The sequence below is a fragment of the Lissotriton helveticus genome, chromosome 11 (assembly GCF_964261635.1).
Source record: "Lissotriton helveticus chromosome 11, aLisHel1.1, whole genome shotgun sequence".
Taxonomy (NCBI): Eukaryota; Metazoa; Chordata; class Amphibia; order Caudata; family Salamandridae; genus Lissotriton; species Lissotriton helveticus.
The window spans coordinates 789,154,748-789,298,926 of record NC_136072.1 but is presented as its reverse complement, the minus strand read 5'-3'; the positions used below and the strand labels follow the sequence as shown (position 1 = coordinate 789,298,926).

The following is a 144,179-nucleotide window of genomic DNA, read 5'->3' as shown; positions in this document are numbered from 1 at the left end:
TAATGTGCAAAATGTTGCTATGTGTTCTTCTCGTGGCAGGAACATTAGCGTTCCCAAGAAATTTGATGGTTTTGTGAGATTTTAAGGAATATATGTATTTCATTGTTCAATTGTTGTTTGTTATTGTAAGGGGAAGGTGTTGTGGCAGTGAGTAGTTATTGCGCATCGCGTGGGGTGCCGCGCGATGCACGTACATGATGTTATCCTTTGAATGTATTGTTCTTGTGCGGTGTGTCCGCTCAGTGGAGGGCCTTTAACGTTTCCTCAGTCACCGTTGGGCTGTCTGCTGATCAGACGCATCGCGCGTTGGGTGGAGCTGTACTTGGAATAAACTTATCTTGGAAAACCAGCTATTCATTGTGGAAATTCCTTCTTGCAACACTAGTCCATCCCGAAGTGTCCTTAAATTGTATATTTGTAACTTTTACGAACTCCATATAAAGTCAATGGTAACCAGCGCCTGTGTTTAGACACTGCACACGGCTCCCATGGGCCTCCTACTTCCTAACCTTTGGTCGATTAGTGTAGCCCCAGCAATTCCACACCCCCTAGGCCTGCTTTGTAACTCTCTCGTGGTACTTATACCACTTTCTTAGTAAATGGTTTGTGAGGCCCCTAGGGCGTAATGTATACTGTGCAACTTATCGTATATGAACTGTGTGACTTGTATTGTATTTTGACCTCGGACCTCATAAAGAGTACAGAGGGGTTGTGTTTAGATTAAATACATATATATTTGATATATACCTTGTGTGGTATACTTTCATTTTCAAGGGATTATAATTGGTAAAACAACTTGCTTAACTCGCCTACTGAATTCTTAGCCTGAAGACTGCTGGTTCATGCTACCACTAGGATAGCTTTCTATAAGGTTGACTTTACAACCACCATCAATAAGGGTCGATTTGACTGGTGCAAGGTGCCCACTAGAACGAGTGGACATCATATGCCAGGCTAACTTCTCACATTGGTGTGCAGCGGTTGGGATAGGGGCTTGCAATTGTTTTACCAAATAATCTCGAGATATCATCTGAAAGATCATATCAAGGTACATATAAATCAAGTCTTATATATACATAAGTTCTACTGAACTTAGTAGTTGTAGGTGGTAAGGGCTTAGCACACCCAGACTACAACTCCTAGAGAGGGTCTAGTAGGAAAACAAGTAGTGTAGGTAGGTGCACACACCACACCTCACTAGCAATGTCCTTGGAAGCAGGCCCTAGTGGGCCTCTGCCAGAAGACAACCAAAGATTGCCTTTTAAGTATGACACATTCCCTTTTCAGGAACTGAGAAGCTTGTGTGTGGTTAGAAGACTGAGACAAGGACAGAGTCCAACCTTTAACCACCTTGTAGATATCTTAGTGGTTCATGATGTAGAGAATGCATCAGACCCAGGTAACCAAGGTAGTAGAGAGGGGGGCCATCCCTCAACAGAAGAGGATAATACTGGAGAGGATCCAGTGGTCTCTGATGATGAAGGGGATGCTGACCAGGATGAGGTTGATGAACCTGACCTGGGCAACACAGGACTACCTGGAGGTCAAGAGGGCCGTGGTAGGCCTCCCTCTAACCTTCCAAATAGGCCTAACAGTGGAAACTGAAGGCGCAGATCACTTTCCAGTGGTTCTGATCATTCTGATTCCTCAGTAGGGTCCAGTGCCTCTGCTCTGAGGAGGATGACTTCCCCTCAGAGGAGAGAGCACAAAGTTAGAATGAAAGAGGTCAAGCTGAGGATCAAGAGGCAAGAAGTTTCCCTTGCAAAAGAGACCCTAGCTCTTGAAAGAGAATAAATTGCTGGGGCTAGAGCCCACTGGTGGCAGCATAATTCCCAGAGATAGGGAAAGGGCTCATGGCCATAGAAACCTGAACAACATTGTCCATCCTTATCAGATTGGGGATGCCAGCCACAAATGGATAACTGCTTTGGAGAGGGCTTGCAAAGTACAGCAGGTACCCCAAAGTCAGTGGGCAGCAATCTTGTGGCTCTCCTTTGCAGGCAGAGGCAAGCTCCTCACTGTAAGAGAAGAGGATGCTGACAACTACTATGTCCTGAAGAGTGCTCTGATAGATGGGTTTTGCCTAACCACTGAGCAGTACAGGTTGCTGTTCAGAGATACCCAAAAGACACAGACTCAGGACTGGACTGATTTTGTAGATTGTGCTACTAAGGCTCTGGAAGGCTGGTTGCTGGGCAGTAAAGTAAGTGACTATACAGGATTGTATAACCTTATTATGAGAGAACAAATTCTTAACAACTATCAAAAACAGTTATTGCATCAGCACTTGGTTGACTCTGATCTGACCTCTCCCCAAGAAATTGGGAAAGAAGGCAGACAAATGGGTCAGAACCAAGGTGAAGCAGAAGGTACAGAACCAAGGTGGTGATCAGAAGAAGCAAGACCAAAAGGGTGGGGAGAAAGCAAAAGACCAGAAGTCTTCCCAAGGTCCCCAAAAAGCTTCTAATTGTGGGGGTTCCCAACAATCTAAAAAGAAAGACGGCCTAAAGAAACCATGGTGCAAGTTTTGTAAAGTAAATACTCACTGGACCAGTGATTGCACCAAGAAGGAGGCGGCTCCAGCCACAGTTGCCCCTAAGGTAACTGATCCCCCTAGTTCAGCTCCAAGTGGTGGTTCTCAACAGAAGGGTGTAGTAGGGTTAATCCTGGGAACTGAGATGGATTCTGGCCTAGTCAGAATACCAACTCAAGCTGTTTTGATCTGTGATGGGAACACAATTCTGTCCTCTACTGTGAGTCCCAATAACTTGGGCAAGTACAGACAAACCCCTTTAATTAACGACACAGTGGCTCAGCCCCGCAGGGACACGTGCTAGTGTCACAATGGTGACGCCTGGCTTTGTGGACCCTGGACAGATCATACTAGGTGAAAATTACCTAGTGACCAATGCTAGCAATGTCACTACCACTCACAGTATGGCAATTGTTAATTTCTCCTGGGGAGGGGTAACTGGCCTCAAAAAGGTTGTGGTTAGCTCAGACCTCCGTGTAGAATGTTTGCTTGGAAATGACCTGGAGACTTCACCTTGGGCTGAAGTGGAGTATAGGACCCATGAAGAAATGTTAGGGATATCAGCACATGCCGTTGCTGTGACTAGGTCACAGGTCAGAAATTGCAACACTGAACAGGCACTGGATTCTGGAACAATAGACCAGTTGCCTACCAGGAGGAGAAGCAGTAGGGTTAAGGCAGTGCCTTCCCCCTTGCCTCAGGAAGAGGATCAGCCTTCTGAGGAAGCGGATTGTGAGACCCAGGAGGAAACTGTCCTAGAAGAGCTTGAGCCTGATCAGGTTGAGTTTCTTGGGACGGGGGACCCTCCAGGGCAGATCTGAGGCAGGCACAGTTGGACTGCCCTTCTCTTGAACCCCTCAGACAGCAAGTTGCTGCTGAGTCTGCGGGGAATACTAGTGGGACCGATAAGACTTATTGGGATGAAGGGCTCCTGTAATCCAAGGCTAGAGACCCCAAGCCTGGTGCTACCAGGAGGTTGGTCATACCTTTGGCATTCAGGGGCTTCCTTCTCACACTAGCCCATGATATTCCCCTTGCAGGACATCTTGGCCAGAACAAGACTTGGGACAGGCTTGTCTCTCACTTTCACTGGCCTCATATGTCAGAGGATACCAAGGAGTTTTGTAGCTCCTGTGTCACCTGCCAAGCCAGTGGCAAATCAGGTGGCACCACAAAGGTCCCCCTTTTACCACTACCTGTGGTGGGGGTTCCCTTTGAACGTGTAGGGATTGACATTGTTGGACCAATGGATCCCCAAACAGCCTCTGGGCACAGATTTATTCTGGTGGTAGTGGATCATGCCACCAGATACCCAGAAGCCATTCCCCCAAGGACCACAACAGCACCTGTTGTGGCAAGAGCCCTCCTGGGAGTTTTCTCAAGAGTGGGCTTTCCGAAGGAGGTTGTCTCAGGCAGAGGTGCAAACGTTATATCTGGATATCTGACTGCAATGTGGAAGGAGTGTGGAGTGAACTACAAGTTCACCACACCCTATCATCCACAGTGCAATGGTCTAGTTGAGACATTAAACAAGACCTTAAAGGGCATGATTAAGGGTCTCCCTGAAAAGCTCAGGCGGAGATGGGACGTCATGCTGCCCTGCCTTTTGTTTGCTTACAGAGAGGTCCCACAGAAGGGGGTTGGCTACAGCCCTTTTGAACTTCTGTTTGGGCATCCTGTAAGAGGACCCCTTTGTCTGGTGAAGGAGGGATGGGAGTTACCTCTCAAACCTCCCAAACAAGACATTGTGGACTATGTACTTGGTCTCTGCTCCAGGATGGCCGAGTACATGAAAAAGGCATCCAAAAACCTTGAGGGTAGTCAGGAATTGCAAAAGGCCTGGCATGACCAAAAGGCTATGCTGACTGTTTACCAGCCAGAACAGAAAGTGTGGGTGTTGGAGCCTGTGGCCTCGGCAGCTTTCCAAGGCAAGTGGAGTGGACCCCACACTATTGTTGAACAGAAGGGAGAAGTCACCTATTTGGTTGACCTTGGACCTACCAGGAGCCCCCACAGGGTGCTTCATGTCAACAGACTGAAACCATATGTTGACAGGGCAGACATGGGCTTGCTCATGGCTACTGATGAGGGACAGGAGGAAGAGAGTGAACCTCTCCTAGACCTGTTCTCCCAGAACCCTGATGATGGTTCAGTTGATGCTGTAGCCTTGGCTGGCAGCCTCACTCACCAACAGCAGCAGGACTGCAGACAAGTTCTACAGTCCTACAGACATATGTTTTCACTGACTCCAAGTCAGACTACCTGGTGCACTCATGAAGTGGACACTGGGGACACTCTGCCTGTTAAAAGTAAGATTTACAGGCAACCTGATCATGTCAGGGACTGTATCATGACAGAGGTCCAAAGGATGTTGGATTTGGGAGTCATTGAGCCCTCAGAGAGCCCTTGGGCCAGTCCAGTAGTCCTGGTGCCTAAACCTCACACCCAAGATGGTAAGAGAGAGATGAGGTTTTGCATGGATTACAGAGGTCTCAATGCTCTCACTAGGACAGATGCCCATCCAATACCCAGGGCAGATGAACTCATTGGCAGATTGGCATCTGCCAAGTTTTGAGTACATTTAACCTGATAGCTGGCTACTGGAAGATCAGACTAGCTGATGATGCAAAGACAGCATTTTCAAACCCTGGTGGGCATTATCAGTTTGTGGTGATGCCCTTTTGTCTGAAAAATGCACCTGCCACATTCCAAAGGTTGGTGAACCAAGTCCTCTCAGGTCTGGATGACTACTGTGCAGCTTATCTAGATGATATTGCTGTCTTGAGCTCCACTTGGGAAGATCACCTGACCCAGCTGAAGAATGTTATGGAGGCCCTGCAAAAGGCAGGCCTAACTATCAAGGCTACCAAGTGCCAGATAGGGCAGAGTCAGGTTGTATACCTGGGCCACCTTGTAGGTGGAGGCCAGGTTCAACCATTGCAGAGCAAGATCCAGACCATAATGGACTGGACTGCTCCAACCACCCAGACTCAGCTCAGAGCTTTCTTGGGCCTGACTGGGTACTACAAGAAATTTGTCAAGGGGTATAGTTCCATAGTGACACCCCTTAATGACTTAACTTCCAAGAAAATGCCAAGAAAGTTCAGTGGACAATCAGCTGTCAAAAGGCATTTGATGACCTGAAGCAGGCCATGTGCACTGCACCAATTCTACAAAGTCCAGACTACTCCAAATAATTCATTTTTCAAACAGATGCTTCTGAGTTGGGGGTGGGTGCTGTGCTTTCACAACTGAATAAAGATGGTCAAGACCAGCCAGTAGCTTTTATTAGCAGAAGGCTGACCCCTAGAGAGAAACGTTGGTCAGCTATTGAGAGGGAGGCCTTTGCAGTGGTTTGGGCCCTGGAGAAGCTGAGGCCATACTTTGTTTGGTACTCACTTCAAGATTTAGACAGACCATAAGCCCCTCTTGTGGCTAAACCAGATTAAGGGTAAAATCCCAAACTGCTCAGGTGGTCCATTTCCCTACAGGGGATGGACTTTACAGTGGAGCATAGACCTGGGACTGACCATGCCAATGCAGATGGACTCTCCAGATATTTCCACTTAGAACATGAAGACTCAACTGGTCAAGGTTAGTTTAATGTCCCTGTGGTTTGGTGGGAGGGGGGTCTGCTTCCTATGGTCACCCCCACTTTTTGCTGTGATTCTCTGGTTGTTTGACTTTAGTGTGGCTGTGGGCCTGCTAATCAGACCCACAGCCCAGCTGTTCTCTCTCTATTGTCCAGGGGAGGCCTGGACAATAGGTTTCCTGTCCAGGGAGGTGCTGGCACCTACCCAGATAGGGGTTTGTATATTGGGGCAGGGAGGGCTGCATTAAGTGAATGCTTATAGACACTGCCTGGGGCACACAAGGTGCTCCATGCATAGCCCAGTTCAAACCGGTTGCTGGGGAACACAGCCCCAGCTCTGGCTCAAAACTGGATAAAGGGAAAGGGGTGTAACCACCCCCTTCTCAGGTCCACCCATAGGGGGGACCTAGCCAGGTAGTCCAGCCCCCATCCTCAGTACAAGTATAGGAGCTGTGTCCCTAGGACTTTAGATTACCTGGACGAATCTTTGAAAGACATATCCTGGACCTTAGATGTTCCATTCTGACTGGAAGATATCTCCCTTGTGGTCAAGGAGTGACCACCCTGTTCAAACAGGCACCAACAGCAACTTTCCCGGTCTGCATTTTCGAGGCTCCTGAAGAATCTGCGACACAGGAACTGGACTTCCGGACTTCTCGGACCCCGACCCACAACCACAGCAAAGCTGAGACCCGTGGCGGACACGAGAGATGTGGGACCGGAAGCACAAGTTACTACTTGTGTAACGATATATCCGTAAGAGACATTAGTTAGTGATAGATTCTTTACCTTGGAATATACCCAGGCGTTAGACTAGAACCAGAATTTTTTGCGTAGCAGTACCCTTGCGCATCGGTAGGCGTCGTCTGCGGCACCGCGTCAGTCGTCGGCGTCGTGGGCGCCGTGATGACGTCGTCGGAGTACTTAGACGCCGCCTCCGCGTGCTGACGTCAGTTCTTAGACACAGCTTTTCCGGCCAGAAGCGCCGAGCCATGTTAAAAACCAACACTGGTGTCATTGAAACTAGGGCCCTGAAAGGGGATGACCTTAACCCTAGATATCAGTTCGCAGAACGGGGAGGATCGGTGGGTCGGTAAGGAATCTATCACTAACTAATGTCCCTTACAGATATATCGTTACACAAGTAGTAACTTGTGCATCTGAAAGAGACACGTTGGTGATAGATTCCTTACCTTAGAATAGATACCCCAGCAATACCAACCCCGGTGGAGGGTCTGCGAACCAATAATCACACCAGAAAGTCCTGGAAGCCATCCCTCCGGACTTGACTGTCCAGGCAGTAGTGTCTTGCAAACGTGTGCAGCGAGGCCCACGTAGTTGCCTGGCAAATGTCCTGCAAGGGCACTCCCCGGCCCAGTTCAGTTGTAGTCGCCATGGCCCGGGTGGAATGAGCCCGCAATCCAACAGGGGGCTCCTTTTTAGCCAAGGAGTAACATGCCTGGATACACAAGATTATCCACCGAGAGATGGTCTGCTTGTGCACCGCTTTTCCCTTCTTAGCGCCCACGTAACCAACAAAGAGTTAGTCATCCACCCAGAACTGGCGTGTGCGATCCAAGTAGAATGAAAGCGCACGTTTTGGGTCCAGACGGTGGAGCCGCTATTCCTCTTTAGAGGGATGCGGTGGCGGAAAGAAGGTGGGCAAGGTGATAGACTGCCCGATATGGAAGGCCGTGACAACCTTGGGCAGGAAAGATGGCTTAGTACGCAACACAACCTTGTCCGGATGGACAGAAAGGAAAGGGGGTGTACATGAAAGAGCCTGGAGCTCACTCACTCTCCTGGCAGAGGTGATGGCAACCAGGAATGCAGTCTTCAAAGCAAGAAGAAGGAGAGGACAGTTGTGAAGTGGCTCAAAGGGAGCGCACATCAGAAACGTAAGAACCAGGTTCAAGTCCCACTGAGGCATCACAAACGGAACAGGAGGGAACATGTGTGTGATGGCCTTTAGAAAACGATTTACAATAGGGTTCTTGAACAAAGAAGGTTGATCAGGCAGCCTTAGGAAGGCTGAAAGGGCAGAAAGATAGCCCTTGATAGTGCCCAGAGCAGAGCCCTGCTGGGCAAGAGAAAGAAGGAAGAGAAGAACCTCAGAAAGAGGGGTAACAAGAGGATCCACAGCCTTTGCTGTGCACCATGCCACAAATCTGTTCCACCTGCAGGCGTATACCGACTTTGTGGTGGGACGCCTGGCTGCCAGAATGACATTACAGACTTCAGGAGGCAAGTCAAATGGCCTCCACTGTCGCCGCTCAATCTCCAAGCATGGAGGTGGAGACTGGACAGGTTCGGGTGGAGGACCGTCCCCTGCTGCTGCGACAGAAGGTCCTCCTGAAGAGGCAGACGAACCGGGGGATCGACTGACATACTGAGTAGCTCTGGATACCAGTACCTTCGTGCCCAGTCCGGAGCCACAAGGATGACTTGGGCCCGGTCGTGCTTGATCTTCTTCAGCACTCTGGGCAGAAGTGGTATAGGCGGAAAGGCGTACAATAGACGCAACTCCACTCGCGACGAAAAGCGTCTCCGAGCGAGTGCCGCCTTGAAAACTCCAACGCGCAGAACTGATGACATTGCGCGTTCTCTTCGGTGGCGAATAGATCTAACCAAGGCTCTCCCCACTGCTGAAAGAGGCCTTGCGCCACGTCCAAGTTCAGACGCCATTCGTGATCCATCATGCACCGACAGCTGAGTTTTTCCGCCCTGGCGTTCAGAGAACCTGCCAGGTGTTGAACCACCAGGGTCACGCCCTGATGTTCCAGCAACTGCCAGAGGCACAGAGCCTCCTGGCAAAGGAATGCCATCAGTGCTAGACGAATCGCCCGCAGCTCCAAAAGGTTGATATGGAGCCGGGACTCCGCCAGAGGCCTCTGATCTCCGCCTCTCCCATGTGGCCTCCCAAGCCCTGGAGGGACGCTTCCGTCACAACTACGTGCTCCGGTTGGGGAAGGGAGAGGGATCTGCCGCTGACCCAATCGCGGTCCCTGAGCCACCACTGCAGCTGTCTCGCAGTGCCCTCCGAGATCAGGACATGGTCGGATAGGTTGCCCTGATGCTGGGCCCACTGAAACTTCAGGTCCCACTGCAGAGCCCGCATCCCCCACCGGGCGTGATGCACCAGAAGGATGCAGGAGGCCTTCATCCCCAGAAGCCGCAGCGTTAACCTGACCGAGACTCGGGACAAAGGCTGAAAGAGAGGAATCAGAGCCTGAATGTCCCGAACCCGCTGTTCGGGAGGATAAACCCGAAACTGCGCCGAGTCGAGAACTGCTCCGATGAAGAGGAGCTTCTTAGAGGGGCACAGGTGTGACTTCGGCACATTGATGGAAAACCCCAGCAGGTGCAGGAGGTTTGCCGTCGTCTGGAGGTGGCTGACGACTGTTTGGGGCAAGCCCGCCTTTAACAACCAGGCGTCGAGGTAGGGGAAGACTGAAACCCCTAACCTGCGCAAATGAGCTGCGACCACCACCATCACCTTCGTGAACACCCGTGGGGCGCTGGTAAGGCCGAATGGGAGCACGGTAAACTGAAAGTGCTCGTGGCCTACCGTGAACCGCAGGTAACGCCGGTGGGCCTGCAGGACGGGGATGTGGAAATAAGCGTCCTGTAAGTCCAACGCTACCATCCAGTCTCCTGGGTCCAGGGCAGCTAAGACCTGAGCCAGTGTCAGCATTTTGAACTTCTCCTTCCGGAAGAAGCTGTTGACGTTCCGTAGATCCAAGATAGGGCGCCCTTCTTGGGTACCAGAAAGTAGTGGGAGTAGCAACCACACCCTACTTCTGGCCCAGGAACGCGCTCGATGGCCCTCTTGGCCAAGAGGGCCGTAACTTCCTCCTGCAGAAGTCGCAAATGATCCCCCGATACACGGTGGTTCTGCGGTGGCATGGCTGGAGGGGTCGCCTCGAAGGGGAGGGAGTAGCCCCTTCGGACGGTTTGCAGCACCCACCTGTCCGACGTGACAGTGCGCCAGTGGAGGAGGTGATGGCGAACCCTGCCCCCCACTGGCAACACATGGGCCTGAAAGCACGGACTAGGAGGGTTTTGAGGCGGATGCTGCGGGGGAAGGTGTGGACTGTCCTCGCCGTTGTCCCCGACCGCCACTACGGCGGTTTCCACGGCCGCCACCACGTTGGGTATTACCCTGCGGCGCGTGGCTGGCAGCACGTGTGGGAACACCCCTTCCTTGGCCACGAAAGCGGCGAAAAGCAGCCGTTTGCTGGCGCGGGCCGAGAACCCCAAGGACTTGGCCGTAGCCCTGGAGTCCTTAAAACGCTCAAGCGCATGGTCTGCCTTGTCGCCAAAAAGGTGACGGCCATCAAAAGGCATGTCCATGAGTGTATTCTGGACACCAGCCGAGAAGTTGGCAGACCTCAACCAGGCGTGGCGACGAATCGCCACCATCGTTGCCATCGCTCTACCTAGTGAGTCGGTGGTATCCAGTCCACACCAGATAGAATAACGTGCCGCATCTCGGCCTTCCACAAGGGCTTGGCCGAGTTTAGCCCGTACCTCCAACGGGCATTCTGGCAGCACGTCCGCGACCGTATCCCTCAGGGAGTGGGTGTAGCGGCCCAAGAGGCATGCGGTGTTGGAAGACCGCAGTCCCAGACTTAGGGAGGAGAATACCTTCTTGCCGTATTGCTCAAACCTCTTGGATTCCCGGTCAGGCGGAGCGGACGGGAATGCGGTCTGGGAATTGGAGGCCTGGATGACCAGGCCCTCAGGGGTGGGGTGGGGTGGGTGGACAGGAAACAAGGGTCGCCCGGGGCTGGGCGGTGGCGTCTGGCCACGTTACTATCTACAGGCTAACCTGTAGCGGGCCTGGACCAAGTGCCCACAAGAACGTCAATCAAGGCCTCATTAAACGGCAGCAGAGGCTCAGCCGAGCTTGACTGCGGTTTAAGGACCTCAGTGAGGAGGTTAGTCCTCACGGCCGCGACGGGGAGTTCAAGGCCCAAGGCCTTGGCCGCCCGCGTCAGCACCACACTGTAGGTAGCCCCCTCCTCCGTAGCCACGGTAAGAGGGGAGACAAAATCAGTGACTGGCGAAGTGTCCAGATCACTGGCATCCCCAAGTCCACCTGTCCAGTCCTCCTGGGACTGACACTCCCGTGTTAGAGGGTCCTCAGACCCCTCCCAATACTCCTCATTACCCATCTCCTGGTACTCCGGGGGATCAAATGATGGGGCCGGTTCATGGAAAGTGAACTCTCCGAATGGCGTCGAAAGCGGCGCCCAGCGGCGCCGTTCCGAGCCGGATTGAGGGAGGCATCGGGAACGGCGCCGCCCGAAGATGGCGCCGGGGGTGACACCTGAGAGACCAGCGCCGGGAAGGTCGTTAAGCCCACCGGCGACGACCCGGATCCAGTGGGGCCCTGCGGCGCAGGCCCGAAGGCGCCGGTGGCGTCGGGGCCAAAGCACCTGACGGCGTCGGGGCCAAAGCACCCGACGGCGTCAGGGCCGAAGCCCCCGACCCGCTAGGGCCCCCAGACGGGTTTGCTGGGCCCGAAGGCACCGCGGAGCCCGTCGGGGGGGAGTGAGGAACCTCATGGCCATGAGGAACCGCTCGATCTCCTCCGGCGTCGCGCGCGGCCCAGGGACCGGAGGGTATGGGGCCGGATGCGACGCCTGCGACGGAGCCGCGTGGGCAGTGCCACCTAAACCCCCGGCCGCGTCGGGGGGAGTCGGAAGAGCGATGACGTCTCTACGACTTCTTGTGCTTACCTGACGACTTCGACCCTGAGGAGTGATCTCGACTCCCGGAGCTCCGATTGCTCCGCTCCCGCGACCGGTCCCTAGACCTCCGTACGGACCGGGACCTCTCCTGGCGCGGGGCCGACTGCCAGAGTTCGAGTCGCTTGCGGGACCGCTCCCGCCTAGCTTTCGAAGTCAGGGCCCGGCAGTCGGAACAGGTCTTGTCGTCGTGGCGACGCCGAGACAGTGGAGACACCGACGGTGAGGGTCGGTGACCGACATCAGTCGGCCGCAGTCCTCACAGGGTTTAAAACCTGGCATCCCTATCGGCACCGTCCGGAGTCGAAGACTTGAAAAGAAACGATCAAAAAAGTTTAGAAAAAAAAGACTAAGGTACCACTTTTTCCGGATCTGCGCTGCTGGCGCGGAAAAAAGAAGAACTGACGTCAGCACGCGGAGGCGGCGTCTAAGTACTCCGACGACGTCATCACGGTGCCCACGACGCCGACGACGGACGCGGAGCCGCAGACGACGCCTACTGACGCGCAAGGGTACTGCTACGCAAAAATATCCGGATCCAGTCTGACGCCTGGGGATATTCTAAGGTAAGGAATCTATCACTAACGTGTCTCTTTCAGATCTCCTGGACATCCTGCATTTTGCAAGCTACACTCCTTTAACAAGGTATCTCGAAGTTGTGCTTTGGGGTGCTTGAAGCCCCAGCCCTGAGCACCATTTGCACCGAAGCCCGGGCCCCCACACTCCGGGAGTGTTCCATGGGCCCCGCTTTTGCATTTGACCTCAATGCGTCTTCCGGTGTCCTAGTCCGTTGGCTAGTGAGCCCCCTGGAGACCTTTCTTTGACTTTAACTTGCTTTACTGGTTGCTCCAGCTTCCCTGAAAAGGAGAAGCGCCACAGACCTTGCTGGTCTGCAACAGAGCCAATCTCGACATCCTGCGTGGGTTGCGGTTGCCAAGGCTTGTTGGGTCCAATCTGGATACTGACACCACAGTCATCTAGATTCATCGTGGCACAGCTCGAATCCAGCGCCATGTCATCGTCGATGCCTCATGGACCTGCTGGCTGCAGAGACATGTTCGACTACTTCACCTGAAATCACCCGACATCGCCTGGTTCCTTCCTGGTTACTGGCTAGTGACCCAGACTCTGTCCCTTCTGCTTTCAGGTTCTTCAGATCTTCGATCCACCCTTGGATCCACCTGGGCACTTTTCCTCTGGGCGCCTGCAGCACTTCTTGGCAGCTCTCCATAGAAAACGACGACAAAACCCGACACGAAAAGACACATATGCACCCGGCTTCCCTGGGTGAGGTAACACGAGTACTCCGGTGCTCCCGTGAGTCTTGACTCTCGAAGTGTCCTAGTTTAAAAGGGTTCTATCCTAGTCCATCCAGAAGTGCCCTTAAATTGTGTATTTGTAACTTTTACAAACTCCATAGGAAGTCAATGGTAACCCGCGCCTGTGTTTAGACACTGCACGCGGCTCCCGTGGGCCTCCTACTTCCTAACCTTTGGTCGATTAGTGTGGCCCCAGCGATTCCACAGGCCCTAGGCCTGCTTTCTAATTCTCTTGTGGTACATATATCCCTTTCTTAGTATATGGTTTGTGTGGCCCCTAGGGCATAACGTATACTGTGCAACTTATCGTATATTAACTGTGTGACTTTTATTGTATTTTGACCTCTGATCTCATAAAGAGTGCAGAGGGGTTGTGTTTAGATTAAATACATATATATTTGATATATACCTTGTGTGGTGTCCTTTCATTTGGTACTCAAGGGATTATTATTGGTAAAATAACTTGCTTAACTCGCCTACTGAAGTCTTAGCCTGAAGACTGCTGGTTCATGCTACCACTAGGATAGCTTTCTATAAGGTTGACTTTACAACCACTATCAATAAGGGTCGATTAGACTGGTGCAAGGTGCCCACTAGAACTAGTGGACATCATATGCCAGGATAACTTCTCACATTGGTGTGCAGCGGTTGGGATAGGAGCTTGCAATTGTTTTACCAAATAATCTCGAGATATCATCTGAAAGATCATATCAAGGTACCTGTTGGTACATATAAATCATGTCTTATATATACATAATTTCTACTGAACTTAGTAGTTGTAGGTGGTAAGAGCTTAGCACACCCTGACTACAACTCCTAGAGAGGTTCTAGTAGGAAAACAAGTAGTGTAGGCAGGTGCACACACCACACCTCACTAGCAATGTCCTTGGAAGCAGGGCCTAGTGGGCCTCTGCCAGAAGACAACCAAAGGTTGTCATTATAGACTCGCAAGATGAGGACTTGGTGATGGAGGGGGGGGTTTAACATAGTACCGGACTCACAGCTTGATAGGTCAGTAGCGCCTGTGGGTAACTCAGGATCCCTTTCAGAATCGATGCTCTAGAGGCTTGGGGAGGCAGGGCTGATGGACACTTGGAGGTACCGCAACCCGACTGCTCCGGAATACACCTTTTTTTCAGCATCTCATCAAACATGCGCACATCGATTTATTCCAGACCTCTCCCCTGGTCACAGGCTATATCAAAGATATAATGATAGTGACAGTGGCGCTGTCTGATAACTCCCCTGTTTCACGGATTCTTCGCTTACCTGGAGGGCCTCCTCGTCAGAAATCGTGGAGGGTCAATCATAAACTACTCACATACGATTCCAATATGGCCATCATATGGGCCGTGATCTGTGATTATTTGAAAATTTATGATAAAGGATCGGTTCCACTCCCCCAGCTGTGGGATGCCCTGAAGGCTGTCATACGGGGCCAGTTTATATCCATCGCTGCGGGACTGAATAAAGACAGAAGGGACAAGCGGGCGCTACTTGATCACAGGTCAAGGAGCTAGAAGGGGTTCACCGCCGCATGGGAATGATGAAGACAAGGAGACAACTTACTAACGTGCGGAAGCGGTTGAGGGCCTTGGACTCGACCGCACGGAGGATGCGCTCCTACGTACTAAGCAGCGCTATTATGAAGGGGGTAACAAATCTGGGAAACTCCTGGCACACCTGCTTAGGTCCCAGACTAATTCACGCCACATTGCGGGAATAAGGGCTCTACGAGGAGTTCCTCCAGAGTGACACGGACATCGCGGCTCCGTTTGAAACCTTCTATACCACACTATACACAGCAGAGCAACTTGTCGAGGCGGCCACCGTCGATTAAGTCCGTCGACCGCCGGTGGCGTCCATCCCCCTGATTGGTACAAAAGCTATGGACGTGGATATCCGCCCGAGGAGGTTCTGCGGGCCATACTGAAGTTAACGGTTGGGAATGCACCAGGACGGGACAGTTTTCCAGTAAACTTTTACAAAGCATTTGCCCCTGAACTAATACCTCTCCTTGTTCGTCTTTTTAATGAATTCAGTGAAACTGAAACGTTAACCCCCACAATGTCTATGGCGGAGGTGGTGGTGATACCGAAACCAGGGAAGGACCCACTGGAGTGCGCTTCGCACCGCCCGATTTCTTTATTAAGTGTTGATCTAAAGAACTTCACTAGAGTATTGGCAGCTCACCTGACACCGCATGTGCAAGGCATGGTGGATCCAGATCAATCCGGCTTTATGCCCGAACGTAACTGTAGCAATGGGACGAGACACCTTTGCCACTCATTAGACAAAACTCGGCGTACCCAACAGCCTGCGCTACTTCTGTCGGTCGACACCGAGAAGGCATTTGACCGTGTACATTGGCCATACTTAAGACACGCCATGTGTAGGTTTGGGCTTGGGGACCGCTATCGTAGATGGGTCAATTGCATATACAGATTGCCACAAGTGCGCATCAGAGTGAACAGTTTAGGGGGGCGTGGCTTGATCGCCGATGGGAATGGCGGCGTGAGCTCAGGGCTCCGCGCCGAATCCCCCTGTTATCCTGAATTTTAAAGCGGCTGATCGCTCGGATGCGACAGCCTAGACAGCGACAGGGACAGGGACCGGGACTGTGGCGGCACCGTCTGGAGTGAGCGAGGGCGCACAGCAAGCGAGAGAACGAGGGGGCGTGATCGGAGCAGCCTGGGGCCGGCACAGAGGCAAAATGGCGCCCATGGGCTGATCGGACTCCCAGAGTCGGCGACCCTGGCGGATGAGCGGTGGCTCTGCTAGGATTGAGCAACGGAGAGCACGACCGCCACATACTTAAGGAGTGCGGGCTGCGCTGCGAGGCGGGAGAGCGACGCGGCCCATCCACGGCCAATTCCCGGTGTGCGCCGCCTCCCTTCGTGGCGGAGCTCGAGGGGCGGAGCAGCGGCTGACGGCCGACAGAGGAGACAAGCGGAGAGTCAGGGAGCTGCGCCCCGCAGTGTGCGGGAAAGGTGGAGCGGCGTGGCCGAGACGGAGTGGAGCCTGGTAACGGCGGATAGCTTGGCGGTAGGAGTGTGGCCTGCTGGGGGTGCAGAGGTCGGTGCAGCGCGCTGGCGCTGAGTGGGGAGAAGGCTGACCGCCTGCCGCGAGTCAATTGCTTTCCCATGACAAAGGGGCAGGAGTCAAGTCAAGTCAGAATTTATATAGCGCACTACATACCCATAGGGTCTCAAGGCGCTTGAGGAAGGGGGGGGAGGTTTACTTATCGAATATCCAGGTTTTAAGTTGTTTTCTGAAGGCTAGGTGGTTTTGAGTAAGGCGGAGGTGGATGGGAAGGGAATTCCACGTTTTGGCCGCTAAGTAGGAGAAGGATCTTCCCCCCATGGTGGCTTTGTGGATGCGTGGAACAGCGGCGAGGGTTTGGTTGGAGGAACGCAGCTGGCGGGTGAGGGTGTAGAAGGAAAGGCGCGTGTTGAGACAATCAGCTCCAAGTTCGTATAGGGTTTTGTGTGCATGGGTGAGGAGACGGAACGTTATTCTCTTGTTGATGGGGAGCCAGTGAAGGTCTTTCAGGTGGACGGAAATGTGGTCTGTGCGGGGGATGTCTAGAATGAGTCTGGCTGAAGCATTTTGGATGCGTTGGAGTGGTTTCTGCAGTTTTGCGGTGGAACCGGCGTAAAGGGTGTTTCCGTAGTCCAGACGGCTTGTAACCAGTGCGTGGGTGACCGTTTTTCTTGTTTCGGTGGGGATCCAGCGAAATGTTTTTTTAAACATGCGTAGGATGTTGAAGCATGAAGATGAGACGGCGTTGACTTGTCTGGTAATCGAGAGTGAGGAGTCCAGGATGATGCCCATGTTCCGTGCGTGGTCAGTCGGTATGGGGGCTTTTCCTAGGGCCGTTGGCCACCAAGAGTCGTCCCAGGCGGAAGGGGATGAACCTAAGATGAGGACTTCCTTTTTGTCCAAGTTCAGTTTCAGACGGCTGTGCTTCATCCACTCGGCTACTTCTTTCATCCCTTCATGTAGGTTGGTTTTGGCGGTGGTTGGGTCTTTGGTGAGTGAGAGGATCAGCTGAGTGTCATCAGCGTAGGAGATGATGTTGAGGTTGTGTTGACGTGCGATGGTTGCGAGGGGGCTCATGTAGATGTTGAAGAGGGTGGGCTGAGTGATGATCCTTGCGGGACGCCGCAGATGACTTCGGTGGCCTCCGACTTAAAAGGGGGGAGGCGGACTCTCTGAGTTCTTCCAGCGAGGAACGAAATGATCCAGTTCAATGCTTTTCCTTGAATTCCGATGTTTCTGAGTCGTTGTATCAGGGTGCTATGGCAGACTGTGTCGAAGGCTGCGGAGAGGTCAAGGAGGATGAGGGCGACTGTGTCTCCGTTGTCCAGTAGTGTTCGAATGTCGTCTGTTGCTGCGATGAGGGCGGTCTCGGTGCTGTGTTTGGCTCGGAAGCCAGACTGTGAGGAGTCGAGTGATTTGTTGGTTTCGAGGAAGGCGGCGAGCTGATTGTTGATGGCTTTCTCAATGACTTTGGCAGGGAATGGGAGGAGCGAGATGGGGCGGTAGTTTTTGAGTTCGGTGGGGTCAGCTGTGGGTTTTTTCAGAAGGGCGCCGAGTTCGGCGTGTTTCCAGCTTTCTGGGAATGTGGCGGAGCTAAGGGAGCAGTTGATGACATCTCGGAGATGGGGTGCGATAATGGAGTTTGCTTTGTTGAAGATGTGATGGGGGCATGGGTCTGTAGGGGATCCTGAATGGATGGAGTTCATCAGGCGAATGGTGTCTTCTGTGGTGAGTGGGTTCCAGTCGAAAAGGTTATTCGGAGGAGGTACAGGTTTGGAGGTGAGTGGGGTGGGCTGGTTTACGGGTTGGTTGTCAAAGCTGTTATGAATGTCGGCGATTTTGTCATGGAAGAATGAGGCGAGGGAGTTGCAGAGGACTTGAGAGGGGGTGATGTCATTAGAGCTGGCGGTGGGGTTGGTGAATTCTTTGATGATGTTGAAAAGTTCCTTGCTGTTGTGGGCGTTGTTCTCTAGTCGGTCTTTGAGTGCTGATTTCTTGGCTGTCCTGATTAGTTGGTGGTGTTTGCGGGTGGCGTTTTTGAATACGGCATGGGTGATAGTGTTTGGGTCTGTTTTCCAAGTTTTCTCAAGGGAACGACAGAGCTTCTTGGATTTCTTAAGGTCATCGTTGAGCCAGGGGGCGTTCTTGCTTCCTTGCTTGATTTGATGTTTTTCCCAAGGGTGCTAGTTTGTCGGCGGTTTTGGGTTGATGGCGGCTAGGTTAGGGTAACTTGGGGCTACTTCGCAGCAGGCCAAGGCCTCCACTCCCAGGAGAGAGGTCCCCAGCACTGGCAAGCGAGCCCGGTCGGCCATCTGCATGCGTCACTGCATGCTTCGATGGGCTCACCTCCTGCGTAGGAAACCACCAGCGGGACAAGAGATTCCTCGAGTTTGGTGCGTTGGTGGCCCCCAGTGTCTCCAATCTCAACCTGGTAACCCGTGGTTTGGCCCGTCCTCCAGTCTGTCAGGGGGCCACTCTCTTTCGCGACCACAGCAGCCAGGGGGGGACGCAGGAATTCACTTAACTCCCTCTGGCAGGCGCCTACTGAGTCGAGCCCCGGGCTTCCTTCTCCTAAATGGGACTCCACCAAGAACACTATCCGCGTTAGGGTTCGTTGAATAGGCAGGCTGTTTTTGAAGAAGCGATGTTGAGATCTGGACCTAGTTATATAATGTATTGAAGCGCTTCGGGCTTGGGGAGGAGTATATACAATGGACGAGAGTATTATATACCTCGGCGGTGGCGAGGGTGCGGGTGGGGAGGCTGATTTTGCGTCAATACCCGGTATCACGCGGGACGAGACAGGGATGCTCGTTGTCGCCCCTCTTGTTTGCCCTCGCTATGGAACCACTTGCTAGCGAGATCAGGACGGGGAGACATTATAGAGGGCTGGACGGCAGGGATGGGCGACACCTTATATCCCTTTATGCAGATGACCTCTTACTATTTCTTGAGAATGCGGAGGCGGCTCTGACTGGGGCGGAAAGACTACTCCAACGTTTTGGAGAGCTCTCAGGCCTTCAAGTCAATTGGTCCAAGACGTGTATGTTTCCGGTACGGCAGGGGGAGGTTAGGCCTGATGGCCACCCGTTGATAAAATGGGAACCTACCTGTTTGAAACATCTCGGCGTCTACATATACCACTCTCCGGCGGACATGTTGGAAGGCAATGTGGGTCGCTGTATACGGGCACTGAAGGGCAGTATGGCCTTTTGGTCGACTCTGCCACTGTCATTGATGGGCCGGGTCTCCCTCTTGAAAATGGTGGCATTGCCGAGACTTCTGTACTATTTTCGTACCCTGCCTGTGTGGATACATTGTTCCCTGTTCAAGGCATTAAAATCGCAGATATCCTCGTATCTTTGGGGCACGGGGAGATGCAGGGTCGCCCAGAACCCGCTCCTCCGACCGAGAGATGAGGGGGGACTTGCAGTCCCCGACTTCGAACTCTACTACTTGGCAGCCCAATTGCAGCTCTTCAGACAAGAAGTGGCGAGAGTGTTCAGAGGCCCGGAACAGGAAAGGGAGGGAGGCACACCGCGCCATGTATTGGGATACATAACACTTCAACAGAAGCTAGACGTGCGGGACCTAACCATGGAGGAACAATTGTTCCGGCTTTGCTGGAACAGATCCCAACGACTGGCAGGAGTGCGTCACCCGTACGTGCCGGAAATACCTATTGGAATGGTGACGGCGTTGCCGCATGGTGGGGACTGGTCGCAGCTACAAGTCTGGGAAGAGGCGGGACTACATGCGGTGGGGGATCTGTACGAGGACGGGGCGCTGCTGCCTTATCAGTCGCTCCATGAAAGGTTTGACCTGCCAAGGGGGGGATTCTTATTGCATTCTGCAATTACTAGAGCCATGAAAACACACTGGCAGGAGGGATTACTGGAACCCGCGACATCTATGGCCTGCCAATATGCCATGATGGCAGCGGGTACTTACAAAGCGGTCCCATGTCTCTATGCTAGAATGCTCCGCGAAAACTTGCCGCCTTTGACCGGCTTGAAAACCAAAATGGGAAACGGATATAGGAAGGGAGATCCCGGAGACAGCTTGGGCGCAGATAGTGCGAAGAGCCCACAAGAGTACTAGGAATGCACGCTTCCAACTAATGCACTTTATCTTACATAGAGCTTATTTAACCCCAGGGAAGATCCGTAGGTATTTTGGAGCGAATGAGGCCGCATGCCCTAGATGCACCAGAGAGGCGGTCAAACTGGACCACATGCTATGGACTTGTCCAATGCTGGGAGACTATTGGAAGACGATAGGAGACACGCTGAACGAGGTGACGCAGAGACAGTTGCATTTTGACATGGCTATCTGTGTCCTACATTGGTTCCCTCATACCCCCAAACACAAGAACACCAGTACATTTATTGACATGGGCCTAATTCTAGCCAAACGCGAAATCACTCGACATTGGAAGGCAAGAGCTGGTCCTTCGTACAGACGTTGGATGAATGAATTCTTGAAATGGGCTGCGTGCGAAAGCTCCCTTAGATATCTGATGGCGCGTAGGGGACAGGACGACAAAGCGCTAGACGCAGCAACAGCATGGGAGGTGTTAGCACAAGCCCTAAGGGACCTAGAGACACACGGCGAGGAGGAACAGAATAATGAAGGAGAACCCCTCCGACACACCCAAGACACATCACATTCAGAAACACGTACCGCTCCTGGCACATAGCTTTAGAAGACCGACTATGATGGCACGCAGAAGTGGTGGGAAGTTGGGGTGGGGAAGCCCCTTTGGAAGCACTAAGGGACTGTAGATTGCACAACAACACCCCTAATGAACATTGTAGAAGGAACCCTTAAAACACGATACATGACCTCATGAGATCGACAAGGGACACTCTCAAGGAGTGTTACAAAGGTTGTTTCACTTGAACGAGGGTAGGGAGCTTCATGTCGGGCATAGCTGCCCTCTGAAGGGCACGCCAGATTAGGGGGCGGAGTGCCATGCCAAGCTGCACTAAGGTGCATTCCATTGCTTATGATTGTCTCCTAAAGTTGCTATAGAGTTGGGAGTTGTTGGGGGGGGGGGGGGGTTCCCGAAGAGGGGTTGTTCATAAATGGAAAAGCGGACTTGAGATATTTCCACTAGATGGTTGCGGTTGACTCTTACTTTGAGTCCTTTATTTTCTTGTGATTAACGCCGCCCGACCTCCGGGATGTGGGCTCACGGGCTGTGTAACGAGATTCTGGAAGATTGGTAATTAGCAGCCACTGTGCTTGGAAATGTAAAAAGTGATTACATGTAACTTTTCTATTGTCTGCAATAAAAATATATTAAAAAAAAAAATCAGAGTGAACAGTTTAGCTTCCTGCCAGATTGTGATCTGAAGGGGGACTCGCCAAGGGTGCCCGCTGTCCCCCTTGCTTTTTGCGCTCTGTATGGAGCCATTTGATGAAAGAGTCAGACAACTTTAAACAGTTAATGGAATTTGGATGGTTAACAGAGAGCACAAAATATCACTGTACGAGGATGATGTGGTACTATTCCTCACACACCCGTCGCTCTCCTTGACCCCCTATTAGAAAAAATCAAGACATTCAGCGCGGTATCAAGATTCAAAATCAACGTACAAAAAAGTAATTGGCACTTGTCCTAACTCTGCCCAGAGCTGAGCAGGATCAACTGGGTCAGGAATTCCCGTTCGCGTGGACACAAGGGGGCGTCTCCTACTTAGGGCAGTAGATATACCCCACGACGGAAAGGACGGTTAAGGCTAACTACTCAGCCTTACTGGATGAGACCCGGCACGAACTCCTTAACTGGAAGAAACACCCCATGTCATAGCTAGGCATATTGGCGGCCGTCAAAATGACTCTTCTGCCTCCCATCCAATATGTGATGTAGACGTTGCCACTATGCCTCTCCCCCACCCACTCAAATACTGGCGTAACTACAACACCTTATCGGGAATTTTATATGGGAAAGGAAAAGAGCCCGCATGGCACAACCTCAAACATTCCTGAAGAAGGCCGACGGGGGTCTTGGGGTCCCACACTTAGAAGAAATACTTTCAAGCAGCGCAACTGAGATATATGATTGAGTGGTACAAATTAAAGTCTGAAAAGCATTGGTGTTTTATTGATCGCGCAATAGCAGGGATGCACCTATGGAGAGTTCCCTGGCTCACTAAATGGCATAGACCGGCCGGCCCTTACATCTCACCAGTACTGAGGGCGGCCATTGGAGTGTGGGACAGAGTACCGGAACCCTTTGCCCTTTCAACCCCTATTTCCCCACTAACGCCTTTCATAGGCAACCCAGATATCTCCCCAGCGAGGGAAGGGTCCGGGTACCTGAAATGGCAGGAAGCCAACTGTAAGAGGATAGGTGACTTATTCGACGAGAAGGGGATTATGGACTTTCCCGGGTTGGTATCAGGTTTTGAAATTCCCCAAGACACCTATTGGCAATATCTGGCGATCCAACACTGGGTAACACAACCTCTGGTGCAACCAAATGCTGGCCGTCCCCTCACAAAATGTGAGATATGGTACATCACACACACTTCAGACAAGCGCTTGCTGTCAGGTTTTAACTCCTTTTTTAATACGCCCAAACACATTGTTAAGATCGCAGCGTAGATGGGAATCAGAGATGGAAGGGGAATTTTCCCCTAAAGAGTGGCAGGATATAATTCACAGGGCCAAAGTCGCCTCCTGTAGTACCGCAGGGAAAAATGTTTTTAAAGATCGCACTTTATTGGTACTATAAGCAAGTTAGAACTGCAAAATGGAGACACAGTGGAAGTGATTTGTGTTGGCGCAGCTGTGGGCAACCGGGCACCCTTACCCATATTCTCAGGCACTGCCGAAAATACAGGACTATTGGAACACAGTCCTGCAGGAGATAGACTCCATTCACCACACCGATATACCCAGATTTCCCTGTTACATCCAACTGGGGCTGGCAAACCCCCTTGCATACCAAGTCATGCCAGGGACAGGCCATCACTAATACTAGGCGCCGCCAAGCAGGCGCTGTGGCCCGTTGGGGAACTGAAGAGGTACCAACTGAGATAGACTTGTTATACAAGGTATGGGAGTCATTGGGCATGGAAAAGATCACGGACGGTCTACTCAGATTCAACAAAACATGGGGTACCACCATCGAATTACTCTCCTCCAAATTCATGGAACTTACCTGCCCAAGTTACCTCCGAGTGCTCCGACTCCCCAACACGACCTCCCACTCAGGAGACCACTCCCAAATAGAAAAATAATACAACCTGTGGCCACCTGTTAGCCATGTGAAAGCAGAAACTCTCCCCAGGCACCAGAATTATCATCTTTCTTCTCTTATACTTTAGTTTTTTTGCTCCTTTCCTGTAATTTTATCTTACATAACTCTTCTCTATTGTTCCCCACCAGCCATGGGATGTAGGTGGCAGCTAATGTTAACCTATGCATCTTTGAAATCAATAAAAAGATTTAAACCATAAAAAACTAAGATCTACACAATCTAATTTGAGCATTCTTCTTTTTAGCAATACCCCCAGCTTTCACCCACTCAGCAGCTTTGACAGACTCAAAAATCTTTTCTTTGGAAACAATTTTTATTGTTGAGAAAAGTAAACAATGGGCATTTTCAAGGTTTAGATTGTACATATCAATTGAGCACGATTAGTAAGGTGAAACATAGTGGACGCAGCATAATATTCCAAGGAAACAGCAGCAGTGCAATCATGACATTTATACAATACAAATACCCAATCCATGATTATCTCGTCTCCCGTCTTTGTCATTCCGAATCAGTATCACTATCCATCTGAGGTGGTTCACATATAAATCCTCTATATTCATTCCAGGCTCCCCAAATTTTGGCCCACTTTTGCGGACACTTCCGATTTAAGTATATCGCCATTTCGTGACCATCGCTGAGTCCATATCTGTACTCCAGGCACTAAGCGCCGGTAACACGGGGGACCCCCAGGCCTTAGCCACATTTAGTTTAGCATACATAATACCAAGCGTTGCCCAATCTTGCAGGCGGTTATTCAAATCATTAGGCTCCCAAATGTTCAACAAACAACGGCATGGTTCAGGGAGTAGCGAAAATGAACCACTTGGACCAAAAACACACAATCAATGGGCAATCCCAGATAGTATGGTAGAATATCCCCACCTCCCCGCAGTCTCTCAAACAATACTGATGTGTGATTCTACCTATCCTATGTAGTGTGACCCTAGTGTAATATACTCGGTGTAAGACTTTCAATTGTATCAATCTGAGCCGCGACGGCACAGCGACCTCCTGAGGAGAGGAGAGCGCTGCCTGCCAGTGCGACTCATCAAATTCACCTATCTCCGCAGTCCAGGCCGTTTTAAGTCTTTCCATGGGGTCAGGCATATTGTTGACCAACTTACGATAGACCAACGAGGTCGCCTTTTCCAGCATGTGCTCCATAAGCAGTCCATCTTCTAAAGGAGTGGATTCTGGTAGCTTTCCTTCAGTCGGAAGCACGGACTTGAGGGCATGACTGATTTGCAGGTAGCGGAAACGTTCCGCCTCCACCAAGTTGAATTGGGCCGCTAGCTGGTCAAAGGTGAGGATTGCACCCCGCCTATAGAAGTCTCCAACCGTCGATATACCTATGCGGTCCCAGGCCTCAAATCCCTTACTATTACAGAGACGGCCGAGGCATCGCGATGCCCAGAGTGGCGTCATCTGCGTGATCGTGTTCTTACATTTGAGTCGAGCAGAAGCCAGGTACCATAGCTTTACTGTGAGAGCCGTAGGGCCCAGCACAGGATCCCCCTAGTGTCATGGAGCGCAGCCATCACTCCCCGCCCCCTAGGTCGTATCTATCGGCCTTGAACGCAGGCTCAGTCTGCGGAGCATGGAGCCAGTGATTTATAGTCTTTAGTTGGGCTGCCCAATAGTACAACTGGATATCTGGGAGCGCTATGCCTCCATCGAACCACCCTCGTACCAACTTTTGCCGGGAATGCGCGCCGGTTTGTCCCCCCAAAGGAGACCAGAAACCAATGCGTTTATGGACGTAAAATATTTAAGAGGCACGAGAAACGGAGTATTTTCCAGGATATACAGCAGTGGTGGTAATGTCATCATTTTAAATAACGGCGCTTTGCCTAAAAGGGTCAGTGGTAGGGTGTGCCAATGCCTCACATCCGTGCGGAATCGTTCGAGTGGGGACAGTAAATTGCGGTGGTAAAAGATCTCCAGACTAGGTGTCACCCACACCCCTAGATATTTAAAGGGTCCATCAGTGATCACCAGGGGGCAGCCGTCCGGAAGGCGCGGTGGGGGCCCCTTGAGGACAAACACCAACTTGGACCAGTTGATTATGTATCCTGAGGCTCGCCCAAAAATCTCACAAATGTTAAGAAGAACTATGAGGGAACGCGTAGGAAGAGTTAAGTAAAGAAGAATATCATCGGCATATAGCAATATGCGGTCCTCCCAAGACTCAGTCCAGCTGAGACCCCTAATCATGGAGTCCCACCGTATCCATGCTGCCAACGGCTCCAAGATCAATGCGAAAAGCAGTGGCGATAGGGGGCACCCCTGACGCGTACCACGGCCCAGCCGGAAGTCCCTGGAGATATGGCCGTTGGCTACAACATGTGCAAGCGGATTTGTATACAGGAGTTTCACCCATGCACAAAACTTTGGTCCAAAGCCTAAATGTCGCAATACCGCAAATAGATACGGCCACTCGACCATGTCGAAGGCCATTCGTGCATCTAAAGAAAGGATCACAGCCGGTTCCGACAGAGCTGGGATCTGCGCCAACACCGCATGGACTCGTCTTAAATTGAGAGCAGTGCTCCTGTTCGGCATGAATCCAGATTGATCCGGGTGAATAAGTGTCTCTAAGTGTGGGGTTAGTCATACAGCTATCATTTTGGCCATTATTTTCGCCTCCGCATTTAATAATGAAATAGGACAATATGATGTACATTCGTCTGGAGGTTTGCCAGGTTTTGGTATGGCTATAATCGTAGCCGTCCGCTGATCACAGGGCAATTCCCCTGTAGCCAAGCTGTCTTCAAACATTTGCAACAGATGCAGAGCCGCGTGATCAGCGACGCGCTTGTAAAGTTCTATGGGGACCCCATTCGGCCCCACGGCCGTACCTGACTGCAAAGAATGAATAGCACCCAGGACCTCATCTGTCGTAAAGTCGGACTCTAACAGGTCGGCGTCAGAGTCCGAAAGGGAGGGCATTTGGATATCTTTAATGTAGGTCTGTGCCTCTTCTGAGGACATACCGGAGGAGGGGGTGTAAACCGCTTCGTAATAATTGGCCAAGGTGTCTACTATATCCATAGGGGTAGTGTTTACCTGACCGTCGGCGGTGCGAAGCTGCGCTATCGTCCTCTGGGCCCTGTCTTTCTTTTCCAACCATGCCAGAAGTCTCCCTGCCTTATCTCCAACCTCGTATATAATATGTTGAGTGCGCATAAGCCGCTGTCTAACCTGCACTCGCTGATACTCCGTTAATTCTGCCTGTTTAAGGCGCAGCTGGCGCGCAGCCTCTTCAGTAGGATTAAGATCATGTTTGGATTGTAAAACGTCCAAGTCGTACTCTAGTACTCCAAGGTCTTCTTGCACAGTCCGTTTATGACCTGTTATGGAGGCTATCACCCGGCCCCTCAGCACCGTTTTGTATGCTTCCCACAGGACCCGCGGCGAGTCAACGGAAGCGGTATTTTCTTGGAAGTAGCACTTCGTAGCCGTGACCAGGTCTTTTCTGATTTGCGGAATTTGTAAATAGTGAGGCGATATTGGGAAGTTACACCTCCGGGCTTTCACATACGAGGAGTATATCATGGAGACTGGGGAATAATCTGAGATACCCCTCTGGCCTATCTTTACCTCAGTTACAAGGGGCAGGCTGTCAGCAGAGACAAATAAATGATCAATACGTGAGAGACTATTGTGTACCCCAGAGTAAAAGGTGTAGCCTCGATCAACGGGGTGTTTAAACCTCCACCCATCCGTAAGACCCATAGCCTCTACATAGCCATTCAGCCGCGCTTTATGCAACCCTGTCACCCTGCTGGGGTGACGGTCAAGTCCCTCGTCTAGAACCGCATTGAAATCTCCGCACAGTACGAGTTCGCCCTCCGGCAGCGTCAGTAGAAATGCACTGAGTGCGGGGAGAGCAACTGAATGCAGGGCAGGTGGAATGTATACCGATACCACATTAAACCTCTTTCCCTCCCATAAGCAGGAGATAGCTGCAAACGGTCCTTGTGCATCTTTCCACACCTGTTGTATTATCACAGGAAAGCGTTTACGCATAAGAATCCCCACCCCTGGAGCCGGAAGAAAACTCAGAATGCACTGCCATCGCATAGCCCCATCGATCCAAAGCCTTACATGTCGAACCCACCAGATGCGTCTCTTGAAGCAATACCAATGCTGGGGCTGCCCTACGTACATATTGCAACACCAATCCCCTCTTAATTTTATCTCCCAAGCCGCGTACATTCCAGGTGACCAGGGTTAAAGGGGACACTGGATCCAGGACCGGGGCGGTATCATCTGCTATCTTGTCCCCCAAGACCTCGTTTGCCATCACGTTCATAACATCCTTGAAAGCTCATCACTGCATCACACATTTGCCCACCCGTATCCTTGAAGTACAGCCCAAAACTAAAGCACAGAACAGAGTGCAACCAACCCGAGTGCAACCAGCCCGTCCCCCTCTCCAACACCATCGTCTGAATTCGTACAGTTTCACGGTAGTCAATTACATTGGATTGGATTGTCTCGATAACCCCCACCCAACTCCCCTCCACCCCCCACCCTGCTCCCCTGCCCGTGGAATTAGAACTGCCCACCCCCTAACATGGCAGAGTGCCTATAGGTTCCCTACCCGTGCTAAACTTGCAGAGGTGATGCGCGCTCAACCGACCCATGGCACCTACAGTGGCGTCAATAGAACAGTACTTGATATTATACGAGACAGCCTTTAGAACAGTATCATAACATGTCTACACCAAACCATAAATCTGACCTGTTACATATCTGGAACTTTGGGTTTCGGCACCCCTCTCCATCTGATCCCCAACCCCTCAGCTCCATCCCCCAACCACTACCTGCGAGTGTCCTCAGGAATAGGCCCTTCTGGAGATGATTAATGTCACTCATCCCTGTTCGTCCAGTTCACTGGCCTCCAACACATTCTCAGTCACTGAGTCACCAGGCCCTTCACCTCCCTTCCGATCCGCCTCGTCGCGGCAGGTACCTCTCATGTCGCTGACCCTTGTCCACCCCTCCAGCCACTCCCAGGTTGCTTCTGGAGAGTCGAAAAACCAGGGTTTACCGTTCCTTTCCACTCTTAACTTGGCCAGGAAGAGCATAACGTATCTGATTTCTCTGCTACGCAGTTCCCGTTTCACTGCCTGAAAGCTGCACCGCTGTGCCTGAACCCGTGCCGTGAAATCAGGAAAGAAAGTGACCTCATAGCTGTCTATCTTCAGCGGGGGACCCGCTCTGGATGCCTGTAAGATGTTGTCCCTGTCTCGAAAATTAAAAACTCTCGCAATTATGGGTCTGGGTAGAGCCCCTGGCTTGGGGCGACCGCCTGGCACCCTATGGACTCATTCAATGGAGAAATAAGTGGAGAGAGCCTTCGGTTTCAAGTGTTTCGTGATCAGCTCTTCCACAAAGAGGTCCGCTGCAGGCCCTTCTGTTTTTTCCGGAATTCCGATAATTCGTATGTTGTTCCGACTAGCTCTCCCTTCATAATGGATGGATGGATGGGTTTTTATATAGCGCAATATCACCGCCAGGTCTCAAAGCACTTTGCATTGGGAACCCGTCCTGGTTTTTCCCTGTGAGACAGCCCCTACTGGGTATCCCCAAGGTGAAAGCCAGGCATCCCGCCGCGGGGGGCCGTAGTGGAGATTAAGCAAGCTATTGCCCAGAGTTGCAGAGTGTGAACCTGTGATTCGAGTAGGCACCGAAGCGAGAATTACCGAGTCCGTGGACATTTTGGGCTCAAGACCCTGCCGCGTCGGGAATTGAACCCTGGTCCCGGGTCTGATCTCAGCGTCCGGGTCTGCCTCCTCTAACCAGTGAGCCACACTTCTCCACTTCTCTTCATAAGCATCCAGCTGCTGCGCCATTTGGGTCTGTTTCTTCTCCAGATCCGACACCTGTTGCTGCAATTCGGAAGTATCGTCCTGTAGCGCCGTCGTTACCACCCGGAGTTCCTTCACTTTTTCGTTCATTTGTTTGAAGTCTGCACGAAGCAGGGAAACCTCCGTTGTGACAGAGTCCACTGACGTGCGCATGCCTCCTATGGCCGCCATGACGTCGTGAAGCGTAGGCTCCTTGCTCGGGGATGGTGACCCCGCAGTGTTATCTTTATTCAGTCTAGGCGAGTCTCCTTTGTCACCTCCTTTGGTCCAAGCGAATTTGGCCAATTGCGCCTGAGGGGCGCTCTTAACCTCTGCCTCCTGTAGCCATCTTCCTCAACGGCATATAGGACAAACTAGGAGCACATACACCAACAGTTCTCTCAGCCCGCTATGTTACCTTCAGATCGACAGGGGCAACAGTTTGCACTTTGAACTGTCCGCGGTGCTCCAGAGCTCAGTGACACTTCTTAATAGCAGGTTGTACCTCAAAATATATCAGCCCTATATGCCGGGTGCATTTGCAAACTGGCCACACCCGGGCTTCAAAGCAGGTCGTGCGGTACAGGGCAGCAGATGATCAGCTCAACGTCACTGGCCAAGATCAAACAGGGTGTCCGCAATAAGCGCCACGTTTCAAAGAGGGAGGGAGAGGTAGTCCCATGCATTAGACAACACCGTCCCCCAGAGGATGGTTCCGGGACGGAAGCGTAGACCCAAAGCGATTCCACGCAGCTTTACCTTGGTTCTGTCGCTGTACAAGGGCCTCATGAGTCCCTGCCCCAAACACGAAGAGTGTCTACAGTCCCCTGCACCGCTGTGTTACACATTCAAGATCGCACCCCTCACGATACTGAGCAGTAGTACCCCATCAATAGCACCTGGAATCAGAGGAGTGTCGGATCCGATCATAGGGGGGAGGGGATAGAGATGCACCCCCACCCCAGGGCCACTGTCACCAATCACCCTTCGGTCCGCTCTTTCGATAGTCCAGGCCCAGTCAATGTTCCCCGCTGCTGGGCCTCAAGCTCAAGTAGGCCTTAAGCCAGTCGTAGTCGGCGCTGCCACCTCAATCCCACAGCCATGCGGCCCTTGCGGCAGCATTCATTGGGGGGTCGCGCCGCCCGGGGCACCTCCGCTCCCCTCCACGCAGTTGTGAAAGGGATAGCTGCCAATGATGAGGGGGGGAGGGAAGGATGGCACGCAGCACCCTGATCCCCAGCACTCAGAAGACTGTACCCGGCACTTCGTTGGTAGTAGGCCCCGAGGCCCGGGCCCCAATCAATAGCTGTCCCCGAGGAGGGCCGTGACGCTTCAAGGTGCACCTCCGAGGGTGCGCAGCAGCTCTTCCACAATTGTCCCCCCTCGCAGTCAGGCTGGCAAGTTCAGTAGTAGGCAGGTGGGGAGGGGGCCCTCTGCGGCGCTGTGCACCCTTTACTTCCGGCTTTTCTTTTCACCGGGAGCCAGTCTTGTGGTCCCGTCGCGCCCTGTGGGGCATCTCCGCCCCCCACCACGCAGGTATAATGTCGAAGATGCGGAGGAGGGAGGGAGGGATGACCCGCAGCACTTCAAGTCTAGGCACTTCAAGCCTCGTGCCCTGTACTTGCCGGCAGCAGGCCCCAAAGCGGGGACCTCAATTTGCAGCTTGTCCCAGGGCCGGCCCCACCTCACCTCCGTGCCGCTCCGATGACAACCTCAGAGGGTTCCCAGCAGTCCCTCGCCACGCGTCCTCAGCACAGTCCACGACCTGAGTCAGTTGGAGCAGGCAGATGGACAAGCTCGCTCCAGGCCACTTTGAACTGTCCGCGGTGCTCCAGAGCTCAGTGACACTTCTTAATAGCAGGTTGTACCTCAAAATATATCAGCCCTATATGCCGGGTGCATTTGCAAACTGGCCACACCCGGGCTTCAAAGCAGGTCGTGCGGTACAGGGCAGCAGATGATCAGCTCAACGTCACTGGCCAAGATCAAACAGGGTGTCCACAATAAGCGCCACGTTTCAAAGAGGGAGGGAGAGGTAGTCCCATGCATTAGACAACACCGTCCCCCAGAGGATGGTTCCGGGACGGAAGCGTAGACCCAAAGCGATTCCACGCAGCTTTACCTTGGTTCTGTCGCTGTACAAGGGCCTCATGAATCCCTGCCCCAAACACGAAGAGTGTCTACAGTCCCCTGCACCGCTGTGTTACACATTCAAGATCGCACCCCTCACGATACTGAGCAGTAGTACCCCATCAATAGCACCTGGAATCAGAGGAGTGTCGCATCCGATCATAGGGGGGAGGGGGCTAGAGATGCACCCCCACCCCAGGGCCACTGTCACCAATCACCCTTCGGTCCACTCTTTCGATAGTCCAGGCCCAGTCAATGTTCCCCGCTGCTGGGCCTCAAGCTCAAGTAGGCCCCCCACCACGCAGGTATAATGTCGAAGATGCGGAGGGGGGAGGGAGGGACGACCCGCAGCACTTCGGTTCTAGGCACTTCAAGCCTCGTGCCCTGTACTTGCCGGCAGTAGGCCCCAAAGCGGGGACCTCAATTTGCAGCTCGTCCCAGGGCCGGCCCCACCTCACCTCCGTGCCGCTCCGATGACAACCTCCGAGGGTTCCCAGCAGTCCCTCGCCACGCGTCCTCAGCACAGTCCACGACCTGAGTCAGTTGGAGCAGGCAGATGGACAAGCTCGCTCCAGGCCACAGGCGGCTCCTGTCGCGGCTGCTAATCGCCATCTTACACCGGCCCCGCCATTGTGCGCGGGCCGGTCCCCTGTCTCCTCGGCAACTCGATCTCCCTCACTCGGGGTCCTCAGCTCAGCAGCCCCTCATCAGAGCTCCTCAGGGGCGCCCGGCAGCACGGCACGCCGTTTCCGCCGAAATGTATGCAAATGTATCTATGGCCATTGCTCTCGGCCGCTAGCCACACCCCCAAAAAATCTTTTCTTGACACATTTCATCTAATGGTTCTTTAACTCATCTCTCACACATAATGGTACGTCACAAACATTGTGTGCAACAGGAATAGCACTTTGCTTCAATATCCTCCAGAATCCATTTTGTTTTTGCCCTATCCTATGATACTCAATGATGACAGGGCCTGCAAAAGTGCACGCAAAGGTCTAATGACCTTAAATGCTTATGTTTATGTGTTTGTTTATGTTTAAAGACTTCTAGAGCGCATGGCTGCCCGTGAGCGTCCCAGCGCTAATGATAGGAACGAGCGAGAAAGAAGGAGAATTAAGGAAACAGCCAGGTCTTTAGGAGTCTACGGAAAGAAAGAAGGTTGGGCTGAGCACGAATGTCCAGGGGGAGTGAGTTCCACAATTTGGAGGCATTATACGAGAACAGACGGCCTACTGATCGAGCCCTTTTGATCCTGGGTGTTAAAGTCAGGTGGAGGTGTGTGGACCGAAGTATTCTGTTAGTTGCATAGGGGACAATGAGGTCTTTTACAATGGGGGGGAGCCTTCCCATGCAGAATTTTGTGAATTGTGCAAAGGGCCTTAAAATGGACTCTTTCAAGTATTGGCAGCCAATGAGGTTCTCTGAGGGCTGGTTTGGCCGAACAGCGGTTGTTGGTGCCTGTGAGAATCCGAGCAGCCGTGTTTTGCACAACCTGAAGTTTGGCTGTCACTTTCTTTGGGGCACCGAGGTAGAGGGCATTGCCATAGTCCAGTCTGGACAATAATAGGCCCTGAATCAGGAGCTTCCTGGACTGAGTGGGGAGCAGAGGTAAGATTTTGCGGGAGGTACGGAGGAGGCCGTAGCAAGCTCCGGCCGTTTTCCTCGCTTGGGTGTTAAGTGTAAGCTCTTGGTCCAGCCAGATCCTAAGGCTTTTGATGTCAGATTTTGGGGTTGGGGGCGGACCCATGCAGGGGGGCCACAAGGTCTCTGGGCGAAAAAGGGACGGGTTGCCCATGACCAGGATCTCCGTCTTATCACCGTTCAGTTTTAGGTGGGACCTGTCCATCCAGCTGGTTATGTCCCTAAGACAGGAATACAGATCGATGGAAGGGTGGTCCTGTTGACTAAGTGACAAAATGAGCTGGGTGTCATCGGCATAGGTCAGAAGCTTGATTCCATATGGGGTGACGTCATCAAAGAGTCTCAGTTCTTTGAAAACTCCATGAGTTCTTGGACAAATCAAATATTCAAGCAAGGGGAAGTCCCCGGCTGCTGAAGCTGAGTTTTCCAAGAAATCGTTGTGGATTTTCGGAACTAGTGGAAGTAGCCCTGCCGTATTTGGCTTGCATGAGCTATGCCTAAATATGGTTATGATTTCTATGCCTATATAAGGATATGGTGATTTATACCTATATAAGGGCATGAATCGGTAAACTTACAATAGGGTGCTAAAATGATACATAACAATGGGACCTTGCAGTATCTGTAGGGATAAGGAGGGTATGGGGGCCTTAATAGTTACCCCATCTGCGTGGTCCTCTATAGTTTGATATTCTTCCCTGGTTCCTTCTTCCCTGGTAATTGGATCCGCTGTGTCTACTGGAACCCAAGCTATTGGAGCCTGAGACTGAAGTGTCCCCATCAGGGTTGAAATCCTGGTGATTTGATGATGGGACAGGGTTGTCCCATATATAGGGTTACAACTTCTCGTGACTAAATCGTCCCGTGTCCTTCTTCAATTTGGTGTATTTACTTTGTTTCAGGGTGACTTCGAACTCATTCATTTCTTTAGTTCCTCCAGACGTTTCTTTAGGACACTAATCGGTGTGTAGCTCTTAAGACGTACCTCGATGGTTTAGATTTCTGTCTTTAATTCCTGTGCTATAAGGGTGGCAGTTTTTATTATTAGTGTAAGCCAATCCCGTGTGCAGTTCCAGGATATAAGGGACCAGTCTTATACCTAAAGATGACACACGAATCCAGACAGGTGAGAGGAAAGGGTGCAATCTTGTTCTGGCGAATTTAAGTATAAACAACAACACTGACTTTGTATGGATTATGTTGGATTATGAGAAATATGATTGGACATGTACCCTTTACAACTGCTAATACAACATAGGCTGTTTAATATAAGTGTAATAGCATTGATGAAGGAGAACATTTAGATCATTAATTAAGCTACTATTACTCTGATGAAGTTCTGTCAATGTAGGAACGAAACACTGTGGTTTTCTGTGTATCAAGAAGAATTAACATGTTGATTAAGTAAAGATTCTTTTGTATCATGAAACAAGACAATCTACTCTTTCGATCATTTGGACATTTCCTCAAATATGACCATTAAGTGCTAAATATTGGCGAGGCCAGAACAGAAGATTATATTCAATTGGTGAAATTCGATGTTCCACCTCCATATTTGTATTGAGTTTGTACTGTGGGCAGCAGGCTCATGGAGGTGGGCAACTATCGTATTTAGGACACAGAGTTTGAAATTATGAAAGGTGCAGGTCACCACTACAACTGTCCAGTGTATTTTTCAACTTTCCACATTGCTCTAACTGAATTGCGCATCACCTGGCAGTCAATAATGCTCCAAACATAAATGATAAACATTCGCATCCGATTCTTGTTCAGCTGGCCATTTTAAATGAGGAGTTTTTTCAATTTTGCAAGAAACTGTCTAACCAAAAACACTCTTTTTAAATAAATAAAAAAACATCACGATCAGCACCCCTGTTTTTCTTGCAGACAAGCTCACCATCCCTGGTGGTTCTTAGCACACCTGCAACCAGGACACCATCAGATTGCAGACTAAGAAGTGTAAAAAAATTTTTTTTTAAAAACATTCAACAAGCAGCTAGGATATGGGACAAACTAATGTGTCGACAAGGACCATCCCAAAGCTGCTCCAATTTAGGAACCAGTTGACGACATCTCTTTAAAGAACACTATATCACAATGAAGTAATCGTCCAAAATCTATCTCTACCACTCGTTCACTTTATGCTTCTCTATGTAGTGTGCTTCGCTGTCTTATGGCTAGGTTCATGTTATAGAAATACATATACATACATACATACAGGAATCCACAGTAGAACACACCAAAAGAACGAAAATCAAGGTTTTTTTTATCACAAAGATTAACTTTATTACATACCTAATACAATTTTTAAAAAAATCAAAAATACACAGCCAAAGGCCCAGGTTGCACATGATTTTGCAAAATGATCTTGCTTCCGACAAGAGGTATGGCATTCATCGCCACTTGACTCTCTTTCTACTTCCACTCCGTTTCCCACATCCCACCACACCTTTTATAAGCATTCCCTCTTACTCAAAAATTCATGACAGTGGTTGGTCAGTCCCTATTTTTATGTCAATATCTTCACAATGCATTCACGGAAATCCCGTTTATTGGGCACCTCCTTGACCGCCATTTTTGTATCACAAGCAATTCACAGTTTCTCATAATTACAGTATTACCCAGGAGCCCTAGGTTCTCATTCTGTTTTATTTGGAATTGCAAAAGAGCATTCGCCACCGGAATAAGAGGTAAACATGAAAACTTTGGATTAAATGGAATACAGGAGCAGCGAAATGGAAACCCTAACATTGTAGTGAAAGGTGCAAATACCTTTCTGGAGGGTTGAGTGAATGACCGTAACATTCATCTTCCAACTTTTCATTTCCCATTCTAAGGCTAGCTCCCAAATCATGATACTGAACTCAATGAAAACGGCGCAGCTGTAGCACAAGTCGGTGGTGATGCAATCACCATTTAAACACATTGCAAATAAAAGGGAATTCTGGTCAAGGAATCAGATTCAGAGTGGGAATTTCCATGGACGTTTAAAGGAGCAATATTAGGGTCATATGGACTTTCACAGTCTGAATTGTTTAACTACCAACTTTTCAAATTATGAATTATTTTTTTTATATACTTGAATGTTTACTAAAAGAAATGCGGAGAACCTTTAATGGGAAAAAATAGTTTAGTACTGTTCCAATTTCTAGACCAGACAGAGTATTCTAGGTAAAGCTGCTCCATTCCTTATGCATCAGTCTCTTCTTCAAGACTAGGGAATGGAGGAGCAGTGGCTTCACACACGTCACCATTTAGGCATCAGAACTTCCATTAAGGTGCTACAAACCAGAGGCAAGCAACTAACCCCCTTTCTTTTTTTACAAAATGCAGTTTTCACCAATTCATCAAGTACCACTGTTACCACCTGACAAACTAAGTAAAAAAATCAACTATTTTAAACATTTCTGCTAAAAATACTGGGAATTTAGTAAGCGGGTTAACTAGCTGTTTTTGGTTTCAAATTCATAAGAACTTGAATCAGGTAGGATCTCTTCCAGAAAAGAGGAACTGATTCCATAACACTTTACTCGGAGAATAATGATGCAATATCTAAGTACAGGCTTCAAAGATAGCATAGCCTGTCCCATAATATCTTAAGGTTCAGAATCCAGCCTAGGTATCTGTAAAATACAGGCTGCCAACTTACCACCCCTGTGTTTAAAGAGGCCCTCACTTCCTCTTTCTCATCTCTAATCATAGACGAGCCACAGTGTAAAAAAGGCTACTAATATCTGACACGGTCTCTGGGTTTATTCCAGTTGGGATATTACTAGAACATCTTATATTTATTATGAAAAGTAACCTATAAAAGGACTCCTTTAAGAATGTTATTTTCTCAGGAAATTGTTTCCACTTGGGAGTGCCTACTACATGAGCCTTAACATAACAGGTTCTCAAACATTGGCATAAAAGTTCATTACAATGAGGGGACAGTTGGCCTGTTGAAATAGGTCCTGCAAAAGCAGGGAAAGTGGTATTAGTCCCTATACGACATTGTTGGAAGCTTTATGTTGTCCATCTCACTCCATTTAAATGTCTGCAGCACTCTGGGAGACTTTCTACAGTTTCTGAAGAGTCTCCTGGAAGTTCTACAGAAAAAGTATTCACAGTTGTAAATCTAGAATAAATAAACTGTTTATGGAGGCTGGGAGTTTTAAAGACTAAATAGAATATAGAGTGCAAGAATTCTACAGCAAGACATCTGCAGAGGAATATAGAATTTTATATTAAATATGCGAAACAATTATCAGTACCCTCCTTGTTTTAAAGGCCTTCCTCGGTCTCCTGCAGCAGAAGACTTTTTAGAAGCATGGGAATTTTGGCTCGTTAAGAGATTGAAAATTCATAGCAGCAGTAAACCACTGCATAAACCGAATGATTTGTTATGGTACAAGGACACAACAGGTGTAGAATATAGAGAGAACACGGAGAGGCTGTACTGATACACTTGCACCAAAAGAGCCATAAACTAGTTTCTGACATCAGGGTAGCGTGTACATGGAGCATCAAGGCTCACCATCTTAACAGTAGGGGTTCTTCTCATGCCTAAACTATAAAAACAAAAACAAAAATGTTCATATAAAGTGACCCCATTCCTTGTGTGATTTAGCAATGTAAGACCGTGCTTTCTTTACACGTTGCCTTACATAAAAAACCTCACAAGTGTACTACCTGTACAAGTGCATTTTAATACGAAAGGTCAACAACAGTAAACTAGGAATTAAGTGTAGCTCTTCTCATACTTTAATAGGCCACTGACACAGGACTTGGGAGGTTATAAATTTGGAAATGAACTAAAGAAATACAGCAGTCACAAGAAAATTAACTTTTTTTATGCTCGATTGTCCAGTCACCAGCAATTTTATTCTAGGGGGTAGAATTTTCATTATAGAAAGTTTTACGGCACAGCAAAAGAAATTACCAAACACCACCAAAGCAACTCCAAAAATTTACCAAAGAACATTAAGTGTCATAATTATGTTCATAGATTCCATTTTTTCTAAAAAAATAAATATGTGGAACATGAAAGGAGTTGTATGTGAAATAGTCACCCCTACATTGCTGTCCGTATGCCCAGTTTGAAAGCAGGACGTCTAGAGCTAGCCATCATTTATCCATCTAGAAGAGAATCTATGTTACTCCAAGTGCCGTAAGTACTCTACCAGCCCCAGAAGGACAGACATCATTGGTAGTAAATGTGCAACAAAGATCCAAGCTAATAAGGAAGAAAGGTCAATAAATGAAATATTGTAGGGAATAAGGTCTCCAATTAGGGGAAGTACACATTTGTCAGGAATTTATTTTAAAAATAGCGGGTGGGTTGGAATCGACTGGGATCATACAGCCTAAGATGTGCCCAGTACTGACCCAATTATTACAATATTAAATTATTAAAATAATAAATCCATCTTTAGGTCTGGTGTGCACTTGATAGGAGTACACTCAGCTGTAGTTATTAAAACATCAAACTGGAAGAAGGATTTATACAGGAATGTAGGAAGTTTATTAATACCACTTGGATTAAACCACAGTAATTACTTCGGCAAACTTTGGTCAAATAAGACAAAATAATCATTACTAAGAAGATTAAAAACTGCTAGTACTCCCTTCTCTAGCTTTTAAGATCTAAACTTCAAAATCAATCCACAGGTGATTTCCCTTCACAATGCAATTTACTTTTGTTGGTTCAATTTTGTAAAGAGAAACATTTTATATGTAAAAAATGTAGCCCTTCAATGGCTCTAGTATTTACAATTCAATTTATACCTGTATAATCTTACCGTGGTCCCATTGTTTGCTTCTCTTTCTTCATTCAATCCCCCAAAATGCCCAAACGGCTCCAACTTATTAAAATAAAATTGTGCCTCCCCCACTTGGTTTTCAAATGTAAATACATTCTTAACGTGATTTTGAACAGGGCTATTTATGTATGCCTCTAAAGTTATCATCCACTGCTATACGCAAGTTCTTAAAAACTCAGCAGTGTATGAAGATGCGCACAAAAGTTTTGATGTTGGCTTGAAAAGGAAGACCAGTTTGATTAATGCAAGATGAGGTGTCCAACAGTTATCGCTGGGTCAAGACGGTATAGTGACTGTGATGCTAGTGGCCACACTTACTATACTATCAGATCAGCACTTTGTGTATGGTTTTGGTCACATTCTAGATGAAAGGAAGAACTATCTCAAAAAAGTTACCTCTAAACATCTTTTCTTTAAGTTTCAAACATCAGTGGTGTGCAAAAACATGCCAGGGATGATGTGGGTTGGCAGGGAGGCATACAGTCCCCCCTTTTAACAACTGCCTTCTTAATGTGAATGACTACAATAGAATCTTAAGAATCAGTTAATTTTACAGCCAAGTGTGTTGGAGAAATATGGATACAGGCAGTATGTGAATACTATGTGATCTCATCTACACCATCGTCAATAAAATGAAAGTGGTATGGGCAGTATTTACAAAAAGAGATGAGTTAACCCTTACTTTTCGCAGAGTGACTCGGAACCACTTTAACATACATTGTCACTTTTCATGTATTTGTCTCACCGAGCTTGGCTGGCCTTAATTGCATACTAAAGATCAGTCATTTTATTAAGCCTCTCCAAGAAATGGAGTCTACTCATAGCATCAACAATACTGCTTAAAATTTGACAAAATAAAATGAAAACATTTCCCATCTGCAAGCTCCCTCTGTACCCAAACATGTGCACCCAATCCCACACCAAAGCCACCAAATTACAGACATTCTGAGTGTCGTTGATGATACAAGGCAAACTGTGTTATCAACATAACAATCAAAGTGCATGACATTGGACAAGTAATGATGGATCCCATAAATATAACAGATTTGGTTTATGAAAAAAAAAAGACCCAAGCCAAAAGACACGATACGAGGGGAGTTTTTCAGAATCAGCGCAATACAAGCCAAATTTCGTATATTCCATTAACTTCAGCACCATGTTTTCTACCTTGAAGGTAAAAATGGAAGTACACAACCACTGCCTCAAAAGTCATCACCACACGGCCACAGCCAGATCAAAGGTTGAGACGGGACCCTGCACACGTCCATGATACATGGCAGTTCTGAAAGCTTTACTCTGAAAAGTAACTTCTTAAAACAGCAGATGTGATAAACCAGCAGTTTGCTTTTGGATTCTATTTTAAGTGGGTGTTTGACATCCATCATCTTCTGCAATTGACCTCTCCTCTGTTTGTTGCAACGATCACTCAATAAGTTCCACGTAGTTGGCAGGGAACATGCCAAAGTGGCCATCTGGACCATAACCACGCCACCAGCCGTCGTCAATCATCTCAATATCAGTGATGATGTTATCTGGGTCGAAGGAGATCTCTGTGTCATCAGCTACGAAAAAGATGTAAAAACAAAATGTATGTGGGGAAACAGATAAGTTAATTATATGCATAATAAAGTTACTGGTCTAATGGTAAATGAGAAAATTCTTGAGCAGCCGAGGACTCTGAAAGCGTCAGTAAAAGATCTATGCTGCTCAACAGACTACTCCTTCCAAAAGAAGTTCAGAAGCAAGGGCTCATTAAAAGAAAGTCCAATATACCCCAAGGCGTTTCGCATAACAGATTATATATATATATATATATAATCCCAACTACAGAAATATAATGCAAAAAACATTTCCCTTACTGTCTACTTGTGAAAAATTGCAAAAGGTTTTTCCAAAACCGCCAGTCATTGCTTACCGCAGAGCTCCAAATTTACGATCTCTTATTGTGAGAGCAGAACTTAAGCAAGCTGTAACAAATCCAGGGGTTCATTTCTGTGACTCTAAAAGGTGCATCACGTGTGAATACCTTTTACAAACATCATCAGTTACTAGTTATGTTACCAGAAGGACCTATGCAATAAGACAGCATCTTACATGTCGCTCAACATGCATTATTTATGTGATTCAATACCAACGACAAAGCTGTAAAAAACAATATGTAGGCCAAACAATGAATGAGCTCCGCACACGATTCAGGAACCACAAATCAGCCATAATTAATAAGAAAATTGACCAGCCTGTAGCCAATCATTTTAACCTTGTGGATCATTCACTATCAGATTTGAAGATTTTCCCCGTGGAACATGTCTCAAAGGAAGAACTACTGGACTCCAAGGAAAACTTCTGGATGTACCGTTTAAAATCATTGCATCCAGATGGACTAAACATTACTGACAACACATCCTGATTACTGCATATCTCAAGAACTCTCAGGACTGCATTGATTCCACATTCCAAATGGAATCTTCACTCATGATGCTTTTTGAAAATTCAGCTGTGTCATCTGTGCAGCCACTGAGCTTACCATCTTGAAACTACCTGAGGAAGGCGGAAGCTGAAACGTTGTAGTGGAAATATATTTTTGTTCTTTGGTGAATATATCTGTTTGAGTCACTTCTTTCTTGGATATTTTATTTCTTTGTGACTCATTGTATCCTTTGGGATCCAGATTTTTGCCCTGGCTGGCTGTTGTTTTCTTGTGATCCTTCATCTTCAAGTATATATATATATATATATATATATATATATATATATATATATATATATATATATATATATATATATATATATATATATATATATATATATATATATATATATTTATATATATATATATATAATCACAATCCTTGAACTGCCACTTGCTCGGCAACCGAACAGAACAGACCACAACGTGGAGTATTTTGCAGTGTCTTTATTGCAAAGTTAGTGCATCCATAAATCAAAATAGAGAGTGCCCAGCATAATTGCAATCTGTTATGTGAAACGACTTGGGGTATATTGGACATTCTTCTAATGATATATATAAAAAAAATACCCTTTCAGGCATAGAGTGACGAATAAATTATGCAAAAAAAGAAGCAGAGAACTCTGGGTAGTTCTCAAGTTTAGGTGGAATGCAGCTCCTATATAGAGCACTCTCAACACCAGGGACACTCTAGATCTGCTCACCTCAAATGTCTGCTTTTCTATTAAAGTTTTTAAACAAAGGATTAGCACAGTGCTATCCATGCAGAGATAAAAATGGACAAAGTCTTTTGCCATTTCTACAGCAAAGTCTTTAAGCATAGGAGCACAGTGCTGTCCTTGCCGAGCTGTAAAATGACAAAAGCCATTTATCACTCCAGGCACAGTATTACAGCTTTGATTTGGTAAAATACCAACTTAATAAAGTTGGATAATCTAGAATTCAAAACGGACAATTCTATCGGACCTAACCGTGAGCTGTAAATCGTCCGGTAATCTTTATGTAAGACGCAATGGGAGTCCTTTTGATATAAGGTATTGACAAAGGTGGGAGAGAATGTAAAAAAATGTAATATAAATATATAAAAAACAAGGAAAAAAATGATGCTAGAAACTTTGAAACATAAAATTTTATTGATGATATTTAAAAACTACAGTTCCCAGCGCACTTCCGGTATTTTAACAGGAAGTGATGCAATGACTCCACAGTTACTGGCGGACCCTCCATAGAAATAGGAGTGGCTTAAGCTTTTCATAGTATTAACCGTGAGCAAGCTACACGTTTGTAGTGAAACGCGTCGGATTGAATTTTTTACTTATATGCTGGAAATCACTGCGAATAAAATCTTGGGAAATAACGGACTTTGTGAGTGCGTACTCATTTCCTTAACAAAGGAGGTGTGATGGATAATTAAAAGCAAGGCTCTGCTAAGGAGTACGGCACCGGTAAAGAGAGCGCCAGGGGTGTGTGTGTGTGTGTGTGTGTATATATATATATATATATATATATATATATATATATATATATATCAGGAACACTTTTGAAATGAGGCCACAAGAAGTAAGTAAGCTTCTTTTATTATTTATCGCTGTCATGCAAGCAGGCTCCCAGTCAGGAATGCAATTCAATAATGAAAACGCCAAACATGTTTCGGGAATAGCCCTTCATCAGCAGCGTGGTTAAGAGGAAAAGAAAGCCCAGTATTCACGCACTTTAAATGAAAAGTCCCAGCCCAGGTGGGCGTGGCCACTGCCAAGGCCTTCTGGGATCGGTAGTGCATGAGAAGTGTTCGCCCAAGTGGGTGCGCAGAAACTACAGCGGGCCTATGCAGGTGGTTGATGTCTGGTACGGAGACCCCTGCGGCCTAGAACGACTCTGGATTGGCCTGGCTGGTGCGAGTTGGCTGCAAGTGGTCGGGTGCCTCTGGTGTTGACGGAACTTTGCTGCATTGGGGTGTGCGAACGTAGCACAGATTACCCGAGTGTGTGGCCTGATTGCTCTGGGGCTACCACACTGCATTCTGGGGTCGCCCGCTGCAGTGGAACCTGAAGCTGGTGTGAGTGTATAAAGCAAAGCCCTCTACATGGCCCATTCTGATCCACAGGCTAAGAGTTTATTGAAGTGCTGTGGTGAGTGGCCAATATGGGGAAATATAAAGATCACAGGCCAAGATTCAATTTGAACCGAGTTAGGTTTCTAAATCCAGAGACAAACACTACAGACTCTGGTCCTGAGTCCACATACCCTTCTGCAGATGGAGAATTAAAGCAAATCTAAGCAGCTATGCAATGTGGTCTGCGAAAATAGATGGGAGGATTGAGGCCCTCTCGTTCTCCATGGACAGAATGGCAGAGAGGCTGGATAATCACAAGGAGAGGCTGAACAATGTAGGGAGAAGAGTATCTAATACAGAGGACACAATTAATGTGGATTCAGAACTGCAAAAGAAAATGGACAAATTGCTGCACACATTGCAAGCAGAAGACCTGGAAGCACGTTCCAGAGGGAATAATATACGTTAAGTGGGAGTGGCAGGATCCACCAATATAGGCAACATGGAGCAATTTGTTGAATGTATTCTCGTGGACATGTTGGGCAGGGCTATTGAACTACAGGGATGGGATGAGAGTCTGCGTAAGCCAAGAGAACTAAAAGTGTCGCGCTACGAGGGTGCTGAGCTGTCCACCTACCCTGACTTCACATAAGTCCAGGAAGCTTGCTGTCAGTTTGTCTAAGTGAAGAGAAAGAAGATTGAGAGTGTAAAATATAGAGTAAAGCATGATGTATCCCACTAAGCTAAGAGTCATCTCGGAAGTGAAGGCCCATTTCTTCACAGATCCCAAATTTGTACTCCAATTCCTGAAAACGGAACGGGGGAGTGAGGGGCAAAGGGAGCTCCACCAAAAAAACCTTCAACGATGAAGAGGACGCACCGGATACAGAGGAACAATAACAAGCTGGTTAATGCCTAGGATACCGCAGGACGCTGGATAATCGAGCTGAGAGAGTCGGGGCATGACATAAGATGTGGGTACTTCTCACTAAATATTGCCCTTTCTACCATTACGTTGATGCCTCAAGGACACAACCAAAATGGTTGGGAGGGGGGGGGGCCCCCTCTCGCTTGGACCGGAGATTTTGGCAAGACTGTTTCAAGCTGCATACAGCAGGAACTCGGTACACAGACGGGTTGTCAGTCCGGGGTGGGAAGTATGGTTCTGCACCCGTGGAGATTACTAACCTGGCACACGCTGGCTCCTTCCAGTTATCCGAGACGGGAGACGGCTGGCCTTTGAAAGGGGACTATACATGCTTATCTAACTGGAGTCAGGCATAAGTTTGAAATAGGGTTATGAGAAGACGGACGGGACCGGGAAGGAGCTTGAAAGCCGGCAACATACACCCCCATGTGTGCTACACCACGTTAAGATTGTAAATTTTTCTATTTTTTGTGGGGGAATCGCGAGGGTGGGAAGGAGTGGTGTGCTATATGGCTGTACGGAGTTTTGGTTTGTAAGGCGTGGGAGGGGCTAACAGGAAGCGTGTTCTTTTTCTGAGGTTTTATGAAAAAGAAATTGATTGTCTGGTTACTCATTCCTGTAAGAGAACAATGAGGGTGCAATACAGGATACAGTACATTCCTGGTGACGTATGTTAGACAAACAATCAGGTTCACTGCTGTACTCTCCGCGGGCCTCAATTAAATGGTTCACCTGGTTCCCGGTGGGACAAGAAAAAGGCTTAAGTCTGCCCTGCGTAAAATGGGGATAATGAAGATGGGGGATCTTTTTCAGGACAGGGTTGAGGGGAATGGGAGACTACTCAAGGTACAGAACATCCACCTTCAGCTCTTACTCGCTATCATTGTTATAGGGCCAAGTACGCACTGCGTGACTGAGGGACGCGCTGTAGGAGACCCTGGATATGCCAGCGCTTACATCTCGGATTAAGAAAAGCACCCCTGTCACATTGGTAACAACACTATATGCTTATGTGCAAGAAGCACAAAGGCCAGGCAAGGCAAAAGCGCGGCTGGAGTGGAAGAGAGACCTCCGCAGAGCCATGGACGATAATGTATGGTGATATTGTTGCTCCAGGACAAAAGAGATATTGCTCAATGGGTAGCACTGATTAATACATTTTAAATACATAAATCGTTTTATTACACTCCAGAGAGGTTACCCCGATACAGATTACATGATACTGCAGAGTGCCAACGGTGCTATGAGAGTGAAGCTGGGTTTGTACATACTGTCTGGTGTTGCCAGAGGGTGCATGAATTCTGGGGAAATGGTTTTCGAGAGTTGGGAATTATAGTTAGCTCGCCCATAGAGATGGATCTGATGCTAGCTGTACAGGGTTATGATAAGGAATTAGATAAGGCGGTCAGAAAGCTAGTTGCCATTGGTATGCTGCTAGCTAAGCGGCAATGGGATGGACAAGGGGCCCCATTCTGACACTTGAGAAATGGCGTTTGGATATGGTATATTGTAATGTGCAATCCAATGTACTTAGTGAACTCCTGCAACCTCTATCGAACCCCATTTCAGGTATATTTAGTGAGCAGAGGCACGGAAGAACTGGGGGGGGGGGGTAACAAGAGCAGATATAACAATGCTTTTGTGCAATAATAGTAAAAGTGTTTATGCCTTGACTGATGTTACACGCTTAATGGCTTAAATAGAATACCGTGCGGGAGTGTCCGACCCATGTTGGACTGTGAGTAGTCCATCATACTATGCCTGTTTAAGCACCCAGAGGGTTTTACAATCTAGGTGCTTGTTCTCTACAGGCTGTATTGTACAGACTGTGTGGAAAACATGCCCAGCCTCCCAGCCTCTCTGAGCGCCGAGCCACAGTGCTCAGATTAATCACAACGCTGCTGTAAGGCAGCATCATGATTGGCTGGGAGAGACCGGGAGCCTGGGTGCTTCAGTTCCAAAGAAGAAAACTGAGAAGAGGCGGCAGCATTGGCATTTGCAGCCAAGCCTTTCTTAATTTTTCCCCTACCCCCCCAACCACCACCACTGTCCCCCACCAGCCGCCACTGGAGTCTCCACAACTTGTTTCACCTCAATTCTATGGGGGACCCTCTATTAGAGGTCTCCTCTTTCAACCTCTCCCATGTAAACACAGCACATGGTCTCCTGCCAATGTAGATCTCATCCTATTAAAAAATCCCACTCACAGGTCTGTAATCCATCTCCTTAGGCTGCACAGACTATCTTGCTTCACCTGTCTCGCAACACATCCACTAAGCCTCCACAAGAAATTACCCAAACTCTCAACAGCCATCTCTAGAGCCCTCAAAAATATGTTACTCTTCCATTGCCATGGTTATGCTTTCTCTCAGCCCAACAACCAGTGCTGAATTGATCTGAATTCCACTCTCTCGCTGACAAGCACTCTCATATCCCAAAGCACCCTGTTGTATACAAGATATAAATACCCTAATAAGAAATCTTGAGAAGATTTTCCAATCACTCTTTTGAAGAGGTGGCGGGTTTTCGAGAGCTTAGAACACTCCAATATATTACATTGACAAAGCCAAATACTACTGTACCAAGACGTCAATAATCTGAACATTGTTCAATACAGCTAATCACTGCGCAAACCCAGATCCCCTGCTTGTCATCCCACACATGGTCACAAAATGCACCAATATAAACAACTTCACTGTTATGCCGCATCCACCATGGAACTCATTGCAGCCTCTTTATTGATGACCTAGTTAACAACTGGAGGATGATCCTAGTCCTTCCTCCCATGTAAACAGCCTCACTCCAGATGCAAATGTGGGTATCAATAATTCGCTCCTTGCTGACTTATTCCAAGCATACCAAAAAAAAAAAAGTAAAACTATGTTGCTATCCAAAAATCTCCCCGTTCACCTAGAGGACCTTACTAGTTACGAATTCAGCACCCACCACCAGCTCTTGAATACGTTTCTAGAAAGAGCAACGGCCCAGAAAATCCTAGGCAAGATTGACGGAATCTATAACACAGGTCATTCATAACGGCTAGAACATCACAGAGAAGGGTTAAAAGGCCTCCTTCTCCTCACTACCCGTCCAGGATCCTTAGACATGCGAGTTATTGGGTACTACTCACGCCCCTGTTCATCCTGTACATGTTAACTGGAGTACCATTACACACCACAGCTTCGCTATTGATCTCTACTTCAAATTCAAAGATGCATGTGAAGAACTCTCAGAAAACTAGCTACCAAGTGTCCTATGTCAGATCAAACCCATCAACCAAACCAACAGCTTCTTCCATTCCCTGTATCAAGTATTTATTTGCTCGCACTTCAATGGCGGTGCCCAAGATTACAGGCCTTCCTGAGTTCACCTTTACTGAAGGCCATCTTCTACATTGCCACACACTACATCACTATCCAGGTGGTACAAACATACGATGTACACCTTCTGGATAGTCTCTGGCTCATTCTTTCTTACTAGGTATAATCGATCGATGTGCAGTTCATAAGTGAGTGTGTTCAGGTCTGTGAAGTGCCCTCACACACCCCAAAGGATGTCATGCTTCATCATATGGGCCTGCTCCTCGTCAAACCGGCGCTGCAATGCAACAACACACAACACGTTCTAGTCATTCTGTATCATCCACCAATGCCCTACACATCAGTAAACAGGCTAACTAGCCAATAAACACAATACCAGATGAAAACAGAGCTCGCTAAGAGAAGGAAAGAAAATAACTGAAACCGGATAATTTCCTTATAAACTTCAAACATGTAGAATGACCACACTTTTCGGTCAATACTGGTCCTTACCAACCATGTATTCATAAAGTTAACACCGCTCCTAATTTCCCCTACCTTTCATCCCTCCACCTGACTCTTTCCAACATTCGCGCCATTTGTAAATGCAAATACATTTATGTAGATGATCACATTTCTTTACCCAGCTTATGTAAAATTCCATCCAGGGCCCTGTATTCCGCAAGCAGCATCACACAATTACGGTCCTGTATGAAGCGTTCTGCTTCTATTGCACTTAGGCTACATTATACAAACTGCTCCAATAAGATATTATAAGAATGACAGTAAAGTTACCCCTTAACGGTTGTCTTTCATGCGCCAAACCAGCACATTATATTAAAACAAATCTAGAGTTTTTGAAGGAATAAATGGTGGGGTTAAAAAAGATACAGAAAAAGCACAAAAGAGAAGACGAAATAGAGACCGAGGGCAAAACAGTGTGCGAAATGAGACAGTCGCATCGTTAGAGAAAAGAGCAGACAAAGGTACAGAGGATGGGCGTTTTATACATGAGACAGCCAAGATGTTTAAATAGTGAGAGAAGCGTCAGACAGCACTAAAGTAGATTACACAGCGTAAAATGACACACAGTCCTTACCAGCCTGATAGTCATAGAGAGCCCTGGCACACAGCCCCTTTCCCTGTAGGTATTCTGAAGCACTTTCATACATGGTTTCTGCTGCAGCCTGCACCTGGACAGGACATATACAAGGAACATTGTAAGGCAATTGGGGGGGAAAAGAGTGAGAGAAAAAAAACACACACATATATATATATATATATATATATATATATATATATATATATATATATATATATATATATATATATATATATATATATATTGTTTTCTTCTTTTTTTCAACTCGCTTCTCTCAGCCAAGACACATAAAACACCAACCTGTGGAGGCTCTTCATAGATATCAGCAGGTTCCGGGGGTTCCTCATACAAGTCATCCACCTCATCTTGCTCATGCTGCAACTGCGTGTTTCGCGCTGCTGGGTTTATTGGCTGCGCCCCATATGCATCTGGTGGGGAGAGGAAGGAGTCACAATTTAAGTCAGAGCAAACCCTTAAAATTAAGGGGCTTGCTGTTCCTTTAAACTATTATCTTCACCCGAAAATAAATTTACAGTACATCAACCTTTGCCCAATCAGCCCTGGACGAATGAGGCATGCCGAGTGCAGTGCAAAACTACATAGAGCTAGGAACATCAACCTACACTCTGGTATGAAGGTCATATTATGGTCACACTTTAGTTTATTTATTTATTTATTTTTCACATTTTTAAAGCGCGCTGTTACCCGGAGGTGTCCTGGCACTGAGTGATCACTAGTATGCATGCACTGAGGAATTAGTGTGTAAAGAGCCACGTCTTTAGGGTTCTCCTGAATGACAGCAGGTCAGATATCTGTCTGAGGCTCAACGGCAGCGCGTTCCAGGCCTTCGCCGCACCCAGGGAGAAGCTCCTGCCCCCCCCAGCGAGCTTTCCTGACTCTTGGGACTACAACCAGCCCCTGCTCAGCTGACCTTAAGGATCTTGCAGGCTTGTACCACTGGAAGAGCAGTGTCATACATTGGGGGCCTAGGCCATGCAATGCCTTGAAGATCACGCAGAGCGCTTTAAAAACTATTCTTTTACGTACTGGTAGCCAATGTAGCTTCACCAGATCCTGTGCTACCGAGGCAAACTTGGGTGTACCCGTAATCAGGCGGGCTGCTGCATTCTGCAGGATTTGGAGTTTGATTAGCAGCCCCTGTTGGGCATTCAGCAGGAGGCTGTTGCAGTAATCCAGTCGGGACATCACCAATCCTGTTACCACGGTCTTCCTATGTTCATCCACCAGAAACTGCAGGACTTTCCAAATGGTTTTTAGCACATAGTGGGTTGCTGAAGACAGTGGTTTAATTTGTGGCCTGAAGGACGGAGAATCGTCCATTAGTACACCCAGGTTTTTGACCTTCGCCACCGGTGAAGGGGGGGGTCCCCATTTCCTCTGGCCACCATCGTGGGGACCAGAAGTTATCTCTGCACCCAAATAGCTTTAGGGCCTAAAATTTCAGCAAACCAATTGGGGACACACACTGAATTAGTCAAATCAGGGATCCTGGTATACTGAATCTCCACACATCTTTGGACCACAATAGGTTGTACCTTGTACCTACTGTACTCTTGGTTGAACATCTTCCTTGCCAATATCCATTAGTGTTTTTTTTTTTACTGATGCTGTTTTTTGCGAATAGCCTGTGAACAGTTAGCAGACTCGTAGGGAATTTTGCATGCTACACACCATTACAAAAGGAAAGCTGTTCTGTTCATAATTATTTGAAAGTTGCTGAAAATAAGTTCTTGCCTTTTTCCAGTATCAATTTCCGAAGAAGTACTAGACACAGCATTGATTAATCAGAGTATCTCATATATACCGCAATAATGTATCTATGTAGTTCATCAGAGGTCCATCCTTGCTAGAAATTACCATGCCAAAAGCCACTGTATTGCCCCCCACCCCCGCCCACCCATTCCACAGGAGCCAGGATAGTCTGCAGTAAGTGATCCTATTTCCTTTGGCCTATAAGAAGTCTGGCTGCGGCATTCTGCATTAGTCTCTGCATTGGCAACCAGGTATATACTGCTACTGTAGTCCAGTTTGGATTAGACCATGACCACTGAAATGTAGTGTATAGGCTTCTCGAAGGTATGTATACATTTAAGTAATGTTAGCTTTTAGAAACATGCCGAAGAGAGAGCAGTCACTTTTAGTTCGAAAGGGAGCTGTTCATCCAAGATAATTCCTAGCTTTTGAATCAGATTAGGGGGAGTAGGGCGAGCAACCATTCACAGATGCTAATCAGTGATGTGCCATTCTGACGCCTTCTTGACTGCAAGTAAAACTACAGTAAATGGGATGAATATGAAGAAGCTCACTGTTATACAGTGTTTGAACAGTGGCACAGGTAGCACGCAAGAAAGTTAGGATCACTGGTTTGCTACCGTCACATTGAAGTCAGTACATGACACTTAAGTACATCAGAGTTTTTACATCGCAGACAAGTACCTCAAGATGTTTTTAGTCAGTACTGCATATCGCAGGTAAGTAATATTTTTTTCAATGGTTCACGTAACATTAGGTATATAAATTTATATATTTTACATTATGTAACGAACTGCAGTGGTATGGAATTTTAAAGTTTTACGGATGAGCAGGGTTAAGCAGTAGAAAGGGGTTCAGGGACGGGTAGCATTAAGGGGTCGTATGAAGGTTTTTAGGCTTCGGGATGGTAGAATTGAGGGGTTGTAAGGGATTTTTCAGGTTCAGAGATGGGTAAGACGGGGGAGATATATATTGTAGATATATAGGATGTACCCTAATAAAACTAATTAATTAAAGGGGGTTTGAAGGTTCACACACACATTTATTAATAAGAGTTTACCCCCTATAATATATATATTACGCACACATTAAAAACAGGGAGGTAAGGGAGTTTACCCCTCCATTTTCAAAAAGATTTGAATATCTTTACCACAAGCTTAGATTGTAAGTAGCATTTAAAACCCATATACATGGAACATTTTGCGCCAATATGTCAGGAGGGGGCCAAGAAAAAAACAGGGGTACCAAAATATTGATTTCTCATTTGAAGTCCCACAGGAAATGTTACCCTATGATATAAAAAAAACAGCTGAACAAAATTGCAACAAATTTGGCAGACCATTAGAACTTTACTCAGAAAGTGTTATTTAATGTAAATCCGTTCAGCTGTGTGCGAAATTCACTTTTAAAGCAATGCTTGGTGTGGTCTTGAATGGATTAAAAAGTTAGCTATATCTGGATGACTGGTCCACATATTCCTAAAATAAATATAAAACATTCGGGATCTCTAAATCAGTAGAGGTAGATTTTTATCCTGTAGGCCTTTTTGGTAATGTGGGCCCAGTACCACTCCCGCAGTACTGAGCAATCTGACTGGCTGCTAGCAAACCAGAGAAAAATGTTATGGGTGCCATACAGGAATCTGAGACTTGGTCTCTTTGCCCTAAAAATGATACTTTAAAAAAAGTAGAAGGTTGCCAAGTGGGGGCACCCTGACCACCTGGCACTTTTTGCGGTTGGAGGGGCCCAGAGGGACTACAGTTTTTAAACAAATTGTGCCACGGGTACATCAGTACTACCATGGGACCCAATGTGGCCTTCCCATGAGGTACAGTGGTTCTGTTCACCCTAATGGATTTATTTTCTGAAAGACATCACATGACCCCCAATTTATTTGAGGAAGAGAGGTTGACAGTTATGCATTTGCCACTGGAAGAATACTGGTGCCATGCCCTATGACAACACTCTATAGTTTGGTCAAATACATTACACATATTCATGAGAAGGGCACAATGACCTACAACCATAGTGCCATGCCTAGAGTGCCAGTGAGAGATAAACCAACTAAGCAAACCTCTGCTATTCCACAATATGCAAGAATATACAATGCCACAAAATCTTCAGCGATTTTCTGGGAATAAACATCCACACCTTCTAAACATCCTTGCAAAAAATAATTTGTCCAAAGCACTGTATTACAACTATAAAAAATTGGCATGTGCCCAGATATCCCAATTTATTGTCAACAGAGCTTTGGCCTCTCACACATTTTTGGGATCAGGCTATGGCTTTAAGCAACAACCCACCTTGAAACATGCTTCAGCAACCCACATCAGGTGTGTTCAGCCTTTACTTTGTTTAACATGGAGTAATAGTGTTGCACCCCAAACCTTACTGGTTTGTAACCTGTGCACCATATAACCTACAACATGTACAACCACACTAGCCTCAAGGGGTTAGACTACTTTCACTCTATGTACCTACATGTGTATACACAACAATTCTATGCTGTAGTGTCTAAGACTACAGATCCTTTACAAACACATTTCTTTATTAAAATGATGCAAGGGTTTTTGGAGTAATGTATGACGGATGATGTCATTTGAGATGTCATCAGTAATATCACTGAAGATATTTAACATGAGTGATTTGATGAGGTGATAAGTCATAGTTAATGCATTAAATTATATTTATGTGGATTTTAGTGATCTGTTGTGTTTTTAAATATTAGGTTGTATGTCATGTCAACACCTACCTATAAATCTACTTTCAGCTAATTTCTAGGGTTTCCAAGCCAAGATTTTGTAACTATAACTTCACTTTAATCTTTGTTTTTCTAGTGCTAATATATACACATATATATATATAAAAAGGATTTGAAATAATACTTGCCATCTAAGTTTCAATTTAAAGAAGATAATCACGATGTGATTACCGTGATGTAACCTACTGCAATGTATCAACATGTGACAAAACAATTGCATCTGCCCACTGATGGGAATGTCAGTCGTTACAAGCTGAAGACAGGTTGAGAATCATCTGCGTACATATAGAATTTTACATACATTTACTGAAGGAGGTTGGCCAATGGTAATGTATATGTTAAACAACATGGGTGAAAGAATGGCCCCCTGATGGACACAGCAACTCAGGGCGAATGAGGATGAGAACAATTAACACAAAGAGACTGTGTTCTTTCAGAAATAAAGGAGGATGAACCAGTTAATATCTGTTCCCTGGCAAAGAATGGAGAAAAGTGTGTTTAAGAGGGTATACTTGTTAGTGCTGAATGCAGATCACAAACTGACGAGAATGAGTACCCCAAAGCTACCTGTGTCTATTTCCATTCCTAGAACATTTAGAGTGGATAGTAGTACCATTTCAATACTATCACCTCAACAGAATCCTGCTTGATAAGTTTTTAGAGACTCCAAGAAGCACTGAAAATGAGATGCCACCACTTTTTCTAGACATTTGACAAGAAAAGGGAGCAGGGAAATAGGTTTCAAGTTTGATATTCCTATTGGATCCAGATTAGGCCTTTCTTTTAGCAAGAGCAATGACTGCTATTTTCCTAATCCGTAAGAATTCCTTGTAAACAGTGAGCGGAGTAAAAAAGAGACTTAGTCAAGGAAGGAGCCAGAGCAGTTGTGGCTTTATGTATCACAGGTTTAGGGCATGGGTCAAAGGGAGACCTAGATGGTTTAGGCCAATATAACATCGATTAGGCCGGATTCTGCTACGGCAGCCAATGATTCGGATTTAATCATTGGTCCCCTTGGTCCAGAGGATCCAGGGAACGCAATGTTTGCTCTGATTCAAATGGGGAGTGAATCATTTCAATCTTATGCCAAAAAATAGAGTCAAATAGTTTTTGCGAGGGGTTTAAAAGAGAATGGAGGCAGTGTGGATTGGTAATCTGTGCAGCTATGTTAAAGAGGGCTTTAGAGGAGTTTTAAAGCTTGGGTAATATGGTTGTTATAGAAGGCTCTTTATGCTTCTTTTAAGGCAAGGGAATGTTGTATATGACTATGGCTCATGCTCTAGGTTCTATATTCTGTATTCCACTGGCAACTGACGGCTGAAGCGGAGGAGGAAAATTGACTGTAGTTGGAGGTTGAAGTCCTTTCTCTGGAAAAAAACTTTTTTAATTTTCTACCACTTACGCGTCTGGATTCCTTATTTCTGGTGTACTTTACTACAGAAATATTCAGATTGTTTAGACCGCTAATGGTCCTGTAATTCCGGGGAGTCCGCCATCGGTCACGCTCATTCAGTGCATCTAATTTGAATTTCGGGGTTTAGCAAATCTGTGGAAAACCAAAGACCACGTGAATGTAAAGTGGGGTGGTGGGTGAAAAGGGACTGAAGTGGGATTAAAAAAAAAAATCTATAGAGTTTGAAATATACTTTGGTTAAACTTGGAGATTAAAGATACAGAATCAAAAGTACGCCAGCTCAAAAAATAAATCTGCAAATAAACATGAAAATGAGCTGTCAAGGTTTTGCTTATATATGGAAGCCTAGGTGAGCAAGGAAAATATTTATTGGAAGAGAGGGTAAGGAGGATTCATAATTTCAATTGATGTACAAAAATGACTGCATCGAAACACTGGATTAATATAAAGAAAAGTGGACAAAACCTGCCTAAATAAATAATAGTATCAAGGAGATGACATGCTCCATGACTAGGTTGGTGCAACAGCTCTAGACCAGCCATGTGGAACATAGAAAGAAAGATCTCAGCAGTTCCTGAAGGGGTTTAGGTCTTTAAGCAGAATGTTAGGAGTGTAGGTAAGAACAGAATTACATACACAGTCCATTAGGTAGTTTGATAATAGAAGAGTTTGATTTGTGGTATACATTAACTAGGTGCACTGTTGCATGGTGCCAATCTAGTTAGCGTGTCAAGCCTGTTGGTGCCAACATCAGAGAGCTTTCTAAACATTGCATCAGTAACAAGTCTCAATGCAAAAAACATTTTTATCTTGGGGATGGGAGAAAATCAAAATTTTCACTGCACATCTTTTAAAAGTTTTTTTTTTTTTTTAGATGACCAGAGAGAAGCATGTCTTGTGATCCCTTTGTGGCTGGAGTTCTGACAGGAAGATCATCTTTTTGGGACAGAGACAGTTGAGAAAGGGTAGGTTAAAAGGAAAGAATACTTTCACTGACAGCACATTGAGTGAAATTCTTCTCTCTGTGCACAAACGTTGATCTTGCAGCAAACCATTTATATTTTTAAAAAAAAGGAAGAAACATGGATATTTGAGAGACTGCAGTGTGGCTTTGAAACTAGTGCAACCTTTTCTGGGTAGGTCCGGTGGCTCCTCATACAGGTCATCTTCATCTTCTTGTTGATGCTGTGGCTCTGGGATCCGGGCTGCAGGCTTCATGGGATTCACCACATATTCATCTGGGGAACGTGGGGGGTGCAAATCAGTATGAGTTTAAGGGGCATGTCAGTTCATTGTATTTAGTCATCCCTACACAACAGTGCTGTCTTTATTCTACAGACTGGCTTGATACTTGATTTTCCATTACTTACCACTCTATTACCGCAAAGCAGTGACTATTTAACTCACAGAAGCCAGAAAAGAGAGCAGCTGGCCGATTCTCAGTTACCCAGTGGTGCCACTATGGCATTCATCTTCTCTTAGTGGTAGTTCACTTAAAGCAGTTTGTGATCAAAGGTTGGAGTTCTGACCTCTCACCTCTGAGTAAGGAGAACTTGGATACCTTCTGCTGCTATTCTGGCCCTTCTCATCAAAGACTCGCTTCTACATCCAAAACTGCCATTCTCACATTTTTGCTTTATAAGCAGCAGGAGCTCTGTTATCTTGAACTGCTAATATGGCTAAATCACTTTACATAGAGTAATACCTGCTCCCTTGATATATAGTTGTTCCTCTCTTCTGTGTAAGTAGTTAGAAGTTTATCGTCTCGTGCTGCTGATCTGACTTCAATACAAGGCTTATAACCGAGCAGTAGCTCCAACATCTCTACTTTGAAGGAGTCATAGGTTTGACTTCTCCACATAGCAGGAATTCCAAATTCTTTCCTTTTCTACTGTGAGCAGTAAAAGTATGTTACTTTTGAGCTGCAATCTGGCTGCTCAGACTGAATCAGGCTCCTTTGAAGGATATGAAGGCGCTGATCAGAAGGAGGACTGCACGGACACGTTAGTGATCGAAGAAATCTCGCTCTTAGGGTTTTTGAAAGGTGTTCCTTTAGGGGCATGAACAGAGCATTTTAATTACATAAGCAGGAGCCCTCTAGCAGAGTCAACAGAGCAAATCACAGTTCAAAAATTGAAATGATTAGCTGGCTAAGTCTACCTGAAACATGTTTGCTACTACCTTCTTCCTGTATGGATTGATCGAGTGGCCTGTTTGCACTTTATTAATGTGCGATTTCCTATGAAATGGAGTGGGTTTGTACAAACGATAAATTCCTGCTCTATACCAGATGGGCAAGGAGCCAAATTTGCCATAATACATCCAAGATGGGTTGTGCAATTAGTTTGCTTAGCTAGTGCATTTCCTCTTCGGCTCGGTTTTTTTTTTAGACTAGATTCAGTCAAATGTCTATGTAAGGATTGGGTAAGCCTTGGAGAAGTTTTTTTTAGCTACTTAGGATGACAGTTTTTATGTTTGCCTCAAGACTGCATGTGATGAAGCAGTTCTTGAAGCTCTCTGGCTGCCAGCGGTTATTCATTTGTGACAGCACCGGGAATTTGTGAGAGAATCTGGTGGTACTACAAAGTTCAGTTTACTATATTTGTGATCGAGTTTGTTTTATTTTTCAGCATTTAGGGGTCTATTAGGATGGCAGGTGGATCGCCACCGCCCTACCAGCGGTGGCGATCCGCCCGCCAAATCACTCCGCCAGAAAGCCTTTTACCCCCCACAACATTAGCACAGCGGTGGGTACCGTGGCAGACGGAAAGACCGTCCGCCGCTTTTCTGCCGGTAGGCAATAGTCTCGATTGCCTACCGGGCGGAAAAGGCCCATAACATGGTGGCGGTGCCTTGCAGGCACTGCCATCCATATCATGAGGAGGCATTTTCAATGGCTTTCCATGGCAGAGACTCCACCATGGAAAGGCATGCAGAGTTTTCTTTGGGGGGCACGATATGGGCCCCCAGGGGGGTGGGGGCCGCACTTGGGGGGTACCCATGGTACCCCCCAACATTGGCATGCACAAGGTGGCAGGTACCGCAGGGTGCCTGTCACGTTGTGCATGCCAATGCACAACATGCATATATTGCATTGTGGCGGGTGCTGCTTACAGCACCGCCCGCCACAATGTAATATATACGGGATGACACCGCGGCGGTGGCATCCTAATTGGTGGTCCGGTACCCCCGCACCACTGGCAGCCGGTCCCAGCACAGCTAGGGTGGCGGGCGGACTGAAGTCCGCCTGCCATCCTAATAGACCCCTTAGTTTGTAGTGTTTAACTAAATTGCCCTTCATTATGTCTGAGACAACTAGCATTATATGAAACACTAAGGGACGTCGAAAAATTGTCTTCCAGCCCATTAAGGTGGAGGCCCGGTCTAAACCTATTCCTCAGCAGAGGCCTCATGGTAATGAGACATCACCACTGCTCAGGGAGGGCATTTTGGCTACTGTGCTTCTGCTAACATGGAGGAAGCACTCCCACAAGAAATGTAATACCATGCAGCTACCCCTTCAGGGCAGCCCACTCAGCCTCATTTTTGTTTTACAAAAACAAACCTCCAAAATGGGTGAAATGTTTCTGTGAAACAAAAAAGTGATGTGCTTGTGATGTAGTTTTCCCTTGCATACTGGGGACACCTCGGTCTTCTCCTGCCTGGGTTTCCATGTGGTTCATGGGGAACTCCTGCAGGAAAAACCGACATCGATATTTCCCAGGACTTTGTGATGTGCGTATATATCTGTAATAGATGGGCCCTCTACCAAAGGCTTCTGATGGCAGAGCAAGCTTTGAAAGTTTAATTGTTACCACCCACTCTAAATGAGGAGAGGGTACCACAGGTCTGGTGGAAAGGGGACTGGCTCATTTGCAGCATTCTCCTGTTCTACCAACCCCTAAATTGTGCTTTTTGTCTTTTTCTATTGTTTTATTGCTTAGTTCAGTGGTATAAACAGCTGTATAGAGTGTAACCAGACTCATGTCTTTCTTTAAAGATATCCATCTACTTGATTGTCCTGTACAAAAAATGAATTCTTGCGATACATTGCGTAAGGGACCATTTACTGTGTGCCAGTTAGAACAGCATGAGACACCACTTGTTAAATGATTTTTACTATTCTACAGTTAAATATGGTTACTTTACTGTTTTATCATTTCGTTTTGACCACACCTTTCCTGATGACTAAGAAACTCTTTGATCGATAGGGACAACCTTTGTGGGATACTTTTATGAGGAATGATCAGTCAAAGCTACACCCCAAGGTTCAGCTCAGGAGGGCCTTCTGCTAGATTAGCAACATGGTTAATTTCTCAAGCCTAAAGGACGTTGAGGTCAGGGGAATTGGAAATGAGATCAGGGAGTTACATTCTGCACCTATGCTCTACTACAGCTTGCAATTAGCTGCTGAGGAGTTAAGGAACAGGCTAAGTGGATATAAAGTAAGCATGATAGCTCTTAGAGCATGGGCAATTCTGCTGCTGCCTGCCTACCTCTAGAGACAAGGGGTAATAAAAGCAGTGTAAAGAATATTAAAGGTCTAGGCAAGGGTAGGTTTAAATCTAGTGGACATCCATATCACCCCCTGAAATGTGGGGCTCTCTCACGACATCTTGAAAGATTAGAGATAAGAATTTCAAACTAAGTACCTGGGTGCCCTATGTCAAAAGTACATATCCCCTTGGGACTCTTGCCCCTGTGCAAAACCAAGAGGCACCAATAATTTGCATGAAGGAGCTGAAAAAACATGGCCATTTAATAGGACTGGAGATAAGGCTTTGTATTTAGTGACCTTTTCGTGTTGGCTCCGGGGGTTCCTCATACAGGTCCTCCTCCTCCTGTTGCTGTGGGATCCGGCCTGGGGGCTTCATGGGCTGCACCTCATATTCATCTGGGAGGGTGGAGTGGAAATCAAGTTGAGCTTTTCAGCAACAAATTAGTAATCTTAACTACTTCATCTATTCCAATGAACCCCAGTGTGATTGTTCCTTGTGGGAATCAGGGACCAGACTTACTCTTTCAATGATCCCCAATTTGCCTTCGCCATGAGGCGACACATCCATTGAAGAGGAGACAATTCAGTTATATTTACATTACCTTTAGCTGAAGGTAGAATTTCTCCCCATTAACGTCAAAATAACTTTTTTCCTCCACTAGTCATTGGAGAGATGTTACCATGGGCAGAGTTTCTTACCTCACTACTTTATAAGCAGTGGGAGCTAAGTTCCTTTGGGATGAAGATTTAATCTTCCCCTACTGTAGGCAAGAAAGTTATACAATGTACGGAACTGAGAGTGTAAAAGATCAGTTATGCGTGGAAGAGGTGGCATGAACGGCAAGATGTCAGTGACGTGGGGGAATGAATCAAACCATCCATGTGTACAAGGAATAACAAACACTAATTGTACAAGGTCAGTGACATGAGGCGAATGATCATGGTTTAACACCATGTGTTTAGTCCTGGGACCACTGTATGAAACAGGGAGCTGCACCTTTTGCGACAGGTGGCACCTGCCGGACAGCTGGACTCACAGGCGAGGCGGTGGGCTCAGGATGGCTGCTCTGCTTCTGCAAGAAGGGACTTCGCAATTTCCCTGGAGGACACAAAAGCAGCAACAAACATGGCAGGGTGGACACACAAGGCATACGTAATGAATTATAGACATTTCACACAAAAAGAAAACAAAATACAGACTTGGGCATGCATGAGGCACACATCCAGCCCAGAGACATGCTTTCCTGGTCTACGTTGAGGCACACATTAGAACATGAGGTGGCATGCACACAAACTAATGTGAATAGCAGCACTTCAAAGCAGGATTAGGATTAGGAGCACACGCAACAAAGAATTTAGCACATGCACACATTCCATTGTTCGATATACCTGCCTCGTTTGGGGATTCAAATGTGCATAGACGTGACAAGTGTATAATAACAGCCCTAGGTCTGATTCTCGAAAAAATACACATTACTCACCTTAGTTTCTATGGTACTCCTGTTCCTTCAGTGCCACTTCAATCATATACATGGAGCAGTCACTTAAACCAGGAGACTATGAGAGCAAATGCAATTGCACTTAACCAAACTGAGCAGAAGCAGAGCAGTGAAATGCCCCCTCAGTCTTAAACTTACCCACACTACACCAAACAGCCTCTTGAAATTTTAAGCGCAGTTCAATATAGAAGCAGAATGTGGGGATGGACAGTGGGTCGCATGAATGAAGAGACTAAAGGTTCAGAGGTTGATTGACATCGAAGTCAGATATCACTTTAGGGAGAAACTTAGTGTGAGTCCTCATGACTACCTTGGAAGCATGAAATACAGTCTAGGGCTCCTGACAACACAGAGCATGAATCTCACTCACCCTGCGAGCAGATGTTATAGCCACAAGGAAAGCCGCCTTCCAGGAGAAGTGCTGTAACGAAGCCTTATGAATAGGTTCAAAAGGCTCCTTCATCAATCTAGACAGCACCACATTCAGCTCCAACGGTGGCGAAGGAATCCTAATGGGAGGAAATACCTTCTTCAAACCTTCCAAAAAATCTTTAATAACAGGGATTTGGAAAAAGGAAGTTTGTGAAGGGCATTTCCTATACGCAGTTAATGCTGCGAGGTGAACGTTAATAGAATGGAAATTAAGGCCAGATTGAGCTAAATGCAGCAAGTATGGAAAGATGACATCTTCCTTGCAGGACGTAGGATCAGCATTCATGGACGTGCCACAAATGCAGAATCTCTTCCACTTGTAGGTGTAGGAAGTCCTTAAAGATGGCCTCTTTGCCTCCTTGAGTATCTCCATGCAGTTGGCAGGCAGGTGTAAGTGTCCATACTGCACTAGCTCAGGAGCCATGCTGCCAAACCCAACGATGAGAGGTTGGGGTGCACCATCTGCCTCCCGAACTTCATGAGCAGGTCCGGCCGACAAGGAAGCCGCAGGTGGGGCTGAAAAGACCGGTGGAGCAGGTCGGTGAACCACCACTGTCGAGGCCACTCTGGATCAATGAGGATCATCCGCGCCCTGGATTGGGACAGCTTGATCAGCATTGCTGGAATCTGGGGAATAGGCGGAAAAGCGTACAGAAAGCTGTTCGACCAGCTGATCCATAGCGCATTCCCCAGAGTCCCCGGTTGGTAAAACCTGGAGGCGAAGTCTCAGCATTTGCTGTTGTCGGTGGTGGCGAACAGATCTATTTCTGGAGTGCTCCATCTTGCAAAAACATTTCCTAACACCTCGTCGTTTAGGACCCATTCGTGATTTTCCTGAACGAGCCTGCTGAGTGCATCTGCCTGAGCATTCTGCACACCAGGTAGATGGGTAGCCGTTTTCGTCAGTCCACCGGCTAACAGCCAGTGCCTGATCGCTTGCGCTTCCTGAGACAGTGTGCGTGATCTCAAGCCCCCCTGCTTGTTGAGGTAATACATCGTTGTCGTGTTGTCCATCTGTACAAGCAGGGAGCTGGTCCGGAAGGACGGATGAAAAGCTTTCAGCGCCAAATGAACAGCTCTGAGTTCCAGAAAATGTATGTGATACGAGGTTTCCGCCTGAGACCACGTGCCTTGAATCTGAAGATGGTCCGAATGCGCTCCCCAGCCCTGGAGAGAAGCATCCGTCACAATGGTCTGTATAGTAATGTCCTTGTGGAATGGAACTTCTTTGAGGAGATTCCCTGCTGAACACCACCACTTCAGGGACTGTTGAGCGTGTTGAGACAGTTGGATCCTGTCCTCCCAGCTCCCTCGTTTCTTGTCCCATTGATCCTCCAGACATTCCCGCAGCGGCCTCATGTGGAGGCGTGCATGTGGTGTGAGAAAGGTGCAAGAAGCCATCGACCACAGGAGAGAAGACACCGTCCTCACTGTCGTTGATGGAACGGACATGAGTCTGAGCCTGCCGAAGGATCGATAAGCGTCACTCCTCCGAAGGACCCTTTCCTCTTTGAGATGGAGGGATGTCTTCTATCGCCCTTTTTCTTAACAGGGTATTGGCCTTCTTGGAGTTCACGCAGCAGGTATTGTGAGCAAACCAGTGGAATAGCTGGAGGGCTTTGAAAACGTAGACTGTATCCATTGCAAACAATATTCAGCACCCACTTGTCCCGAGTAATTTTTCTCCACTCTGCCAGGTAGTTCTGAATGCTTCCCCCCACCGGAGTGGGTAACAGGAGAGGGGGAAGTAATCCCTCAGGGCTTAGACCCAGCCGGGCCCTTATTCCCCGATGTGGACTGTTTATTGCTTCTGCCCCTCTGAGGCCTTTGGAAGGGCTGCTTCTGATATTGTTGTTGCTGCTGCTGCTGCCCAGCCTGGCGACTCTGCCCGCGTTCGAACCGCTGGGAAGAATAGCGCCGTTGGTATGGACGGAAAGTCTTCCGCTGTTCCTTGGGCTTCTCCAAGCCCACAGCCATGCGTGTCTCGACTTCCGCCTTCCTACGAGCCATTTCCTCATCCCCATGGGTCCCAAAGAGTGTGGAACCCGAAAAGGGCAGGTTGGTAATCCGCTGCTGCACTTCCGGCTTCAGGGAGGGATGCCGTAGCCAGGTGTGCCGTCTCAAAGTCACCCCGTGACAGTATCCATGGGCTGCTAGGAGACATGTGTCTGCAGCCGCACTGATGATTTGGTTTGACACCATCATGCCTTCATTAACAACCTCTGATAGTCCTCATGTTTGTCTCTCGGGAGGAGTGTGAGGGTCTCAAGGCGCTGAAGGGAGGGGGGGGGGTGCCGCTATTGCTCAAATAACCAGGTCTTGAGGTGTTTCCTAAAGGTGAGATTGTCTTGGGTCAGTCGTAGGTGTGCAGGGACAGAGTTCCACATTTTGGCTGCAAGGTAGGAGAATGATCTCCCTCCGGTGGTGGTTCTGCGAATCCGTGGGACGAGGGCGAGGCTGGTGGAGCGGAGCTGGCGGGTGGGGGTGTAGAACGAGAGGCGGTTGTTGAGGTATTCGGGGCCCATGTTGTGGAGCACTTTGTGTGCGTGGGTGAGCAGCCTGAACGTGATCCTCTTGCTGAAAGGGAGCCAGTGCAGGTTTCTCAGGTGGGCGAATATATGGCTGTGGCGGGGGATGTCAAGGATGAGTCGTGCGGAGGCGTTCTGTATGCGTTGAAGGCGTTTCTGAAGTTTGGCTGTGGTTCCTGCGTATAGGTTGTTCCCGTAGTCCAGTCGGCTGGTGACGAGGGCCTGGGTGACAGTCTTTCTGGTTTCGGTGGGGATCCACCGGAAGATCTTTCGGAGCATGCGCAGGGTGTTGAAACATGAGGACGAGACTGCGTTGACTTGCTTGGTCATCGTGAGGGAGGAGTCCAGGATCAATCCCAGGTTGCGTGCGTGGTCCATGGGTGTCGGTGCGGTGCCCAGTGTCGTGGGCCACCAGGAGTCGTCCCAGGCGGATGGGGATTGTCCGAGGATGAGGACCTCAGTCTTGTCCGAGTTGAGCTTCAGACTGCTGTGCTTCATCCATTCTGCGACCTCTTTCATTCCGTCCTGGAAGTTGGCTTTGGCGGTGAGAGGGTCTTTGGTGAGGGAGAGTATCAGTAGGGCGTCGTCGGCGTAGGAGATGATGTTGATGTGTTTGCGTGCGATGGCGACGAGGGGGCTCATGTAGATATTTAAGAGGGTTGGGCTGAGTGAGGAGCCCTGGGGTACGCCGCAGATGATTTTGGTGGCCTCTGAGCGGGAGGGAGGCTGACTCTCTGGGTTCTGTCGGAGAGGAACGATGTGATCCAGTCCAGGGCCTTTCCTTGGATCCCAGTGTTGCAGAGGCGGGTTATTAGGGTGCGGTGGCAGACGGTGTCAAAGGCTGCCGAGAGGTCCAGGAGGATGAGAGATGCTGTCTCTCCGTTGTCCATCAGGGTCCTGATGTCATCGGTGGCTGCGATGAGGTCGGTCTCGGTGCTGTGGTTGGCTCGGAATCCGGATTGGGATGAGTCGAGCGAGTTGTTTTCTTCAAGGAATGCAGTCAGCTGTTTATTGACTGTCTTCTCGATGACTTTGGCCGGGAAGGGGAGCAGAGAGATGGGGCGGAAGTTCTTGAGGTCTTTGGGGTCCGCTGTTAGTTTCTTCAGAAGGGCGTTGATTTCTGCATGTTTCCAGCTTCCAGGGAAGGTGGCTGACGTGAAGGAGCTGTTAATGACGTTTCGGAGGTGGGGCGCGATGATGGTGTCGGCTTTTTTGAAGATATGATGAGGGCATGGGTCGGAGGGGGAGGCGGAGTGGATGGTGTTCATGATGCGGGTGGTGTCTCCAGTGCTGATGGGGGTCCATGCGCTGAGGCTGGTGGTGGGGGACGTTGGTTTGGTGGCTGGAGGCAGAGTCTGGGGTCCGAAGCCGTCGTGTATATCTGCGATCTTGCGGTTGAAGAATGTGGCGAGGGAGTTGAGTTTGAGTTGGGATTTATAGAGCGCGTAGCTACCCTAGGGTGTCCCAGCGCTGACATGACCGAAGTTCCAGAGGAGAAGTAGAAGAGGATAAGTTTGAGAGGTTAAGGGAAGAGCCATGTTTTTAATAGCCTTCGAAAGGCCAGGAGGTTGTGTTCTCTCCGCATAGCGAGTGGGAGGGCGTTCCACAGTTTTGGGGCGTTGTAAGAGAACAAACGCCCCCCAGGATCGGGCCTTTTTTATTCATGGAACGCTAGCGAGGGACATAGAGTCAGATCTTAGTTGTTTGTTGGAATGGTGGGGTTTGATCAGGGGTCTCAGAATCGGGGGGCCTCGGTCGTGCATTATTTTATGCGAAATGCATAGGGTCTTAAAGGTAATCCTTTCTTTGACAGGGAGCCAATGTAGGCTCCTGAGTGCAGGTTTGGCTGAGCATCTTGATTTGGTTCCAGTTAGGATTCTGGCAGCCGCGTTCTGAGCGCACTGTAGCCTGTAAATAACTGATGCTGGTGCCCCCAGGTACAGGACATTGCCGTAGTCCAGTCTGGAGTTCACCAGCCCCTGCATCAGTAGTTTCCTCGATTGGAAGGGGATCAGGTGGAGGATTTTTCGCGCCATTCGGATGAGGCCAAAGCAGGTGCCTGAGGTTTTTCTGGCCTGAGTCTTGAAGTTGAGGTCTTGATCCAGCCAGATGCCAAGACTTTTGACTTCGGGTTTGGGGGTAAGGGGTGTTCCCATGCATGGTGGCCACGAGAGGGATGGAGGTAGCTTGTGTGGGTTTCCCAGGAGAAGTATCTCAGATTTATCTCCGTTCAATTTTAATCGAGATTCACACATCCATTGGAAAACGCTATCTAGGCATGTGGCCAGGTTGTCTAGGCTATTGCTCAGCTGGTTAATAGAAACCACCAGCTGGGTGTCATCGGCATACATGACTGTTTTTATACCAAATGGAGCGATGATGTCCTCTAAAGGGGACATGTACACGTTAAAAAGTGTGGGGCTCAGGGAGGAGCCCTGAGGAACCCCACACTGAAGTGGCCGGGCTTTGGACGTGGCGGTGCCATCTGACACTTGGAAGGTTCTTTCTTCTAGAAAGGATTTGATCCAGGACAGGGCGGAGTCAGCGACTCCTATCAAACTTAACCGGTGGATGAGGATGGCATGGTCCACCGTGCCGAAGGCGGCACTCAGGTCGAGGAGGATCACTGCCACTGATCCTCCTGCGTCCATGATGGTTCTTGCCTCCTCGACCACGGCTAGCAGAGCTGTGTCAGTTCCCTGTCCCGGTCTAAACCCTGTCTGAAATTGGCGTAGGAGGTTATTGGCTTCAAGGAAATTAGAGAGTTGGTGGTTGGCAATTCGTTCGGCAACTTTGCTGATGGCGGGGAGAAGCGATATGGGTCTGAAGTTGGTTGGGTCCGTTGGAACGAGGTGGGGTTTCTTTAAAAGAGCCTTGACCGTAGCTTTCTTCTAGTTAGCCGGAACAGAGCCCAGACTAAAGGAGGCGTTGATGAGGTGGGTAAGAGGAAGAGCCACCGTGGAGGCGACCAATTTTAATTTGCTCATGGGAGCTGGGTCTGAAGGGGCACCACTTTTTACAGTTTGTAAAGTGGACAAAAAAGTCTCTGTGGTGATCAGGGGAAAGGTACTAAGGCATGGCGCCTCTGGACCAGGGGGTGGGGTGGCGGGGATTTGAGAAGAAGTGTGGCCAGGGAGTAAGGTAAGGATTTTGTCAATTTTTGATGAAAAGAACTCAACGCAGAGGTCTTGCGACAGTGTGATGTCGTTGTTGCTGGCGCTGGGGTTGGAGAGCTCTTTGACGATGCTGAAGAGTTCCTTGCTGTTGTGGGTGTTGTTGTCCAGCCGCACTTTGAACAATGTCCTTTTGGTGGTGCGGATCATCTGGTGGTATTCGCGTAACCACAAGGAGCGGTCATAGTGTCCCAAAAGGGCAGTCGAACTTGCTGCCTTCATGGAAGTGGATGCTGTACTGCAAACCTTCCTCCCCGCTGAGTCCAGTCTTCGGTTCTCTTTGTCCGGTGGCACCGTAGACGATGGAGCCGTAGAGTGCTGTTTCTTAGCTGCCACCACTATCACCGAGTCCGGAGGAGTATCCGTCTGCAGGAATGCAGGGTCCGAGTCCGGGGGCCTGTATTTCTTCTGAAGTCGAGATGGAGCTGACTTCGTAGAGGCAGGCGTCAGAAAAAGATCCATAGTCGGTTCCTCCAAACCAGGCACTAGAGGAAGCAGGGGACGTGAGAGTTGCTTCCGTTGCAGGGTCTCTAAGATCACAGAAGTGGAAGGAGTAGGCGCAGTCAGCACAATCCCCAGCTTAGCCGCTCCCCTTAGCAACACATCGTGAAAGGTAGCGATGTCATCAACTGGAGACACCCTCGTGGGAGGCGAGTCTGATAAGATCGGCGAATATCTCCCACCACTAGAGGAATCCGTGTCCCTAGTGTATCTGGAGTGTGATCTCTCCCTGTGGCGACGATGTTCAGACCATGTGGAGGACCTGTGCCGACTAAAAGAACGATGTCGCGGTCTGAAGCGAGATCACGGCCTTCTGGGCACACGTGGCATCACCGGCACCGGTGGTTGAGGTGGCGGTGGTCTGGGCGGAGCCGGATGAGGAGGGGGAGGTGGAGGGTGAGGGGTAGGGGGAGGTAGAGGGTGAGGGGTAGGTGGAGGTGGAGGTGGAGGGGTAGGTGGAGGTGGAGGGGGAGGAGGAGGAGGAGGAGGAGGAATCCGAGGCCGTGGAGGCGAAAGACGCCGAACCACAGGCTGGTCCATCCCCGGAGACCTAGTTGGTGAATAGGTCCTGGAGTATTCAGAGTCTGGTGAACGAGTCACTCTCCTCCTCTTACGGGCCGGCCTTGAAGAAGGTGCCCTGGAGGCCGTGTCCCCTGATGGAGACCGCCTGCGCCGCTCCGACCTGGAGCTGCCAGTTGTAGTAATGCTGACCACGGAGCGTGATCTGCTCCTGGAAGGAGTCCTCTTCCCTGACGTCTACTTTCTCCTCGACGTCGATCTCCTGTACGATGTCGACTGACCTCTTGGCGTCGACGGCGAAGATCTCCTTCTCAATTCCGACTTGCGCGTCGACGTTGATGGCAGTGTCGCCTCGACGGCGAACGCCGATGCCTTCGGGACTCACATTGACGACGATGATGCGTCAATGTCGTCTGCGAAGTCCTCGACCTCATCGAGGGCTCGACGTCCTTCTACTCGACGCCGAGCGTCGAGGTAGTTTAGCCCCAGAGCCCTGGGTCAACGGGGAACATATTGTCGTCATATCTTTCGACATCGACGTCGTAGCGATCGACGGCGACCGGGACCGATGACGTTTCTGAGCCTTCTTGTGACTGGGGAGCCCCCCAGCGGCCGAATCGCGGGCAGTGGAAGCAGATAGAGTACCTCCACGCGCCGAGGTCCCACCTGCATCCTTATGTCTTCCCTGCTCCAGGCATTGAAGACGAATCTTCTCCCTGTCACGCAGGGTCCTCCTGGAGGATGACTTGCAGATGACACAGGAGTCAGGAACATGAGTAGATGGAAGACAGAGTATACACACTCTGTGAGAGTCTGACTTGGCCTTCTTCCTGCCACACTCACGGCACTTGTCAAATAAAGTTGCATTTTGACAAGAAAAAAGTGGCTTAGCTGCTCAAAAAAAACAGCAAAAGGAAGAGAAAGGCCACAGACGCCGAGTAAAACACTAAAACTTTTCAAAAAGCTCCAAAATTTGAAGTTATACCAATAAAGGTAGAGCTCAATGCTCCAGGGTCCTGCTAGCAGGAGCCGGAAAAAAGAACTGAAAGTAACTTGCCTTTGGATCATGCGATACCAAGGGTCTCTGGAGGGTTCCTTAAAGGCACAGTATCCTTTTTCCAGACATATAATGGCAGCCTATGGGGCTGGTCTGTCCAACCCTTCCTCTCTATCATGACAAAGGATTTTTGTGAAGGGGAATTTCTCTATGTGTGAAACTCTGTAAAATGTGTAAATTTCTATAATATTTGGCTATCTTTTTTCACTTCAGGATGAAGTGCTGGCCAATGTAGGCTTGTTAATGTCTGGCTGCATTATTTGTCTTTCATTTTCTTTTAAGTGTCTATGCAGGACTGCAGAAGAAGACAACTTAAGAGACTATTTTGATTGCTCCCGGGTCCCCGCACATGGGCGGGACTATTCACAGATTAGGACTATACACAGAGATCCCCTACTACAGAAGTTTGTATATGGGGATGGCTAGGATTGAGTCGGGGGGAGGGAGAATGTTAAATTCAGTAAAGCAAACAAAGATCAAGCCAGAAAAAAAGTATGTACAGTGGCACAGCTGTTCCAAGCTATCCAGAGGATGTTTGTCCATAAGGGGTTGTGACACATTACCACTCCATGGCAAATTAGAATTATCAGGAAGTTTTGACATGGCCTACACTAAGGGTAGCTCATGTCCTCATATGTGCAACATCACTTGAATGATGGTTCGATGACCCAAATGTATACCTCTGTGATTTAGCATTGGTTATTGGAGTCTAGAGATGTGTTGTGACTCATCTTCTTAGTCTACTTAGCATATAGGCAGAGACTATTGTTTTTCGCACAGCAGATGAGAGTATAAATGGAGTGTAAATTTAAGTTAGATGGGTGAAGCACAAAGTGAGGTGAAAAAGATGAAAGCAAGAGGTCTGGGAAGCACACAAGATTCCAAGGAGGAAGGCAGGCGTATGTGAAGCTACAGCACTACAAGCTACATACAGATGCTTTAACAGTAAGTAGCATTTTTAGTTCGTAGCAAGTGCTATTTACCAATGGCGTCTGTGAACACAATACTAATGCACTCCAACTGGCTGATCACAAACTCGAATTTTAGTACTTGACTGTCTCAGGGTAGCAGGGAAAAGCATTCACGGCTTATCCCAGGTTGTGATGTAGCAGTAGATACTCAAACAGAATACACAGGCAAATAACAGATGGCATGCTAAGGTAGTTCTTAAATTTAGTAAGGAAAATTACTTCATCGCAGGTAAGTACAACCTGCTACACAGAGGACCCACATCAAAAGGCAGAAATGTATTTCACCATTTCTGACAGAGAACCAAACAGTTTTGTAGATTCATAGAGGTAGGTGCTGTACTTTACTTTAACAATGAGCCCTATGGCCAGTATCAACCTATGCGATAAAGTATAGCTGCACGTTTTTGGAAGTATTTAGATGTCAAAGTCTTTTTAGAGCTTACTTTAAATCCCAAACCCAAAAGTCCTGTTACTGTTATCTGTATGAGATTGTTAAATATTCCCAGGAATTAATGCACAATATTCAAACATGTACAATGGTAAACAAGGGACACAGCACACAAAGTGAAGAGCAAGCCCATTCTTAAAAAGTAAGAAGTGATTCTACTTGGTGTTTACGGTGGTACACAAAGGGTAGTTAATCTGGACTCAAGTCACCAGTGACCAAGGACGGTGAACACAATCTTAATGTGGTCAAGGGGTTAGGAAACCCTTATTTTAGTGTATACTAGTTGTGATAGAGATTTTCTGCTGGCTGGGGCACCCTTAATGAGCATTAGGGCTCATTATAAAGAAACTTAATCACCACCTCAACTGGTGATATCTACAGTACCCCATGGGCAAGGATGATTTCAATGCTTGCAAAGTCAGAGTGACCTCTTTCAGTCAACGGCATGCAGTTCCAGGCATAACCTCACCAAGCAGCCAATCACAAAAGGTGTAGGGTGCACACTGTCTGGCATACCAGCACACAATTATTCCAGATGTATTGTGGTAAATGCAGGGCATAACAACACCCACTTTAGTTGAAAGTCTTTAGTATTCTCTATTGTGAGTGCAACCAGTGCTGTGCATCTCCAGATATGTGTTTCAGGATTGTTGTCCTCCTTCAGTAGTTGGGCAAGTGAAAATTGGGGGTGCTGGCAATGCTGCTCACAGTCTTATCGGGTTTCTGTACCACTTCCAGAACGCAGGTGCATCCCAGAGCTCATCAGTTCAAAAAAAACAACAACGAGCCAATCACAACAATCCTGAAATACATGTCTAGAGATACACAGCACTGCTGCACCACCACTGGTGAATACTAAAAGTGAGTACCATCATGCACTGCATTTGCCGCAATACATTTGGGCTAATTGTGTGCTGGTATGCCAGGCAGTGGGCTCCCTCTTCTTTTTGTGATTGGCTCCATGCTATTGTTGGTTGTTGTGTGGCCCTGGACAAACATGAATTAAACACTACTCCAGGTGAAACCTCACAGAACATATATAGTGGTAATACAACCCTCCAATCCCACAGAATTCGAACCCCTTTTAGGATCGTTATTTGATACAATGGTGGCCATAGGAATTTAATAGTGTTTGGTGACATTTAAGAGTTCACCTCAAATACCACAGATTGGGAATACTGCGTCATTATTTTACAGTTTTGCACTTGGCTGTATGGAAAACATACAATCACTCTCCCAGCATTTTCAAATCAATGTAAGAAGCACTTAACTCTTGTGATTTTCTGTCATGCAATAAGCAAACATCTCAGCGTGCAGAAAGCTAATAGCACAGCAGGCTTCCTTTTGTAGCAAACTTAATAGCAGCTGCTAAGAGGGGATGCCCTACCTGGCTGGGAGCTGGCTGGGCCAGTCTCAGAAGATATGGAGCGCTCCTTCTGCTGGAAGATGGCACGCGGATTGGCCGATCTCTGCGATATAAGTGATGCTGCCTCCTGAAGAAAACGGAGCATCGACAGTGAAAACACATTTCTAGCTAGATTATCCATATTTTTCTAGTTGTTTCTGGATCAGGTCGACAGAGCAGGCAAAAATCCCAAAACCTCATTAGCAGTAACAGGTATATATCATTCCCAGGCTACTTTCAAACTTAAAAATCAAAACCGTTCATTGGTAAGAGCTGTGCTCCAGAACGTACAGGCATTCTATGGCCTTGCAGTTAATGAGTTCCAGGTTTGTAGAACTTTCTTTACGTACACCACAAAGGGCTGGAGTGATTCCATCACTCCAATTACCAATTAACTGAAATAAATCTCTCACCAAACCAGGTTGTGCAGAAAACTTTAGAGTTCCTGCCACACAGACGTGCACACACACACACTTTTCTTGAAGGGTAAATCTTTATTTAAAAGGGTCTCGCAGTAAAATATTTCTAGTAAGGGAGAAGTCCTGCATTTTTCAAAGAATAATTAGCATAATATACCTAAGGAGGGCGGGCCTTGCAAAAACACTCGCACTGGCCCGGACAGTGACATGTTCTATAGAAAATTTTGCATGTAACAAAAGGAAAGCTTGACAGACACAGCTGAGGAACTAAAGCACACAGACATACCACAATGAACATATGCAGTAGATGAAGCATGGATCTCCTCCTGAGTGATCAAGCACAAGAGTTTGGAGGGTGATAAAGAGATGCAGAAAATATGACTAAACAGTAGAAGGATGAGCTTCTGATATTGTGTGGAAGAGAAGGAAAACCTTGAAATAAAAGTTAGTCAAGAGAGGCAGAGCAAGACTCGAAGAAAAAGTGGAGCAAAGCTGCAACCCCCTTGCCAAGACAGACAAATTCTTCAACTGGCCCGCATCTACTAATGCATCACATCCAATTCTGCACCACTCCATTACAGTACTGAAACCCATACACTGTTCTGCCAATGTGGCATTGCAATTATGATTTGCTAGTCAAAGTCTATGACCCACACACTGCTCTTTCAATCCTATCAAAAGACACCCAGGTACTTTAGTACTAGGCGGCCCACACAGGTCTCCAGCTAAACTGCAATGCTGACCTGCTAGTCAAGTAGTAGGACCCACAAACATCTGCCAATACATATCCTCCCATTAGAGACCAATACCTGGGCTTTCTCCACAGAGTCACTCCTCTTCAGTCCCTTCTGCATCTTTGCCTGGTGCTCAGTCTCCTGCTCCTTCTGTAACACACACAGGGATGTGGATTCAAACACCACAAAGCTATGGGCAGTGAAAGTGAGGGGGTGTGGCTGGGCAATCGCACAATCAAGCAATGGGTGGTATCATGTACATCAGTCATGATATTGTGGAAATATCCAAAAAGAGCAACTGCATCTCACCGATTTGTGGGCTATGGGTCAGGGTCAGTCACACCTTAGGGGAGAACTGAGAGTTAGCAATAAGGCGGTGTGTTAACATTAAAACACTTATCTGTGTTGCCATTAAACCAAGTCTTTATATTGCCCAGAAATCACTTCTCTGTGTTGCCCCTAAACCAATTTCTCTGTGTTGCACCATGTGCTGTAGTGTAAATGTCCACCCTTTACAAGTTACCATATGAGGGGCATGGACACCGGATACTAGGAATATTTAATCCAACTCTTTCCACAAGTACTGTAAGCAAGCACTAGCTGCTTAAAGGATTAGATCAGACACTAGGCTGCTTGCTCCCATGCTTCCCCCTATGCCTACTAGGGCTAATGGGAATTTATGTTGGGTATTGGAAGGCAAGTAACAGATCTATTGAGACTAAGCAAAAAACACAAAATTAAATTGAACAATCCAGAAGCCTAATATTTTCAAGAGACTTCCCACTGCTTAGAATGTGAAGGCAGCATGACAGCTACAGTGTTAACTGCTGAACAAGGAGATGGAAGCTATTCCTCTAGGAGTGGAAGCCAACCACCAGCAAGTCAGTGGTGGTGGAGGGGGTGTTGGACTAGCACTAGGAGGAAGAGGGATGGGGGGGATCCCGCTTTTGCGGAACTAGGTTCCTCACACAGCTAGCAAGCTAGGTGTCAAGCTTCATCATTTGGACCTGCTCCTCGTTGGGCCGGCGCTGCAATGGCCAACGGGCACCCGCGAAGGAGCTCTTTGTCGGAGATCTTTTGTTCCTTAGCCGTATGATGAAGTGGGGGGGTGTGGCCCGTGAAGGTGTAGATATACTGGGGTGCAGTGAGTGCGTATTAAAAAAGGTTGGATATTCCAAATAAAGTTTTATTCCGCTGTTAATCCACCTTATTAAAAGTGTTTTAGAGCGGAAGTTGCCCTATGGAGGGGTAGTCATTTGACACAATGCTCTGCTCTCTGGGTCGACATGTTTCTTGCCCTGTTCGTTATAAAATACCGTGGAAATTCTTCAGGATCTATTAATGTGATTAAGTGAAAAAGGAAAATGAGGCACCAGGGCATGGCCTTACCCACTGCTGTTTCTCCTTTTCCCGGCTCACCACTTCCTGCTGCTGCGTGAACTTCCTGCGAATTGAAGGAGAAAAAGGAATTTTGGCCATGTAGTGCAGGCACCGACACATACAACCCACACAAACCATCTGTGCTGCCAATCACATTTCCTGCCCCTGCAACACCTCCCATCCCTGATGTCTCTAACAGCAGAAATGCCCTGTCATAGCACTGATTCTACCTCAGCAACCAGCACCTGTCAGTAGCCTCTAAATCCCTGCATTCCAACACAACTTTCTCCCCTCCTACGTCCTTGTAACAGATGTAACTCAGATGCCTAGGGGTGTGGAATTTAATGCATTATCTACTTGTCCATGGGACATGTTGATTTATAAATGTACTTGCCCTGTAACAAAACCTACTTGTACCTTTGGTGACATACTGAGACGATAAATTATGGCAGCAATCTCATTACGCAAGAGCTCTGATAATAGCCTCTCTGATTATGCCAGAGCTCATACCATAGTACGGCTTGAATACTAGCAATTCCCTTACTTTGCCACCTTTTCACAGATCTACATACTGGGGCTGAAGTTAGAGGTATCAATCATTTCCATGGTTGGAATGCCCTTTTGAGTCTATGCAAACCTACTAACTTGAATGTTTTATGGGTCTCCATCAGCTCATCGCTAATATTTTCCTACACAGAGAAAGAGTGGAAATTCACTCCTGACAAGGGCAGAAGTAAAACTTGTTCCAGAGTTGGGAAAAAACTGTTTGGTGGGAGTGTGAACTTGTTACCGCTCAACAGATTTTCGCATGAGCAAATCTACACATGCACATTTGCTCATGCTAAAATGCAGTTCACAAATATTTTCTAGGAATACGATTTCCTGACCTACTTCTTTAAATTCTTGTGACTTCTTGAGCGCTGTACATCTGCACTATTGCAAGGATATACGCCACGAGTGCACTTTTGTGACTTTCTTTAAGAATTGGGCCCATATTTAAGTCTGGCATTAACCAAGACCTTTTATTTTTATAAAAATTCTATCCCTCTCTATCCACCGGCTGACTTCACTGTGAGTGACAGTATTCTGCTCTTTCACAAGGAACATCGACACGCAAAGTGGTTTTGTTCAGTGCCAGAAATGGACTACTGAGGCAAAGTGGGTTTTTTGAGACCAGAAATATTTTTGCTTTGGCCAATGTTTGTTGTAATGATGAGGGCCCGGCAGCTCCCACAACAATAAAGTTTTACAAAAACCATGTAAAAATAAGAGATGCAATGACAAAACCAAAAGGCTGACCCACTAATGTCATACCTATTGGCTTTGCCAATGCTCATTTATTTTCTTGTTTCATATAATTTTGTTGAAACTACTTACACTGATTTTTCAATTATGAATATTTTGGGAAATACTGGCATTCATCAACACGTTTTACTAAATGATGCTTCAAAGAAATGGTACCTATAATTTCACATTGGTTTAGCAAAACGTTGTTTTCCTAATTGCATTTTTTAAAATGAATATTTTATTTTGATAGCAAAGTATCATTAATCTTGCATTCAAGCTTTTGCATGCATTTGCATCCAACCATAGAGCATCCTGGAAGCATTATACGTCGCCTCATATTGTTAAACTTTGCGAACATGTGTGCACATTTTTATACTGGAACCAAAGTCAGTAGTGAAGTCAGAACATTTCCTTAGAGCAGTCAGCTTAATAATAAAGGCTTTGTATTAATGAACCATAAATACAAGTTCAAACAGCATTAACATATGGACACAAATTTTACCTTAACTGCAGACAATGCTCTTCCCTGATTCATAACATGGTGCTAAAGGGTTTGCCCTGCTGGGGGTTGGGCCTACTTGTCCCATAGACAAATATACATGAAAAAGTGTTGTCCTTGACCCCAAACGATATGTTCTGGAAGTCAGGCTATAGGAATTCCACATCCCTGGATGCCAGTTAGGACTTGCAACTGCTAGGTTCTAAGTCCCCTTTCACATGATCTTACTGCTACTAACCTACTGCTTCCATATTCTTGTTGAGGACTATGCCTAATATCTGGGCCTTGGGCACTCGCCCTCATATCCCTGCAACCAGTAAGGATTCTCCCTCCTGACCCACATCCCCAACATATCACTGCTGCTAGTAGGCCCTCTATTCCCACCAGCAGTGAATCCTCTATGCTTCCACCAATCTCTGTGAACCCATCCAGCAACCCTGGATTTAACAACCTCTTCCTGTAGCTTTATATCTCCCTGTCCAACACAGTGCCATTCCACACCTCTCACTGTCACTCATGCCTCAGTATCTCTTCTACCACCACTGCTGGTATCAACCAATTTATAGCCAATCCTGCCCACATCTTATCGAGACACTAGCCAGACTGTGCTGTATATTTGCTATGAGGTCCTGTCGATGGATCTTCGGTTACTTCTGCGCCATCACAGAAGTATGCTGCCATCCTAGGCCAACAACGACAAGAGCCCCTGGAATTATTTTTCTGCAAGAGCCCTGTAATTACATCCCTGACACAGACATGGGCCTTCAGGTGATCATGCCTTCTGGTGCTTATATGCTATCATCCCTATCCCACTCTCAATTTATCCCTCTCAATGACGTACCCTACCAACCTTTTTGTTCTTGCCACAGAACAGACCCTCCACTGTATCCCAGTCACCAACCAGACTCCATCATGTATTTCTGGTACTGACCAATTCTTCTTCTTTATAACCACCAGAAGGCCTCACAGTAAACCCTGCTACCCATAGGGCAGTTATGCACCTATGCAAACCGACTGCCAACCTGTGCAGTGGAGAATTCCACCTTGGTTTGTGATTTTTTTTTTACCAATCAATACTGGTTTATGAAAAAGTGAAAATAAAATGTAACATTATTAGGCACCAACCGAAGAGCCTCTATGCAGTCCAGATCACATAGAACCAACACTGATGCCGAGACAATTTTATCCAATTAAAACACTGATCAGATTATTTTACACAATTGCAACCCACATAAGAAAGGATGTATATCTACATATTTGATTAGAAATTAAAAGATCAGAAAACACATTTAGAAAGGATAAGGGGTCAACGCAAAAAAATGACAAAGGTGACCGCAGGAAAACACATACAGTTATGAAGTGCTATAAAAAAGCAATAGCAAGGTAAATTAAATAAATGCAAAGCACAGGGCTTATGAAAAGATTAATAAATCAAAGGAACAAAAAAAGAAGAAAAAAAGAAAGAAAAGTATGAAATTTGAAAGACTGCTTCCCTTTGATGAAATCCATAGAATTGCAATGCTGCTGGTGAAACATTTTTGCAAAATATGAGGTTTCCCATATTTTGAAGGAACAGGATCAAAGGAAAATTTGCAGCAAAAAATAAAACTACATAGAACCAAACAGGTGAATAATAGATAAGAGTACCTCTTCCTCATAACCTGCTATTCATCTCCATAAATCAAAGTTCTTATGTACAGTGTTCCATTGTATTTCAGTCACGTTCATGCTTTAGCTATATAATAATAATAATATTAATAATAATAATAATAATAATAATAAAGGGATTTATAAAGCGCCTGGTTACGACATCCCGGCGTGTCCCCGCGCTGGGTGAGAGAAGTGGCAGCGACCCAGACCACAGTCCGAGGCGCCAGCCTGGCTAACCTGAGAACACATATGTTTTAAGCGCCTTCCTAAACTTAGCTTCAGAAATCTCCATCCGGAGTTTTAAAGGGAGTTTGTTCCAGTTCTGAGCTGCCAAGAACCGGAAGGATCTGCCTCCCATTCTGGCCTTCTTCACCTTCGGCACTTTCAGCAGGCCAGTTCCACTAGTTCTCAAGGACCTTCCAGGCACATAGCTGGTGACAAGATCCCACAAATATGAAGGACCAGTGTTCTGGATGATGCTGTGGCATGTACATAATGCCTTAAACATCACTCTTTTCCTTACTGGAAGCCAGTGCAGCGTATCCAGGGCTCTTTTGGAGGCAGCCCTCCTAGGCACCAGTCGTGCAGCGGCATTCTGCACAACCTGCAATCTCCCAACACATTTAGCAGTGGCGCCAAGATAGAGTATGTTGCCATAGTCTAGGCGAGATGTGATAAGGGCTTGCACCAGTGAGGAGTGTGGCTCACTGATTAGAGCGGCAGACCCTGATGCAGAGGTCTGGCCCGGGACCAGGGTTCAATTCCCGACGCGGCAGGGTCCTGAGCCCAAAATGTCCACGGACTCGATAATTCTCGCCTCGGTGCCTATTCTAATCATGGGGTCCCACGCTGCAACTCTGGGCAATAGTTGCTTAATCTCCACTACGGTAGCCCACCCGCTGCGGGATGCCTGGCTTTCACCCTGGGGATACCCAGTAGGGGTTATCTCACAGGGAAAAAGCCAGGACGGGTTCCCAAGGCAAGCACCTTGATGCCTTCGGGTGATACGTGCGCTATATAAGTCGCAATACATACATACATACATACATACACCAGCGTCTTCCTAGCCTCTATCGGAAGGAGATCCATCGTTTTACGTACATTTTTGAGGACACCAAAACATTTCCCCACTACACGTCTGATGTGCACTTCGTAAGACAGAGTGGAGTCCAGCCAAACCCCAGGATTTTTCGCCTGGGTGCATGGTAGGGCCCAGACTCGGAGGCCGCCAAGCCGACATCCAGCCTGACGAATCAGAGCTGTAGTAATAATACAATAGAAAACGTCTGATAGCAAATACGAACAAATATATTTGATTCTATAAATGTTAACCCACCACGACGGACTACTTTATTGTGGCTAGTACGATTATATGAGGCAATTATAATGCTTCTTTTGCTATAGGCTTCAAAGTGAGCACACCTACTCCTGGAGAATCCCACAAACTGGACAGGGTTTCATGAAGTGGTGGTGTGAGCTGATATACTAGCTTCTGGTGAAGACTAAGCAATAAAGAACGTTTTGACGCTAGTAGTTGAAGTAAATGGTCGCAAACAGACTGAGAAAGCAATTTCAATAAATTAAACTATTTATTAGTCATATGCAAGGCAGTGTGTAGCTCTATCTGGGTATAGTACCACAGATCCATCTCCAGTGACATAGTGTGGTGTTGCATCACATGGCATAATGCTTTCACACCCATATAACTACTTCAATTTTCTCTATATTGTTGATTAATACTTGAAGTATAAATAAGGAGTGCTGCTTTGGGCAAAAAGTTTGTATTTGTAATATACACATATCGATACATACAGCAACCTTAAACAACTGATATAGACCAGTTTACCCTTGGAGAAAGGACACCTGCTCTTTCCCAACAACGATCAAAGCATGCATGGGGTTCACATCACTTATTAGTCAATATGTTTAAAAACAAAACGATTGGGCAGGCTCATTTTGGTAAAGATGATAAATGTGGTTTTGGATTCTAATATTTTTGGCAAGACATGGAACCTTGCATAAAGAATTCTATAGGTAATGGAAAGCCTACGGAAAAAGTACAATTAGGACTTTGCTGAATAGCAAACTTTGGGAAAGTGTTTTTTTTAAACTTGAGGCGTAATAGAAGCATTCTTTTGCTCTTGATGAACTAATAGAAAAAAACAGGAATGGTAAAAAGCTTCAGAATACATAAGTCATTTAAATAAGGAGAACTCGATAAAATGCATTTGTATCGAATGTTTCAATCGAAAAACTGCTGTCGACCCAGTTCAAAGGGATTAGTTATAGCAGAACATATAGAGAGGAGGACGCTGCAGACTGTGCTATTAAGACACAGAAACCGGACACCACCAGGGGCATAACATAGGTAACAGCAATCCCTTTGTTGGAGGCTGGCAGATAACAGGAGTTACCTGCTTAGCCCAAGACCTTTTTTCATTTTTATACTTGTGAGCAAACCAGCCTAACTGAAATTTTAAGCCCGCCCCTTAGATATTATTTCAGGTTAGTCACATTATTTGCGTTATGTTTCTGGTGGATAGGGTTCCATTCGAAAAGAGTTGGCTATCCAGTAAATCATTTCAACAAAATCACTTACAGATAAGATGCAAAAGATGTTGACAGACTTAATGTTAATTCAGAATGTGTCTAGATGACAACGGATTTAGAACTCCTACAGGCTTTCCCAAAGGAGCTCAAGGAAAGACAGCACCATCTAGATCTGAGAAACAGACAGAATTGGCACTGCAAGAAGGAAGTGAAACTGTGCAATAACCGACTGTGTGTGTAACTGCAGCCTCGATGGGCTTCCCTGTGAAACTCAATGTGAAACATCAGGGAAAGAACTAGATCTTCTTACAAGTTGAGGCTGCCTAGTCCTTCGTGAAAGTGAGAGATAACTTTAGTGTGGAGATCGATGAAATGATGTCCGCTGTTATCTGGGGACAGACTAACATGGGTGGCTCTCCTCTGCAGGAACAGGTCACAAACTATACAGAGATCAAACTCCTGTAAGTTCAATTGTCATCTCCCTATTTTCCTCCTCCTATCCAGCAATATGTGCTAATCCAACTGATTAATTGAGTAATGTTGATATTCAGTGCTTTGATTATTGAAGGGGGACTTCAAATACTTTTTTTATTTTAAAGGTTTTATAAAGCGCGAACATGACCCTAAAGTGTATCAGAGCACTGTACAAACAGTATTTAAGATGAACAAGAAAAGGTTGTACACTAATACATGTAGGTAGTCAGGGGGAAGTGTTCCTATGATAAAGAGCAAATCAGGCAAGATTAAGTAACAAGAGTATCATGGAGCGTTAAAAAAACATAAAACACAACTTCAACTTATGGACTTCAGGATTTTTTTTAAAGGTAACTGTTCAGGAGCATCACTTTGAGAGCGTTTCAAATTTTTGGAGCAAGACCAGAGAAGGCTCGGTTATAATTTCTTTCCTTGTTGAATTTTTGTGGTTTTAGCAGTAGGTTGTTAGAACTTCTAAGGGTTCGATTCAGGACGGATAGTTAACGTTTTTTTGCCAGGTAAACTGGGGTGCTGTAATGAAGTGCTTTGTGTGTTAGGCAGGCTATCTCGAGACAAATCCTTGCTTCGAAGGGGAGCCAATTGAGATGAATTAGGTCTGGAGTGAGCATGTAAGGAGTCTGGGAGGAGAGTTTAAAGTAGCCTTTAAAGGGCCAGTCGAGATTTGTGAAGTCCAGCTAGGGTCGCAATTCCGTAGTCTAAACGGGAGACAACTAGGGATTGGACTGCCAGCTTCATATCATCAGAAGATATGAAGGCTTTGATTTTTCTTAACGTGTGGGGTTGGTGATTAGTACCTCTAGTTGTTGCACTGATGTAGTCTTTCATATTTAGGTGTTTTTCCAGAGTTAGGCCTAATGACGTCGTGGATTCCCCAACATGTGGGATGAAACTGAGGGCCGTTAGTTGTTTGAGCCAGTCCTGGATCGGTGGAGAATGATTGTGTGGGGAAATCAGGAGGAAATTCGGTTTTCATAGTATTTAACATAAGGTGATTTTGAGTTAACCAGTGTAGTGTTTTCACAAGGGTGAAGTTAAGAGTTTTGAACTTTTGATGTCCGCAGGTGTAAAAATTCTCATGTACTGTTGAGTATCATCTGCGTACATGTGGTAGTGTATGTACAAGAGGTTCAACAATATTTGTGCTTCATTGTAAGCTACATATTGTATTTCAAAGTTAGGAACAAAAATAGATCGACTTGGAGAGAGAGAGAGAAAAAACTGTGTTTATTTAGACTGTAGTCTTTAAACCTTGAGATCGAATAAAATTCAGCACATTATACAAAAATGCATCAATATCAAAACCATACAAATTTTATAAAATCAGACAGTTACTATACGATTCCCTGTATCGACTTAGAGGAAAACAAAAGCAACAGCCCTCATTATAGCTAAACACTTGTAAATTTGAGCAAATGGCTTCCCAGCAAGGGAGGAGGGTTAAAACTCTACTGAATCCGCGCCAAAGCTAGGTCTGGTTGTGATGGATCGGATATAGGAGGATAAATGCTGCACACTCAAAATATTGTACAGCAAGCAGACGTAAGTGCCCGAGGTGGACCACATCTTAATAATCAGGCGGACTGGTAGGAGAAATTAGAAGAAATCCGGAAAGGTTCATAAGTATGAAGGTAGCACCTAGACTTGGTCCCCAAAATAATAAGTTAAAGAGTCTGAATGATATTAACAAGTGTTCTATACATATATTGACTCCATGTAGGCTTCTTGCAAAGGTCTAAGTGATGTAGGAGAAGGATGTACACTGGACCTTGATGGTGCAGATGCGACTATGGAGAACCCTCAGAAGAAAATTACTGAGCAAAACCTTTGGTAAAAATGTAAAAACGGGAAAACAAAACAAAAATGCCAGCCAAGTGATAGCTCTTACTATTAAACTTGTATTGATTTGGCCTAGGTGCCCTAAATATAGACAGCTCAGGGATACATTAGGCCACAGCAAACTGTAGTACATGAAATACAGTGAGTGAGTCATTTATAAAGCGCAACTATTGCCGAGGCGTCTTGGCGCTGAGCTGCAATGAGAGTGGTAACTGGTATGGAGTTATCAAGATTAGGTTGATTTAGTTGCAAACAGCCAAGTTTTAAGCATTCTCCTGAACAGATCTCTGTTAGGTTGTAGCCTAATTGCGACCAGCATTGCGTTCCAAAGTTTGGCTGCCTCGTAGGAAAGGGTTCTTCCTCCCCATCTAGCTCTACGGATTTTGTGGGACCTGAAGTAGTCCTTTGTTGGCTGACCTAAGTTCTCGATGTGGGATATGCCAGCGAAAGAGTTGATGAAGGTCCAAAGAACCCCCTCCGTACTGTACCTTGTGCACAAAGCACAGCGCTTTGAATTTGACGCACTTCTGAACTGGGAGCCAGTGAAGCTCCCTGAGACTGTTAGGGATGGGATGGTATTTCGGCATGTTTACTAGCACCCGAGCAGCCCATTTAGCAAGGCTTGGAGTTTTAGCATTTGACCTTTGTCAATGCCTAAAAATAGCACATTAAAATAGTCGATTCTAGAAAGAATCAGTGCTACTACCACCGTTTTGCGAAGGTCTTGAGGAATAAAGGGTAAGACCTTACGCAAAACCTTTAGGAAGAAAAAACATGAGGGCTTCAGAGTATTACACTAGCCAGCAAAATTCAACCGATCAGCAAACAGGATACCTAGGTTTATCGTCTTCCCGGTGACTTCAGGGCATCGCCCAGCATTCGCTGGCCACCATGATCGATTCCAAATGGATGGAACTTTTCCGAATTCCACCACCTCTGTTTTTACAGTATTTAGTTTAAGAAAATGTAAATGAATGAATTACTTTAGGAAGGGTTTCCTGCTCTACAGGGCCGGATGTGGATGTTGATGCATGGTGAGGGATGGGGCAGTGTTAGAAATTGTATTCAACACTATGATTACCAGAGACTGTCACAATACAATAAAAGTATATCCTCCTGAATATTGTTAATCATCCGGTATAGATTATGTATTATCTAATGGTTTAAACAAGAGATTACAAAAACACTTCTGCCCTCAACCTCAACACTTACAGGCACCCTAAATTATCAAGATTCTAACCTAATAACAGAATCGTGCTCAGCAGCTTGCCTAAGATTTCATCCAGAATTTTGTCCCAGCACTAATTTTCATAATCTTTTGGGTGGTGAGCGGTCTCTGAACCACTTGCACACACCATACTCATCCAGCTACTATATAAGGCATCTATAAATTCCTAAGGAGCTATCCAGCTACCAGCCCACGGGCTACATACTGCAAGAGTTTTGGAAAACATCCGTACAGACTGGCAGTCAGGATTCAGGCCTCAATGAGCAATGGAGAATGCAGTTGTCAACATTATGGAGGATCACCTTACATACATATGAAACAAAATTTGATGCCTTGCACTTTCTAATTCAGAGCCAGCTTAACGGACTCTAGGCTTTATTTGTGTGCCAGGAAGGGAGCTATGCAGGACCTCATCCTTTCTTGACAATCTCACTGAAAGAATAATGCTAGGTTCACCTCGTACATCCAGAAAAGGGGTAACCACTGTAGTACTGCACAAATCGGCTAAAGTACCTTTAATATTTAACATGCTTTTGCACTTGATGGGAGCAAGATGATTTAACGGAACCACATACTTCCTGATCAACTGCATGAATATCATGGTTCACCCTGAGTTGGAGGACTGACTTGGGTTCATGTCAGGATTCCTCTGACAGTGAAACGGAAACGCGCCAGGAATCTACTAATGGCACTCTATTGCCTTACCTGCAGGCCGGGCCGGAGCCCTTTAAGGGAAAGTCCTCGGAGGAATCCCTGGAGGCATGGCCTAGGACGTTTTCCTTCGGCAGCCAATCCGAAGGTGTATCCCAGGAGAAGAGAGCGTTGGAAGTGTGGAAGTCGCCGAACAACGAGGAACAGAGAGAGCGGGAGAAGAGAAGCGCGGCAGGAGAGGAAGACGCCAAGCCAGGGGGCCTACGAGACTGCGCTCCGCCCCGCCACCCTTCAGGAGGAGGGTGGCTTGGCAAGGTACGGGCGAAACTGCAGGGGTTTTCTGGGCACTAGTAGGGGTGGGGAACAAGGGGAGGTCACGGCCGGGGATCACTTGGTGTCGGCGTTTTTGCGGTGATTCATCCCTCACTCCCCGCTACCCTTATTCATAATTCCCTTTTTCTAGTTTTATTTTGAACTTGGTCTCTCCCCGGCACCAGAGCGATGGACACCTTGAAAGACAGAACGACCCTACAATCCACCCGTTCCCTTGTTTGCCAGTTGGGAAACGAGACGCGGCCGGACTCTGAATTAAAGAGGAATACTGGACTCTGAATTAAAGAGGAATACTGGACTCTGAATTAAAGAGGAATACTGGACTCTGAATTAAAGAGGAATACTGGACTCTGAATTAAAGAGGAATACTGGACTCTGAATTAAAGAGGAATACTGGACTCTGAACTAAAGAGGCCTCCCGGACTCTGAACTAAAGAGGCCTCCCGGACTCTGAACTAAAGAGGCCTCCCGGACTCTGAACTAAAGAGGCCTCCCGGACTCTGAACTAAAGAGGCCTCCCGGACTCTGAACTAAAGAGGCCTCCCGGACTCTGAACTAAAGAGGCCTCCCGGACTCTGAACTAAAGAGGCCTCCCGGACTCTGAACTAAAGAGGCCTCCCGGACTCTGAACTAAAGAGGCCTCCCGGACTCTGAACTAAAGAGGCCTCCCAGACTCTGAACTAAAGAGGCCTCCCAGACTCTGAACTAAAGAGGCCTCCCAGACTCTGAACTAAAGAGGCCTCCCAGACTCTGAACTAAAGAGGCCTCCCAGACTCTGAACTAAAGAGGCCTCCCAGACTCTGAACTAAAGAGGCCTCCCAGACTCTGAACTAAAGAGGCCTCCCAGACTCTGAACTAAAGAGGCCTCCCAGACTCTGAACTAAAGAGGCCTCCCAGACTCTGAACTAAAGAGGCCTCCCAGACTCTGAATTAAAAGAGGCGTATAAAGGCCCGTGTTTTTACCCGCTTTGGTTCTAGCGTGGTTTAGTACCCCCCTCAGGACGCGTCCCCATTACAACTTGGTGGAGAATGCGGGCATAGCCCCCATTAATACAGGATGGAGAGCATGATACACCAGCTAAAAGAGGGACGGGCCAAACTAGAGTGGGCTATGGAGAGAAGCTCCAGCCAAGCCGAGATGGACAGAGCTACCTTTACGACGGCCATACAGCAACAGGCTGACCAGATGGTCAAGTTGGCGGAGGGCCAGAACCAACTTATAGCGGGCCTTGATCAAGGTAGAAGCCCTGCACCCCCTGGTACGGTCATCCCGCTATAGAAGTATGTAGCGGGGGAGGACCTGATCTCCTTTTTCCTAAACTCCGAAAGGGCCGCCCGGGCCAGTGGATGGCCGGCAGATCGCTGGCCCTTCTACCTGGCCCTTCTACCTGGCCCCGCTGCTTACAGCCGAGGCTCAAGCAGCGTACCAGATCGTGAACAAGGATGGCACCTCAGCTTATGGCATAGTAAAACAGTACATATTGGACTGCCTAGGGGTAGACGACGACACCCACCGTCTCAAATTTAGGCAGGAAAGGGGCCTTGCAGGTGGCAACCCCAAGACGCTGTTTTACAAGATCAAGGATGCTGCTGACCGGTGGCTAAAACCCCAAGAATCAAATATGGAAGAAGTGATGAACAAAATTTATTTGGAACAGTACCTCAAAGCCCTACCCTATGGTACCCAACCCGGGCTTAAACAACACGCGGGCCTGACCTTGGAACACGCTATTGAAATGGCTACCTGCTATTCTCACGCCCAAAGCCGCCTTTCTATTAAAGAGCCAGAGAAACCCCAGAAGGGGGTTCAACCGCCAAAATACGACCAGAAAGCAGTAAAAACCCCTGTGGGAACACCCAGTAACCGGACTGGAAGACTAGACAGCCAGATGACGCCCGGCCCTCAATGTTTTGAATGTGGCGAGTGGGGCCACATAGCCCGCTTCTACAGGAAAAGAAGGGACAAACCTGAAGACAAACCGATGAACGTCAGTTATGCTACCCGATCCGTCCTCTTTGCCCAAGAGACAGGACACATCTATTATGTGAGTTTGTGGGTGAATCAGAGAGAAGTACTTGCCCTTTTAGAATCAGGGTGCAAACTCTCCTTAGCCAGGGAAGACATAGTCCCCAGCAAACGGTTAATATCCTTTGTGTGCATGGAGATACCATAGAGTACCCCACGGCTCAGTTGACCATCCACACCAAGACAGGCAGTAGCATTCAGATTCTTGTAGGAGTCCTCCCTACCCTTCCTAAAGCGCGGATTCTGGGGGTTGATAGTCCTTGTTTTTCCCTACTTATGTCCAACGCTTTAAAAGTAGGATCAGTAGATACTAGGCCGCAAAGTACCCTTCTGTCTTCCAAACCCTGGGCTATTGATAACTTTAGGGCAGCCCAGCTGAATGATGCCTCTCTCCGATGTGCCTGCCAGGGAGCACAGGAAACAAGAGACAACCCCAGACCCAGTTACCCTTGTTTTCTGGAACAAAATGGGCTTCTCTATCGTCTTGCCAAGGAAGGGGCTGAGCCCCAATTACTAGTTCCCACCAGCTTCAGGGACCAAATCCTTTTTTTTGCCCACTCCCAGCTCCTCACCGGCCATGTGGGGGCGGAAAAGACCACCCAGGCGATACTCAGTAGTTTCTATTGGCCAGGCATATACCTTCAAACAAAGAAATACTGTCAAGAGTGTGCCATATGCCAGAGAAGGCATCCCTATGTTTCCCCAAAAGTCCCCCTACAACCCTTTCCCATCATAGGTCGTCCTTTTGAGAGAGTGGGTATGGACCTCATAGGGCCTCTCCCTAAGTCCAGCAAAGGCCACCAGTATGTTCCAGTTTTGATCGATTATGCTACACGGTATCCTGAAGCACTTCCATTAAGGACAGCCACCACCACGATAGCACAAAGAGTAATAGAGGTGTTTTCTAGGATGGGTTTCCCATGAGAACTTATGACAGACCAGGGTACACCCTGCGTTTCCCGTCTTACAAATGAGGTCTGCAAGCAATTGGGTATATAACACATCCGTACCTCCACGTACCATCCCCAAATCGATGGTTTGGTGGAACGGTACAACGGAAACCTAAAACTCACACTAAAGAAGTTGCTGAGTGGGGATGGGAAGAGTTGGGATCAGTTGCTGCCCTCAGCCCTGTTTGTGATATGTAGGGCTGTTCAAAGCAGTCTGGGGGTCTCCCCATTTGAACTAATGTTCGGGAGAAAACATGTACCCTCCTGGAGATCACAAATGAAAGTTGGGAGGAACAGGGGAAAAACTAGGCACAAGCCCTACTCAACTATGCTAATCAGGTGAAGACGCGACATCACAAGCTGAGGTCCCTAGCCCAGGAAAACTTAGAGAGGGCTCAGACACAACAAAAATGTCAGTATGATAAAGGGAAAAAGTGGAGAGAGCTTAAGCCCGGAGACTGGGTCCTTATTCTCCTCCCCTCCTCCACCCATAAACTCAGGAAAGAATGGCAAGGGCCATATGAGATAATCCACAGGGTTGGCCTTACCACCTATGTGGTGCGTCTCTCCCTTAGGAAGACACAGATGTACAATGTGAACATCTTAAACAAATGGTAAGGTCCCGTTCCTAACAGGCCCTGTACAGTGTCTTTTGCCTCCCCAACCGGAACTACGGTAGGGGACACCCTCATTAGTCTGGTCCTAGGGTCCCAGAAAGAAATAGAAATAAGGAACCTCCTACTCTGCTTCTCTGATGTCTTCTCAGATCAGCCGGGAAGGACCACCTTGGCCACCCATACGATACCCACCACAGAGGGATAGTAGTCAAACAAAGACCATATCGGGTCCCCGAAGCACATAGGGCAGCCCTAGTAAGCATGTTGGCCCTGGGGGTAGTCGTGCCCTCAAAAAGCAACTGGTGCTCACCAATTGTCCTAGTCCCAAAGCCAGATGGGAGTATCAGATTTTGCATTGACTTCAGGGCTGTGAATCGAATATCCAAGCAAGACGGATACCCCCTTCCACGAGTGGACGAACTGATTGAGCACCTTGGTGAGTCTAGATATATCACAACCATAGACCTCACCAAGGGCTACTGGCAGATTCCCCTCCATCCAGACGATCAGGAGAAGACCGCCTTTTCTACCCCGGAGGGGTTATTCCAATTCACAGTCCTACCATTAGGCTTGCATGGTGCCCCGGCTAGCTTCCAACAACTGATGGACACCCTTTTAAGGGGCCATCAAGAATATTCGTCAGCCTATCTGGACGATATCGTCGTCTTTAGCAAAACCTGGGAGGAGCATCTAAATCATTTATCAGCCGTCCTCTCTGAGTTGCGGGGTGCCAATTTACACATCAATGCCAAAAAGTCTAGGTTTGCCTGCCAAAAAGTGAAATACCTGGGGTACCTGTTGGGGAAGGGTCTAATCGAACCCCAAAGTGAGATGGTAAGGGCCATCCAAGACACCCCGTATCCCACCACAAAAAAAGAACGGAGAGCCTTCTTAGGGTTGGTCGGGTATTACCGGCGTTTCATTCCCCAGTTCTCAGACATCGCTGCCCCTCTTACAAACCTACTGAAGAAAAATTCCGCTCCCAGCCGACTAAAATCCCCTACCAAAGAAGAATTAGCAGCTTTTCAGTCTCTAAAGGACACCTTGACTACTTCCCCCCACCCCCCCTCCTACTAACACCAGACTTCCAGAGAACCTTCATCCTGCAAACAGACTCTTCGGGGTTGGGAATAGGGGCCGTTCTTTCGCAGGTAGATGAAGGGTTGGAACGACCTGTCCTGTATGTTAGTAGAAAACTATTCCCCAGAGAGAGAGCTTACCCTATAATAGAAAAGGAATGCTTGGGCATCAAGTAGAGCATAGAGAAGCTACGCTATTACCTCGAGGGACGTTCTTTTAGATTATACACGTATCATGCCCCGCTCACCTGGATACAGAGGAATAAGGGCTCAAACGAGCGGGTTCTTAGGTGGTTCCTGTCTCTTCAGCCTTATCGCTTTCAGGTCCTTCACCGCAGGCAGAGAGCAGGGAAATGCAGACAGTCACGTTATCCCAGTTCTCCCAATCGGGGAATCTCCAGGGAGGGCATGTGTCAGGATTCCTCGGACAGTGAAACGGAAGCGCGCCAGAACTCTACTAATGGCACTCTATTGCCTTACTTGCAGGCGGGGCCGGAGCCCTTTAAGGGAAAGTCCTTGGAGGAATCCCCGGAGGCGTGGCCTATGACGTTTTCCTTTGGCAGCCATTCCGGCGGAGGAAAGGATGAAACGAGAGAGGCGGAGCCCCGCACATATGCAGAAGGAGTATCCCAGGAGAAGAGAGCGTCGGAAGTGTGGAAGTCGGCAAACAACAAGGAACGGAGAGAGCGGGAGAAGAGAAGCGCGGTAGGAGAGGAAGACGCCAAGCCAGAGGGCCTACGAGACTGCGCTCCAGCCCGCCACCCTTCAGGAGGAGGGTGGCTTGGCAAGGTACGGGCAAAACTCCCGGGATTTTCTGGGCACGGGTAGGGGTGGGGAACGAGAGGGAGGTTACGACCGGGGCTCACTTGGTGTTGGCGTTTTTGCAGTGATTCATCCCTCACTCCCCACTACCCTTATCAAGAAGAGAGCTGATTCCCCATTATTCATACTTCCCATTTCTTGTTTTAGTTTGGACTTTGTCTCTCCCTGGCACCGGAACGGTGGATGCCTTGAAAGACAGAATGACCCTACAATCCCCCTGTTCCCTTAGATGCCAGTTGGGAAACGTGAGACGCAGCCGGACTCTGAACTAAAGAGGCCTACCGGACTCTGAACTAAAGAGGCCTACCGGACTCTGAACTAAAGAGGCCTACCGGACTCTGAACTAAAGAGGCCTACCGGACTCTGAACTAAAGAGGCCTACCGGACTCTGAACTAAAGAGGCCTACCGGACTCTGAACTAAAGAGGCCTACCGGACTCTGAACTAAAGAGGCCTACCGGACTCTGAACTAAAGAGGCCTACCGGACTCTGAACTAAAGAGGCCTACCGGACTCTGAACTAAAGAGGCCTACCGGACGCTGAACTAAAGAGGCCTACCGGACGCTGAACTAAAGAGGCCTACCGGACGCTGAACTAAAGAGGCCTACCGGTTTCTGAATTAAAAGAGGCGAATAAAGGCTTGTGTTTGTACCAATATGGTTCTAGCGTGGTTTAATACCCCCTCAGGACACGACCCCATTACAGTACCACTGTAAACATTAGAGACTCTCTCAACTGCATAAACCACTGGGTGAAGGAAAGCTTCCTATGCTACAACAGATTCTAGATTTCATTATGAGTGATACGAGAGGCGACAAGAAATACAGGTTGCCTGGCCAAGCTGCTTTTGCAACGCAATCACCCCTTGGTGTTCTATTTCATTAGAAAATCCAGTTCATCCCACGGGTAATGACTGTTGGATTGAGCTATTACCTTAAGATGAGGACCCTCACTAATTAATTTGAACTATTGGACTCCTAATCACTGGGGAGGTTGAGGTTCAACGACAATAATATAGTATAATCATTCAGGAACTTTATTGCATAGTTACTTTAAACTAATGCAATTTAAATAGTAAAATACAAATTTAAAATTGAAGTATAGAAAAATTAACAGCCCTGCGCCAGATGTTGAACGACAGTAATAACATGAAAACCCTAACAATTGATTCATAACCTGGTCCAAACATTTTACAAAATAATTTCTTAACTAGGGCTCTTTTGCTTCCGAACACCGTATCACAGACTCTCTGCATCTTCTAACCCCAAGTTGATAAAAGACCATCTTTATAAGATGTCTGAATTCTGTTTCTATAACAGAACATAAGACAGTTTGCTGCCACATTTTGAGTTTGAAACCACACAAAACTAAAACATGATACTCCGTTAGAGCTACTCCCATCTTCAGTGAACTCTATATAATAAACATTCATTTAAAATTTGAACAATTTTTCACATTTTAGGTGGTCAGAGACATATTGCAAATGGGAGTGACATGCTTTACTACACAAGAAACAAGGTGAAATACTGCAAAATACACAAATCTGCCTGGTGAATGAAAAAAAATAAAGGCAGTTACTCCACTGTGTGCCAGCAGAATACAGGGCCAAGCCCAATATGCTCACTAAATAGGGAGTGACTGAGCCAAAGTATTGTAATCTGAGAATCCTAGCCTTACACCCGCCCATCTCCAAGTCAAGCATGGGTCTTACTTCTGTGCATCGATCTGCGTTGCATGCGCCTTAAACCGTTGCTCACGTGCTTCAGCCTCTCGCTGCTCCCGCTCCTTGCGCTCCTGCTCCAATCTCCGCTGCTGCTCCTCCAACCTTCGTTTTTCCTCCAGCTGCCGGTTCTCCTCCTCTTTCTATCAATGAGAATTAAGAGTGTGGTGAGGGCTGGCCAAAAGGGAAGAGAATAGGACGATGTGAAGAACACAGAGAAAGACCAGGGAAAGAGGAGAATAAATGGAGAGATGAAAATTATTACAGCGGGGAGACACTATGAGAGAGGGTAAGATACTGGGAGGAGAGAAAACCTGCAGAGGGAAACAAAGCCATCGGAGAATGACTCTCAGGGAGACCTTACCTCAATGGATTAATGCTCAAAGAGACCACAGGGGAAATATTCTGCCATGAGAATAAAGACAGAGTATAATCCCTGCCGTAAAAGGACAGCCAATGGAAGAAGAATCGAAGACTCAATGGAAAGGTAGTACAATGGCAGGAAGCAGAGGAGACAGCAGTGTAGGAGAGGAGGGACTGCTGTAGGGTCTGACAGGCAGTACCATGAAGGGAAGACTTAGTGGAAGTTTAATATTGCAATGGGTGAGAAGAATAGAGGAAAGACGTGAACAAAATACAAATACTGCAAGGGAAACATTGTCGCCAGAGGAAAGTAAGTGCCAGATGAGAAAGACCAGAGAGTCAGAACATAGTCCACTGTAGTGGCAGTTTATGTGGGAAGTGTTAGGGTACAGATATACTGAAGCAGCATGGGTCGTTTTACCTGAGCTTTGGCCCAAAATCCATCTTTGCTGATGTGCTTAATTTCAGACATTGCGTTGGTCTTCTGGTACACCGACCCCTGCAGGGGAAGATACAACATTCAGTTGAGGTCAACATAGGTCTAAGACAGCAGACGAGGGGCATTCTGATAAAGCCAAACAAAGCATATCCCCACAGTAACATTGTCTTACCCCACACCACAGCCACATTTAAAAAAAAGTCTGCATTCTTGGTGACTTAATCCTCATTACTTCTGAGATATAAAACCACATCATGTCCAGTGTACGAACCTATTTCTTCTGATTTGTATACGGCCTCACATCTCAATAGTTTCTCTTTCACTTAGTTTTCATATTTTCAAGAGGAGCCTATTTTTAGGTCAGGCTTGACAGCATAGGTGTCACCAGATGTAACGTGAAACATGAAAAAGTGCTTTCAGTAATACTACCAAGGGACTTTAGCTCTGCCCACATATTGGTGGACAGGATTACGTGCTTTGATTTGGCAGACATGCTGTGCTTGCGCAGAGAAAATGCTTCCCCTCCACCGAGCTGTGAATAATTTGTTTATCTAGCTGCATGTGCCAGCAGCAGCAGCAGCATGTCTGCTTAAAGAAGGCTCATTAACATGCATTAAGCATCAGGCTTACAATGGGAAGAAGCTTGAACTCTCAGGAGCACGCACATGGAACAGTTAAAAAGGTCTTTAAAAAGTATGACATTTATGGTGTCTGTTTGCCTAGCAGCAGCACGGGTCGACTTCTGTTTCTCTCATTAACTTTGAATATCAGAGTGCATTTGTGTGTTTGAGAGCAGTATGGGATGCCCGGGGCTACATACAGTAACCCCCAACCATTTTCAAGTCTGCCTTGACAGCACAGATGTTGTAGGACCGTATGTGACAAAAAAGAGCTTTCAGAATACTACTGAGAGAGAGGGTTAGGGTCCACCCACACATTGGTTTACCTAGTAGGGGACTTGATTGCATAGAGGTTGTGTGCTTCCACTAAACAGAGCGCTTGTTTTGCACTTTTTGGCTTGAGGCAAAGCTAAGACTCAATAGAGAAGGAATAGGTTGAATATGGTGGCAAATCAATTATGTTGTGGAACAGGTGTAGGCCTGATGCATTTATTGTGATAAGTAAATGTTAAAATTAATAGCCATTAAAGGGTGGATTGTTATTACTTTGTATTAAAGCCCACAGACCGGTATGTTGTTACATAGAGTTTCAAACATCCACAGACTACCATTGTAGGCATTTGGTGTTGGTTACCACTCCAACCAACCATAAAATAGAAGATTTGCACTGTGAGAATCCTTGGTAACCCTTCTTTGGAGAGATAGCATATTGCTTTGCTCCCTGCAATTTATTAAACATTTTTAATGTTATGACTGCATGCTTGATGGTTGTTTTGTGGGAAAGCTTAGACTGAGTACTGTAGGCCCAAGGTGGTCATGGTAACAAGCCAATTCTTATAGGCCTGGGTTTTGTGCAGGCAAAGGTCATGCCAGATGACATAGGTCTGTTTATTATGAAACGTTATGAGAAAGGCAGTAGGTCATGCCCGTTTATTGTGACCACCATTTGTCAAATATAATAGGCTCCTAGTAGGGTCTATAGACAAGTATATGGTTACATGCAATCTCAAAGATGACCATAATAGGCAGGTGTTTTGGTGTTGATCGTCTGCTCTGACAAACCAGTCAATGGTAAAGGCTATAGGGCTCATCTGTTTCTAGTGAAGACAGTATGGGTGTGTTTAAGGCAATAGGCTTTTTAAGGTAATTGTTATTACACTGTGTTAAAGCTCATAGGAAAGTATTTCGTACGGGTGTGGTAAATTTGCGTAATCTGCTTTTGAGTAATTATCCGCAATTTTAGGAAAATAACGCAAGATGCAAATCCTTCATTTAGTAAAAGATTGTACCACGAAATGTGTTCTCATGTCAATTATTGACAAGAGGATGGCTTTTGTGCAGAAAAAAAACAGCACACACACACATAGCAAGCACAAACAGCAGCCGGTAGCATTTTGGTTGTTCGGGTTACTCCAGCATTATAATTCTGCACCGGACAGCAGCATAATTACGCAACATGGCATATTTTCAAGAATGTTGAGTAACACGTGTAAATCAAAATTGCAAAAACGAAGAAAAGTCCACCTCCGCAATTTTAATTTCACTTGGGTCTAGTATTTTGTTACATGGATTCCAACGGATTACCGTCGTAGGCAAGGGTTTTGGTGACCCACCCAAACACAATCAGGATAAACCTTATTAGACTCTATTATTACGTTTTTAATACTGTTTTGACAACAGTAATTTTCTGCATAAGTGTAATTTTAATACTGCATGCTTTGTGGGAACGCTTATGACCAACACAGAATGTCCGAGCTGGTTATGGTGAGGAGCCAATGACCAGAATATAGGCCTGATTACTAACAATAAAAAGTTACTATAAAAGGTAGTAGACCTGACATATTGATATTGAAAAGCATACGTTAGTCAATAGGGATTTAAGGGTGGTTTGTTATTACCCTGTATTAAAGCTTATAGATAAGCATTTTGTTATATGAAATCTCACAGATTACCTTTGTAGGCAAGGGTGTTTGGTCTTCCAGTATATACTGGGTGCTCTCTTGTGTCTGGACAAAGCTAAACCTCTCTGAAGAGCTGTAATGACAGCGAAACACGTGTCAGGGGTTGCTTTTATTCATTTCAGGTTGGCTTGGATGGTATTTTACCATTCCAAAGCTGTAATACTGTGCCTGGAGTGATAAATGGCTTTTGTCATTTTACAGCTCGGCGTGGATAGCACTGTGCTAATTCTATGCTTAAAGACTTTGCTGTACAAATGGCAAAAGACTTTGTCCATTTCTATCTCGGCGTGGATAGCACTGTGCTATTCCTATGCTTAAAAACTTTGATAGAAAAGCAGACATTTGAGGTGAGCAAATGTAGAGTGTTGCTGGTGTGGAGGGTGTTCTATACAGGAGCTGCCTTCCACCTAAACTTGGGAACTACCCAGAGTTCTCTCCTTTTTTGCACACAATAAACATATATATATATACACACACACTAACACAAATATTTTACAATTATACTACAGCGTTCTCGGAAGAGCAAATGATTGTATGACTGCCCCGCATCCCAAGTGGCCACTTCCTCTAAGCTAGGCAATTATTATGTCCCCTGCCTTAGGGGTGGAGTTGTCTGAGGTGGGCACACCTCCTATTCTTCTAGGTGTTCCCACTAAAAGTGGGGGTATAATCCAGGGGCTGCCATCTGCTGCTAGCTAGAAGCAGAGGCTGTGGGTCACATTACAATGGCAGCAGGTCTTTGAAGTTTACCTCTTCGAGCACTGGCCCATCCTGGGGGAGGAGGTGCGACACCTCTGCGCAGGATGTGCATTATTTCTGGCCCCAGACAGCAGGGGCGCTCTACCCAGGGGTACAGAAACATGTCTGGTGGTGGCTGGCTATCTACAGCCGTTCAGACACCACACAAGGGTTGGTAGGTTTTATGGGGGCACCTCTGAAGTGCCTTCTGACTACATGGAACAAGAAATCCCACACTGGCATCAGTGTGGATATGTTGCAAGGCGTAGTTTGCAGTTCCTAATTGGAGCCAGTGCTTTCCGGTGCCTGCACTTAATTGTCAGCACCTCGGCCTGTGACAGTCTGCCATAAGGCGGCGCTGTTTGGCTAATTTTGAGACGACAACAGCAACAGTTAATTATTACCTCAAAATACATTTATAATGACTATTACCTGCCACCGAAGCCATTCTTACAGCTTTAGGGGCCTTAAAAAGTCCGAATTATCACTCTTGTAGGAGAGTGAATGTTGGTACTGTCATTAGCAGGACTGGCAGGGGCAATGTGTGGCACAAGGTGCAGTGGCCTCCTGAGTACGTGCTTGAACTTCTTTAACGCCGGCATTTTAGTGAGTCAATGTCCCCGTGACCCTTCCATGCAAATTTCCTTCCAAGCCTCTAATTTTGCCTGATGCATAAACAGAGACGGGACGAGGACAAATACGAAAGCTATCACTGGTAGAGTATTAAAGGAATGAATAGTTCCAACAGAGGCAGGCAGAAAAGTGGCCTCCGTCACCAAGCTGTCAGGGACATGGGAGATGAATACAAAAAAGAATATAATTTTCAGAAAGAAGCTGCAAGACAGTTTAAAACCTACATTGCCAACATCTAAAGCAAACACCACCACAAAAATGTTGAAACATCTATGCAGACATTTTATTTCTCCATAATTTATATGTGAACTGAGAGAGAAGAAAATACTCCTTTTCTTGTCACAGCTCAAGAAACCTAAACTCCATTTAGCAAGGGGACATGGCTGCTTAGCTGGATCACCGCCTCTACCAGGATTCTAGTCAGTGGTCCCAATATCCATGGGGAAAGCAAAGTCTGATGGAAGCTGTCCCTCTTGCAATTACAGTCCCATCCGAGTTTTTCACTGGATGACTGAAAGGCAGAAGGGAGTTGGATGCATTAACACTCCATATAGATGCCTATGTTCACACGTGCCATCCAGTATTGCTTGTTAGCAGTGCTTTTTGTCTGCATGCATTAGCACATGGTTGGCCCTCTTGGTTTTGCCAATGCTTATTTGTAAGTGAACTCATCTGGCCAGTCAAGACCATGCAACCTTTTTCATCTTCACAGTACTGATGCATCGCTCTTGCTGTGATTTGCAGAAGGCACGGAAATCACATTCAATCATTTCGGAAACACTGTTGTACAAGCAAAAGAGGCAATCTTGCATTTATGTGGTCTGAAAATGCAGTGCCTTTCATGCAGCCATGTTTGTAGAGAATTACAAAATGGGCTCAGTTGATTTCCTCAGAGATATACTTGTCTTCTAAAATTATAGGAGAACAGATAACATAATTCATAGCCCCTGTCTTAGTATGGCTAAACTGCTCTGCAATGGAAGTCCTCCATTAGTTAATATATTAATAAGTACCTCCTATACCGGTCTTTTATAGACCATAATTCAGCATTCAACCTAGTGCTTAATTTGAGCCAATGGTTTCCGGTGTTCAGCACCAGCACTTAATCATCAACACCTTCGTTTGAGAACCAGTTAAGGACACAGTAATTTTTGGTGGGCACAGGGAGATTAGGTGATTCGCACAGAATCACAGGATGTTGAGCTGACGCATAGGCTCGAACCTGGTTCCTCAGCTCCGAAGTCAGCAGCTCTGGCCATTGGGCCACATCCCCTCCCCACTGGTACGGTTTGTTGGTTCTGTGCTAGGCAGCACATTAGGCAGCACTAACAGGAGAAATGGGCTGGTCGAAGCTGCCTCCCGACTAGAGCCCCGGCACTTCTGTTTTTTTACAAATTAACCACTGGTAGTTTGGTACCGAACACTCCTGTGTTCAGTGAAGCCACCATGGTGCAGTGTAACCAGAGTTTGAGTTTTCAGTCCATGTACTCTCCATGGCTTCCCTGGCACTTACAATATTAAGGAATAGACCCTCATGTTGTAGGAGCATATCTGCTCATGCAGACATGCCCTAACGTGTAGCATAGTGCACCATGCTTTAGAGCTGTGAGGCTTGCTAGAAGGGTGACTTACCTATACCTTAAGGTAGTGCTAGCTGGTGTGGCACCCAGTGAGGGTGGTCCCAGGGGAACCTCTTCAGCTCCCAGGCCTTAGGGAGCCAGGGTACCATTTACTAGGGACTTACAGGGGTAGAAATAACAATGGTGGATATGTTTTAGGGAGGCAGCTTTGGCAAAGGGGGCCTGGTTGGCACTACCATTGAAACCACATCAAAATCAGGAAAAACGTGGGAGCTAACCCTGCAAAAAGAGGCACTTTCTACCAATTATTCGACTTTGCAACTTGCTTCCCCTCATGAAAATCTCCTGCTTCATTATTGTGGGTGAGGGATGAGGCAGCATTTGGCCCCGAGAATATAAGGATGGAAGCCTTATTCAGAGTTTCCTTTTTTTTTTAAAGAAAAAAAAAAGGATATGTTTTAAAAAAAAAAAGAAGGATGAAATGCATGTAACCGAAGGGAGAATGCATAATCTGCACTTCCAAAGACTGCACACCGCCATTCACAAGTTGCAAGCAGTGAAATGGTGTCAGCAAACTCTTTGCAAATGGATCGTCCAGGTTGGTGTCAATAACCTGTCAATGTTTTTCATGTCAATTGTGTTAAAGCGATAACGCAAATCCCTGCAACTCATAATGAGAAGTGGGACACCCCTATCATGCACCTCAAATTAGGCACATTATAAGACAAAGACTTTTCCAACTTGCAAAATACTTTTAGTACATCACGACTTGTGATTTTGCCATTGTAAAGTCTGCAAATTTGCAAACTGCAGGCTTTACCACCGAAAAAGCACTTTGTAAGTCCGACCTTAGCTAGCATCTAATACTACAACATTAAGTCTCAACCTCCGGAAACATCCTAAATTTCTATCTCCCTTCACTGACCACTACAAATCTCATTTTATAGTTGTGACGATTTTCCCTTTCTGTGATTACTGTCTTTGCATGTGGTTGTTACAGTTTAAAATTGCAGTTTTGACCTGCCTGTGATTGCATATTTTATCACCTGTTTTGTGTTTTAAACTTGTGGTTTTCCCTGCCCATGATTGCTTGCATTGAACGTGTTGAATTGTGGGATTTGCAGTCCAACCTCTGTAGTTCGTCCTTCTCATTCCTTGGTGACAAATCTTTTTTCCCTCCAAATTTCTCCTTTGACCTGTGCTAAGACCTGTGTGTTAAAACAGTGCACCCGCAGCCACCATTTTGAGTTCACAAGCCAGTGAGGCCAGTCCCCCCCATGCCCCCGTGTGAGCTGTTTAAACTGTATTTACTGGGGCCTGTGCACTTCGTTTTTTCTCCAGCAGGGGGAGTAAAGTTTTATTCAAACAGTATTGTTAGATTTCGCGTTAGTGAAGCCTTTACCTGCAGAAGTCCAAAGTGTGGATTGAGCCTGTCTGTCTCCTAGGAGAATCTGAACAGGAGAAGCAGCTTCCAACTCCCTGGCCAGCAAACCTTGTCTGAGGTCGCTGGGACCTTATATGGTCTGCTAGTGGTTGGCACATGTGTACACTGATTGGTGGTTGTATCTGGTGTTTCTATTGGGTTAGGGTTAATGTCCTCATTGGTTGGGTATTTGAGGGTTCTGATTGGTTTCTGGGTCTGTGATTCAATCATTGTAGGGTTGGGGCTAGGGTTAGGATTTCTATTGGAAGTAGGGACTAGGGCTACCTGTACCATTGGCTGCTTGGACTTGGGTTGGGACTACTTGTAGGGCTAAGGCCTTTATTGGATGTAGAGATCAGGGTTTTTGAACTGATTGGGTGCTTGGACTAGGGCTAAGATTGGCAGTAAGGTCCTGGTCTCCTATTGGTTCTAGATTTTAGGGCTAGTGTTATTGGATAGTGTTAGGGCTAGGGTTCCCATTGGCTGAAGGGGTCACCTGATTACTAGGGCTATAAAAAAGGCCAGGCTTAGGGCGTCTCAGCCCGGGCGACGAGGCTAAGGGCAGAGAGGACAAGGATAGTTGCCTGTTTGAGCCTGTTAAGGGCGGAGAGGACAAGGTTGCCTGTTTTAGCCTTTTAAGGGTGGAGAGGACAAGGTTGCCTGTTTGAGCCTGTTCGAGACTGGTCGGGACTAAGGCCAGAAATGCTGCCCTTTTTCTCATTTAGCAATACCCAAAACTCCTTTTTACTCATCCAAAAGCCTCCTCCTATTGCTAAGACCTAAAAAAAAAAAACTTTCACTCTTTTATCCCTCCACTATCCTTTTCAATCAAAATTAACAGGCTAACATGGTCACTTCTCAAATTCCATATTAAACTACACTAATATACTACCCAAATAACTGAATAACATATCCACTACTCAAATTACTTCATATTTTTTTTTTACTATACTAATTTTCAACAGTAATCCTTTATGGGTTACGGAGTGGCGTGCTACTCGCCAGAAAAGCGATTCAACACCCATTATGGGTAACAAGTGCTATATGAATGCAAATCTTTCTTCCCCTTTTATCCCTCCGCTATCCTTCTCACTCCAAGTAACTGACTAATATCCACCACTGAAATTACTTCATATTTCACCATATTAATTCACCATAATCCTTTGTAGGCTTCCTGAATAGCATGCGTCAACAAGCGCTACATAAATACAAACCTATGTCCTCCTCTATCCTTCTGCCGTCTTTCCAAATCCAAATATCTAACTAACCTATCCACCACTTAAAATGTACTTGCATGTTTCACTATACTAATTCTATACTAATTCAACACTAATCCTCTATGGGTGCCGGAGTAGCGTGCTACTCTCCGAAAAAAGCGCTTCGACGCCTCATCAGGGGTAGTGAGCGCTATATAACTGCAATTACAATACAATACAATATCATTAACATGCTCCTTTCTTAATTGTACAACACTTCATAGAAAACACCTAATACAACTTCAGAGCAGTACATACCACTCCATATCTCAGTTTAATTGCAACGTTGTAGAAGTTCACATCCATTCCTTCTCTACTCCATACCTGAACGTTCTTTCCATGTTATACCATTTCAACCCTAAGTTGTCTGAAATCCTTACATCCCCAATGGTATACCTCTCTATAAGTTGCCTCGATCAACATTAATCTACTTTCAGCTAACTTTACTACTCTATACAGGCTTGTTACAGAACTTTAGATTTAGCTCTTCTCCTGATTGTACAGCTTAAACCTTGCCCCCTTTTCTCTGTATGATAGCACCACCACTTCCCACCCAAATCCTCTACCATTTGTGCATTTATATCACACTATTACAGCTCATCTCTCAGTAATACATCACTTGTAACGTGCAACATCCCAGGAAGACATTACCACCATATACATAAAATATATATATATATATATATATATATATATATATATATATATATATATATATATATATATATATATATACATACACTCGCTTCATATTACACACCTATTATATATATATATATATATTTGTAGATTTATATAGTACGCTCATCCCCTTTAGGGTAAACAGGTGCTGTCCATGGGCACGGGGAGATTAGGGGATTTGCCTAGAATCACAGGATGTTGAGCCGATGCAGTCTTGAACCCAGATCCTCATCTCCCAAGTCGGTGCCACATCCTCTCCCCTTTTTAAATACCCATTTTTTAATCCAATTAAGGAAAGGTTGTGCTCTAGTATGATGGTCTAAAACCATTTTAAACATCGTGGACAACTTTACCAAGAAGAAAGACGAGTGATGTAGTATGTGAGCTTTTAAAACTGTATTCATAACAAACTACCTGTGTAGACTAGAAATAATTACTCCAGTAGTATATATCATACCAATTTTTCAATCCGATATGAAATATCATACCTTATGAAAACATGTTGGCAGCAGCGATTAAAATATTATTGTATAGCTAGCTCCTATCTGATCACGAAGGGGGGTCAAGAATAGGACCCTTTATACAAAATATGTGTCAGAGAAAAGCTGTATGCAACCTGAGCCAGACTGATGAACCAAGTGCTTGAGTACTTACCACTGGCCCTTGGGGACCCGCATCACTGAATTTGTGTGACTCCTTGTGAAAGTTGTAGTTGGCACCAGATGCTTTGCCGACCTTGTCCATTATGGTTTCGGGTTCGACATCCTCATCTGCTCGGGCATTGATGGTCACATGTGCACCCTATGATGGGGTGAAAGCAAAGGTGGGAAGGAATCAGGAGACGGGCACTGGGGTTGACGGTCTTTTTGCAGCACAATTTGCATGGGTGGAGGTGAATTATAGAAAAGGTATGTAGAAGTGTAGGCCATGTCTGACACAGACTACCTAGGACCTTCATCAAAAACATTGATCCCAGTGTTTGGTTTACCCAATGGTAATTAGGGAAATTCCTCTCACAACCACATCATGAACATTATGCCACTCTATGGCCGTGCTAGGACAAACACCAAGGGCTGAAGAGGAATGATGTAGGACACCCCCCACTCCCTCCTTGCCCTCCAGATAGTCTTCCCCTTTCGATCCTCCAACTCCTGATAACGGACCGTGGTGCAAGAAACTGGCGCTAGTGAGCGGAGGACAACAGTGGGCAAAGAGAGAAAGTGGAGTCAGGGGAAGGAGCTGGCAAAGTGAAACACTGGCAAAGATATATAACAACGGCCACATCCTCAGAATTGTAGCAATGCCTACTTTCGACTGGTTCGGTGTTAAAATTAAAAAAAAGGTAGAACATATGTCTTACCTTCAAGAAGTTTGCAATAGTGCTGACATGATTGGCACAGATTCCTTTCCGGGCATCTTTCACCCCTTCCCCAGTCTGTAAAACCAAAATATTCACATTAGACAAATATGCCATTGACTTCAAACACTTCAGTGGACTCCCACTCACATGTTACAACTCGCATACTCTTCGCGGCGTTTCATTCACGTCCACGCCTATAGTTTCCAACGCTTCAGTAGATTCTAAACTCATTCTTATAATACAGGAATCATTCATAATGTACAACTGTCTTCTCTGCCCATTCTACTTGGGCTGTTCTCCAAAATGTCTGGACATGGCTGCTTTTAAGGCTAATATCGGATATCTTAGTACTGGAGAGAATATATTCTTTAACGACTGAATAAAAGTGAGGAGCCCCTGGGTAACATGCTGCTGGAATTGTGATCACTTTTTATAGAACAGCTGCAGGGAATGTACTAATTATGCGGTCTCAATCATAAATTTTTTGTTAATACATGTTTGACATCTGTTTAAAGGATGAGTCATTCTATTGGCGGATAGATACTATGTGTTAAAACCTCTAGTTTTTTGCCCACAAGGGTGAACACCATAAAAGGTGTTATTTTAAAGAATCTCTTTGTATGTCCTCTTTTGGCTCCCATATTTTGCTCTTGCTTGCTTAAACATGTTATGTCTGCATTGGATAATATGTAAGGAAATCAAAATTAAAAAGGTTTTAAATAATAAACATTGCCAAGCTCAGGTTTTTAGATTACAAAGCTCTTTTCTATTGATCCTCAACATACCCGGGTCCTTGTTTCGGGTATGAGGATATTTGTTGGCAGGACGGGGAGGCGTGGGTACGGGGGGTAGGAGGGGTCAATCCATCTCAAGAGCTTGTTTGGTTTGGCATAGGACCGGCTCATACAGTTGGAAGTCTCGGACAATACATATTAGTAGTGGCGATTATTAAAAGAATGAAGTGCCCCCTAGGGTTTGGGTTCTCAATCTATGCAGTTTCATTTGTAAACCGCTGTGCAGACATGCCCAAGAAAGGGGTGGCTTGGTACTTTACTACCTGCTGATATCCTGTAAATAGGTTTACAGTTGATTTTCTTGCTTTTACAAATGTAGGAGTTGTTTCCCCATTCAATTTCCTCCTGATTCTCACATAAATCCAAGTTTCAGTTTAAACAGATCCACCATTTAATTGGTTACTTGTACATAAATATCAGGTTTCCTGGTCCCCTGCTATTTGTATTTAAAATTATTTCTGTTCGATGTTTTTCAACCCTTTTTCTCCCATCTCCTCACCTGGCCATGTGGTGGGTGGACGCAGCTTTCACACATTCTGTTGTCTGGTACATGTTAGGCGCTGTGCCGCTGCACAATTAGGTGCCCCCAAGATGAACCAGATGACAACCAGTCTAGCCAAATGGGACCTTTGACCACATAGGATGCCAGACATTGGACTTTGCTACTATACATGGTAAGTGACTTCTAGCAAAGAACGAAATTCCCATACTCTCCACCAGGCAGCGTCCTGCCCCGGAATGAGTACAGAAAGGATGTTCCACACTGGGCTGGATGATCAGCGGAAGAAAGGAAGTGGAAAGGGGTAGTGCCAAATCCTCCACCATCATCATAAACATCTCCTCCAATACTTTTCAGAGGATGGAACTGAAAGCAAAGCACCCTCTTGAATTTAATCTCTTCTCTCCTCTCGTAATAAACATTTTTTTTCAAATCTCATGCTGTGTGTGTCAATTAGTGAGTCTCTTGTCTTTCTGTTCCATGCTTCTCTCCTACAGAGTGAATTTCGTCATGTGCACAGATGACAGCCACTGCCTCAGAGTCTCAATTATGGCCTTTAGATCATACTAGATGTCAACAGCAAGCATGTAATCACAGAGCAATCTGGCATGCAAGCCCGACTATCTCCACATACTGCTCCTGGACTGGTTCCTTAATAGCATGCCAGGAGAAACAAAAAACCTACAGAGCAAGCACATTAACCATTCTCCTAGCAGAGTAGAGAAAAAATGAGGGGGCGAACAGCTCTCTATGCCAGGAATCTCCTAGACTACCAGGCTACCCACAATGAAACGGCATCTGAGTTCTCTTAGATTCATGTTTACCAAGCGTGTAGTTGTGCTGGGACGCCCTGTCGCTGGGGCAGCTATGCGCCATGCAAATCCGACAAATAAGTGGATGGACAGACACGCAGACCGTGCAAGCAGACCGTGCAAGCATCAAATGACTTGGAATACTCCTCTTGCAATGGAATTTTGAACATTCAATTTATCCTATACTGAGCTATTGTTTTAAGTCACTGCAGCGCCTTAAGACCCTCACGGGTCAGTAGCGCGCTTTAAAAGCCCCTGATTGATTGACTGTAAAATACTAATTAAATATACAGAAATGTACTTAAAGGATAGACAACTCAGTCTGTTCTTTCTTGTGGATTTTGTTTCTTAACATTGCAATTTCCTTTTCCTTCCTGCTTCTTTAACAACTTCTAAAACGTTTAGAAAAAAGTTTTACTCAATAAAACATGCAATAAATATTCAATTTCTCAAAGGCTCCAACAAATCTTCTTATATGAATACTATTGGAGAAGATGCAGAGCACACCTGAACAACACAGTAGTTATTTGTAAAACCTAATGGGAACACTATAAATTGTTAAAACTAGACTTGAAGAAGTATAAATAATATTCTTCAAATCAAGCCTGCTGTTTAGAAAAAGAAAACGTTACCTGTTTGAAGCTTGTAGTGTTGTTGATTGTCATGTTGTGTACTCTCTTACCTTCCAGTATTCAGTACACAGACAGGGAGATGAAAACACTTAGGGCTTTCAAAGGGGCGGCCAAAGTAGTTAAGGGAATGGCATAAGCACGCAAACTAAAAATCTGTGCTTTCCATAGTGTGCCACCTGACTGGTATTTTGCTGCTTTTCTCTGTTTCCTGTTACTGCATCCAAATATAGAACACAAACACTCACATACACTTAAAACAAGCCAAGACTACTGGCTTTGTCAGTGGCTCTAAGTATGTACCATACAAGAGTAATGTGCTTCACAAAACAAAGCTACAGAAACACAACATCCAAGAAAGAGCCAGCACTCTTAAAGGATGGAAGACTAAGTAAAACACGTGAAATATTAAACAAGAACTGAATCGCTCACTTGGAGTACTTTAACATGTTTACTTTCATCGTTCAAAAATCAAGAAGTGATTTTGTCTGTACAGTTAAGGATTATGAGTATAGGGGCCGGTAAGGACCCGTTTTAATGTTAGCTTTAAATTACTTCAAGGTCTGGGACCCAGCCAGCTTAAAGCTATGGGTACAGTGCAATTCAAAAAGCTTTTTTTCAAAGTCTTTGACTCTGTTTTGAGCATGCATGGCTTGTGAGCACACCCATACCCCAAAACTAGGAGTGGGCGTAACTACTGTAATTTTGGGTAGCGTAATTCTGAAAAATTTCACATAAAAGACTGGGGTTCAGGATACCTGTACGAATAACTTGAACAGTTGTTTCCCTTCGTGGCAAACTGATCTTTTTGAGGCATGCCCTTTTTACAGATGCAAGATAACACCATCTCAATCTAGATTACCTCGTTTGAATGTCTCTTGATAATCTCCGTTTAACAGACTTCCAAAACTATTTTCAATTCCTGGTAAGTGTTCTGCTATCAGATGGATCTGACAACATTATGTGCAAAAGCCAAATCTTGTATGCAATCATGGGGAACTGAAAGTAGCGTTTCCCTCTCTGCTTTTCTATGTATTGCACTGATGTCAATAAGAGCTTACATCATCTTGTATAAGAAAGGTTTTGCTAGCTAGATAAACTGCTTTCAATTCCAACATGTTAATGTATTGTCATCTCTGTTTAGAGCAGGTCATTGTTCTCTGTTGGGAAGCTGAGCAACAAGTGAAACATCAGGGAACCAGATACCATAGCTTCAACGGAGTAAAGAAACAAAATTGCAACAGAGTGTGGCTGTCGAAGCCACAAATTATTAACTCACACTTTGAAGGATTTATATTGTACGTGAATGCCTCTAAGAAGGACGGGTAATGAAAAATAGACAATTTTGATTGTGTCTCTGTGTCATACAAAGGTAGCTGTTTGCAATTTATTTCCAATGAAAGAACATAAAGAATCTAAGCGTTCAGATGCCAACCTTTCATATTGAAGATAATTTGGCAATGAAGAGACAGTCACTAAGCTTATTAAAATGTAATGTAACATAACCATAGGACGCAGACTAACCGTAAGAAGCTTATGGAGAGTTTAAAGATGCTGAATTAGGAGGAGAATATGTATTCTCCTCCCAGTTCAGCATCATCTTCAAACTGTGATAACCAACCTGTGTAAAGATCAGCACCAGTTTCCATCAAGTCTGAGGCTCCTGATGCTGCAGTTTCTTCAGCATACAAATTATAGCTAATGATTCAATGTGAAAGACAGAGACTCCTTTTAAGAGTAAGGACAAACATGTAGCAGGCATACCGCCAATGAGAAATTACATGAAGAGCGACCTCTAAGAGGAATTGGTTTTGATAGGAGCATGGACTCAAAGGCAAATGAAGACATCAAAAAGATGATCAGCTCTGCTCTTAAGAACAGGACTCAATGCAAGAGGACTGCTAGTGTCTAAAACAGGTTCAGCCCTAAGATTAAGATCGTATACAAAAGGTGATGGATGGAATGCTTGAATTAATCTCAGCCACTGGTAATTACTCGGGCCACATCCCAGACCATCCTTATTTTGCACACCATGCCACCTCAGTTTGGACCCAGCTATATGCAAATCAGTATGGGCGCTGCTCCAATAGAAAAAAGTCCATCCAGAACTGCTAAGCCAGACCCTCCCTGAACCAGACCACAAGCAATCGAATTGATGCAGCAAGCCAAAGAGTGGGAGCTACCATGAACTGGCATATAGTCAAGTCAAAGCCTTAAGTAGGTATGACAGTTATACAGTAGGGGCAGGGGAGGAGACCTCTTCGTAAGAGGAGTCAGTGGGTCGGTGTGACCAGCAGGTGGGCACTGGTGTGCTTGCCTCCCCCCATCTTTCCTCCCCCTGCAGGTGACTGCTTGTAGGTCGTATATTAAAAACAATATGAGGCCCAGAACTGGTCCCTGTGTAAGGTTGTAACTAGCTAATCTGTGTAGGATGGGACCAGTAGATGATGCAATGACACAGTACTCTCAGCCGCTGTACATCACATATAAATGTGGGAGACTTATATGGCAAGGTTGGGGAGTTTAACATGTTATAACCATTTTCTTATCGTTTAATATGTGCTTTGTTATATAAAACATGTTGATTAAGCCAATTAAATTAAGGTATGACAGTTTCCAGTGGGATCAAATGGAGACTTTCAGTGTGCTTTTAATACAATTGACACCAGGAGCAGACAGGTGAACAGCAACATTTTACAAAGAAGAAGTATTTGATTGTGAATGTCGTGGGTCATAGCAGAGATTCAACAATATCTGCTTGTCGTGCCATTCGATTTCTAACATCTAGTTGAACTAAAAATACCACAGCAGCAATTTCTGCAAACCAAACTGAATCGACTCAAACCTTTCAGGACAATAGAGAATAAGGTCAAGGGGACTTAAAAAGAGTCATCAGCTTCAAAGTAGTTACTCAATGTAGGTTCCCCATCCACCCAACATCAAACACCTAAAACATGGGTTTGGGAAAACTGAAATGTTTCACACTGAAGCGGAGGAAAATTATCAAACAAATTGGTGCTTTCAATAATACAACGAGGATAATGCACAGTATTTGATCATTTGTCACCAAAGCACTTGTCAAAATAAAGAAAGAACAATTGGCAATTAAACAATAACAATTACCACTATTGTTGAAAGACATCATTATTACACAAGGGTGCAATCGGTGCAATGGAAGATGTACCTACAGCAGTCAGGGTGTCAGATCTGGACATCAGCGCAAAGCTCAAGGCCAAATGGGTAGCTACGTGCCAGTGGTATAGAGTGACAGATGCACTCGCACCTTGTGCGGCCATTGACACTTATGAGGAAACAGATGCAACAACTGTGGGTTGTAGGCCAGCGCGACTTTGGTGAAAGTGCTCCCCTTACAGGCAAATAGTGCAGACAGTATGGTGTTTTTCTTTATAAACAACAAGACAACTAAGGAAAGACGCAGAACAACACATCCCAAAATGCTAGTTGTGGTGGCCATCTTGGATCAGCTTGTGCTATTAAAGGGAAACACGCCCTGCATCATACACACTGAGGCATCAGCAAGAGTGCATAGGAGAATGTCTTTCCTTCGTGGCGCTGGTCTGCTGCGCTGCCAGTTGTTCGGGAGACCATCAATGGGAGTCAGGACATATGCAGATCAAGTGAGACTATCCCGGACTGGTGGTAGGAGTGTCTTGGACATATTTGTACTTAATGAAAGTTGTAATTGGATAAAACTCTTGAACACTTTGTGTATCATGCTTTAAGGAAAGACACTTATCAGGCCACTGTAGACAATGAACACCAACACATTCTGCAGTGTGCTTGTAGCCCTGAACAATTCGAACTTTCTTACACATAATCTTGATTAAGACAGTGAAACACTGATTTAGCTGTGCACCATACCTTTTGGGGAAAAAGACCGTAGTTAAGTTCTTGGTGCAGCTAGGAAAAAAGACTTACCAATTAAAACTTGCGTTTCTGAGACAATCACAAATGAATGAGCTCAAAGGCTAAAAGGTCTCGACCAGAAATTCAGTTCTCTTTTTATTTTATGTTGTTAAACAAGTTAGTTTGCCAAAAAAGTGAAATTAAAATAAGCATCTTTGGTATGTACGACAGTCAGGTACTGCAACAAAAATGCACTACTAAAGTTACTTGATATGCCTACTTAATTTACCCTCCAGAAGGTAGACTGTATTCAAGTGTAGAAATACCCTGTGTTTAATAGACGTTATGCACTACAGACTGAACAAGCGAATGCGTGGTAGAGAAGTTCAGTCCTTTTCAGATTCCAGAAGAGACTTAGGAAATCTGGACCCTTCATGTCATTTCAGGTGTCCTCCCTAGCTGTTCTCTTTACTCATTTGGCTATTCCGAAACTCCGGCTTTAAAAGAAGGAAGTGTCAGTTTTGCTGGAGGGTGAGGACCTGAAAATTGAAAAAAGAGAATATGCTGTATAATTCATCAGCCCCCCCAAAAAAGGACAGGTCACAGAGACACATTCGAGCTCTATGGCTATTCAACTGTCAAGTAGAAATGATACATTTCAAAATGACTACTCTTCAGGAAGAGTTGGGTCCGTTATTACAGAAGGGAATTTGAAAGATGCAGACTTTCATATGCGGAGGATGGATGTTCGGAAAATGTCTAGCAGTTGCAGCTGCTCATTATCGTCAAAGCGAACGTGTGAATCCTCGTCTAAATGGCTAGCTGATAAGTTGGAACACCACCTAGGAATATAAATTATACTCAACGCACAAGGTGTTGTTACACAAACTGGGGTTTTCAATCAATCGTCAATAAATCTCACTTGCAAACGCAACAAAAACAAAACCTCTTGGGTTCAACCCCCAATACGATCAAGCTGAAGGCCTATACCACAGAGCAAAGAGTACTGACATTTCAGCGCCTTATGCTCTTTACCAGATGTCACAGTCTTTTCCAGTAATTGTTCTAAACCATTTGGGTACTAGCTTCTTGTCTCGCGTTGGTGCCCAACAAGGGGCTGCAAAAGCAGCCACTGCAGGAATTATTAGCATGGCAACATTCTCAAGCAACTGGGATCTGTTGCTCCAAGTAAACGGCTGACTGATGTGGTGCTGACAGAAACATTTATTTAGTGGGCAGACCGCTTGCAGAAAAAAAAGCTGCAGGTTACAAAAAGTAAGCGGTGCAATAACAGGATGGAGTGTCCCCATATCAAGCTTTTTGCTTAGAAAACCTACAGTATCAAAATCTGTTTTGTTCAGCCGCATTGACTACTGTGCTTTAACATTCTACAACTCTCTACTTCTATATTACAATTAAATGAATCTCAAAACATTGCAACATCACTGACTGCCGACACACCAATGTAATATAACGCATCTCCATCACTGTTGCAATGCAAGTTAGTAGAGTCTTCCATTTCCATGTGACCAACTTTATACACAAAAGACTCCCACTAATGCCCACATCACTGGCAACAGACTCTTCAACACTTGGATATTCGTCAATCACTGACTTCATCAACTAAAGTGCATTTCACCCAATTCATGTCTCTATGCTCTACAATTCATTGGAGTCACACCGATTCCATCCTTCTTCAGACCTTTCATGGACTTATGTGCATACCCAGTTGATGAGGACGTTTTTGGTCAGGCCAGAGTTTGGGTCCTTCACCCTGCAGAAGCCATACATCACTTTGCCACTGTTAAGTTCCTCCACCATCTCCTCTAGGCCACCATCTTAATAAAAAGGAAAGTGAGACATGATCATAAGATGAGAGAAGGTGCAACAAACTTTGAGTCTTTATTGTGTTGACTGTGCCAGCCTAAAATGATGCAGAGATGCCAAATAGGAAAACGTCTTCACAATGTTGTGGTGGAAGATACAGCATTATCTATTAATGTTATGTGTGTGACTCCAAGCACTGTTTAAATAAATCAATGTTCTTTCTCCAGAATTATCTTAAATAATTACTTCAGTGAGGTACTTAAATACTTTATCCGGATTATCGCAAGTTACTGGTAGACTTTTCAATAGAGGACCATACAAAATGATTAGTATTCAGTGCTTCTGTAACCCCCAACCCTGATATTTTGACTCCACAACACCCACTTCTACTTCAGGCAAGTGACTATAAATACGTCTGCAGTTGCCCCTAGCCTGTGCCTCTAACCATTATAATCCAGGGCAGAGATTTTACTCCCCTTCCCCGCCCCAACCAGTATTTTTATCCCACTTAGTTTTTAGTGGATCTACCATTACTCACCTCCAGTCCCAGCCACACGTATATCATTGCTGTTACCCTCATAGGTGAAGAGAGCCCTGGAAGAAGCAGAGATAAAGAGGGTTAGAGGATGAGTTCTGGAACTCTCTCCAAAGCACAGCTGCAGTGTGACCCACCATCAGAACAGCCTTTAAGACGGACATTCTGCCCCCCAATGTTCCTCTCAATACAACACAAATCTCCCTGATCCAATGGGCACGTTGCTCCTCTTATTCCCACGAGCTTAGGATAGGGAACCTACCATAATGTTCTCCCATCAGTGGAAAACCAAGTGCAAACCAGTCTCCTTAGCCAACATCGCCAAATCATTTCGAAGGTCCTCCTGAAAACTGGGCTAATTTAGTCCATAAGAAACACCACACTTTTTCCAGAAACACCAGTCCACAGATCCCAAAAGCAAGACCTGGTCACTCAAAACAGAGCACAGATGTTGGAATGGACCTTTTGCTACTGGCTTGAACTCGCAAGGGACTTGCTACTGCTCATCCTAGATCACATGTACAACTTAATTTCAAACCAATACCTGCAGATTCCTTGCCATATAAAAAATACAGGTTGACCAACTAAGATTACCCATAGGCAAGGGATAGCAGTTCGGAATCATTTACATTTTGAGTTGGCAGCAGTGTAGAACTTGAAAAACTCAATAAACAAATTTTGTCTGAGGCAGCTGACGGGAGCTTCCTCCACAATTTTCATAAGAAATTAATGCACATGACGAGTTTAAGGGGTTGTTTGGGAATTCAATACAATCGCTCGCCATGGGGAATGTGAATATTTCCCCCTATGCATTTTTTTTATAAAGCTGCAGGCAAATTCATTGCAGGGACACCATGAGTGAGGTAAAAAGACATAGTAACATAGTTGTAGCCCAAACTTCATAGGATCCAAAACCATGCTGAGAGACTATGCTTAATCCATGGAACTCCGATCACATCACACGAGCTGAACTCAATACACGGCCTACTAGTGAAACAGAGAATTAGGTTAAAGATTATCTGTGTACACTCAATTGTAATGGGGCACAAGCCCCAGATACCTACAGAGGTTGCATCTCACTACATGTCAATCTTAAAACTCTTATACAACCACTACTAGGGCTTTCTGCCGCCAAACATCCCAGAAGGAACAAACTTAAAGGCAAAAGTATATGCCTGCTAGGATCCCATTTCTGGAACAACCAGCAGAGTCTTCAGGGAACTGCACAACCTACCCAGTTTCAAGGAAAACAGTTATAATTTTTTACAGTATGGATCGATCTTCCATCATCAATGGCAAATCCAAATGTAATATGGGCATCTCGAAAGTGGAAATACTGACTTTGTGTAGCAGCAGAGGAATGTAAGGTGTCATGCTCTAGGTACGGAGTTTAGTCTATGCACCATATGCCATCTGCTATACACATTGAGGGCACTGGCAGACAGAAATCCTATTTCAAAAGACTTCTCACAGCCAGGCATTAGCTTTAAGAACTTGGATTTATGAGTGCACTCACCGATTGACCAGAGCAAGAACCTCAACAACTCTTTATTAATGTTATGCTACCCAAGCTTATGAAGTGGGACTACTACCCCATGGAGTCTTTTTGGCACTAAAAGGCAACATGGTATACTCTTTAAATTAATGGCCTGGGTTTGATTCTTTACCTGAGACCCCAAATTATTTCAGTAAACAGCAATGAAAACATTGAAATTTGAAACAGGACCCATATGAATGCCTTCTAAGTAGGAAGTCTACAATAATACCAACAGGAAACATTCCAAAGGCGCAAAAACAACATTAAGCAAAATTGTCAACCACCAAATGCTTGATTATTGTTAAAATTGAAACTTGGTGCAGTTAGTGTATCCCAACATCATCCCGGAGCTAGGCTGCCTAATATCTCTACTAGCTTTAGACCCCATGATCGAAGATTGAGGATTTCATCAAACAAAGTGAACGCTGAAAAATGTAGTATAGAATCAGAAACAACACACTTGACTTTTTTGAAAAATTATAGCTCAGGACTAGATAATTTTTATTTGCATAGTTAATTAAAACCATTGCAGTACAAAAGAATTTCAATTTAAAAACAAAAGAGTACATGCATAAAACTACAGACATCACATTTCTTGTATTTATAAATTATTGCTAAAAGCGTAGCTCTACGCCGGCGGGTGAAGCTATAGGGTATGTAGTCGCTTTTTATAGCTGCAATTCTGGCATTTTCTGCTTGCATAACCTCAGATATTTTACTAAGCAACAGTTCAGTTGTGGATCGGTGGATGTGAAGCATGCCAGTACTGCTTGCCTCCTTGTGCGTGCCCCTCGTATGTTAAATTGTCGTTTTAACAGTTGTTTTCATTCCTTTAAAAGTTCTTTGCAGGAGCATAGTATATGCAGATCTTCTGTCACTGATCCACATAAGTGGCATGTGGAACCTTCTTTCTCCCTTAGCCAAGGTGGTAAGTGCTATATACATGGTAGCAAGCAGAGCCTATATTTCATGAAGCTGATCTTTATGTTTTTGCGTACCCCAGGTTAAAATAGTTATGTGATGTGGGCTTCGCGTAGGAGTTTAGAGTCATCCATCCATGGGAACTTTTTGATAAGGCAGCCTTGTCCTCTAGCCACGAAAGATGTTTCACTGTCTTCCATACCAGTTTTTTTTTTTTTTAAAGGTGGTGGCTGTTTCCTAAAGCTGGTTTAGGCCCATGTTCTGTAAACTGCTGTTGAGATACTCCGCAGCAGGGTTTGCAGTGTGTAATTGAATCTCCTTCCATAACTGTTCGTTAAGAGTTCCCTGTTCGGCTTTCCTCACTTTATCCCAGTTGATGATGTAAGCCCCTTGCAATTGATTGTTTCTACAGGCCAAACTCAAGTCTAATTTGTGCAGGCGATGTATATTTAGGTAGCCCGAAGATGATCCTGTATGCAGTTGTTACTGTGGCATCCCCTGTTTTGGCATCTCTTCCTTTCTGTGCCTCGCTGCCATAGGTGATTGTTGGTAGCAGCTTTGCGCGGACCACCTGTGACAAAGGCAGGATCGAAGGGCTTTTTAGTTTTGTGTGTAACGTTTTTAAGGAGATGGCTAGCGCTAGGCCTTTATGCCTAAACCTTTATCTAGCTTTACTCCCAGGTATTTATATTCTGTTGTATCCTCGATTCTGGTCTCTCCCCAGAACCAAACAGGTGGCTGTCTCCTTTTTTCCCCAACCATCACGGTTCTGGTTTTGTCCAAATTTATCAGTAAGTCGTTTGCGTTGGAGAAATCGTGTGTAGCATTTAAAAGGTGTTGAAGCCCTACTTTTGTTTGACTGATCAGGACCATGTCGTCGGCGTATAGTACGCAGGGTAGCAATATGTCTCCTATTTTTGGGGCGTGTTAGTTACACCGGATTCATTTTGGGACTAGATCCGCTATAAACAGATTGAAAAGTGTGGGAGCCAGAACCCATCCTTGTTTCAGCCCTTTTTCAGTTGGAATCCGCCTTGACAGGAAAGACCTGTTGCCTAGCTTTATCCGCACCCATGTGTCAGTATGCAGGTTTATCAGAAGATTTAGTAGGGACTGTGGCAGCGTCCCAGCTTTGCAGTTTAAGCCAGAGTATGTTCCGGTTGACGTGGTCAAAGGCAGCCTTGTAATCGATGAAGCATAGGTAGAGGGGCCTTTTGGCAGATTCTACCTTATCCATAAGCATTGCCACGCTGAGTATGTTTGTAGTTGTCCCGACTGATTTCGTGAAACGAGTCTGATGTAATGGAATTGCAGATTTTTCTTTGGCCCATGCCTGGAGCTCCTCTAGTAGTGTTCCAGCAAAGAATTTAGCCTGGTTATCCATTAGGGCCACTAGATGGTAATTTTGTGGTTTTGACTTGTCTCCAGATTTGTCTATTGGTGAGATGATTGAACCCCTCCAAGAGGATGGCAAGATGTTCAGCTCCCTTATTTCTCCAAATAGGGGTTCCAGCACTTCTGCCCAAAGCTTTGGCTCTTGTTTGTGGAGGACTGGAGGGATGCCATTTGGGCCGGGAGCGCCTTCTCTCCTACCCTTTCCTATTTGCCGTTCGATGAAATTAGTATGGTTTACGTACGGATCCTCTTTCAGTTTAGCTCAGGACTAGACATGTTGCCTGTTGTAAATTGAGAGGTCAGACAACCCCCAACTGCAACATATATTAGTCTTAGTGCAATGTATGGACTGAATAGTAGAATACACATGTAAGACCATGTTAAGGAGGCAAAGGAATGCATGGGTATCCATAGTGTGCAGTATTATTACCAATGGGGATAAATCCAAGAAAGGACTATGACCGGATGGAAACAGAGTCTGAAGTATTATATCACCCAATAGAACGACTTCTCCAAGGATTGAATGAGGGGTGGGGGGGTTGATACTTTACTCTTTTCTCTGTCTGATTTCGACCATTATGCATCAACGCATTGCCCACAGACATAGAATGGGTAAAATCTTTTGATAAAGAGGACATATCATTGCTCTATCTGAAGAGACATGAAACTTACCTTTCATTCATACCTGTCGGATAGTATATGCGCATGGATGCCTACACGTCTGCGTGCATGGGTGTCTGCACATGTATGTGTGAAGTACATCAGTGTGTGCATGATCGTTGTGCACCATAAAAACAATTATTAGCTTTATTAATGCTTTTACAAGAAACCATGATCTTACCCAACCTGACATCACAAGACAACTCCTCTACCACCTGTTCATAACATTCTGTTATTCAAGACCTGTTTGTGCACCTCTATTTAATCTACCTATTAAATCTTGAGGTGCTGGGCAAAAGAAGTAAAATGTATGTGCTGCCCGCAAGGTCAATGGCACAGTGCTGCAAAATGGACAAAAGGACATAATGACATCACTCTACAAAACAACCAAATAAAGAATGTCACTCAAGGACACAAAAGAAAACATGGTACCTGGCAAGGCTACAATGTATACAAAAGCAGTCAGGAGATTTGGATCTCTGATGGTAATAAACAGAATCCCTTCAAATATATCTTAAAAGCCTTATGGGCTGCTTGCCAATCAATACCAGAGACAAATGTAACTTTCTTCTCCAAGTGTTCTGGAACAAGCACTAACAGAGACAACCACATAGGAGCTTCCAATCACAAGCTATCTTTCAGCTAGTCGAAGAAAAGACTTCCTCCCTAAATTCCTCAATAAAACTGGAAGCTAGATCCTTGGGAGTAAAGGGATATAACCCCAAACACTCAACTTCTACTAAACAGGTCTTATTATCAAACTATTTTTTCTTCAGGAAACTGCTTAAAACATAGCAGTTCAAACAATCACTGCAATAAGAGGTGTGGATGTTCAGGAGGAATGTGGAATTTAATGCTCAAATTCAAGAAATATCTGTACTCAAGATGCGATTTATGGGAGAGTGCTGTGTGAGCAGTATGACCTGATGATACTGTAGCTATTTTTGAAGATTGACAGGAAATTAAACCAAAAGCGACAAAGCCAATATGCCATGGTACGAACCAGTCACAGTAGATCACAAATACAAATGGCTATTGGAGGTGTGCTTTTATTTTCTATCATGCAACCTAATAAGGTGAGATGGTCTAAATAGCGGATCTGCTGAAACAAAACTACAAAATGTTCCCTTAGCTTTCATCTATCCATACAAGCTTTTCAAAGACAAACAAGAAGCCTCGAAATCCTGAAAACTGTACACTAATCAACTAGAAAACCTGAGCACCTAGGTCAAAACCACAAAAATAACCTCCCCAAACAGAAGCAAAGAACCAAATAAAGTTATTGAACAATAAAGATTAAACCATTAAAAAAAACTCATTGACACAAGCAATGCAATAATAAATGTCTGCAAAGAAAAAGTAAGACCAGAAATCAACTTTTATCTTGCAAATTCCCATTCACCGTGCACCCAAATGGACACCTTCTCTCTCTCTTACTGACAAATGTCTTTATGTCCCCAAAGTCCATCTTACAAATATTACTTATTGCACATGTATTCTCAAGTCCATCACCAGGGAAGTATTTAGGCAGCTGCTCAACATCATCAGTGTTTCCAAAGGCACCCTTCTCATTTTGCCTCTTTTGAAAAATCTAAACATAACTAGACAAACTCAAGAATTATTGTCCAATCATCCACCACTCATTCATGGGCAAACTCATGAAGAAGGCAGTCACACTCCAGGTGCATGACCAATTCAATACCCACGACAACAAACTTACTCCTAAGGGAACATAGTCAAAGTTTATGCCTGGGCTGTTGTCCAGAATCAGTGACCATTCTGTTGATCATTCTCCAAGGCAGCGCTGCTGTTTTAAACATAATCAACCATGCACTATTAAGCACCCCTCAATACCCTGTACATTTACGTGGAACTAAATTGCACTATTGTAGAATTGGGATTCCCCAGTTTATTCATCCATCAAGCACTAGTTCATCCAACCAAACAGCACTGAATTTGAGCATGACCCACCAATGTGCCTGCACCTCAAGGCTCAATCCCATCACCACTCATCTTCAATCGCCACATGGAACCACTGGATGTGCTCCTGAATTGCAAACTATAAAGGTCAACTTCTAAGCAAGCAACAGACAGCACATTCAAAAGTGCTCAAATATAGCATTTCATTTTCAAAATACTTAGGGTAACATCATTTGTCACACAAGCAAAGCTTTGCAAAATAAGCAATGACAATTGGGAATACACATGAAAAAGTGTCTCCCCAAAAACAGTGATTGGGGATTCGCAAACAAAGAGAAACTACTACTGACCTCCCTTCAATTAAAAAGAAATAGGAACCTAATTAAACATAATTTGGAATAAGCACCAGGCTAAGATTGGAATGGAGACTTTGATTTATAACTATATATAGCAAACAAAATCAATAAGATAATGTAGAAACATTGACAATCGAGCATTCATTCCGAGATCCAAGAGAGAAGGGATCCTTCATCTGAAGCAAAATACAAGAAAGAAGAATCCTTAACTAGCTAAGTTAACAAAGTCACTCTGACAAACCTCAACAACAAGGATGAAAGAATTTATTTAAAGAGTTTTATATAGCGCTGGCTAGACCCGAAGGTATCAGAGCACTTTACATGAGAAACAGATATAACTTTAAATATACCACAGATGAGAAGCAGCAACAAAACATCATCTGAAACAACTCTCCAATTACCAAACACTTTTCAGACTATCAGAGCAAACTGTCTCACTATGCATTTCATGACATTAGCCTTGGTCAGACCTATCTAGAGCATGAGGAAGAACATGCAAGGGCTGTTAGAGGTTGGGCATAAACCAGAGGTGGAAAATCTGAGCCTGTAGGGTCATAATGTCAACGAAAAGATGTATCATAAATGAATTGTAGGAGAGTAGGATCTGCTTCTTATGTTTACCCCCACTTTTTGCTGATGTCTCACTGTTTTCAACTTAGACTGGCTGGGATCCCGCTATCCAGGACCCCAGCCTAGCTGCTTTCTCCTCTAAATTGATTGCATGTACTTTGAGTACACTCCAGATTGGATACTGGGGTACCCCGATCAGTCCCTAGTATATGGTACACCATGTACCCAGGGTATAGGTACCACAGAGGCCTCCCAGGGGCTGCAGCATGTATTATGCCACCCCTGAGAGACCATTCAAACTGACACCACAGGTCTTCTACTGCAGCCTGTGTAAGGTGGTGTATGCACCCCTTACTTAGATATAGGTTTCCTATATCTAGTCTAAGCACTGCACATATAAACCTATCAGTCACCCCTATGGCAGGCCTTATCAATCCTGAAGGTAGGGTGCTGGGTTTTGTGCGAGAGGGTGCCCATGCATGAGCAGAGCTCCTCTGCAGCCTTCAGAATCTATTCTCCAGGGTTGTCTGATGCAGACATACCATATATACTTAAGTGCATTATAACCTTGCAGTAAATGATAACTATAAAACAGCTGCACAGAAACATGTTGTGTTTGGTGTCAAACACCTTGGAATCATTCCTCCACACCAGTAACTGGTGTGGAAGTATGATTGCTCCCTTGTAGAACCACTAATGTGGGGCACCGGTCTACCTGGTAAAAGCTCTCTCGACCTGAGCATCACAGAATGGATGCTGCCAGCCACAGACACGAGTCTGCCCTCCTGCTGCTGAGCCAAACTCGAGCAGGGGAAGGCTTGACAATAGGTTTCCTGTCACAGGGAGGTGTGACCACGTCCCAGACAGGATTTAGTGTATTGGGGCTGGATGGGTACACTCTGAGAGTGTTTGAAAGTCTGCACTGGGGGGCACATTTGGTGTCCCTGTGCATAGTCCAGCTCAAACCGATTGCAGGAGCCATTTGCTCCTGCTCTGGCGTGAAACTGGACAAAGGACATGGGTGTACCCACCCCTATGTTCCTGTCCCTCCCCTAGGAGGGTCCCCAGAGTGTGTCCAACCACTTTCTTGTGTATAAAGTAGGAACCCTGACTACAGGTCTTTAGATTTTACCAGGACTAAACTCTGCAAGCAGAAACCAAGTACTTTGACGATCTACTCTACACTGGATGACTGAAGAATCTCCCTTGGAGTAAAGGAGTTACTACCCTGCAAGGCAGGCACCTTTATCGCATCTGACCGGTTTGCATCTCCCGAGCACCTATGGACTCCAAAGATTTCTGCAACACAGGGGGTGGGTTCCTGGGTGTCCCTGAAGTTGATTTGACTTATCAGCAATTCTGAGACCAGTATCACTTGTGGGAACCGTGCAACCTGAACCCCTGTGCACTGTGTACTTTTGCAGCAGCATATGCTTTTTGGCGATCCCTGAGGCTGTGCTTTGGGCTACGTGTAGTCCTGACCCCATGCAGTAATTGCACCGAAGATTTCTGGCCTACAGTCAAAGAGTGTTCCGTGGTCTGGTATTTCGTGATTCAGCTCGAGGTCCCTTCACAATCCCTGGTCCCTTGGAATGTGGTTCCCTGTGAAGGTAACTTAGACTTCTGTTGGGCTTTTCTGGTTGCTCCAGACATGACATGCCCCGACTCTATAGCTTGGAGAGTTCCCAGGATCTTGCTGGTCCACACCGAGCCGTCTTTCCACTGCCTGCATGGGTTGCATTTGCCATGGCTTGTTGGTGTTCAATCTGGACACTTACCCCCTCAGCACTCGACACCCTTTGTGGGACAGCTCACCTCCAGACTTTGGTCGACGTCTCCTGGTTCCCGTGGCTGCAGAGTCAAGCACCCAGTCATCTCACGTGAAGCACCTGGCATCGGTGCGCATTCGTCTACTGAGCCCTGGTCACCCTGAAGTGACCCAGACTCTGTCCTCTCTGCTTTCACGTTCTTCTCACCTCGAATCCAGGCTTGGATTCCACTGGACACTTTTCATCTTCACGGCAGCAGCACTTCATTGAGTCACGCCATTGAAAACGACAAAGGTTTCCGACACCACTTGACCCCTATGCACCTGGCTCCTCTGGGATAGGTAACACAGGTATCTTGGTACTCACAAGGGTGCTGGCCTTAGAACCTTCTATGTTCCAAAGGGTTTGCTTGAAGTCCTCTCCGAAGTGTCCTTAAACTCTAAATTTCCAACTGCAACTTTCCCATCGAGTTGTACAGAACTCGCGTCTGTGTTCACACACTGCACCCGTCCTCCATGGGACCCCTGTGTCACTACTTTGGGTGGTTCCTTGGGGTCCGAGCGATTGCATTTGCTCTAGGCACTGCGTCTAGTTAAGTTGTGGTTGTTATACCATTTTTTTTAGTATATGGTTCGGTCTCCCCCTGGAGCCCGCTGTGTATTGTGTGATTTACTGTCATTCTATTGATTAATAATTGTGTACCTTGTGCCCTAATCTCATATAGAGGTTAGTAGAGAGTGTTTAGTAATAAATATATATATTTTATATATCTCTTGTGTGGTTCTCCTTTTATTTGGTTATTCAAGAGGTTACAGACTGGTAAAACAAGCTGTTTTACATTCCTTCAAGACTTAGCCTGAAGGCTGCTCTCCATAGCTACCACTAGGACAGCTTTCATAAAGGTTATCTTTGACCTAATCAATAAGGGTCGTTTGGACTGGTACAGGGTGCCCACTTTAATTAGTGGACAGCATATACTAGGCCAACTTCTCACATGAATTACTAGTTTGTTTATGAACAACAAATGGGTGTTATTGTACAGTTTTTGCAGAGTTCAACTAATTGTATCCATAACAGCAAAGAGAAAAACTGTGTTATATTCAGTAAAGCTGAGATCATATTAGAAAGAGTGTTATAACAAAATTTAGTATTTCAAACAATTGGTCTTCACAGACTAACGCATGTTGCATGTGAAAGGCAGATGAAGTAGAAATGGGGCGTTTTACGTAAGGCTACTATAAGGAAAATACATGTGTAATTAAACACCGACTGATACCCCTGAAACACTGTGAATAGGGACTTTGCTTCAGAAAGAAAAGTGCTGACAACCTTTGAGGAAACTAAAGTTGGAGATTATGGTCATATGGTCATGTGAACAGACCAATATTTGGACTGTTAAGAATGATAATAAAAAGACTTAATGTCAATAAAAGTTGTCCAAATCGGAGCATAAATGTATACAATGAAACAGAAAGACAACGTATGTATACAATGAAACAGAAAGACAAAGGATCAGTCCGAAACATGTGTTTCAGCTCACAAAGAAAATTAGCTCAAGCAGTTGTATTTTTTGATTTGCTAATGTTGAAAAGATCTTCAATAACTTGGGCGCCTGGATAGCGGATTGTTTAATTATTTTATGGTTTATATAGTCTTAAATCAATTAACTGCTCCACATTTTCACCCCCCAAAATGAAAGGAATAATTTGCATTTATATCACTGCAGAAAAGATCTCACCCTTTGACTACAAGTGCTGGTTTAAAGGCACAGACAACAAACCCGCCTTGTTAAGTTTTGCTGCCATCCAGGAAGGGCTCTTAAGTAGAGATTATAACCTTCACTACATCTTCAGTTACTTTGTGATCAAAGAGTGAGTACTAAATCCATCCCTAATTCAGATAATTAGTTGCAAAGTCTATAGTGATAACCGGTGGAAGCATTTCTAAATAGTGGGCTCTTATGTTTATTTAAATTTGCAACGATACATACCCCCGACTATAAAGATTTTGTCACAATATGGACTGTGCTGGAAAGATTTTTCCAGGCTGTCTAAAAAAAATTTACAGCCATAGAAAATTAAAGCATTCTGGTCTACACAAACCTTACAGAGACGGAATTTGGATGTATATTAATGGATCCTCCAAGTCTTCCAATTGTCAAGAAAATACCACAGTCTCTTGCCAATTAAGAGTAATTATGTGAATTTCTTTCTTGTTGAGCCATACTAGCACATACAAGTCATTCAATTTAATTTTCATTCTCATTACCACGTATAAGAACAGTCTCACATTACGCTTCCCAACTTGTGGAACTTTGTATCGCACTTAAAAAATGAGTATAAAGGAATGTTATATTATAGCAGGTCTTTACAATTTCACAAACTGTTTCCAACTAAAAAAACAGAAATATCCCAAATCTACTTAAACACTAAGCAATTATGCAAAATAGTATTCACCAGATCCTTCCTTCACTCATAACTCAAACGTGAAATAAGAAAGTGTGTCCTAGCAAAGGCCAGGGTTGACAAACCTCACACAAACTTCCCAGCTATTATCGCTAACTATATTGCTGTTGCATAGGTACTGAAAGTGCAGTGTCCTTTATATGAGTTGGCAATTAAATTGAGGTAAGCGGTGAAGTTTGACTACGGACTATGTTTTACAACTTTATACTATATAATAAAATATTGTTCATTAAAAACCTGAAGATATTTTGGGATTATTTTACATAAAAAGCTTCCTGCATTGTATGGTCAGTCTCTGATCCGTGTATTGCGTCTGACATGGTATTCTGCATGGGTACAGTTTCCTGCACGTTGTACAGAGATTTTCGGATTGGTTTATGAATGTCATATGGATCTAGTGCAGAATACATCTATAACTTTGCACTTCTAACCACACTGGAAGTGTTAGACACTAAACTGTTGCCTGAGAGTCTTCTTACAACCATTAGAAACCACTTCTGCATAAAAAAAACCTTGTCTCGCAATTATAAAAATTTGAGGTCTGGGACCTCCTCGACACTACAGCTTCGGGCATCTCCTTCTTCACGGAGACCTGGATGAACGCCTCCTCATCCCCCGACATCGCCATAGCCATCCCGGACGGCTACAAGATCACCCGGAAAGACCGCACCAACAAAACCGGAGGAGGAATCGCCATCGTCCACAGGAACACCATTAGCGTCTCAACCAACACCGAGGAAACCCTCACCACCGCCGAACACCTACACTTCCAGATCCACACCGACCCAAAGACCACCCTCAGAGGAACCCTCATCTACAGACCCCGGGGCCCACGCACACAATTCAGCGAAGCCATCGCCGACTACATCAGCCCGCACTCCCTCGCCTCCGCAGACTACATCCTCCTAAGGGACCTGAACTTCCACCTGGAGAACTTCAACGATAACACCACCACCACCCTGCTCGACAACCTAGCCAACCTCGTACTTAAACACTGGTGACCACCCCCACCCACTACGCCGGACACACGCTCGCCCCATCTTCTCCGCCAGTAACCACGTCACCTACAGCCACACCACCGGCCTCCACTGTACCGACCACAGCTGCATCCCCTTCACCTTCAAGAAGACTACATCCCACCACCACCCGCAGCAGATCCCCCCGCAGAAGCTAGAGAAAAATCACCACCGACCAGCTCACAACGTCACTAAGCCAGAACCCGCCATCTGACCCCAACGCCGCCGCACGCAACCTCGCACAGTGGATCAGCAACTGCGCCAACACCCTCGCACCACTGAAGAACCCTCCTGGCAAGCCCGGCAACAGAATAGCCACCTGGTTCACTGACGAACTCAAGGACTCTAAGAAATCCTGCCGAACCCTCGAGAAGACCTGGTGCTGCGAACAGGCGGCAGAAAGCCATGCAGCTCTCAAGAACGCCACCCGCATACACCACCAACTGATCCGCACCACGAAGAGGACTTCTTTCAAGGAGCGCCTACACAACAGCAAGGAGCTCTTCAGCATCGTGAAAGAACTTTCCAACCCCAGCGCCAACTCCAATGACATCCCACCATCGCAAGACCTCTGCGACGCCCTCGCCACCTTCTTTCACAGCAAGATCGCTGACCTACACGACAGCGTCTGTGTCCAGACTCTGCCATCAGCCACAGAACCATCACCCCCCTCAACACCTGGAACCCCATCAGCATTGAAGACACCACCCACGTCATAAACACCATCCACTCCGGCTCACCGTCCGATCCATGCTCCCGCCACATCTTCGACAAAGCAGACGCCGTCATCGCACCCCACCTCCGGAACATCATCAACAACTCCTTCTCAACCGCCACCTTCCCAGAGAGCTGGAAACACGCAGAGATCAACGCTCTACTGAAGAAACCCACAGCGGACCCTAAGGACCTCAAGAACTTCCGGACCATCTCCCTTCTTCCCTTCCCAGCGAAAGTCATCGAGAAGACCGTCAACAAACAGCTGACCACCTTCCTCAAGGCAAATGGCTCCCTCGACCCATCCCAGTCCGGATTCCGCGCCAACCACAGCACTGAGACCGCCCTCATCGCAGCCACCGATGACATCAGGACCCTGCTCGACAACGGGGAAACAGCCGATCTCATCCTCCTTGACCTCTCAATCGTCTGCCACCGCACCCTAGGATCTCGCCCCTACAACACAGGGATCCAAGGAAGAGCCCTGGACTGGATCACATCATTCCTCTCCGGCATATCCCATAGAGTCCGCCTCCCTCCCTTCTACTCCGCGTCCACCAAGATCATCTGCGGCATACCCCAAGGCTCCTCGCTCAGCCCGACTCTCTTGAATGTCTTCATGAGCCCCCTCGCCGCCATCGTCCGCGCACACAACCTCAACATCATCTACGCCGACGACACCCAGCTGATCCTCTCCCTCATCAAAGACCCAGCCACCGCCAAGACCAACATCCAGGAAGGAATGAGGGACGTCGCAAACTGGATGAAGCTCAGCCGCCTGAAACTGAACTCGGACAAGATGGAAGTCCTCAACCTGGAACCATCCCCATCTGCCTGGAACGACTCCTGGTAGCCCACCGCGCTGGGCACCGCACCGACACTCACAGACCATGCACGCAACCTGGGATTTATCTTGGACTCCACGCTCACACTGTCCAAACAAGTCAACACCATCTCATCCTCATGCTTCAACACCCTGCGCATGCTCCAAAAGATATTCAGATGGATCCCCACCAAAACAAGAAGAACCGTCACCCAAGCCCTCGTCACCAGCCGGTTGGACTACGGGAACGCCCTCTACGCAGGAACCACAGCAAAAACTTCAGAGAAGACTCCAGCACATACAGAACGCCTCCGCTCGCCTCATCCTCGACATCCCTCGCCAGAGCCACATATCCGCCCACCTGAGAGACCTGCACTGGCTTCCAGTCAGCAAGAGAATCACGTTCAGGCTCCTCACCCACGCACAAAAGGCTCTCCACGACAGACTACCTCAACAGATGCCTCACATTCTACACTCCGTCCCGCCAGCTCCGCTCCACCAGCCTCGCCCTCGCCACCATCCCACAGATTAGAGGAACCGCCACCGGAGGAAGATCGTTCTCCTACCTGGCTGTCAAGTCCTGGAACTCCCTCCCCGTCCAAGTTCGACTGACCCAGGACCACCTCACCTTCAGGAGACACCTCAAGACCTGGATGTTCGAGCAGTAGCAGCACCTCCCTCCCCCTCTCACCCCCGCGCCTTGAGACCCTCACGGGCGAGTAGCGCGCTTTACAAATGCTATGATTGATTGATTGATTCTGCCGTTGTTGCTTAACCAGAACTTTATATGAGCTACCATATGTTTTTTCCCCCTCAGGAACTGCAGATATTAGGAAGTTAATGTTACTTGAAAAATGGTCTGACGTGTTGACTAGCAACATTTACATAATAGTAATTATCAGTTTTAGTTGACTCAGCTCCCGGATACCGGCAGCAAATTTTAGAGTGTGTAGCATTTAGCTATCTTACGTGGAACACCTCCCACAATTATTTTTTGCACAGAGGTTTTATTGGGAAACCCTTTCGTTTTGAATTTGTTCAAAGAGTATTTAAATGCCATAGCATAGTCCCGATAGTATTCAAAATAACTCTGTCCCGCTTACCAGAGCTAAATGAAAGCAAGCAGCATATTGTGTCTCACTATGCTCTCTCTTTCAGATTAAATTGGTTCTCCATTACCCTTCAAAGTACTAAGACAAGTGGCACAATACTTACAGGATGTTTGGAATCACTGAAAGCGACACACCTGCAATCCCACGGTGGTACTCTTGGGTGTTAAAATGGTTATAAACACTCAGCTTCAAGTGTATCAGGTTTGAAATCTTCATAACAAACTGGACAGAATGCCATGGCAAAAATGTATCTGTGTTTCGCAACATGCCAAGAAATTTCACAGAAGAAACAAAACTTTTTATGGGCAGGTCTAACTTGCCGTTGTCTCTGGAAAGAGAATTAATTAGAGTGGACTTTGGATTATTCTTATTCTCATGAGACACACATCCACCCTCCCTAGATATAAACAGCTCGTTTTGTATCACAAACCCTGGATATGCCACCGACCAGGCAATCTCCATTCACACAGCTAGGTGTATGAACGTATAGGGTACATATGATGTTGGCTACACTGTTAAATCTCTGGGAGCAAGTAGGATGAAGACAAATGGCAGGGGGCTCCAAAGTACTCACAGGCAAGGACTTTCGGAACCACACAATGCAATGTAATGCTACAAGGGACGCACATCTTTAAACAGTTTAGTAGTTTGATCTACAGTTGTGTACGGGCTGATCAGTGGTATATGGAAATGAGAAAATTCATAGAGTGAACAAATTCTTGTTTTAACATCTCGGTTAGTGTATTATTTATTCACGTCGCTATTTGTGTAGCAGATAACAGAATAATACCATGTTTTCCAGGGAGCCTACTTCTGTACTGAATCTCTAACAGCTGAGTTTGTCAAACAGCCACGTTCTAAATAGCCTATTGAAGGATTACAAGGTCATTTGGAGAATAAACAAAATGTGTATTTTCTACTGATTCACTGAGACGCCCAAGTCTTTGGGCAATAAACGCACGTATCCCTCCGACGTTATAAGGATATTAAGAAAACTTTCCCATCTGAACTCATACACCATCCTAATTTCAGGGAAGCAGACCTGCAAGTTAGTCTAAATACGCAGAAAACTTTGAAAGGAAGGTCTGGTGGTGTAACTATAAGATGCTATCTGTCATTTAGGATTACTAGTTAGACTTCGGGACAGTAATTTTATAGCTATTCCTCGTCTATTTTAAAAGCGCAGAACTGGATTAATATGGACATGTGCAGGGTAGCAACAAATTCATTGCCTTGTGTTCTATTATTTATGGGTGGCAAAAACTCTTTATGATCTACAATGGCTAATACGGTGTTCCAATAATCGTTCAGGTTCTGATACTACCTGACTCAGTTACTCATTTTTCTCACACTATCTAGGTCGTTGAGCTTTGCTCGTAGATGCTCTGGAAAGTGTGGCACAAGATGGTTACGGGATTAGTTCATCAGTGTCCAGAGTGGCAAAGCTATCTAGGAAAAAGTTAAAAAGTTTACATTAACAAAACTTACCCAAGACACTATCATAATTTTGCGAACGGCCAATTCATTAAAACATCCAAGATAATTTGAAGGGACAGAGGCACCACTGGAAGTTTGGGTTGTGAAGCTCTTCACTGATTTTGGTACTCTGAAGCGAACTGATGGATTTTCGGGGACGCTTACTTTCCCAGGGAAAGCCTGATAGGGGTCTGTTAATGTTCCTATATATTTTGGAAAACAGAAAGGAGATCAGGAGTAAAGAGTAGAAAACCAGTGGGGCAGTCTATGAAGGTATCAGGTCTACCCCTACAAAAGGAATTTGGCAGGGCGCCTTGCCATCTAATATTGATTTATTGCTTAAAGATAAGAGAGACAAAATTGTTGATGAATACACATTTCTTTCTGCTGGAGATCTAACACATCAACAAAGGAGAACAATTCTGGGTCTTCTGTGGCACCTTAAATATGGATTAAGAAGGATCACTTGAGATGGCCAAATTATTTTTCAACATTGAGCAGCAGGCGTAACTGAAGTGTGGCATGTGTAAGAATGTTTGAGGCCGCCATTCTGCTTTTAACAAAGTTAGATAGCTGTAGCATTCATTGGGACAGGGCAGAGAGATCCCAATTTAACGCAAGGACTTTATTCAATATTCTTTAGTTTGCATGAAACGGCAACATAGCATGGTAATCTTTTGTTAAAGCGCAGTATTTTCTGCTATTGGAATTACAAGCATGCAGCAACTGTGCAATACGGGGGCAGTAATCATATAACAGAATGTAAACAGTTCTAGTAATTTCAGATAGCATGTCATGTAAGTCTGAATAAAACTTGGAAAATCATCTGGTCCCCGGACATGGCCATTCTTGGTATTGTTTCCATAATCAATCATTTTGTTTGAATAACATATTCATGCCTAAAACTATCTTAGATGAGGTTTTTCTAGGGGGTAGAATGTTTAAACAACCTGAAACGCTCATGAAAATGTCACCATCTCGATTTCTACTTAAAGGGTTTTAACTTTTTGGGGGATGTGCTTACTTTGGTTCTCTACTTATTTTTCAACAATTGCCCAACAGATTCCTTGGTTTGTTATTGATCCTTTTAGTCTCTGGCCTGTGTGGTAAACAATGCAGTGATTGAGGCTGCACTGCAACTGTTCTAAAAGTCATATTTCGGTTTCACTAGAACGCTGTAGTAATTTTACTGTTCTCATAGCATTCTCCATTTCAATAACTGTAATACTGGGCAGTGAATTGCTGTGACATTGTTTATTAAAGCGAATTAATCCTAGAGTGATACATGTTACATGAAAACATGCTCCACATACCTGGGGATTCTAAGGCTCTTCAAGCATAATCTTGATTAACATCTTATTAACATTGTAACATATTTACTTCGGATTTCATTTCTAGGAATAGGTGGCCCAATGCAAATCACACCTATAATTGGATTACCTCCGGTAGACGAAGAACTTGAGGCCTGAATGACAAATTCACTCTGTTCGAGCACATAAAGGTTACCTTTTTGACTTAATGGATGCACCTGCCTTTACTCATCTCCCACAGGAATTGAATTTTTACCTTCATATTATAACTTTAATGGTCATAAAACTGAGACCAAGTGCTATGTTCGGTCCCATTTCAATGACATGTGGCACACAGTAGAGGACTTATATGAGTCTCTTGTATGAACACATCTTGGTTCAATGCTTTCTGATTGGTTAAGATATTTTATCTCTTGATATGAATTCAATACTGCAAAATCCTACGAAATGCCCAAGTGACGTCATTTGGAAAACGTAGCATATATTCAATGAAACCTAGACAGAAATTTCCAACATGAAAACAAAAACTGAAAGAAGGTCCTGCTTAACAACCAGTCACCAGGGTGTGTGAAACTAATGTAATAAGTAACTGCGAGCTAAAAGAAGGTCAGAGACCCAACAGTCATACAGGTATATAAACAGAATGTAGCCAAAGCAGAGGCCATAGTACAGATACAAAATTAGGCATTTTAAGTTGACAGAGGATGTGTAGTCAGCTGTATGAATGAGGGTATGGTGTTTAACTTGGCAGAGTAGAAGCAAGCTCCCACGAAAAGCCATAGGACTGATTTCCAATGGGGTCAGACAAAACGAATCAGAAAAGACGATGTGGTCTGACCACTGGGATCTTTGAAAACATAGCCTGTGAAGCTGTAGGATCATGCTTGGATATCCGAAAGCGATTGCAGTGTCAATTTTACATTGACAACTGAATAGGTAAATAATTCCATTTTAGTGTCCTTGTATGCATGCATGTATATATATATATATATATATATATATATATATATATATATATATATATATATATATATATATATATATATATATATATATATATATATATATCGTGTGAATTTCCTATCAGGTATATCCTGAGGATCAGGCAGGACTCCAACCAATGATGGACACTCCTGTTTTAAAGGAAAGCTTCTTAAAACGGATTGGTAAAAAGAATTAAAATATCAAGAATTGAGAGACTGGTCACCTCATGGACGCCAAATTACCTGGTTAAATTGATAACAATGTTAGAAATCGGGTCTCCAGTTGGCAGAGGTATACACCCTGTCCAAGTAGAGACCACAATCCTAGTCAGCATAAGTAACAACACAATCCTAGATTATCCTGTGCTCACCCTCCGACAGCTTGGCACAGAAGAGGTAGGCTTAACCCAGAAGGAAATGTGTAAAGTATTTGCGCAATAACTCATAGACCACAGTAAATACACCACAAAAAGACTCCACAACAGTTTAGAAAAATAGAGATTTATCAGAATAAAACAAGACTAAAACGATAAAAATCCAGCAAGTAGCAGTAAAGATATTGAATGTTGAAGAAATAAATGCAAGAAAGAGCTTAGAAGCAGGTGGCGCTAAAAAGGTTACTTCAGGTAGCGAGGGACTGGTGCAAATCCAAAGTGAAGGCCAACCTCGATGGAGCGTGGGCTGACTACATGTACTCTCTTGAGCCCGCTGTACACAGTACCTTGGATCCGGGGGCAGAGTCTGCAAAGCAAGGCTTTGCGTCGTCCATCGTCAGTTCCCGAGAAGCTCTGCGGCGAGGGAGTGTGGGGCTTTGCGCTGCATCGCGTCGAATTTGCCAGAGACTCAGCTGCAGAACCCACTTCTGAGGCCCAGAACTTGCAAGGGGCACCTCAGGCAAGGGTAGGAATAACAAGTAAGCAAAGTCCAACAGCACTGGCAAAACTACGGGAAGTCTTTTGTGTCCCTGAGACTTCAGAAACAGGAGGTAAGCTAACAAGCACTTGGAGATCACTTTGGAGGGAAGGCAGAGTTCAGCTCTCGTTCAGCAGAGTCAGAGAGCAGAAGGAAACATGCAGACAGAAGTCCTTTCAGGAAAGCAGTCCTGCCGAGTCCTTCGAGCAGCACCGCAGTTCTTCTAACGGAGATTCGTGTAGGCCCTGAAGTGTCTAATTTGGAAGGGTCAGAGACCCGGTACTTATACCCAAATGTGCTTTTGATGTGGGAGAAACTTCAAAAAGTGGTTTTGAAGTGCACAAGCACCCCTTTCAAGGCAGTCCTTTCTACCGGGTTATCTATGGGGACCACCAGCCAGTCGGGTGGGGTCAGGTCATTACACCTTAATGTCCCGGTGCTGACCAGCCCAGCCATCGGAATGCAGAGGGGTGTTCAGCCACCCCTGGCCTTGCTGGGTTTATGGCTGTCGGGTAAGAATGCACGAAGGGGGAACTGTTACTCCGTCCAATTGTGTATTAGAGGCAGGCTGGAGGTCACATTTAGCAAAGCTACGAGCGGAAAAAAAGCACATTGTCTGAAAGTGGCATTTCTGCATTAGTACTGCTAAATACAACCTTATTAGCAAAGCTTATTTATCACTACTAATCCACCCATACCAAATATGATAAAGCTACTCCCCTGAGATCAGGAATTACCACTTAGTAGCACATAAGGAAATTACCAATGCCAGTCTTTTAGGGGAATCGGCCTCACCATAGTGAAAAACTTGATAGGATGCTTTTTTACTCTCAGGACATGTAAAGCAGACACGCACGTCTTTCCCTTTGCTTACATAGCACTCTGCCCTCTGGGTTGCCAAGGGCTGTACTTAGGGATGACATATGTAAAGCAAGGGGGTTCATGGCTTGGCAAGTAGTTTTGCCTGCCAAGTCACAGTGACAACAAACTGCACATGGAAGGCCTCAAAAATGGTTAGGGTGCTACTTACATGGCCGACACAATCAGTGCATTTAATTTATAGGCCCTGGCACCTGTAGTGCACGCTACCCTATAAGCAAATTAAATATACCTATTGGGTATGTATGATCCAATATTACCATGTTTTAGGGGAGCGAGCAACAGCACTTTAGCACTGATTGTCAGTGCTAAAGTGGACAGAGTCCTACAGCCAGCAAAAATGGGTACAGAAAAATGGACGGAGGCAGGCAAAAAGTTGGGGGAATAACCACCTAAGGCTGTCAGATCTAACACAATACAACTCGCAAATCCTTAATTGCAATTTCCCCTATGAACAGAGCCAATGACCAATAACTGATCTTGCAATCATCAAGGAAAATCGCTGTGAAAATCACATGATGCACTCAAAATTCATTCTGAACCAGGTCAACCGATGTAGCTTTGCCATTGCCACTAATGTAATTACTGCATATGGTGAAAATAAGTTAATGAGAGTAATATCACATCGCTAATGGAAACATCTAATAGAAAAATAATTAGGTGAAATATGTAGTAACACATACACAAACTTATGTTGTGTAACTTGCAAAGTCGGGCACAGCATATGCATATCAACACACTAAAGAACAAATAAAAGGAAACAGAAATGGCTATTTAATAATAAAAATTAAAAAACAGTTCAGCATTGAAATCAGGATCATGCGTGTATTGGAATAGTGAAGGATCGACAGGTTTCACTGCCTTCACTCATGCTTGCCATTTTCATTAAGTTGTTTACCCACAATTATAAGTACTGAGCAGTTGCACTCAAGGCAAACTGAATTCCAACTGGCATGTTTCAACATGAATACATTGTCAATCAATTTTGCTTATAGCACACGTCCACTGGAGCTGGCAGTATGGTAAGTGGGGAACATGGGGTGGGGGAGGAAGAGATGGGGCAAGAGGAAGATCCGTCATTCTACTTATTTTATTCATGTGTTACCACCAGATGAAATTACATCAGTGACTGCGCTTTCATTCACATCCAAGTACCCAACAGAACAAAGGTACAAAAGACTCAAGAGATCCAGCAAAATGGAGCATACCAGACCAGACCACCTTACCTACAGGTCAGAGTACCAGTGCGAAATATAAAAGAAAAACAAGACTATCGACGTGGGTGAACAGAAACAAATCAAAATATACATATCTTTTTTTGTGAACCCGCGCTACGCCAAGCAATATGCACAAAAAAGAAAGGGGAAGATTTAATTCTCGGTGGAAGGTTCCGCTTCTCCCAACTTCTTCCTCTTCTGCACCACATTAACATAATTTTAGTTGCTTCTCTTTTAGAATGACCTTCCTATACCAGACACGTAAAAGTACTTGTATAAGGGATAGGAAAGGGTGAATAGCTGCATTCGGTGTGACTAAAACAGGAAATTGATCGCAAAATGTGGTCTGTGAAGCAGGGGGGGATGTTGTTCTGACTAAGAAGAACAAAGCTAAAGCCCACGTAGCCGGGATTCGTGAGTAAACAGCAGAGAGGAAATTGGTAGGTTTGACAAACCCCACATCATGTTAAAGTGTATCTCTATGTTTCTTTACGAAGGAGCAGGCTTTCCGGGGGCCACGCGCCCTCTTTTAGACCCCTTGCGCGACCTACTGTTAAGCTGTCCAAGGAGATGTCCCCTTACGTACTTGGGCTTATTGTTTATCTCGACCTTACAAGTAACTATGTTGCCTTGCTCCAAGAACTGTGTAACCTTTGTTAACGATGTAACCTGTAACTATGATCTGATACTCATGTAAAGCGCTCTGATACCTTCGGGTCTAGGCAGCCCTAAATAAAAGCTTTAAAATAAAGTATCTTCAGGGAGCTCTACAGCAAAGGACACTAAAAGTAGGGCTATGTTATGTATGGCGGTTCCTACGTGACATCTGTTATGCGTGGCGTCTGCACGTTTGTTTGGATCGTTTCGTTCCAATCGTCTCTCTAATTAATTTGGAATTGACTGACTTTTCCTTGGTCCCACCGCACTTTCCTAAGCACTGGCCAATTTGACTGACAGTACATTCAACCGCACCCACCGACATTGGAAAGGAAGTGCCCCAGAAGTGCCACAATTTCAGAAGTACCAGTCTGACTTGTGACTGACTTTTTCAAATCCCTCCAGTATTTCAATACACCTAGCATGACCGATTAAACCCGACAAGACATCAGGTGCGACTGACTGCCACATCCTCTGGGTATTACGTAGTCAGCAAAAGCGGGTGGTGGGGTTACAGAAGGGACATGTGTGATGCATGATCATGGGACATCTCTACTTTCCTCTGTTCTCTAAGGGAGTGAGTGCCCCTCCTCATACCCGGAAGTGCGGCCTAGACCGAGGGAAACAAGCGCCTGCAGCGGTAAAGCGAGGAGGCATTGGGAGCTGGCTGTGTGTGGGGGTCTCTGATGTTTGCTCGAAAAGGATGGGGCGCAGTAGGAGGGGCAACCGATGAAGGTGTGGGAAGAGCAGAGCAACAGCAGAATGAATAGATGGGAAAGCAGGATGGTGCGGAGTCAGGGGCTCGGATGAGGGGCAGGAAGCGTATAATTGGGGACAGGCGGGAGGGGGGGGGAAGGTTCTCCACCCATTCGAGCTCGGCTGGAGGGATCAGTGTCAGCAGGGGGAGGCTAATATGAGGGGGAGCATTTGGGCATAGGTGAGATCGGAAGAACGCCACTGGAAAGGGGGGAGGGGGGTGAACGAATCGGAGACACTTGGAATTGTTTGAGGGTAAAAGAGGCAGCAGGCGTGGACAGCACTGGGTTTAAAGTAAAGTGCATGGGCAGAGCGTCGGTAGAAACACATGGGGGTGCACAGCAGGGAAGAAGGCGCACTCACCAGTCGGTCCGGCTCTTCTCGGTCAGGACGTCCTCGTAGGCCGCCTGCAGGGCCGCACCATTCTTGCTGAGGTTCACAGCCATGTCTGCGGGTGCGTCGGTACCTCACTGCCGGGTGTAGTACCTCACCGCCCCCCTCTTGGGCGTGCCTCCTTCCCCTTCCTTGCACACTCACTCGCAGTCGTATCTCTCGAGCACTGCCCTCTGCTGGCCGGAGGGGGAACTGTAGCAGTGCTACCTGCAAAACTGATCCACGAATGATGGAGCAGACAGCACCCGTGGCATACAATGCTATTATTACGCTAGAAGAATAGATAATAAATCCTAAAACACGAGGTTGTGAGCCAATTGTATTGTATGTTCTATTACAGTGCACACTGGAGGGATCTTCCAGACTGGCGATTTTAAGCCAACTTCATGTATGTATTTTTGGTGTGGAACAGGAGGCTAAAGTCACCTTGTGGTCTCTTCAGAGTACGTGAGAAATTGGGTTCAAGCCGGCCGATGACCAGTAATCTTTTTTGATGGTTAAAAAAATCTTATGTTTTAGCTCTGTGGCCTTAAGCCACACGTAACGCCATCTCCTCATGTTTATTTACTTAAATCCACGCTATAGAGCGTCACGATCCGTACATAGCACATGGTCCAGAGTAGGGCAACCAAAAAAATGACATTAGAACAGGAGGATGTCTCCAGAGAGGTTTTGGTATCTTTGTAGTACAGGTTTGAGGAGATCAGATACAATAGGTGGGTCCACAATACGAAAGGTTTTAATAAGTGCTGTTTAAGTTCATTTTTATAAGTGGACCTGTCAGATGTCAGTATAGCATTCCAGATCGTTGGCGCATTTCCAGAAAGTGACTCTTTCAGGGTGGAAGACTCTGAATTTGGGGAGTGTCCTGCTTTACCAGGGCTCAACCCATTCAACCTCCTTGCAGCACATGCCAGGGTAAGGCCTTCAGCTTGTTCCTCTGCCCATCAGTGACCGGTGCGCGTAATATCTTCTCGCAAGTCCCACCAGTGAAAGCTTCTAAACTGCCTGTCAGTACCAGCTTCTCATTCTAAGAGGATTGTGACAGTAGTGAGCATGTGCACCAGGTTCACCAAACTATTTGGGGGTCCCAGACCACAGGTGAGCAGGTCCATTGAGACAATTTGAGTGTGGGAGGAGGCATTCTATGGCTCACGCCAATGATGTATGGAGAAGTTCAGCAAATTACTGCAAGACCGTGGACAAACTACTCAATGATTTATGTTCTATATAGCCACATCCGATCAGCGCAGAACACCGAAGACGGCCTTTCTTGAACCTTAAAAACAGGGATTATGTCCTACAAATAGGTGGTGGCTGTCATGGATAATGACGTCCCTTCATCATAGGGAGGGTTTTCAAACCCTTTTCATACACCTCGTTGGTAGCAGAACTGAAGTAAAATCTTTGCATGTTATACATGTGATGGAGCGAGATTTTGAAATATATTTATTTCTGCTCGTGAAGTTTAACTTCCATAATTAATTAATATTATTAATAAAGTGTGTGGTGAAAATATTAACCAACCTAGAATAAAAGTTGCATCCTCACGAGCATGTGGGAAACTAATATGTGTGCTCCTAAATGTGCAATATGTTGCATTTGCATGTGTGAAAATAATGAATTAATCCTGTCTTTTGTCATGTCAGAATAAAATACGGCCGTTTATTAATGGCATGTGCTTATTTCTATGTGCTCATATATTGTTTTTCTGTCTTAAATGTTGCACAAATTTGTTTGTTGCTTTCATTTGCCTATGCTAGGTAACATAGATTAATGGGTTAATAATTAGCAACGGTAAGTGGGTAACAAAACGAACTTTATTTCTTGCATTAATTATTCTTTTGTGTTTGTTTATGCACTAGTTTCTGGAAAAGAGGCTTGAGGCCTAGTTCGTCTTAATGTGCAGTTGGCAAAGTTCTGCTAAGAGTAAGCAAGAGCCCAGTGTGGAAAAATCCTTGCCAAGTTTCTGAAAGAAAGAAATGCAAACGTGGTGGTGCAAATGAACTGACTGTACTTTTGGTCAGTGTGGCCAAGGCCAGGAACCGGCAGAGCGATTGACAAGCTAAGGAAGTTGCGGACACTTAAATTAAATGTTGCAAACTGGAGGAAGCTTCTTGTCTTGGAATAAAGGACAATAGACTCTTTTAAAAAGTCGGAACTGGGCTCCAAAGAAATGTGGTGACACTATGGTCTGTCACTTGTCAGCCAATGAGGACTCTGAATGGAAGAAAAGTATTCAATTTTACTTAGATTAGTTAGTCAGAAAGGTATAAAAACCGTCCCTCTGGGAGGGGGAGCGCTGCTGTTTGCTGTTTTCCTGAAGGGCGTATCGTGCTGTTGGACTTTACTTGGAGCACGTAAGCAACCTTCTAGGCTTATGACTTTTTTTTCTTTTTTTATTGGGGCAAGTGTAGCTAGGGACTTAGGGTTTAGATGATGCCAAATTATATTTCAATTTGATTTATGCTATTTTGATTTAACTTGAAACTGTCATTACCTTCGCTAAAAACTTAATAATAATGCTTGAATAAAAAGACTTTTAATGCTCTTTCTTTAAATAAATAATAATCTTTGAAAAACAAGCTGGACTTGTTATTTCATGTGTCAAGGTTACCATTAGTAGATCTATTGCCACAGTGGCTTAATTAATTATAGGGAATATCAGGTGTGATGAAGTCGGTTTTCTGTAAATGTATATAAATGTATATATTTTGTGAATAGGTTTATTAATTAGGTCACATGATTCAGTTGCTCAAAATATGTCACGTTAGTTTATGGGCCTTGTAAAGAATTATGATTGATGGTAAGTATTGTGGAGTTAGGTAGCGTAGTTTATGACATATTTTCTATAGGGCCGCTGGATCAATTAACTGGTAGCAGAGATACGGTTGCTATGGTAACCAACATGGTAGTTACATAGGATCAATGTTTAACACATGTTGAGTTTTGTTCATTTGTTATATGTAGTCGAAAGGTTTTTTCCTGAAGTGTGAAAAATCCTAGTTGTACCGGTACAGAGTGGTGTAACACGAGTGAAGTTACTCAGTGTATTTGATCTGTTTCAGAATAGTGGTATTAAAATATCACTAGTGTTGTGGACGTACAACACATGTTAGGGATATAGGTGTGCTAAGGAGAATGTATAGTGGGGATTGTCTATGAAATCGTAACTTTGAGTATAGGGACTGGGAGCCTGATTTTAAAACTCACTGTGAAAAGAGTAATAGATCATATTCAAACTTGAGTGAAGGGTAAATTAACGTCATTTATTTTACTGACGATTCAGGATTTCTATGGTGGGTTAAAGTCCTGCCAGGATTTCATGTATATGTGGTTAGGGAAACTTTCCGTTTGAAAGTGCATAAATGATTTTGTAATTCCGTTCGAGTCAAACTTTGAGTTGCTACTTTATGTGCATTCAGAGGGAAACGAGATCGTTATTACTTGCTAGAAGGGTAGAGTAACAGTTTACTTTATCAAAGAATGTATATTCTGTGAGAATAGCGTTGTCTATTCCATGCAAAGAATATGTAATGTAATGTATGTAATGTATGTATACTTGTAAAGCGCACTGTTACCTCGTTACGTGGTGTCCTGGCGCTGTATACCGCTGGGGAACCCGTCCTGGCTTTCCCTGTGAGAGGGCACCCCAAGGTGAAGCCAGGCATCCTCGGCGTTGCTGGGGCCGTTGTGGAGATTAAGCAAGCTATTGCCCAGAGTTGCAGAGTGGGACCCATGGTTAGCGTAGGCACCTAAGCGAGAATTATCGAGTCCGCGGACATTGACCCAAGACCCTGCCGCGTCGGGAATTGAACCCTGGTCCCGGGCCGACCTCTGCTTCAGGGTCTGCCGCTTCTAACCAGTGAGCCACACTTCTCCACTTGCAGAATACTTGCATAAATGTAAAAACTGTTCTTTAATTTAGCAAAACAGACAAATAGTTTGTTCTTTTTGTCGTTATTAATTGAATTTCATTAAAAAGGTGTTCTTAAAATGGCGCTGTGAAAAGTTTTGTGAAGGAGGGGTGTACTCTGGGAGTGAGATAGAAGAAGCCGCAGCGGCTGTGTACGTCACAGGGTCCGCGCTGTGATTGGTTAACATACGTCACAGCTAACGTACTGATTGGTTCACGTGACTCTGACGAGCTGATAGTTGACTGGTTCGTTGGGAAAGCAGTAATTCTATTGGTTGAGCAAAAGTGGTGACGTGGCTTAACCTGATTGGCTTGTTGGTGTGTTTCGCGCACGGATTGGCTAGTTTAGCAGAACTTCTAGAAAACATTTACGATCATTTTAAATTGAATCAATTTGATTAAAACATGAGTTATTATTATAAAAAAGAGGAGAAAAAGCTTACATTGCTCCAGAGATTTAAAAATGTTATTTCACCAGATAAGAACATTGAAACGCGAGGTGGAAAGTTACTTCATAAATACAAAACCCCCGCAGCTTAAATGGAAGGTGAATATGGTTATCATACTTGCCTTTGGTTTGATGCTTGGATGCAATACACTAAAAATGACGGCGTTTTAGCTTGGCCAGAAGATGGTTCATTTAATATGAGAACTTTGAAAAACGTAAGAGAAAAAATTACAGCTCTTGTGCCAAAACCTAGACCAACACTATTTGAAGCTTTAGTTGAATGGGAGGATGAGATGTTTAAACTTCAGCGGGAAGCAAATGGTATCATAAGACCTCCAAATTCATCAAAATTTAAACATGAAACTCATGAAGATAGAATGCGTCGGTGGAGACAGGCAGATATGTGTGATGGTCTCTACATAGTGAGAGAAATGATTACAGAAATACCAGGTCAAAAGAGTATCCAAAAGAAAAATAATACTGTTGTTGAAAGTGAATCAGAAGATCAAGTTCTAGAAGACATTTATTTAGTAAATAAAAAACAGACTCCTTTAAAACCAGCTTGTTCTTGGTCTACTCCGATGGTTTCTACTGGAACAACACCGAGTGCTCCTCCATTAAATGAAGAAACACCCAGATTGTATCCGAATAATTCTAAGTCTTATGAAACTCCTATGAGGTTAGAAACAAGAACGAATTCTAGTATTTTTGATGAGAGTAGAAATTTTTCTGAAACACCAATGAGAAGAGAAACTTCTGGAAAAATGATGGGAGATAGTGGAAATGAGGAAGTAAAAAATAATTCAGAATATTTACGATCAAAAGAGGAATTAATTCGACAATTAACTAAAAGCATTGAAGCAGTGACAGTTCCAGTAACTATTGGTCCTGTTCAACCTGTTTTTGATCAAGGAAAAATTAAGCAACCTGGTTTAACAATTCCATGAAATGCAGAAATTCAAAAAGTAGCTGAAAAATTTTACTCAGAATTAACTGAAATACATCGAGAAAAAACAAGGATGCCTGATTTAACTTTTAATCCAGATTCATTAAGCAAAACTCCAATGGGTGCTGAATCAGATACTGAATTATCAGAAAAAACGGATTTTACTTCAAAGCTTGATGTTGCAAGACTGAAGGCAGATTTAGAAGAGTTAATAATTGGCACAATTGGTCCTGACAGTTTGAAGCTTTATCAAGACGATGAACTCCTGTTCATTTGTAAAAGCATTCAATGGAAAACAAAAAATAAATATGATCAATTAGAAGAATTAGCTGCAGAATTAGAAATTGATATTAGTAAACAAAAGAATTTGGGAAAACACTACAGATTAGAGTTTTCTGAAAAAGATATTGGAAATTTCAATGCGATGGGAAGAATTATGCATATAAAAGATTTGATTGTGTACATCAAAAAATTGGGTGATTTGAGTAAATGGAGAGTGAAGTGGACCAAAAAGAAGGAAGAGGAAAGGCAAGAAAAGTTAGCAAAACAATTCCCAATAAGAGAAATTGCTGGTGGTGGTTATGTTCATGTTCCCTGGTCAAGACAGGACATTTTGTTATTTACAAATGATTTCCCTCGGCTGAGAGAAAAGCCAGTGGAATGGTATCGACAAGTGGATAGATTCATCAAAGTATCGAAGGTTCTGTGGATTGATCTTGATGGATTCTTTGATATAGTTGTCCCTTCAGATCTTTGGACAGAATGTAAAGTTGCTGTGAGTTGGCCCAAGGTAGAACCAGCTCGGGATAAAGAGACGGGTGCCCCATCATCAGAAATCATGGGACTGTATGACAAAGTGATTTACTGGTTAAAACAAAAGATTCCTCCGAAAGAGGTAGATTGGGTAAAAATAGATAGAACAAATCAGGAGCCAAAAGAATCAGTTCATTCTTTCTATGAAAGGTTATTATTGGTTTTCAAACAATACAGTGGCTATGAAAAATTAAATGAAAAAGACATGAGTCACTTCATTTACAGATTTGTTTATGGTCTTAGACCTGAAATTGGTGAAATGATCAGAAATAATATTGTCGGATGGCAATCAAACTCAGTTGATGAGATTTTGAGAAAGGCAAAATACTTTAGTGATGAATTAGAAGCAAAACAGAAGAAATTAAAAGAAAAAGCAATGTGGGCACAAGTAAAGGTAGCTGAACATCAGATTGCTAATTTAGAAAATAAAAATGTAAATTTCAACCAGAATCAGGGTCAAGGAAAGTTTAAGGGAAACTTTAATAAGCCAAAATTTAATGTTAATATTGAAGAGCTGAAACAAAAATTGCCTTGTTTTAATTGTGGCGAAATTGGACACTGGAAGCGTGAGTGTAAAAATCAGTCCAGAAATTTTAAAAATGCATCATTAAATCCCCAGATGCAGAATGATGTAAATCTGCAGCAACAGCTACAGCGACAACTTAATGAATTGAGTCTTCAGCAACAGCTACAGCGACAGTTAGTGAATCAGCAGGGGCAGATTCCACAGCCTCCTCTTCCAAACTGCGGAGGTGTTCAAAGGTTTAATTCTGAGACAGGATTCTGCGGTGGTAATCAGGTAATTAGAACACAAAGAGCAAATGTGTCAAATGCTTCTGGACAATTTTTGTTAACAGAAAATCAAGGGAGTGATTCTGATGACTACTTATGATGGTGCCTGAGAGAGGGGGAAGAGTGTGTACTTGGAGCCACTCTTGAGGTTGACCAGTCTGGTCCATTTGGAAATGGTAAAGTGAATGATGTAGAAATCACTTTTCTTGTGGACACTGGTGCTACCCGTTCTACTGTTAGATCAGTGGCGATTGAAAACCTGCCTCTCTCTGGAGATACCATCCAAGTAGTTGGTGTAACGAATCAGCAGATTAAAACAGATTTGACAGAGCCTGTGAAAATAGAAATTGGAAAATTCAAAGGCAAACACAGATTTGTAGTTTGTAACAGCAGTCCTGTAAACTTGCTGGGAAGGGACATCCTATGCAAGATGAACTGAAAAATATATTGCTCACCGGAGGGTATTGAGCTACAAACAATGGAGGAAGATGGGCTATATAAATTAACAATGTTAATGGTTGAAGCAGAGAAAACAAAATTATTTCCTGTCTTTGACAAAGAAAATTTACCTGAAGAATTAAAAAAGACAGTCAAATCTGAAATTTGGGACTTGTCAGGAAGTGAAATGGGTTTGATGAAGCATGTTGATCCAGTTAAAATTACTGTGAAACAAGGAATAGATTTTCCAAACATTCCTCAATACAAAATGAAAACTGAAACAATTGAAGGTGTCATTCCTGTGATTGAAAAATTCATAAAATAGGGTGTCTTAAAAGAAATTGAGAGTAGTCCTTGTAATTCACCGATTATGGGAAATGGAACGTACAGAATAGTTCAGGATCTGAGAAAAATTAATCAGATAGTTTTTCCTTGTTGCCCAGTTGTTCCAAATCCAGCAGTGATACTTTATCAAGATGCAGAGTGGTACACTGTCATTGATCTGTGCAATGCTTTCTTCACTGTTCCATTACATCCAGAGAGTCAGGAAATATTTGCATTCCGGTTCCAAGGTCACACACTAGCATGGTGTCGTATTCCTCAAGGGTATACAGAGAGTCCTTCTATCTTTAATGAATTGTTAAAGAAATCATTGGAAAATCTAAATTTACCTGGAAGATCAACATTGGTCCAGTACATTGATGACCTTCTTGTTGCAGCAAAAACAAAGGATAACTGTGTTGCAGATACAATTACTCTTTTGAATCACTTGGCAGATGAGGGACATAAGGTTTCACCTGCAAAATTGCAGTTTTGTAAACCAGAAGTAAAATATCTTGGTCACAGAATTGCAAAGGGAACAAGGCAAGTGACAATTGAGAGAATTAAAATAATTCAAGTAATGCAGCCCCCAAAAACAC

General features: G+C 45.4%; 1 protein-coding gene across 7 annotated transcripts; it reads right to left on the bottom strand.

The window, feature by feature from the left end:
• Window positions 1-35,398: 35,398 nt before the first annotated feature.
• On the bottom strand, window positions 35,399-136,080 carry DBNL (drebrin like). 7 transcript variants are annotated; one of them, XM_078666740.1, is made up of 16 exons: window positions 135,877-136,080; window positions 112,069-112,124; window positions 111,429-111,541; window positions 103,103-103,177; window positions 102,397-102,543; window positions 92,833-92,910; window positions 92,040-92,191; window positions 74,316-74,370; window positions 73,002-73,076; window positions 71,756-71,861; window positions 60,238-60,339; window positions 59,538-59,636; window positions 55,870-55,980; window positions 49,092-49,219; window positions 48,789-48,882; window positions 35,399-40,504 (listed from the first exon to the last, which is right to left on the bottom strand). In XM_078666740.1, the coding sequence occupies exons 1-16, from the start codon at window positions 135,957-135,959 to the stop codon at window positions 40,365-40,367; spliced, it is 1,614 nt and encodes a 537-aa protein (XP_078522866.1). In that variant the 5' UTR covers window positions 135,960-136,080; the 3' UTR covers window positions 35,399-40,364. The 7 variants fall into 7 exon arrangements, with proteins under 7 accessions (XP_078522866.1, XP_078522869.1, XP_078522868.1 ...); XM_078666743.1 differs by lacking the exon at window positions 55,870-55,980 and having other exon boundaries at window positions 135,877-136,068; XM_078666742.1 differs by lacking the exon at window positions 60,238-60,339 and having other exon boundaries at window positions 135,877-136,068.
• Between the last annotated feature and the right edge of the window lie 8,099 nt (window positions 136,081-144,179).

Bases quoted from the DNA above. Each gene is read 5' to 3' on its own strand.
- DBNL (XM_078666740.1), bottom strand. From the start codon at position 135,959: ATGGCTGTGAACCTCAGCAAGAATGGTGCGGCCCTGCAGGCGGCCTAC. The intron at 73,077-74,315 runs GTAAGGCCATGC...TGTGTGTTACAG, and splicing joins AAAAGGAGAAACAGCAGTGG to AAGGAGCAGGAGACTGAGCA. The intron at 60,340-71,755 runs GTAGGGCATCCC...TGTGTCCTCCAG, and splicing joins CCCAGCCAGCTCCCAGCCAG to GGAAATTGCGAAGTCCCTTC.